Source organism: Gavia stellata, chromosome 5 (assembly GCF_030936135.1).
Source record: "Gavia stellata isolate bGavSte3 chromosome 5, bGavSte3.hap2, whole genome shotgun sequence".
Lineage (NCBI taxonomy): Eukaryota > Metazoa > Chordata > Aves > Gaviiformes > Gaviidae > Gavia > Gavia stellata.
In genome coordinates, this window is record NC_082598.1 from 60,040,049 (window position 1) to 60,181,766 (window position 141,718).

Genomic DNA, 141,718 nt, shown 5'->3' on the forward strand with positions numbered 1-141,718 from the left:
GCCAGGTTGGCTATGGATGGGAAGGTGGCTGTTCGGAAGAACAGTAGCCCTTTTGTCACATTTTACTGGGTGAAGTGCAATAAAGGGAGCCTTAGAGACAGACTGCTTAAAAGACATCTTTTTAACTAACCTGATTTTTTTAATTTCTTTTTTTTTACAGCTTAGAGAAAACTGCTTTGTGCTGAGTTTCTGACAGAGCACGTGCTGTGTATGTGACACTTAAAGCATTTACGAGCATTCAGTAGCTGGTAACTGTGCCATGACCCAAGGATATGTTCAGCTGGTGTGGTTGTATCTGGCTGGGGGAACTATGTGGGTGGAGTTTCTGTCAAAGGGTTTGAAGTGGAGAACTGGACAGAAGAATAACTCATGTTTTTCTGCACGTGTGGTTGAACCAGGATCCTTCTATAAAACATAGCTGTCAATATTTCAGCTTGCTTGGGGTCTTTGATCCATTGTTGCTCCGAAGAAAACTTTCCAAAACTCATCTGGTTAGAATAGTTCAGAAACAAATGTAACAAATGGCAGTTAATCTGCTTTATCTTAGGGTCAAGTTTTATTTTTAATTGAACCCATTCTTAAATGACACTTCCTTTGAAGAATATTTTGTTTCCTGTTCATTGCTGGTGGCTTTTTCTCAGGTGCAAACAAATTATTTCTGTAAAGACAGAGAAAAGGCTTTGCTGAACTTGTTATTCAAAAATGCAATTATTTTCTATTGTGTAAGCTTGAATAGGTCCAAGAAATACATGGCATGTCTCTGATTCACTTGATTAGCTACTGAGTTCCTTCCTCCTCCCAGTAAACCTGAAAGGTTGTGCTTGCTACGTGATGTTTGTCCCCTCAGCTCTTGAGCTTTCCATCTTCCAGTTGTGCCACTGGGTAGTCCCTTCCTTGAGGAAGGACTTGCCATCAGCCTAGCATCCAGAGCCTGTTTTAACCACAGATTGTTGTTTGTAAGTCAATACAGTCAGCTGCCTGCAATTGTCACACGTCTCTGACCTTCCCCGGACTCTTGGGATCACCTGCAGTCTGCAGCCTTTGGAGTCGTGACCCAGACAGTCTGGCACTGTTCTCCAGGCCAGCGGAGATGACCTGCATACCAAGAGGACCTGTTACTGGGATCATTCCTTCCCCAGTGGACAGACCAGATGGAGGGACTGTGCTGGGAAATAATGTCTCCCATGCTAGAGGGTGGTGAGAACATAAGAAAAAACTTATTTTACTGTGAGAGTGGTTGAACATTGAAGCAGGTTGTCAGGAGAGTTTATGGAGTCTTCATCCTTGGAGATATGCAAAACCCAATTGGACATGATCCTGAGCACCCTGGTCCAGCTGCCCTTGTTTTGATCAGGGATTCTGCGTTAGACCATCTCCAGAGTTCCCTTCCCACCTCAGCTACCCAGTGATTCTGTTCTCCCAAAGTGCCTAGCCGCTTCAGGGAAAGGCACATGGCTGTGGCTAAGTGGTGGGTACTGTCTCAGATGAGCTGACTGCCCCTCAACTCTTTCTGTGACAGGTGAATGCTCTGGTAGACAACCTAAAGAAGACTGACACCAGGTCGTCTTCATGCTTGACCCTTAGATGCAGTACCTAGTGCTGTTGTCCCCAGCTTGTCTGGCACTGTTACCATTGATTGAGTAATCAATGAAAATAGCAGGGCACACAAAGGAAAACAATCCATTCCGTGTCGCGTAGGTAGAAAGCAGGTTACCCAAGAGTGAGCTCAGCCAGAAGGTCTCACAGGGAGGCAGCAAACCAAGTGGGACCCTCATTCGGTACTGAGCAGTCCTGCCTGAAGCATGCTGCATTTTTCTGTCAGAGTGACTCAGCTCCTGAACTGTGTCTGAAAGGACAGCTGGAGTTGAAATGGCTGCAGGATGGAGGTCTTGGGCTTGATTTTCATTATGTCTAATTTAGTCTATGAAGTCTCGAAGGCTAATGCAGTGTATGATAAATGAGGTGATTGCTCACAAGAATCACGTTTAGGATCTTGCATGCTGCTGCAGAGCAAACTGGAACAGATGATCGCTGTGGCAGAAAGCATCTCAAAGAGCCAGACTGCATTTGGCTTCCACCAGTCAAGTTAGCTGCTAACAAATAATATGAAATAAAATCCAAGCTAACTCTTTTCCGGGGACATAGAGATGTAGGAAAAGTCCTGTTTTGAGTGTGTTGTCTTCTGCAGAGGTCTCTTAGTGCTCTCAGTAAGTCACTCTAGCACTTATGTGTGAAACAATGCTATTGTTCTTTTGTTTCATTTGAGCTGTGCCTGTAAAGGATTTATTTTTATCTTAATGTGCCTTATTTCTTTGTAGGCCTAGTCCAATTCATATAAAGATCTCCTGTCTCTTGGGAGATGCTGTGGATCTTGAGTGAGAGCGGAGGATTTGTGCAGTGGATGTAGAGAGCGGCTTGTCAGCCTGATTGCTAGGCAACACCAGGAAGAAAATGCGGGCTGGCCTGTTTCACTGTACCACTGCTCTGGCTGAGCAGCTGCAGAGGACAGGTACATGTGTGCTACCTTTTTGCCTTGAATGGGGTGACAGGCTATGAATTCTTTTTTAATGACTCTGGCAGTGGGGGACTTCTGTTGTCTAAGGGCGTTGTCAGTATTCTGGGCTGGCCTATCTGGCTGCAACTCAGATGGGTGTAGCAGTTTCTGTTACAAGGGCCTGGAAAGAGGGACTATTTGGAAACCAACCAGGGCAGGATCTAGCATACTTCAGAGCTTGAGGCCATTGCTATAGCATCTGAGAGCCTCCGCATGTTCAGTATCTCAAAGCTGCATGGGCATGTAATAAAATCTGGCCCCGAGTGACTTTTCAAGGCTCAGGATAAAAGACCTGGCTTCTCTCCCAGCCCCGTATTGGCTCTGGAGAATCATTCTATCCTTTTAGTGGATTTTCTGGTTTTGTTTTTCTACTGATCAGTTATTTAAAAGCCATGGCTGGGAATTTCATGTGGAAAGGAAAGCGTGGGATAATAAACTGGTGACCTTTTTTTGTCAAAACAGTAAAGTTGTGTAGCGTATCCACAGCTGAAGTTAAAAAGTATAAAGAAATGCAGCTCATTTAGAGCTTCCCCTGAATTTTGAAGGCCAAATACAAGGTGCCTTTATTTTTCAGGAGGGGGAGGCCTGAAGCCGTAACTGAGCTGTCAAGGTGTGCTGATGGAAAATGACTGGACTTGTCCTAGGGAAGGATTTCATCGCAGTGTACCAGTTTGGTCTTATCAGATGCTCACAGAATCACGGAGTAATTTAGATTGGGAGGGATGTACAGAGGTCATCTTGTCAAACCCCCTGCTCAAAGCAGGTCTAATTAGTTCAGGTTGTTTAAGGCCATGCTGTTTAACAGTGCTTCTGTCAGTTCTGTTAAATATCACTGGCAAGAACATTCACTTCTCAGTTTAAAGGTAATGACTGACCGCTGTCTTTGGTCTAAAATTCATGGCCTGACTTGAGTAACTAGTAGACAATTATGTAAAACATCTTTGCTTGTAAATTCCGAAGATGTTATTGCTATGGGGCTGGCCAATGGTCTTCGCTAAAGGCGTTCTTCATCTCTTACAGCCAAGGAGCCTATGTAAGTATGCAAACACAAACCAAGGTAGCCTGTTATTACCATTCTTAGGCAAGCAGTCTGTCTGACTGGCTGGGCTGACTTTGCAGGGTTAAACGGAGAGAATGGTCATTACATCTTTTTACACTTTCATTCACAAAATCCTGTGCACCCACATTCTTGGATTTCCACCCCATGCTTTGATAGCTAGTTTCCATACTGCCTCCCTAGTATTAACCAAAAAGGTTAGTAACCGCCTTAGCTTATGAATAACCCCATAATACCAAGCACTTTGCAACTTGCTAATTTATTGTGAGGAAAATTGTTCCTTAATGATTGTCTTTTCTTGGCCTGTCTGTACCATTGTTCCTGGGGGACAGGTATATGTAAATTCATTTTGCATAATCTGACACAGGCAAGTGTATTTCCTTATTTTCCACTGTTTTCCAGGACAGTTCATTTCAATGGTCAATTAATTTGAAAACAAAAGCAACCTACTTCAATTTTTATTAGGCAGATCGCAAAAAATTCTTGATTGTAAGGAAATCGGATCACGTTTTTGGAACACCTCTGTTCATGCTCTGGAGTAACAACAGGAAGGTCTGTCCTAGTGTGCTCTAAAAGTTACCAGAAGTTCATTCATATGTTGTCCAAGACCCTTCCTCTAGCACTACCTCCTGAGACCATTTGCAACCTGGTATTCTTCTAAGGAATGCTCTTCTCTCCATGAAACCTTGTTGCAGAACCCAAGATCTCCAGTAACTTTTATCTCAAACTCTAGCTGTTTGCTAAAGCCTGCTTTTGCTGGAATATGTTTTTTACCTGACCCAGGTGGGTAGAGCTGGCCTTTGAACTTCTAGGCACGTCAGGGAAAAATTCTGTGCATCTTACAGGGTAAACACATTAAGGGCCACCTTTTCCCAGTGTGCTTGGCCTGGGTACTCAGGGCACCTGATTAATTTCTTCATTAGTATTTAGAGACTACTAATGTTAGTAACCCACTAATAATGCTGCCAACTTTTATCTCTGTGAGCAGACCACTACACACAGCCTCAGCCTGACCATTCTGGGCAGAAATTGCTATGTGCTGCTTTGCGTTACATCTCAGACTTAATTAAACTTTTTCTATTCTAGGAGTGTGTTTTGTAACGATGACAGGTTTTGTGATCACAATATTAAAAAAAGGAAAAAAAAAATTAAACCAAGGAATTCTAAGGCATTTTCTTGACTCCTGGATTGAATTGGTTTGTAATTGATCTCCTGCACTCCATCGAGTGCTGGAGTTTCTGTGGGTGTGCATGTGTTTCTGGGTGGAGCCGGGATTTCCTTTGTGCAAAACTTTTTTGAGTTTTCCTAATCTTGAAAATAACAGGGCTGGGGGGGAGGGAGAAGGGAATGACCAGGGGGGATATTAGTACTTGACAAGTAACTGTATTCAGTCAGTGAAGCCCCATGTGAGGTAGGTAACTGCAACAATGCCCTTTCCACAGGGAGCTAGGAGAAGCCAAGAAAAGTAATAGATTTTATCAAAGCAAAGGAAGAAATCAATGTTAGAGAAATAGGAGATGCCGTGCAGCAGTGCTCAGCTTTTCCCACTGTCCTAAAAATGGGCTGTCCAGACACTTACTTCTATAATTGCATTGAAGTGCCTGTCAACGGGCATCTTTGGGGAAAGATGGAAAAGGACTTGGTATGATTAGGTGAAAATTTTCTCTTGCTGTTTTTTTTTTTTTTTACCCTCTGTTGCTGAGGTTCTTTCTGGAAGATAAGTGTTCCCATAAAAATGACTGTAAAATCTTGAGACTTTGTTGGAAGACCCAATGCTTCAAACTTTTTGGCACAAATCCAAGCGCATCCAAGACTAAGAAACTCGAAGTTTGGTTTCTGGTAATTTTCCTTTTTGCTTTGGGATTTTAGATGCAAGTGCAGAATTTCTCACTAGAGAATATCCATTTTTCCCCTTTCCAGCTGGCTCTGAAGAATCACGTTTGTGCTGGGAGAAGGGAATTCCAAGGAGATTGGTGGCCTTTTTCACAGAGTAAGCATTTTCCACAGGCGGGGTTATGCCAACCATTAAATGACTAACATGTAATTAGGAGGCTGGATACTTATAGTTGTCATGTCCCTGATGCCAAGGGAGTCCAGGACAGCTGTGGAGGAGTGAGCACCAAGGGAGATCAGGCTTGGCTGACCAAGCCATTTATGCCTGTATTTGTTTTTGTGTTCGCCCTTTGTGTTGGCTATCTCAGGAGGCAAGTGACTTAGTGTTGTGGACAGTGTGGTGCTTCTCCCGTGTGGGTTTTACAGTGAGTGTACGGTAGAAGGTGCTGCCGCTCAGGAGAAGGCCTGCTGCAGGGATACAAGTTGGACAGAAAGGGAGTGCTGGAAAAGGGAAATTTCACGCACTTCCTGTTCTGCTGTGGTGAAGAACAAGTCTTCTTGCCTGGGCTGGTTTATCTGCTCTGTCCATCTCTGCCTGGGGAGCTCTTTGATGCGGAGCTGATCTGAAGGTTACAGTCTCCTTATCAACTCCATGCTTACCTCCGTTTGTTTTTATTCTAAAGTTCGCTCCCTCGTTTTGCAATAACCCACAGGGTGCTGGGTGTTGCGCCAGCCGTGCCTCAATGAAGGATCTTCATTCAACACCTTTCCCTTCCCGTCACACCAGTCAATGTGACTCCTGCGTTTTCCAGCAGCATTCGCTACGCAGTCCAGACTTTAGTCAAGCCTTGGTTGGCGGTCAGAAAGGCTACCAGACCTACCGGGACCTACCATGGGATCTTCAAAAGTAGGTGGCGTGTTTTAGCTCGGCAAGTCTGATTTGGAGGTGTGATGGTGGTAAAGGATACTGTCTATGGGACAGCTTTAGGACTTGAAGGACATATACAGTTCCAGAAAAGAAATCTGTTTGTTCTCTTGCCTGGCCTTGGACCTCATTGCTCTATCTCCTCCCCTTTCATCCTTTTAGATCTAGGGTACATCATGCATCTGTTTGAAATGTGCAGCCTGAAAAGGGGTGATAGACAGAGGGAAAGCTAGACAGTAAGTTGCAGGCTGAAAGGGAGGTTTTGGAAGTTGTGGTCTGGATGAAAAGAATAACATATGGCTAGAGTGAGAAATGCAGAGGCAAATCCTTCCCTAGCGTGGCCAGGAGCACAAAGATTTGCTTTCTGTTTAGAAAGATGATGTGATGACTTAGGTTGACACTTAGCTTTCCTCCCTGTGATTGTCTTATCCTGCTCCCAGCAGGCTTTTGTTACAGCAGCACAGAATCCAGGAAGCTCATTTGTGTCAAAATCAAATGTTAATAACACTATTTTGGGAAACCATGGGTTTTTGTCAGGTCTAGTTGCAGTATTACTTTCCCCAAATGCTGCAAAAGGTCCCAGTTAAGTCAGTGATGGCAGCATAACTACATAAAGAGAACGCTACAGGTGTTTGTCATTCCAGTTTGGACCCTAGTACTTTTAATGAAGAAGCCATGATTTCTAGGGAGTAATGACAAGGTGTTTTGTGTCTGAAAGTATTTTGTGCAGTCAGAGATGCTGGATATCCTTAGTTTTGTTTTCCTGTAGCAATATTTAAGGCAGTGCTGGAAAGTTCAGAGTATTTTTACAAAAATAAGTCTTCCAGCTGTGACATTCTACTATGCTCTCTTGGGTCAGAGCAGGGATCTGGTCATAAATGTACAGTGAGCCTCCTGGAATTTGTTGTTTCTGTTTAATGCTCTGGCTCCTGGGTTCATGTGGCAATAGGAGATGCTCAGTCTCCCTTGAGTTTGTTTTTTTGTTGTTGCCTCAGCGGTTGATGGAGCTTAAAAGTACGACCTCAGAAACAAAATCCATAAGAATCTGAAATTTGTTTTTAACACCCTAATGATTTGGCTGCATGGCTGAATTTTTTGTGTGATTGCTGAAGACTACAATATTGGTCTCCTCTCTGGCATTGCTTTGGGCAAATGGCTGTGGATGATTGCAAGATACTTATTTTTTCCATCCTCAGTATTTTTTAAAATTGGGTTTTTTTAATAATTTCTGGACACGTTGAAATAGAAACATTGTTTCTGGATTGACAAAACTTATTCTTTATGCCCACTTACATGTTTTCCTCATTTTGTGAGGACAATATCATTTTAGTCAATATGGTGTTGACTTTGCCAGAAGACGGAGTTCAGCTTTTGGTTCTGTGCTCCTTAGTGGTACCCTGCTCGATCCCCAAAGATCCTCTAGTAATGGATGGTAATACCCATACCGTAAAAGCTGTGCTGCTCCAACTCTCAGGTGAGGAAGAAATCCCCATTAGTTGTGAATACCAGTTTGTGTGTTGCATAAAGAGGGAAAACTAAGTGAGAGTTCTTTACCTAGCAGAATTGAAAAGCCATTCCTTTTTCTAGTTAGATGTAAATCTAGTTGCCATGTCTTGCTGATATCAACAGTGGTGTAAATAATTTTAATAACAGTGTGCTAGAGGGTAGTCAAACAACATCAGAGTCCAGTTGGGTTGCCTCCTAGTTAGGAAAGGATTTCATTGTTTAAATAGTTGTTTAGATTATTATGAAATCTAAAGTATGTTAGGAGAAATCTGTGTTGGATAATTAAATATTTATACATTTGGGAAGGGATGGCAACTGCCTGGTCTTAATCAAAGACCCTGGGTAGCCTGTTAAATGTCCAGAGTTCTTTGCTGGGCGGGAATGTAGATCTGAGCATGGAGCTGTAAGCCTTGCTGTTTGAGCTTATCGTGCTGTGCCTTAGGCTCTTATAAGAGCGGTGCTTCAGTATGAGCTTTATCCAGTTCCACGATGCCTCTTTTCACAACGTCTCAAGCTGAGTTGGAATGCGTGCTCCATAAAATCCTTCAGGAAGCAAAGCTGCTAAGGAAAACTGGGTGGAGTAGACAGCCTTGCTGGTCTCATCCCTCCTCCGTTGTGCTGTGTCCTGCTGTCTGGGGAGCAAATGCAGTGTCCTACCCGCAACTTCTTTGTGAAGATCTTGTACCCTGGCAGGGTGAAGTACAGAGTAGCTGGGGTTATAGATGGTGGTCTAAAAGTGAATATGTAGGGGGAAATGCAATGCCACTTGCACCAATTTGTCATGCAGTAGGTGGGCAAAATGAGTGTAAATTACAGACTGCTGAGGTGTAGCAGGAAGTGGATGCCAGCCCTGGTGCAAGGACACTTATGTCCCATTGGCATAAGTGGGAGTTAACCTTGATTATTGCAGGAGGCAGATGTGGTTCCTGCACGGTACCAAACAGAAACCTATTCTGCTCAGTGTGCCCCAGAGTAGATCCTGATTCCAGGAAACTCTAGCAAAATACTTCTGATTCTGGTACACCTGATTTGACTCGTGTGGAATTGGTACCATTTGTATTTCCTTGCCACATTCACTCAGTTTCTGACCATTCTAGACAGGAAAATCAGAATGAGAAAGGACCTCCTCCTGAGCCTTAAAACTTAGTCGTCTTCATTAACTGAGCAAGCCCCAGTGTAAACCCAGCAGCTTTTCTGGCCTCTGCTGTTCCTGTTAGAGGGTGTTGCAGAAGTCCCTCACTTTATCAATTTTTTTCACAGACAGTTTTATGATTGGGCATTTTGGGTCAGCATAAGCTTTTAAAATCAAGTGATTCAGCTTCCATCACATACTGCTTCCATGTCTGTATTTCTGGTTACACAGATATCTTCATTCTGAATGAAGTCAAGCTAACACAAAGCTTGGGATGGCTTAATTTGACATGCTTCTGATACAAGACAATCTGAAAACTTCATGTGGTCTGGGGACAGATTTGGTGATAACAGATTTCATACAGAACAACATGGGAATTGTCCAGTTTCTCTGCCACTGGAGAATTGCCTGGGGTTTCAAAGTCTCAGCTGAACCTCTTGTCTAAGGAGCCTTCTCTAATTTCAGCAGCATTTCTGCCATGAAGAAATTTGTCTGTCTCAGTTCAGTGAAAATACATTGCTAGATTACAGCATCTCACTGTTTATCTACCCAGCCTAGAATTGTTTATTATAAAGTATAAAATACAGACAAACTTACTGTTCAGCCAGAAATGTAACCTTCCAAACTACAGGAAAAGCTGGATACTTTGGGTCAAATTCTCAGTGGATATAAGCTGTCACAGATGCACACAAACTATCACGAAGGCAGAAGGCTTGGTCTGTCGTATCAGACTTGCAGAACTTTTCGGGAGTGATGTAAGTATAGTTATTTTACAGTGCCATTTCATATACCAGTAAACAGATTAAAACACCATCACTGTCCTATTATGTGTGTATTTATAAATTACAATTATTGCTAAGGCGGATACAGTGCTTTTTTATAAATTTTTTTCTCAAAGCACCTTAATAAAAGAGAAATACCGCACATATTCTGAAACTGTGGATAAAATTTGTCTGCCTAAGCATGCCTCTCTTATAGGAGTAAAAACAAAGGACATTTAATAGCCCACAAGAGATCATCTCTAGGTGACTGTTTTGGGTTTGGCTGTTAAGGCTGTCCTGTCAGCACCTTTCTTGAGCAGACACTGTCTGTGCGTGCATGCCAAAGCAGAGACTCTGTTCTCTTTCACAGTGCATGCTGACTTAGCTAGACACTGTCTCTGATATGAAGCTCACTGCAGGTAATGGAGGGGTTCCCACAGCTGTCAGAACGTGCTTTCTGCCCTGCTGAGGAAGACCTTTGAGGCTTTTCCTCTGAAGCAGGCAGTTTGACTTGTAGAAGGCAGTTTTAATTCTGCTTTTTTACAAGAAGTGATTCTAAATTCCAATAGGTAAAAGACACTCTTATTTCTTTTGTAAACTATCAGTTTCAGGCTGCAGTGAGGCAAGTGCGTGCATGATTCATTTAATATGATGTTTGATACTTTTATTGAAAGGCACTCTTAAAAACAAGTTAGGCTATTAAATAAGATTTTTAATTTTTCTTTGAGACTGACTTTTTTCCCCCTGATACTCCTCTGTTACTAAAAGTCAACAGACATAATTAGCTGTGTCCTTCTTATGTCTGTCTTGTAAAATGCATAAGCGGAGGGATCCCTCTGGCTCTGTGTTTATTGGCATGAGCTCCTTGTTGAGGAAAGGGTGTGAGCTCCTTGTTGGGTGGCTAACCCCGGCACAGAATGCAGAGCTCCAAATCACCTACCACCACTCAAGAAAGGTCTTGGTGGGTGTTTCTAGGAAAATGCCAGTTGAAAAAGCCAAGACAATGTTAGGAATTATTAGGAAACAAAGAGAGGACAACCAAGTAAAACTGTTATGTCAGTGTGGGCAATCTTATATCAGTTCTTGTTGTTTCTCTTTGTCAGCAAATATTTCACTCCTCTTCCTAATCGGACAAATCTTAATCTGGGACTTTGCAGTCTTCTGCTGAGAGATGAAATCCAGTCCCTGATTGCAGTGTATTCAAGATTACTGCATGGGCATGGTTGTCCAGGAAAGAGCAGACTGTCTGGGGTAGAGGGGAGGACCATGTAGGCTACAGGCAGAAGGGACCCCGACAGAAAGCCCACTGAGGTCAGTGGGAGGCTTTCAGCTGGTATTTGGTTCAGGCTTAAAATCTCCATTTCTTCTCTGGAGGATTTCAGTGACCTTCTCAGCTGGAGTGTTTTTAATCCTGCTGTGCATTTCTAGGTTACGCTCCCTGTTCCCTCTCTGTTGAGCAGATAGTTCCCAAGGAGTTAGCAGGGACTGCTTAACCCTTGATCTGAGAAAATAAATTTCCACAGTTGAACTTCTATCAGCTCTCTGCAGAGTATTCAAGCTCTGATGGGTCGTCATGTGGATTGAAGCTGTTTCAGTTCTGGGATAGTTACTTCTCTTGTGTGTATTGAATCCCTGTTACGTACTGTCCAACTTTACACGGTGGGACATGTTGTCAGGTTAAATAATTCATCTTTGAGGAGTGAACCTCAGGAGACCAAAGCAGCATAAAGCTCAAAGTTAATGGGAGTGGAAAAGTATCAGCCCAGCAATCTTTGTGGTTTTGTCTCACAGATATTTTTGAAAACCTGTATTTGAAATCCTCCTGGTGCGTTCAGTCTGCACTTCTGTTCAACTAGGGAAGTATCCAGAAGGTACAGCCTAACCACACACAAAAACACCTTTTGTTTTTAAACCCAATTTTTATTTTTAAAACAAATTAGGAGTGGAAAATATACCCTAACTGTTGTTTCCTGTTGTTATTTAAAAGGAAGGGGGAAAGTTTATTCGGAAAAAAAGGAAAAGAAAGACATCCCAAGTCCCAAAACAGCCCCCCTCTCTTAAGTGACTTTCTGAGATGTATTTATCAAATAGCTTCTTGTCTGAGGAAATTCAGTTTAGAAGCTGATGCTGAGTCCCCTCTGCACCTTTTTGGAACAATGCTCTCAAACAAGTTTCATTAATTAAGTGAAAGTCACGTGTGTGAGTAAAATTACACATGTGAGTAACGGTTGCGAACGGGGGTTTCTGGTTGCTAAATGAGAAAATGGAACTTGAAAGGGAAGAAATAAAGAATAAGAGTTAAAAAATGTTATACTATGACAAAAGACTGCTGAAAAGGTTTCAAATTATGTAGTACTCAATATTTAACTGTGTCCCAGCCATGTTACTTCTGATCTGAAACCGCTCTTTCACTGATATGATAGGCAGTAATTTCTTCACGCTCACCTGCTGTGGTGTAGGGGTGGCATTCAGCCTTTCAAATAGGCTTCTCAAACCCAGCATTTTGGTTTGGGGCTATGCCAGGATCATTATAGCTGAAAGACCTTCTGAGTGTTTTTCCTTCTGTGCAGCTTAATCAAGACAACTGCTTTTTAAATGAGAGTATCTACAAGAATGCATGTGAGTAGGTTGTGTCAAGTTAAATGTGGGCGTTTTATGTTTGTTTTGTTGGCTTTTCTTGAAACTTGGTCTCACTTCAAACATAGTAGAAATGTTTGCAAAGCATCTAAGCCATGCAAAGGTCTACTACCTGGGGTGGTGGGAAAAAAACACACCAACAAACCCACGTGACAACTTAAAGTTGAACTTGCCACTGACTTCATGGTTTCACCTAAGAGCTACCATTTAGAAATATTATTCTCTATAAGGTAGAGTCCTGACTATTTATACCTGCATATTTTTCATTTCTCCAGTTAAAGTTTTAAGGCAACTTCCATACAGTAGTCTCAGAAATAACTTCGGAGCTGCTCATCTCCAAACTCTTAACAGGACTGTTTAATTGCCATCTTTTTTTTTTTTTTTTTCTGCTATGGATTCACTGATGCATTTTGAAGCAAACCACATGAGATGAGAGGTTAATTAATAGCTGTTTTAGAGGACAGCAGGAGTGAAGGAAGCACTAGCTAGGAGATCCAGGACAAGTCAGAACAGATGTGAGTGACAAATGAGTATTCCCATTTTTACTCAATCAGATGTCACGATATTTAGCCTAAGTCAGTTGTTTTCCAAGCTGAAGTAATAAGGCTGTAATTGTAAGGCTTTACAACGTATTTGGAATGAAATCTCAGAACCTGCTTTCATATTTATGTACCGTGCACAGTGTGCTTGCTGTCTCATTCCTGCACGCAGCTGCAGTGGTCGCTTGCAATTATTTTCAACATACTTTAATGTATTTAAACTTACGGCTCATGAGGCACGTGCTCCGGACGTGAGCTATATGTACTTTGTGATGAATGTGGGAACTTGCTGAGATGCCTCATACCCTCAGGAAAGGATCCCTGCAGCCTGCTTTCCTGGGGGAGGCTATACCTTAACCTGAAGGTGTGCATGTTTACGTGAGTGAGGTAGCTGGCTCTAAATTGAAGGACTCTTTGCCAAAAATTTTGGCTTCCTGTTCTGTATTTTGTAATGGCTGATAACACAATAGAAAAATGGCTTTAAGGATCTTCAGATGTCTTTGAGTTTATAGCCAAAGGCAGAATTTGTTGTAAGTAACCTTTTTCAGGCAGTTTTTTTGTCTAACTATAATACTAACCTACTGACTGTTGACTTTCCTTGAGTTAATTTGGATTAGCACCTGTGTAATTAGCATGGGAGAGACAAGTATCTGGTGAGGCTTCCTACCTATGTTCCCCAGTCCACTCACACGTCCTTGTTCTTCCCTGTCATTCCGTCACTTCAGCAAATACTGCTTAAAGCAGTGCTTGCTTTCTGCTTTTAGATTTAGTCTGAGTAAAACAGGAAGCACAGGCTGGCCCTCTGAAATCTCTTTTTTGTCCAGCCCTGCTTTGCAGGCTGAAATGGACTGAGCTGCTTGGATAATGTATAGATATGTACTATACAAAGCATGGGATGCTTTTTATTAATTTTATTGCACAAAGCAGTTTAGGGAGCAAAGGTGCCAGTGTGTCTGTGATAACTGATTTCTTTAACCGATTGGAAGCTGCCTACGTTGCTATATGAAAGTTCACCTAGCTGAAAAATAAGTTTTATTCTTGCAAATTTCCAGTCAGAGGTCACATAAGAAAGTGCTTAGTGGGACTCCTATTTAATTTGGCCCTAATAATAAAAAAAACCCCAAACTCTCAAAACCTGTCTGTGTTCCATGACTTCTAGCATGTTCCAACATCTATTTCAAAATAGTCTTGAGTGATGGTTTCATTTTCAAGGGTGTTGCGTGAGAAGTCAATTAATACTGCTGGGAAGAATCAGCTGATGTTGAGGGAGAAAACTGTATCTTCATTTTTGGGGATTTTTAAATAGAAAAGGATCTCTTATTAATCTTTTCCCTTTGTTCTTCATATTTTCCCCCAGAATTCATCAGCCAGCCATCAGAATAAGACATCTTGAGCCCTGGAAAATTGCTCTAATTGTTATTGGAACAGCAGTGGCAGCAGCTATCACCATTGGCCTCCTAGTTTATTTTCTGGCATATGGTAAGTTTTACATAGCATATCAGTGTTCCTATGTTTAGTGCGTTTCCTTTGTGCTTGTTGTGCCACACAATGCTGGGAGTTTGTTTTTCATCAGTCTGTCTAAAGCTCATTTGGGGAAAAACCACTGGCTTCTCTAGAGCTCTCTTTCCTTCCTCATTTAGCATCTTTGCAGATCTCTTAGGAACACTTCCTGCTGTGCAGGGTGGTTTAGGGCTGTGGTGTCTGTTGGCTTTCACTTGCTTTCACTCCTTTCACATCTTCCTCGTGATCTACTTCTGTGATGAGGTCAACACACAAGTCTTATCATCTCCCTTACATGAGTGACAAACAGAGTCTTCCGGTTGTCTCTACCTGTTTTTTCTACCAGTATTTCTCTGTTCCCTTGCCCTGATCACCAGCAGCCGCCTGCCAGGGCTTGGCGTTGAGTGGGCATACAGGCCAGGAAGGAAGGTAGCTGACCAGCAAGATGCAGCTTGTGATCCTGTGTGAGCCCAAAGTGCTGTTGGTTGGCCGCAGATGTAACTGTTGGGGAAACTGGGCTTTTTGTCACTACGTGGCTTAGATCACCTAACTCAACTGAGTTCTCGCTCCTGGGCTCCTAGCTTTTGGAAGCTGTATCTGAATGGGTTGGATACAGGTGAAGGCTCATCCGTTCCCTAGATGTCTGGGTATCAGTCAGCCCCAGGTGTTTCTCTAAAGTTCATTCGTCTTGGTGCTTTGAGTATTGCCTGTTCCTCTTCTTTCCCTTGCAGATCAGAAGCTGTTCTATTACAGCGGCAACATAAAAATCACCAACATCCGGTACAATAATGAATTGTCCAGACAGTCCTCAGGAAGGTTTAGAGACCTGAGCGAGAGGGTTGAGAGACTGGTAAGTTTGGACGGTTGTGCCTTTCCATTATTAAGGACTGTGTGAGAATACAAGAGTCATTAATGTGAAAAGCATACTCTTAGACCACAGGTGTCTGGTGTACCCTGAGCCCCCACGGTTAGCAGACCTGGGAAATGGATAGCATGAGGGTCATGGTCCCATCTGGCAGACCAGGCGCTTGTTCTAGCGTGTCACCTTTCTTTGTCCCTGCAGTGGTGAAGCAGATACTGACAATGCTTTCAGCTTCCTCCTATATCACTAATGATTTGTGTGTGTCTTCTCTTTCCCTGCCCTGAGCCTGGCTTTGTGATTTATGCCCCGCTGTCTCTAAGGAAAGCATGCTTTTACGCTCTCCCCGTTACGGGGTGGGGAACTCTACCTGCCAGGCCGTTGCTGTGTGTTGAGAAAACAATACACAAGCCCTTTTCCTGTGCCTTTGGTATGTTTTGTTGGGAAATCCTCCTACAAATAGCAGAGGCTGCTGAGTGGCTCTCAGTCATACAGTAGCTATGGAAATAAATAGACACATTGCAATTTCCTTTCTTGTTTTCTCTTTGAGACACTTCCCCACAGATGATAATTACAGAGTTCAGCTCTTTACAGCAATAAGCATGTGATTGTGCTTGTATCTTTTTGTGTTTCATTCATCAGAGTCCGATGTGTATCTCTTACCTCCTGTTTAGCAACCTTGCACAGATACTCAGTTAATAGGACAATCAATGCTTTGCTCCCCACTGTCATTTAATTTAGGGCCATGCCACTTGTCCACAACAAAATGTGAGCTGTGGTGAACATTATTCTGGAGAAGCAGGGTGCTACATAGGGATTTGGCAGTGCTCGCATCTTTTCCCGGCTGCACTGCTGAGGGCCTCAGAGATCTTAGTCAAGTCGTCCTCTTTTCCGTACTTGTTTCCCTTTTGCCCTCTTTGCCTAGCGGGGACTGTACCGTATTTCCCAAGATCTGTTCCTGGTGCACAGATGTATGTATAGAGTCTTACATAAGCTGCATTTACTTAGGTGCTACCACTTTACAACTATTACCTGATAATTGCAGGCTTTTAACCTCGTGATGTAGGACCTTGGAGAGGGAATATTTTTCTTGACCAAAAAGACATTGTGCATTGTGGAGGCAGGAGGAAGGCAAGGGCTGAGAAGAAGTCTGAGGAATAATGCTTCATTGACTTAAAGTTGTATCCCTTTCTTCCACTCCATTCCCCCTTCATTTTTTAAAAATGTGGCTCCTTTGGCAAAGAAACACTTATTTTAGCTAAGACGTTCTTTCAGACAGTGTCCAATGCAGTCAGATTTCCTCTGAATGGAAGCCAATGCTTTAGAAACCCTGTCTGCTCTGTGTTGAGCACTTCTGACAGTAGTGACAGTAAATACCAGTGCTGGTTGAGCACTGAGAACCATTATTTCAGAGTGTGTTAATTGTTCCTGATAAGTAACACCATAACAAACATACAGAGAACTAAGTAACCTTTCCTTCATTCCTGTGACTTTTCTTAAGAGCTGTCTTTAATTCAGCCATTAACTTCTTCCTCCCTCTCTCAAATTTGGTGAGTTCTTTGCTGTAATTTTAGGTCAGCTGATTTAAATGGTCCCTGCCATAAACTTTGAGTTTTTGTGGTTTTTAGCTCCAGGTGTTCCATCTAACAAGGATGTATAAGATTGAGAATTGTCCATAAGCTTATTTAAAGTGACTTCATACACAAATGAATAACAGTATGTTCCTTGTAAGTCTGATTCTCTACAAGCAAAACTCAGCTTGTGGTGATAAAAATCAAAGCAATCTTTCCAGAGACAGAAATATCCTCTTGACTTCTTGACAGACAGCTGTCTCAGAACATCTGCATTTTTATTTTCAGGGTTTTCACACCATCTCTTTAATGGAGGGAGAAGAGAGTTGAGTTTTTATCACATTTTCTGATTTGCCTGGATTTACCAAAATCCTTTGCAGTCTTTCCCTGGCTGGTGTCAGGGTTTTGGATTTCCAAGCCTTCCCATTGTCATAGTAGTAACGATACCATAAGCTCACGGTTGTGAAACAGTGAGTCAATGCAGATAAATGCAACGTCTTTCACAATACTTGGTGCAAAGTGAACAGAAGTGAATCATCTCTGATAATCAGAAGCATTCAAATTACCTGAGTTAGTGCAACTACCTGCCAAGTGCTCCCTTCTCTGATCACTCCCTGATGAAGCCTCCTTTGTTTGTCCCCAGAACAACCCTGAAAGGAGCTCTTTCCTGGTGAAACATCAACTCTGAAAAAAATGGTTTTGGTCCCATAGGGAAGTCATCCCGTGCCTTCCTTGGGACTGGCAGCAAATGTCCTGATGTTTGCTTTGGTTTCCAGAGTCGAGTAGTAACACCCATAGTGTGAACGACATTCCCGACTCTCTTATCTCATTGAAGGTGGGAGGGAATGCAGCGAGATCATGCCAGAGAGCTGATGAAGCTGGTGCACCAGTCAACATCTCAGGGCTGACTGGAAAGTCTGGAAAATGTCTTGTGGGGTGGAGCTGGGGGGACTGCGGAACAGATGATGAAAGGTCTTTGCTCCTCGCCTGGCTTCCTGCAAGTGCCTGTGAGGGTTCCCTTTTTGCTGTCTTGAAAAAGCAGACCTGATGGAATGCCATTGTGGAAAGAGATGTTCCAGCTCACCAGAGCCTCCTCATTTTTCTAGCTGGAGCAGTTGTTCTTCCCTTGCCAAGCTAAAATGCACTGTGCCAGACTGTCCCCTCTTGCACGGGATAAAAAGGGGACAGTCACAGCCTTAATGGCTCCTTCCCCAAGGAGCCTCTATTTTATAGTGGGTTCACTTAATGCTTGGCTGATCTGCACAACTTTTACCCCCTGGTTTTCTCCACCTCCTGCGCCGGACTTGGATTATTTTTCGTCTCCCACAAAATGTATTAATTCTTTTGGATTTCCCAAGAATGCCTTGGAGGCCCTAACTACCATATTACTAACAGCATCCCGGGGGAGATTTCCAAGGCCCTGCTCTAAGCTTTGCTTCTTCAGCCCCTCTGGCACCTCGAAGTGTGGAGGGAGCTGAGACAGCCAGCACCAGATAGACCTGGGCGACTGGGATGATCCTAGTAGCCTACTCTGGGCAGCAGCACTAACTGCCCTGTGTGCAGGGAGGAGGATGGAGAGGCTTTGTGTCCAGTGTGGAAAGTCATTTTGACCCCAAGGGAAGGAGGTGTGCATTCAGGAGAGATTGAAATGAGTACCTCATAAAGCCCGTCTTAATACGAATTGTCTCAGCAGAAGGCTGGCAAGTGTCTAGCTGTGAGAGAGTAGTGGATACTAAGCAGCCACAGCATGTGACCCTTTCAGTACATGGCTGGTTGCTCAAGAGAAATGGACACCAGCCTTTACCCTGCTCACCAGTGACTTGCAAATGTCTGCCCTTTCTACCACTACAATAACTTTCTGATACTTTCTCCTAGATATTGTGGGCTTTACCCTCTTTGAGGACAGGATATGCCACCCTTCTGCTTTCCCAGGCACCTAATATCTCCCTGTCTCCTTCTCCTCTGGCCAGAGCTGTTCCCAGCCCTGCTGTTGGGCTGCTTCTCCCTGTCCTAGTCCAAGTATCTTTGTGGACTCTTGCATTAGGCACTGTACCTCCCCTGCTTCTGGGGCTATGCCCTGTCCATTATCCCCTGTCCTGCTCCCACATGATGGTAAGCCAGACCGTGGGTTGGGTGGATGGATGCTCCTCAGGTATAACCGTAGCGTGGCTCCCTCCTTGGCTAATTGGGTGCCTAGGGAAGAGGCGAGGTGTTTGTTTTCTCTTTGTGAGTGCCTTGAGCCACGGAATGGACCGGCATGGGTTTCCCCTGTCGTCTCATCATCCGCAAGGCACCTGGGCTCTCCCCTGTCATTCCACCATCTGAAACCAACACAGAACTAACTGGCTGCATCTGGGCAGACTGGCTGGGGATTGTATTAAGAGGGTACCTGGGTACTTCCCCTGGGAAACTACTACCTATCCCAGTATTTCTATTGAACTCATGGAATTCCATCAAGTAATGCTTGCCTCAGGACTCAGTATTGTGTGTCAGGACATCTCTTTTAGAAACAGGCAGCGCGTTTCAGTGACTTCAAGTGATAAGAGAATCTTCTCTGTCCTGAAGTACAGATGTTGGGGAAAGTTTTTAATGGATACAGCTCTTGGAAGTTTGTCCTGTCTGGTAGAATTGAATTAGTGTGGGTTTAATTTAGAAATAGTGTCTCTACTGAGTATTGCAGAGGCACTTGCGATACCACAGGAAAATGCTGCAGAATAGTTCTGGTGACTCTGCCTGTTCTCGGTTGGTTTAAGGACTTGCTGATGAGTCCCTGTACTGGCGCTGGTAAGGAAGGAGGCAGTTTTCTCCCTTGGGAGATGATGATTTTAGAGGTCGTTAACACTTCTCTCACTACGACGGGGGAGAAGCAGCAGGGCACCAGACGCCATGCACCTCCCTTCCCCCCCCCCCCCCCCCCCCCACCTCCTGTTCTTTGTGCTGCGAAGGTAACTGAGGATCCCAAGGACTGTCAAGTACAGCATTTGGTACTCAGTAGTTGTCTGGAGCTCTGCACCATCCCTGCTGCTTTGTGGCTCACAAACAGGGCTTGTTAGCTGAATCCAATGCCTCTGCTTAGCTGCCCTCTGGGCCACCACTGCAAAGGACACCAGTGGGGTGCAATGGAAGCTCACTTTGTCCTCTGCATCCTCAGTGGTGCAGATTCTCAGCTGCTTCAGCACAATTCAGTTACAACCAAAGCACCCCACAGTTTCCCAGCCCCTGGGCACTGATGTCTGCTCTGTGCAGACAGGGAACTGAGTTGGAGAGAGTTGAAAGGCCAAATCCATAAAGCCACTTCAGCACCTGAGGAGAGATCCCCAGAGGTAGGAAAGAATTTTTCAAGTGCCTATGGGTAATCAGGAAAGGACCCACCTAGTTCCTTCGGCACACTCAGGTTTTATTCACCCTCATGACAGTACTTGAGTGTCTTTGTGTTTGTTCTCTCTTAACTCCCATGTAGACACTTATGCTTCCATGGAAAGCAGAGCTTTACACCTGATAACTTTGTTTGGTGGATGGGTTAGCCTTCAGCAGGATGCTTGTAACTGAAAGACTCTGCTTTACACCCAGTGATAAGCTTGCAGTCTTTCCGATATCAGGAAGTACCTTTTATCACTTGAGTTGTGAATAGCTTACTGTCATATCTGCGAGGCCAAAGCCTGTAGTACTGGCTAAGGTTTCCATCTGAGCTGAACTCAAAGGAGGCCTAGCTGAAAAGACCGGCAGCAGTGAGTGAGTAGATAAGACCTCTGTTTTATGACACTTGGCTTTTTTAGGGTGAGACATGACTCAAGTCTTCCTGGGGAGCAGAAGTGTGCGTATTTGGGAGAGAGAGGGAGGTGAAGTACAAATCACTTCAGAGCCAAGAGCTAGCTGCAAAGCTGGCTGAAACTGTACCCGAGATGTGTTTGTCACACCTTCCATGTGGGTGCTAAGGTAAAGCTCAGAAACATTTGGCTTGCTTGATCAGTGCCTTATGGTCCTTGAGTCGGGAGGTTAATTCAGTAGGAGCAAATCCCCGAGGCAGCAGGTTTTTGAAACACTGCTAAAGACTATTTGCTCTGGGACACCAACCTGTGAGGACTAATTTAGAGGCGATAACTGAATGTGCCACAAGAAGAGGGAGTGTGCTGAATTTCAAGGGAGTCCAACATGACTCTTTTTTACAGCAAGTTCAAAAGTACAAGTATCTACAAGTATCATGTAGCTTAATTTGCAGTATGTGTGCTGTTCCCCCCTACCCCCTCATAAAACACTTCTTTTCCCCTCTCAGCCCCTGAAGCAAAAGAAAATTGGAGATAAATTGGACAGATCACAGAAAGAGAAATTATGGTAGCTGCAGCAGCCAAATCTTTCCAAGGACTTCTCAGAGTCTTGCAGCACCCAGTCCAAACTGAGTAAGAATGTTCCTGGTTATAATAAGTTTCAAAAGAGATTTGGCAGCATTTTCAGATACGGATTCCAAAATTTAAACCTTAAGTCCTTATTTAAACTCAAGCATTCCTAGGCTCTGTATGTGCTACCTCAAATACTTGCTTAGTACGGATACGAGGTGAAAAGAATGGAACTTTTATTGCAAGTTTTTCTTGTTCTTCACTGAAGACAATTTTATTTAGAAGTGCATTTATAGTACAAAAGCCAGAAAAATGAAGATTTTTAAATGAAGCTTTTTAGAGACTTTTTAATAAAACTGTCAATTTTTTCTTGTTCTGCAAAATAATGTTGTAAACGGGAAGGAAACAAAAAATCTTTTATCTATGAAAAAAAAAATCTTTTATCTATGTAAAAAGATCTTTAAGGAGCATTTTGAGAAAAATATCCTAAAATAAATTTAGGGCATTTGACATCTGCTTTAAAAGCTTTATTTTAAGGGAACCGTTCTCACAAATAGGAAGCATTGTCCTTGGACTAGCATGGTACAATAAGGGTGCCCTCTGTGGGTGACTGGGGCTAGAAACAAAGCAGAAAGCATCTTTCCACGGTAATTCAGCCAACTGGGAAACTTGGCAATGTAACAGTGGCCAAGATGAATGACGGTGCGGCGACTTGTTTATTTAGCTCTGGAATTAGAGGTTGACAGCACACTCGACTGTCAGTATGTATATGTACAGGTGTGGCCTTAAAGATATAGGTGAAATGCTGTACACTGAGAGAGGAAATAACTCACAGAAAGCACTTGTTATCACACTTGTGATGCTTTTTTCAGAAATTCCTATTGAGCTCAAAAGAAGGAAAAAGACCACTGTCATAGGCATATACTGCATTGATTTAAAAACTGAGATGCTTTCTTGCTTTAACTTTTGTTTCCAGTTTTTCCTGTTTCCACAGGTCACAGTAGCACAGGGAACTAAATATTGAGGAAAATACAAAGTACTTTTAAATGCTAGCATGACTTGATGCAGTGTAGTGCATCAAGCTGTAGCTTAGTGTTTTTCCTCACCTGTAAGACCTCAAACCGTCAGTGGGCTCTACCTAAATAGCATGAATTTCCAGGATGAAATGGTTACTTATCAACAATGTGCCTAATATCCAACTTTTTCTCTAACTTAAATTCAACGATCCTTCAACTTCATTGATTCTTTGAATTATTAATACAATGTAATTTTCTCAAGTAATAGGCATACAGGCTGATTTTTATGTCTCTTTTTTTTTTCCTAATAAGCATTTCCTTTTCTAATAAGCATGTACAAAGCCAGAAAAGTCGTAAGAAGACACCCCCCAGCCCCCACCTCCAAAATAAGTAACTCTAATTCACATCCAGTGTGTGGCAAGAAAAGCTATAAAATGTGCACAAGGAAAATGGATGCGAACCTGAGCTGGAAAAAGGAATTCAAAATTAAATAAAGGGCAGTTATCGACAGTGTGTGTGATTAAGGGTAGAATCTTATCTTAATTATAGACCCGCAATCCAGAATTACTGCATTGTTTACAGGTAATTAAATCAATGAAGTGATTCAAGATGTGAACTGGTGTCACTGAGATCAAAATCTGGCCAGTCAAGAGAGTGGTTGTTTAGAACATAGTGTTGTGAAAAGGGACAATCCAAATTCAGTGCTGAACTTGCGTGGTTGATGGTATTTGGGCACGTGTAACCCGAATACATCACTATTGATCTTCCTTAGATTTCATAAAACTGTTCTTTTTCAAGAGCTATTCGCTCCTGTATTTCAGCTCCTTACCTCTAAGTAGTGCCTAAAAAAACAAAGGGCACAGAGTCATTTTCCTGGGAAAAGCATACTTTTGTCGGGGGAAAAAAAACCCACAACCACACAAAAGCCCTTTTCTGGATATTGGGCCCAGATGGTTTTCTCTCCAAACTTGATTTTTCTCTCCAAAAGTTGGAAAATCTCCTCCCTAAGCAGACGAAATTTCAATGGCAGTGTGAAAGTTTTCGGAAGCTAATTATGGACAATTGAAAGCAGGGAGTAGGAATGGGAATACTTAGGTGACCTTAATTCCAGCTGTCACTATTACATGGCTATAATGAAACTCCCATGCCATTACATGCCTTTCAAATTGGTTGCACGAGGCATAAGCATGGTACTTTAAATCCTGACGTTATCCCATGTATTAGTCCTCTTAATTTCTTTTATCCGAAAGACCAATCTTTTTAGGAACTACTGTACAAGGTCAGTTATTTCTCCTTTGTAGCTGACGCCTCCAAGAACCATCCAGCTGAGCTCCTTATTTTAGTGCAGTCAGATAGTGCTTACTCACCTCCCAGCTTTAGCAGTCCAGTTAGTTTAAACTCTGTGAAGAGTTTGTGATACCATTTGCAGATGTATGGGATCACACTGCTCTTGCCAGCCGTGACACATGCTGTCTTTGTGTATGTGTGGTTTCTGATGGGAGAGTTTCTGATCTTCTGGTTTGCTGGAGGCCGGTGGATCATTACACTTGCTCTCCTTCAGGTCCGTTTTCTTTGCCTTGGGCAAGCACTGTGGCTGTAGGGTTGTCGCTGCTGCGAGTAATTGGTATCTTTGTTTCTAACGGGAGTGTGATGTCCACATCCTGGTTTGGGACAGTGACAGGTTCAGTTTTTGCTGTCCCTGTCTGTCTTTCTCATTCTGCCGTCTCTCTCTCTCTCTCTCTCTCTCTCTCTAATCTCTGGCAGGGTTCCCAACTAACCCCTCAGTTGAAACCTGGGCAGGAGATATGTCAGATTCTCAAGGGAGCTGCTACTGGATTTACATCGTGGTCAGCTCTGGGGGTCTCAGCAGGCTGAGCTGTAAATTGGATGCAAATTGGCCAGCGAGTTGGGTGCTAGGTACAGAATTAACACAACTGATGAGTAGTAATTCATATTGTATGATTGCCACAAAACTGGAGAGGGTCACTGAACCAGGTGGTATGTTCCAATTAATATTTATGGTCAAAAAGCTTTAAAAAATCACTAATAATAGGCTTTACATCCTAAAGAGCTAGTGAGGTGAGAGTAAGAATATAGTATGATGATAGCTATTGAAGGACTAAACTGGCAGCAGGCAAAAGAGCACTAGTATTGAGCTCGATAGGATTTGTGCTCGCAAACCTACTGAATGCTTTTGAACATCCCACGCAAGCAATTCGTTGGGTTCAGCAAATATTCCAGAGGAAAGTTCTGTCAAACTGGATTTAAGGTAACCTTTTTGATAAATCCTGTTACCTTGCGTGCAGTGGCAGAGCAGTGTGTGGTGGGAGAAAGCAAGGGCTGACACGGCTGACCTTGCTGGGTCAATTCCAGACCCAGCTACACAGCTCGTGTCAGCTCTGTCCTACACTGGAGCGATGGGATCCCTGTCACATGTGACCTGCTTCCAGAGCTTGGGGGTTTCTTTAGGTCCCAGGGAGGCAGGGCGCATGGGGCGACTCAGAAATCATGAAGATTTTAGGTTGCTCACAGGCCTCAGAGGCTTGGCCATGGTGTGACACGAGAAAGAGGATAATTATGAGATCCGGAGTTATTCAGGATAGGATAGGAAAACAAGTCTTGTTCATCCAGGTGTAAAGCAACTTCTGGCTGCAAGGAAGAAGGAAGAATTTCCTTTGTGCCAGGGTTTGTACAGGTGGGAACGTTTTGCCCTCTTATTGCATCTTTGGTACTAGCCACTATTAGTTACTGTATTGGCATAGATGGACCAGCGTTCAGGAGCAGAGTCCGGTTTGTCTTAGAAAATTGTACTGCATGGAGAGAAGTTTCATAAAAAGGATGGAAGATAGGAAGTTAAATTGGGGAAATACCAGATGGCATTAAGCTAAACTAGCCAGAAAACATTAACTTAAAAGAAAATCTTGTTTGGACAAACGTTAAAATAAAGGCTATCAGGAAAATGCTGCTCACTTGACAGGAGCAGGACTTGGCACTTGGTTAAGAATGCTTACAGACCTTGCCTGCAGCAGCAAGTGTCACCATTGAGCAGTTGGTAGACAAGGGCCAGGAAAACAAGTGAGATGCACTTAAATCAGTGGTGAATTTAAGGGATCTGGTCATGACAGTGTCACTTCTGAGTGGCTGTAATCAAAGCAAAATGCTTAAAATGAGTTTAGGTGCTTCTCCCAGGCAGGACCGGGTCCCACCTAGTTACTGGACAAAGTTCTAGTTGCTTTTGCTTCCAGGGTTGGGACTCAAGCTGAAAAGAAAACTAGAAGCAGGCTGGAGAGAAACATTTACTGTTTGATGTGGGTGTGAAAGGCTTTACCAGAAGATGAACAGTAAAAATATGAGAACATTAGTCTTTGAAAGTTGTTCTCTGAAGGCATCTTGCTACATCTTTTTCCTTGTACATAAACTCTGTATGAATATAAAGAAACTCTATATGAGTATATTGATAATTCAGGTTACCAAAATCATCGCTGAAGGAAAGAGGAAATTTGGAACAGATTTGTATCTGTCAAACAACTTCATCAGTCGGTGAGAGATAGGGGCCACAGTGCAGAGGTTTGGCTAGCATGTCTGTCTTTCCTGGTAAGATACAGCAGGTTGCAAAAGTAAAAAATACTAGGTCAAGTTTGAAGGTGTTAAAGGCCCTGCAAGGAATACTGGAAACAAAACCACTCTCCAGTTGTTTTTTTATCTATTGGTGATGTAGTACTAAGGCAACTCTTAAGGAGGGGAAAGTTAGTGACAGTATGTAACAGGAAGAGAAAAGTGGCTACTTTCTGATTCAGATATGAAATTGTGAAAGAGAATGGAAGGAACACAAATCCAGTAATTTTGGTATCATTTAAAATCATATGCTTACTGTTCTCTCCATAAAATTAACTAACATCCCTTTTGGATTGAATTTTCTGAAAACAATGTCTGTTGCTGATAGTTCAGTTGCATTTGGACTCCTTAGATTCTTTTCATAAAAAGTACTGTGTGTAATTGTGTTTTGTCGGATGCCGCTGGAAATCTTTGTCTTTGCCACAGCACGTGGTGTTCCTGATCAGACTGTATAGAACATCTAGGAAGCGGTCCAGGGTGAGGAGAAAAGGCGAAAGCTGAACATGTCAGGAGTTCAAAAAACACAATCATATGAGCTGCTCAGGCTGTAGCAAAGATACACAAGAGAATGGGTGACAGAAATAAGGATCCCTGTATCTACTGCAGAAATGCAGGTGGAAAGTGTAGAAAAACACTTGCAATCTCTGAGATGAGACAGTACAGATAGCTTGAAAACACAACTGCCGGAAGGAGATAAAGGATTCAGGAATGTCATATTGACTTAACCCTCCCTTGCAAGGGATTGGGAATTCTTGCCCTCTTCAGTCGCAAGCTTAAAGTCAGCCTGCTTTCGCTTTACTCTTTTTAGCGACGTAGAAGCTTGAGGTGTACCTCGGCGCAGCTCAAGGCTCTCTTTTGTTTGCAAAGCACTCTGCAAAGAAGTCCCTGTCTCAGAGATCTCAAAAGTTCTCAGAGGCAGTGCAGCCAAAGATAGCACATGCCATTGCATGCCACAAAGCTGGCAGTGCTGCTGAACTACGTGCTTCTGCTTACACAATCATCAGTGAAGCAGTTAACGCTGTGACCGAAATGATAAGCAAATGTTATCATTAAAAAAAACCTAAAGTAAAAATAACTTTTTCTCTGAGGACAAATACTTCCAATAACCAAAGGGTGGGGTGGTGGTGTGTGGAACAGGCTGCAGAGTTATAGGAAACAAAACACTTTATTCTTGATTTCTAACTGCATGCCTCATAAAATGCAGAGGTAGCAGCTGGCAACCTGTGAAGTGACAGGATAAAGCCCATTCTGCATATATACAGTGGATTGTCACAGTTGATATATTTTTTTCCATAGAATTTTGTCTATTCCAAATGCCTAAGTAATTCCAGGTAACTGCCAGTAAAAGCATGATAAAAGATCAGCATGACCATTAAGAACATTTCTTTTTTTTTTTCCTTACTAATGTATGCTTAAAATCACCTTAAAATGATAAAATGTGCAGTTTTCATCTTGAAACTATTCTGCTTCAGTATCACTGTGTAATGACATGAGGCTTAATCTTATGACAGCCAAGGCTGGGAAGAGGGGCTTTGTGTTCTTTGGGAGGAATCACCCCCAGATTTCATGCTTACGTGCCTGTTTCTGTATCTGAGAGGTTTCAACATACTAGAAGTTTGAGAACCATTACTTTTTTCTTTCCTCTGGAAGACAGAAAATGTGGAGACCTGGCTAAATCAGACAGCCTTCATGGGCTAAAAACTACAAAAAAGACAACTTGCGTGATTTTGTAAAGCATTTCTACATCATTTTTCCTGTAATGCATTTGATGTTTACAGGATACGTTCGATTTACTGGGTCTTGCTGAAAGGAGGAACTGCATAACTCACTAGTGACTTTGCTGTTTCTCAATACTTCAGTGATCCTGAGCCATTCCTGGCAGAATTTCATGCCGCGTTATATCACACTGCGCTGTCTCAGACTGATCACGCAATCTTGAGACAACATTCAGCCTAAAGCAGGATGTGGTTAAGCAGGCACCAGCGAAGATGTAATTTGGGGATTGATTCCTTATGAGTCCTAGATTTCAGATTTCTGATGAGAATTGCTGGACAATTCCCTTAGCATGTGGCAAATCACAAGGGTGTTTGGGGGATATAATTTGAGATCACTGGTAGTTTGGTTATACGTTTCTGTATGACCACCCTGTATCAGAAGGAGCCCCTACAAGAGAGGCTCAGCGCAGAGCACAGCATGCTGTATCCTTTCTGTAAGCCATCTTTAGGCAGCTGTGCTTTGGGAGATGGCAGCAGTGTGTTTCAAGGATATTTTATAGATATCCCTTGTTATGCCTGGGAGGGGATGGGACAGCACTATAGTGGCACACTGATGTAGTCATAGGATGTTTAGAAAAATGAGTTAACTTTTTATGATGTGCCTTAGGCCAAATGGGAAACGGTTAGGCAGAGTCTGTGGCAAATATTCTCTAGAGGTTGGGCTGGATTACGTTTCTTGGCTCTATAAGCTGTGAGTTTGTAACTGAATGCTGTTTTCTGAATGCTCCTTCCAGCAATATGTCTGTTTCCCTCCTTTTTTTGTTGTTATCTTATATTTTTCTTTTTTCAACAGATCGACAAGACATTTTACAATTCCATTTTAAGGAAAAAATACATCCGTTCACGCTTAATCAGAGTGAGGTATGTGAGATTATAATAAATGCACGCAGCTGAGATAAAATGAAATGTGCGCCAAGCCCAGCTAGAGAGCCATTTGATCTGGTTCAGTAAAGTGGATTTCATGTAAGATGGGAGCATAATCGCCAGTTGAGCATAATCTTATTCTGAACCATGCCCTCCTTTGGATCTTGATGCAGAAGATAAACTTCAGTCACTCCAAATCCTATACAAGTTTGTGTTCAGATCTTGAGCAAGCTTTAGCTAATAAAGTAGATACAACTTGAGCTATCTAAAAATAAAAAGCGTTTTGAAAACTATTTCCTTCACTATAATGCAGACGTCATTTTACTTCTAGCATTGCTAGCGTGCTGGGCTTGTCAAGTAAAACCCAAGCATGGCTGTGCTCGTTCAGAAGGTCCCACTTGTCAGTGTTGTGTCTCTAAGAACAGGCATAAGTAGGTGCCTAGGGAACAGTAGCACAAGACGTGTATGATAACTGCTTCTTGGTATGCTCCCTGCCTCCAGCTATTTAGCACTTGGGATTTCCTGAAGTGGTTGTGGTTTGTTCAGCAGCCCCCAGTGGAGTTATATTCCAAGGAATTGTCCAGCCTGCCCTGGACTCTTGAAATTCATGCGCCTCAATCCTGTAGTAAGGAGTTACTTGTGAGGAGCCACCCTCTTTGGATCATTCAATGGCCCCTAGTTCTTGAGCTGGAAGAGGTGATGAAGAGTTGACCTCTATCCCTCTTCTCCATGCAATTAGTGGTATCGGACACTCCCATCATATCCCTTTTCTGTCCTGTAGCCCGTGAGCTCTATTCTTCTTTTTTTCAGTTGAAAGTCCCAGCCTGCTCAGCCATTCTTTGCAGGAACTGTTCCTTGTCACCTTGTCACCCTGCTCCATATCTCTTTCAGGTCTGCTGTCCCTGCTTTTTGAGATGAATGGGTCAGACCTATGGTTGGGATTATCACTGAGCGATGTTTTTTTTGTTCTCTGTTATTCTCTGTTCACTTGTCAATAATACCTAATGTCTGATTTGATTTTTTGACCGCTGTTGAGTGCTGAAAATGACCTTCTTACAGAACTGTCTATTGCAGTACTAAGGTCCTGTTGCTGAGTGACAGTGCCCATCGCTTTGCAAGTAAACCTTGAATGTCTTAATAATCACGTGCTAAAGCTGCAAGACTAATGATAGCAGCTTCAAGGTCTTATTCTTGTGAATTTATTTCTCCTTGTTCTTCTATGGTTTGTGACATCCTGCCTCCTGCTCTGCCTTAGCTTAATCCCCAGTTAGGCAAATCACACAAGTGATTATTCGAATGTAGCTTTAGGAATGTTTTTTGATACTGACAAGAGTGTTGTAAGCGTAGACAAGGTGATTTAAGGATCTGAGAGGCCAATCTGTAGGGAGAAGTAATATTTTTCATTACTTCTTGTTCCCAAGGACAGACTGAAGTATTTGCTGTGACGTTTGCTGTGTTGGATGCAAGACTTGTATGCGCCAAAGCTTGTTTGCTTTTTCAAATACGCAAGCTTTATGCCTCTTTAAGTGCTCAAACTGCAAGCTCTTTCCAAGCAAATTCACAACAATGACACTGCTTAAAAGTACTGAGCATATTTTTGTCTTGGTATAAACAATGCATTAGTAATAATGCCCACTTCTCACTGTGACAGACAAAACAAATCTTGACTTAGGTGTCTTTGGCTCTGGACCTTTGCTATATAGTGAGTGATTCAAGGCGGGCTGTACTTTACCTGAGGGTTTCGAGAGGTGTGGTGTGCTTGCAAGAGTTGATACGGTAATTCCAGTGTGGCACAGGACAGGAAGAGGAGTGGGGGGAGAGGTGAGGGAACACCTCAGAAATGCAGAGCAACACCCGCAGTTAGATCAGATAATATCTGGAAAATAAACAGAGTTGCAATCACGCTGAAGTTGGCACAAAGGGAAAAGCCTGTTGGAAAGTTCACGTATAGCTACTCAGTCTCAATTGCAAGACCCTTGAGGCAAGGAACATGTCTTTCTGCTCTGCTAGGAAACACTCAGCTTGCCTTGGTGTGCTCGTAACACATGGCCTTTTATTTGCCCTTCACTGGCGATAGCAGGAATGTCTGTTTCATTTTGGTGCGTGTTCCTTTTGAAAATCATAGCCTGATTGCATGACTTCTGTATAAGCTACTTGCCTTCTATTTTTAACTTTCTTATTTTTCCTTTATATAGTTACAAACTTCCAAGATAGTGAGATGTAACGGGAAGATCTTCTCTTTTCCTTTCCTATCTGAATGATGCTTAAGACAGAGCAACCTGCTTTTGGCTTGCCCCCTGTATGAAGTAACTGTGATTCCACCTGTTGTGGGTCGTGTAATTTGCTTCTTGGCTAAGGTAGGAGGAGGCACAGGAGAGAAGGTTCTCAGTGCGCACTCTTATCTTCCCTGTGTAATGACCAAGGATAAGCCTTCTGCAAGCACAGAGCAAGATTTACTATGCCAGATTAAACACTTTGGTGTTTGTAGTCTAGCGTTCAGTCTCTTGCAGTATCTGATGCTTTAAGGAAAAATAAATACTACTACCAGGTGAATTCAGTCTGTTAGAAGATTTTTCTTCCTTTTCTTTCCTCTGATCTTACATCAGAACTGTGGAATTGTGTGTCCCAGTGTGGGTGCTGCTTGCACTTTTCAGTGAGATGTTAAAGGCCCCTTTCGTGGTCCATCTCTTGGACTGTGATAAGTAAATTGTGGATATACTGCTGAGTTTCATTTATTGTTGCATAACATGAGGTTATTAGTCACATTCTTCCAAGAGGTTGCAGTGGTGGAATTGGGTTGTGTGGTCTCTCCCCTTTGCTCAAGTACCTTTTTGATGATGACTGGAAATTTTTATTCTGTATATGTACAGGGCCCTGGAAAGATCTGTCTAGATACCGTTAACCATCTACCTGATGTTTCTGAAGTACTGTGTATCCAGCTTTTCTTTGTAATCAAATCAGTTCATTCCCTCCTGTGCTTGTGTCCCAAGCATGTTGATAGTGACTGCTTTTTAGACTCCATTATAACATTGGTCTGGTCATGTGTTCACAGAAAGTATCATGCCTTCTCGAGCCTAAGACATGTTTGACCATTCAGCATTTACTTGGATTTCTTTTGGCAATTCCTTCTCTCAAAAATGTACAAAATGCTCAAAAATGTATCTAATCCTTTACGTTATGTTGCCATTGCTAGAGGAGCTAAGATAAAAACTAAGAAATGCAGAAATGGGCTGAAGGGAGCTAAGGTAAAAACTAAGAAATGCAGAAATGGGCTGAAGGTAACCAGACTGTTTTGTTGGTTTGTAGCCCAGATGCTGACGGTGTGATGGCAGAGGCTTTGCTCACACTCTGGTTCTCCTCCACGGATTCTAGAGAAGCATTGCGAGAAAGAGTTGAAAGGATCTTACGGAGGGGTCTGAGAAAATACACAGGGCCCCTGCGAATAAATGTCAGATCTTCTACCATCTCAAGTAAGTGTATTACATCTCTCTTAAAGGTAGCTCTTGCCCTTTTCTGATTGATGGGACTTGATTTTTCCCTTCTGATGATGGCTGTTACTGGGTCTGAATGGCAGTATTTCCTGCTCATTAAGTTAAAACAAAATCAGTGGCAATGTATAACCCCACCTAAGTCTTTTAAATATGTCTTAAATATGAGCAGTTGCTTTGTGGCCTCACAGTACTGCTTTAGCCTCCCTCCAAACTGCAGCACCAACCTTGTGCTGCTATCAGGGTAAGGAGTAGGAGCCTCACCACAGTGCTTCAGTTCACAGCAACACAAACATGCTCCCTAGGTCTTTGCTTCCCTAATGAGCCTGAAAGTGCAGAAACTGTGCTTGGATGACAGTGGGGAAACAGCCAATGCACTGAAAAAATAATATTTGGGAGGATCAAAATCCTTGCAAATTCCCCAGGGGAAAGGGAAAGAAAGGGAAAATGTTTTTATCTATGTGACTTCTCAGCTGGGGATCTAGCCCCTTCTTTGCAAAGCAGACCTCCATCTGAAGGATATGAAAATTAACAGCACTATCTTCTTCATTTAGTGACTTGCCAAACAGACACTGAAAGGTGGATTTCCCTTCTCTTCAATACTTCTGATCTGCTAGAGAATTTTTGTGCAGGCTTAGACTCTGATCTCTGACTTGGCTTCAGTTATATATAGTCAGCATTTTTTCTGGGTGTCAGACTTTTCAGGAATGAGTTGCTAGTTGAAAGGAAGGGGTAGATACTTGCTTCATTTGTTTTTGCAGACCTTCTGCTTACCCCTAGCACAAGGGCTACAGTACAGCTAATGGGTGGGTACTGGCTGCGTGCTTTTCCACACTAGACTACTTAAACCAGCAGAGATCTGCAGAGGCCAGACAGCTGTGTTGAAAGAACAAGAAGCCTGGGGCAGATTCCATGCTGGATGGATCCAGACTTCCTCCCACTCAGAAATGACCAGGAGCAACCTCTTGTTCTGCCTCTTGGTGCTTGAACTGGGCACGTTGCATTGTGGCAACGCAGTGAAGCTCAAATATGAGCTGTCACATGCCCATTGTTTCTTGATGGGCCAACCAGTCTTCCCCATTGGAATGGCTCAGGATGATAGGTGACATCTCTTTGGGCAAAGAATCACCATTTCTCTGCAGTGTTGCTTATATGCCAGTAGTTCCTGTTCAGCAAAGTGCATGTGTCATTTCTCCCAGATAGAAATAGTGTGTGGGCATCAACTAGAGAGATCCAAAGAGTTTTTGGGGGATTTTTTTGTTTTCTTTTTTTTTTTTTAAAAGACTGTCAGGTCATGATTTAGTGAATTTTGAAGCTTCAGTTTAATTTGGTGCCTTACATAAAGGATAGAATTGGAAGGAGTACAACAATGCTTGTTAGAAAAGGACTTTCATCTTCTCATCGAGTTATCCGATTAGCGGTTTTTATTCAGTCTGGTAAATGTGGGAAGTGACTCAAAACTCTGTTTTAGTTGACCTTGAACTGCACCAGGGCTGTTACAGTAATACACTAGTTGCTAGTTAAAAAAATTGGCTGATATAATTGAATCACAATGTTTTCATTAAATATTTGGTCTCAGTAAAAGATGGCATCTGTGTGTTACTTTGATAAAGCTGTATGATAAAATTCGTGTTGCTTTTCTTGGCTCTCCCAGCCTAACCATAAAACACTGATTACGTAGGTCTACTACTCGCTACAGGACTAGCATTGTGCAACTGTTATACATGACAGAAAGGAACATAAACAATACCTTGCCATTTCTAGGAGATGACAATAAAAGGTTCCATTTGCATCTTTCTTTCCTAATAGGATTTCAGCAGTGCTATGAGGCTTAGGCAAGCTCCTGTTGGTGTTGCCATTTAAGAAACCCAGACTGACTCAAGTGAAGAGTGTAGAATGGAACACTTCTATGCTTTTAGAGGAGATGCAGGTAGCAATTTATAAAGCTCGTCTTCTTCCTCACACCTGGGAGAAGCGACAATTTTCAACAGATCCTGGAAGTCCAGAGAAGGATCTAGGTTTTGCCCTTCCCACTTCTCTCTCCCCTCCTGAAATATCCTGTCCAACATGGTATTTAAACCAAGGAAAGCGAAGAAGCCCTGTTTTTTTCCCATGCTCTACAGCACCTTTCTAAATCTTGCTTCAGTGTAGCTTTGATGCTTTTGCCAACAGGAATCCTTGTTTATCTTGAGGCAACCTCAGAACATTTTCATAATGGCTTGTAAAAAAATCATTAACCTGTTCCTTGTAATCACCTTATCAAAAGATTTTAATTTGGGGGCCATGATATAGCTTAGTTTAGCTAAGCATAGCTAACTAGTTGAACAAATCCAGGTCAGGCACTTATTTACATTGCACGCTAGGAGAGTCTGATAAGGAGAACCTGCTTAAGTCTTCCTCCCCGGATCTAATCATCTTGTTGTTCAACACCATGTCTCAACGTGCACTTCACTCAAAAGTATTTGCTTTGAGGATCAGCTCCAACAAACTCCTGCAGATTGGGTGCAACACTCGGGATCTTCAGCTGCACTTCAGGGCAGCAGTATAAAACTAAGTGGTCTGCCAGACCACGGGTAGAACTTGCTTTGCCTCTTCATTCCTGAGGATTGGGAATAAAGAGGGGATAAAACCTAAACTGACAATGTTTTATTAGTTTAGTTTTTTTCAAAAAGAAAGAGAAGCTTGATCGTATAGATGTGAAAAAATAGCAAGTGTGCAAAACTTAAAGGAAAACAAAATAATATTGACTCTGTTTTGTATCATCACTAAACAGTAGATGTTCTTTACATAGGGCTGCAAAAATACATTTGTATTGGGGTATCTTCAGATGTGTTGTTACTGAAGTCCCTGCTTTCTTATTTAGCTAGACTTCATAGTCCCCTGGTCAAGGACAGCAGTTATCTTCAGACATCCCCTATAGCTTTGATAGAAAATAGGAGGTGATAGAGGTCTTTGCGCTTGCGTACAAACCCCACTGGAAGCCCAAATATTTTTCAGTGGAGAATCAAGCAAACTAAGTCCTATCTTCTCTGAAACAGCAGTGCAAGGGCCAGCAAAATGAGATATCCAAGTTGGGTGACTTGGAAACGCCCACGTTAGGACTTGCTCTTCCCCTGGCACTGAAAGAAGAAGGTGTCTCTGTTTGTCCTCTGTATAGTTCTGGCACCAAAGAGGTCTCCTACAAGGCTGAATTTTTTTTTTCCCAGGGTTTCTTGGTTAGAAGTAGAGTCACCTCACAGCCTGGATCCCTATTAAGCAAAGTGTAGAGCAGCTTGCCAGACTATTTCCCTTTGTCAGGTAGGTTGGAAGTCTCCCAAAATGTATTTTTGGGAATGTAGTTCTGACGTCGGAAAGAAACTGGTTGCAAGATCACTGGCACTGTTCAAAGTGAGTAGGATGTATTCCCACCTGTTGCACAGCCAAGGGTTTTGACCATGAACAGTGAGTCATGAATTGGTTTTGATCAACAAGTCAGCTGTTACTGTTTCTATCTATCTGGCATCTGGGGCTTGCTAAAGCTCCTTACAAATACAAAGTACAGAACCTGGGAGTCAGATTCTCACTTCTTTATAGAGCCTTCTGTGGGACACATGCAAAGGAGTGTCTGACCTGGATGATTGAGGAATGTTTCATCTCAAATAATGTATGTAGCAGTCTGGTTTTTTTACTTTACCAGGCACCACAGCAGCTTGGGGGAGTGGAACAGGACATGTACATCTGTACATTGGGAAATACAGTGGAGATCTGACCTTCCTCCACTTTCATGCCATTAGTTTGGCACAAGGTGGTACATTTCAGTGTTTGCAACAGTCTAGAGAGGCTGATTGAAATGGGAGGAAGTGAAATGTATTTTAAGATGAATATTTTGCAAGGACATGCTTGTGATGAAGGAATTAAGCAGGAAATCATCCAGGCCTTACTTCTTAGATGACCCAGATAAGTTGATTTAATTAATTTCCTCACTCCAGCTCTTGTTTTTCCCTTTCTCTGCCTTGCCTGCAGAGGTTGCAAGTGATTTGGGATGCCCCTACTGTAGTGAGACCTTGATTGCAGCTGGGGCATGAGTGTAGGTCAGGAAGAAAAATAATGTTAAAAACTGTATCAGCCTGGATACACGCTACAGAACTGGTACCTAGTTCCTCATGCAGATCTCTTCTCGGGCTGCCGGTTGCCCAGATGGAGTTGTTGTAAGTACGCTGAGAGGTATGGACCTCTCTGTCCTCGTGGACAGAATTAAGATGGGGGGCGGGGGGGGGGGGGGAAGTCATGGATGTGAGGACAGGTCCAGTGGACATAAGCAGGGAGGGAAGGGCTGAGTGACAGGGACAGTTAGAGGTACAAAGCCTTTGTCTTGTCTCTATCAGGTTACTCTCCCCTGTTGAAGGAATGAAAATTGCATCACCTGTATCTAAGCCATGTCTTGCTACTTCTGAAAGGGTGCATAACTCTAGGGAGGTAATTACTGTTGAGAAAGCAGTGAGAATATTGGAAATTTAGTGGGGAGACAATTTTAGGTTGTATGCACTATGTAACCACACAAGAGTATGACTTCTGCTGAGCTCAAAGCTCATGTTTTGCCTTCTTTCGGGAAACTCCTGCATTTCCTTTTGGGTACAGTTTTTAGAACATGACTGAATCTGCTGCTCACGGCTGTCATTCTCATTTCACTCCAGTACCTGGGGCCTTCATGTTCTTTAACGTAATTAAAGAGTATTAGAGTAGAGCTATTATCCCCACCTCTGTCTGTGCTGCAGGACAGATGTGCTCTGTGACATTGCTCTCAGCAGCCCAGGTTGGTGACCTACAGAGACTTGCCAGAGATCCTTTTGTTGCCTGCATGCACTGTTGTTACCCTAAATAACACTGAAAGGTGAGCCTCCTGTTTCGGATGCAGCTGAGAATTTTGTAATTCTCTCTCTTTTCAAGGAAGTTGTTATTAAAATATGACAAAGGATAGTGGGGAAAATGCTTCCTCTGCTCCCTGGTACATTTCACAAAGCTGTGCTTCAAATGCATGTCCAAGAATGTGTTATTAGTACTGAAGCACGTATTTTTTCTTTTTTTTTTTTTTGTTTACAATCCTCTCCTCCATTCATACCCCATTTAAGATAATCTCTACCTTGCCTTCTCTGTGTGAAAAAACAACTTACACAAGCAAGATGTGGGAACTTGATATAATAGAGGATGGAACATGCAGTTTGCCTTTGAAGCTAGCAGTTATATTATGACATACAGAAAATCAGAGGTGGAAACATTTAAAGAAAATCAAGTTTCTTGTGAGAATCAACATCTGTGAAAAATGATGTAATTGGGTAAAGCTGTATCAGATTTTTAAAATGGATTTCTCATTTTTAATTTTGCAGCCATCTCTGGCCCTTTCCACACTGAAAATGCATAATGTCCCCTAATAATGCATTTGCTTGCTTTGCTTGGACTACTTCAAGATAATGTCTGGTCCGTTTATGTCACTGAGGGTTCTGCCTGTTAATTTCCTTTTAATATAAACACTGATCTCTGTCATGAAAATGAAATGAGGCAGTGGACACAAGATTAATTATTCTGATGCAGTGACAGTGATATTATTTAAAGACATGGCAAAGCGAGCACGTTTTTCTGTAGGAATCTCTGAATCCCTCAGAGATAAGTGGTCACGTTCACTCTCCAGTTAATTATGAACCTGCAAACTTTTAAATGGTTGCCAAACAGGCAAAGGCTTTCGGCACTACTTAGAAATCCTGTCCTTAACTGGCTATTGAATATATAAAATTACCAAAATAAAGATGCTTTCCTGCTCTTGCTTACTCCCCTTTTCTTTGCATGTTTGCTCAAACACATATGTTGAGGAGTAAAAAGAAGTTATTTACTGCTAAATTATTAATCTCAAACAGTAACTGCAAGTCACTATTCTCATTAGTCAGAAATTAAGACCAATAATTTAAGTGTTTTAAGGTTATTCTGTTTACTAAATATGCAAAATAACTGTATTAACAAAATTGCTTGTCCAGTTGGAGAACAGAGCCCTCTTCTGAAAAAGAATCCCTAAGCTGCGTTTCAATAGATTGCTGTGATTTTAATTTAAACAGTAGTTTTCTCTTTTAAGTTAGGCAAGCTCTAATTAAATAGCAAGTTTCATTTTACAGGTTGGCAACGTATGTTCAAGTTGAACTTGTTCTTGTTGACAGTGGAAGCCTGAACACTGTTTTCCTAAATGCGGCACAAACAACTATTTTTGCAGCTGTATGTGGCTGGGACAAGATATGACACTTTAATTGTTACTAATTGATGCTTTTTCTTGGTAGTGCAAACAACTAGGGCAACTACTAAATGAGCAGGGCAGCGAAATTGTCTCTCGTGCCTTACGAGAGATTGCTTCAAGGCAGGGCTTGCAACATGTTGGCTGGCACAATGCGAACAGCTACGCTGTTGACCAGGCCGAAAATGTCAAGCTAGTAACAAACGAAGGCAAGCCCCTAATGAGGTAAGCCAGTAAGCAACCTGATTTTCAGCAATATCCTGTAACCCAAAGTGCTCCCTGCTTTTGATGGGGATCTACTGTGGGCTCAGCTTATCTGAAAATAGTGTCAGTTAGTTCAGGTTTCCAAACACATACGTTTGCTCTGGGTTTGGGATCTTGGCTTTGAGTCCTGGGTATTGTGCCCTTCATTTCACCTGTCCTGATCTGCATGACGGGTTCCCGGGTCTGTTGCCAGACAGACCTGCTTTCACCTCTTAAAAACTCCCTTTACTTTGAGGCTTTCTCCATTGCTGTGGTGCTTTCTTCAATACTTGTGTTCCAGCTCCCAGGGTGGGATACACGGTCAGGGCACTGTATCTGGCAGACCTCTAAAGCAAAGCAGTGGCCCCACCCTGGTGAATACAGCATTGAATTTATTGACAGATGTCACTGGCCTTTTCCTTCAGCAGTGGGTGGAAGAGGACATCAGCTGCATAGTCCTGATAAAATATGCTAAAATTCAAAACTGTACAGACATGCTATTTAAGGCTTGCACTGTGTGTGCGTAAGGCTTGTTTCTCCAATTACACTCAAGTCGGTCCAGCTGGAAGCGATGGGTAAAATTTTGCCCATGTGAGGTTTGTACTTTTTTCTAGGTGCCTCGTTTAAAAAGGCAAACAGAGATATAGACAGGTGCCTTGCAGAACAACCGTGTGACTCACAGCCAAACTCAGTGCAGTGAGAACATGCCAATTGAATTGCTTCCGGCACTGCGCTTGAACAAGCTGGTTGCTCCTTTTGTCTTCTCGATGAGCTTTGCAACATAATGTAAGTGTTAATAATTGACTGCAGGATTTATAATTAAGCATTATGAGGTAAATGTCTCTCCACCCAGAGAGGAGCTAAAAAAACATTATTATCAATATTGCACTTGAAGGCAAAGGGTGCTCTTTCATTGTTGATTACATTTGTCGGTTTCTTACCGGTTTCCAGCTATAAAATATTAGTGACCCAAACGATGAGCTAGTTCGGAAGGTTGTATGAATTTCTAGGAAAACATTGAATGCCCATCATAGTTGAAATAAACGAGTAGGGCTAGATTTTTCAAAGCACTTCTTGCCAATATAAATATACAGGTGAAGCAGCCAAATCCTTAGCACAGCTCAGCACCCTGTTTTTTTCCCCTCGCTTTAACTTACCAAACAGTAATGTTTACACCACTGCTGAATCTCTCTGCTGGCCTAGCTTCTACTGTCTGGTGTTACTACATTTCGATGTAAGGGATCTTGGCAACAACCAACTATATTACCCATGGAAATTCACAGAATACAACTGACATTCCTGAAATGCAGAAGGACCTGTACTTTGGGGTTTTCCTCCTTCTTTCATAGGAATTGAGAAAGTACAAGCAATTTTACCAAAAGGGGACCTCACAAGTTGTTGCTTGCCTACCAGTAAAAGTTATTTATCTTTATTATGTCAACAGTTCCTGTTTATAGTGAAGAAGACTGTGTTGCTGTATAAATGTCCAATTATAACTTATCTCCCATTCTTCCAAAATAAAGCAGCAGCTGCATGCACGTACGGCAGCCCTCACACTGCCTTTGCTCTGTAACATTCCCTGCAGTCAAGCTGTACATGCACTGGAGTTCTGTTTGTTTCCTTTTTCTATCATAATCTGCTTAATGTCATATTAAGAAATGAATGAGTACACCTCTAGTAATGGTGGATTGCAAACATGCAATTCACCCTGCATACCAGGAGGAGTGTCAAGCCCACAACCAGAATGCAAATGATACAAGCACAATAGATGACAAGTATGAGCCAGAGCCCTTTGCATTCAAAAGAGACTCCTCCTGGCTTGGTGTGGTTTTGGATCAAAACTAGGATATTATTCTGTGTAGCTGCAAAGAGAAAAGAGAAATGAAGTAAGTGGATAAGGACAGGGATCTGCTGAGAAGGGCTGTCCAGCCGCAAAATGTGAAGTTGTGGATGCTGTACAAGAACCACTATATCATTTAAAAATTGTATTGAAAGGGATTTTTTTTATTTAATTTTTATTTTTTAAACTTGTCTTGACTGCTGGCAACTAAAACGGTAGCTCTAGTAAAAACAGTGTTCTGGAAGAAGGGGAATAGACTTACACCTTGAGCCAATGCTTGTTATTGTCACCATGAGCATATTCTATTGTCCTTAAACATACAACATGCGTATTAAAGGAGGGAATGTATTGCTAGAACCTGCTATGCCATGCGATAAATTGCTATCAACTATCTCTTTTAGTATTAATAGTGTACCAGACACCCTGTTGCTCAATAAGATAGGAGAAAGGAGAGTGAGCGACTGCTATTGTAAGCTGGCATTGCTGCAGTGAAGTCAGTGCCTTCTGATCTCGAAGAGGTCACAGAGTGAGTACCAGATCTCCTCTGGCCCTCACTCTGGTGGGAAATGTGGCCAGTTGATTTTTTTTTTTTTTTTTTTTTTTACAAAAAAGGAACTTCAAATTTTGCCACTGTAAAAATTTCTGCCCAACAAAATTGTGGATATTGAGTAATACAGGACTTGTTTCGTCTGTACTCCCCTCCAGAAACATCAGGGTCCAGCAGGATGGGGGAGACCCTGTGCCTGCTCCTCAGAGGATATTGGCTGGCTGGAGAACAGCAAGCAGCACCGCAGAGAGGAGTGCACTCGGCAGCGCAAGAACGTGACCACATATGAGCCACGCTGTTTTTCTAGCAGCCCCTCTCAGCCATACCTCCTGCCGTGCCCTGTAGTCAAAAAGCTGTTGGGTGGGTCGACTATGCAGATGGGAAACCTTGCCTGTGCTGTCCTGGCCTTACCCTGACTGTTTTCTTTGTTGTAGGTATGGAGACGAAAAGAGCAGAAGCCCTCTTCAATGACAGTAAGTGAGGGCTTTTAAAGCCTGGGAAATCTCTGATTGTTTTAATTAGCATTAATAGTCTCTAAGCGCTTTTCCTGGCCCTTAAAAGCCTTCTCTCATCCTCCTGTCTAATGAATGTGACCTTGTACTTCACACACATGAGCCGTGTGTTTAGAAATCCTGCTCAGTCATGAGAAAGCCTTTTTTATTAGTGTCTTCTGGGATACTTAGGAAGACTGGCTTGAAAATAGTGGTGATAGGGTAAAAATCCCTTCTAGAAAAAGTCTGCACCCGCTACTGAGTTCCCTGGTCAGAATTTTTGCAGTGAGATGTTCCTTCTGTTAAAAATATCAGCAATTGTGTAAGAAAAGAGCAAGTGCTGAGGGCTCTATAGAAATCCCCAGGGAGGAGACACGCAGGTCCTGCTGCATAGGTGCCTGTGGCATACTTCTGCCTCCAGCAGTGCTGGTGTGAAAGGTGGAAGGTGCATCTTAAATGTAAACCCTGCCATCTAGGAAACAGAGGACTTGGCCAGTGAGGGCTGAGCACTGTAATGTTCAGGACACTTGTTTATTTACTAGCCTGATCCAGTTGCTGTTGGTACCACTGAGAGCTTTTAGGCTATCTGCTTAATTGCGTATTTGAACACGCAGAGACTAAGCCATGTTTCTACATGAAAGCTAAGACATTTCAGATGACACCTAGGTGTACGTAGTAAAAATTGAGTGAGCGAGGAGGACTTCCAAGAAATAAAGGAACTTAATGGCTTGGGCTAGTTGACTGCTTTAATGTCAGGCACAGCAGCTAGCTGAAAGGTGTACTATAACGTGCTAAAGGCGGGAGAGTCCTCATCACGGATTTGAGTGCATTTTATATTTGAGCAGATTATAGTTAGAAGCAATCTCTATTATAAATTGATTAAAACATACTTAAATAGAATACTTTGTCAAGTCTAATCCTGCCTGCACAGGGCAGACACCCTGTCCTCTGTCTCCTTGATGAACTGCATCTTGGAGCAGTGACTGCAGAATCTGTTTCATGTATACTTGTCTTGGATGCTGTAGCATAACAATTCATCTCCACCTTGCTATCTGTTATTTTCCTATATACACATTAAATGATGAGATTTAAACCTGAATATGTACCAGCATGTTGTTCAATTGGTGCTTTAAGGATGGCAGCTAGCAGAGACCTCTAACACCGCCTGCGAGCAAAAGCCGGTAGGATTGGGCACATGCAGAAGAGTGTGGAATAATGGCTTTCTGTGTGCTCTCAGAAACTGGGAATATGTCATTGTCTTTAGTGTGCATTGGAAGGAAGGACCATAAGGAAATGTATAGAAGTTACATCAGCCTGTGATTATAATGAAAATGTTCTGGATTTTGGAATGGCTAGTAGCACAAAATTGTTCCTTATGGAAATACAAGACAATATGATTGGTCTTCTCTAGGTATTGCTGTAGGGGTTAAGTTGAGGTAGTTGTGTTTTAAAGATGTTTTTAAGCTTTAAGAGAAGGAAGTCAGCTCATTTGGAGATTAAATAGCCATAAAAAGCCATCTTTGCTTACAAGTTGGATTTCTGTTAACTCTGGGAAGGTTTGATCAGTTCCTTAGCAGCAGGCTGTCAAGTAATGGAAGATTAAATAACATCACTTTTTGGGTCCATTTTAGGTGCTGCTGTTCTGGGGCACTGATGGAACTGTGAGTTTTTCCCTGTGTTTTGAACATTGACCGCTCAGGTGGTTGCTAGGATTGTGCAGTTTTAGGACCAGGAATTGAGGATTACCAATAGCTTTCAGGAGGCAGACATGTTAGTGCAGACAGTCTTATCAGTTGTGGTATATTCTCCAGTTTTCCTTTCACACAGCAAGTTTTGGACAAGTAGATTTAGATTTCACTGATTTCCTTCATTGTGGTTTTAAATCTCAGAACAGGACAGACTCTACACTGAGCACATGAGCTTCTCAATATTGTATGACTCTTTTTTTCAAATTTATGAACAGCTTTCCACCCCCTGTGTTACTGCTGCTGCTTTTGGACTATGAGGTGCTGTTAACATAACCTTGTGCAGATCCTAGCAGGAAGGGGCAGAGGTTACACTCTGCGTGGCTCCAATGTTTTCACTTCTGAGGACTTCAAGGGCCCTGGCAGCTCTTCAGTGACATACTACAGATCTCTGCTTTGTGTGCCCCTCTGGGTCATTGTCTGCGGGAGACAGGCAGTGCAACGGTTCGGATTGTGTTGTCACTATACAAATAATTCTTAAGCTCTGTCTCTTTTTCAATGAATTGGGATAGTCCTTTCTGTCAACTTTCCTAATGTCTAGCTGGAATCGGGGCCTGGATGAAAACTAGTGGGTCTTGGTCCAGGTAAGATGGATTTGGTGCGGTTTGGATGGGAGAAGACAGCTGAAGCAGCTCTGTCCACTGAGGAAGTTTCTAAAGCTACAGGGGAGCTTCAGCTGCTCCTGAATATCCTGAGTTTAGTGGCTGAAACCATGGATATTTTAATTTCTCTCTGGGTTTGGAGGGTAATACTTTTTGTCATGGATGCACACCGTGCTGGAGGTATCCATGCCTTTGTCATCTCTGGCTTGGATTACTGTGATGCTCTTTGCCTGAAGTGCCTCTCCAGGTCCATCCACTTGCAGACTGCCATTTGTGCAATGCGCAGTTGCCTCTTTCCAGGTGACGTCTTGCTGATGTAATCTGCGTGCATGCATGGTAAAACCCCATGGCTTGGATCATTCCCATCTTAGATTTTGCCTTGTTCGTGTTTTATCCTAACGACAAATTACCTGGGACGTTGAAGCTAGCAATCCCTGTATTTGGGAATTGTCCTGGGTGTGTGGTGAAGGTTTCGATTCCTGATTTGGGCTGCTCACGCAGCTAGGCCTGAATCGTTGACCATCGTGGCTTTCCATAATAGCCAGTTATTCATTCAGGCTTCTAACAGAATGGGCTGTGCATGAGGATCTCTGATTATGGGGGCTGGTGGAAGGAATGTTTTCTTGTTACTGTTAATACTGTTAGAGAACCTAGCTGGTGTGTAATTTTACATAAGTTTTCTACAGCCACTGGCACGCATATTTACTAAACAGCCGAATAGCTAATACACTCTTTCTCCTTTTTGACAGTCTGTGGGTTACGGCAGAATAGATCAGTCAAATCAATGGCAAAATCATCGTCATTGCGAATAGTCGGCGGATTGTCTTCTGCAGAGACCGGGGACTGGCCGTGGCAAGCTAGTTTGCAGTACAATAATATCCATCGCTGTGGTGCAACACTCATCAGCAATACGTGGCTTGTATCTGCAGCTCACTGCTTCAGAGAGTAAGTCCCCATCTTAGAAAGAATCCTCAGCAGAATGTGCCCCATGCCTGTCAAGTTGTGTGTCTTTCCAGATTTGCACCATGCCCCTGACTCTTTCCAGGGGAACGATTTTCTGCCTTGGAGGAGAAAAGTCAGGGTTAAGCAGACCCATCACTTGAATGTTTCAATGAGAAATTAAAGGCTGACTCTTTGGGGCAGAGCTGGTAATTGTATGAGTAGAAATCAATAGCTATTGCATATTGAGCGAAGAAGTACAGAAAAGATAATGTGACTGAAATGGCAGAGTATTTGTTCCCTGTTGCCCTAAATGTTTCTAAAGGTGCTCTTTTGTGCTACAACTAGGTTGCTGCTGCTGCAGGCTGCTACCAGAAGTTATAATCCCACATTCCTACCCCTCTATTCAGTCACGCACTCCCAGCACTTTTTTTTGTTTCAAGCATGGCAATTGTGAAGCTGCAAGGCATGTGAGATGGAATAGCTGATTGAACAGATTATTAACATGCAAAGAGAGCAACAGAGATGAAGAGTTTTCTAGCAGAAGAGCTTTTTGATTTGATTACACCCTGCGGCCACGCAATGGCTAGATCAGGGACAAGGAGCAGGGGAGGAGTATGAGACCATGGTTGAGGAGGGAATGCAGGATTGCCCTCTTCTAGCAGCAGCCCACAACTATGTGGGACACAGTGTTATGGAAAGTGATGGATGCCTTAAGAATCTAGTAGGGAGCTGGCTTGAAGGAGCTTTACAGTAAAGATGCTCACCAAGTTTAAAGTCCCAAACACTTATATTTATGGCTAAATACTTACAGCACTCTTACCTTTTCCAGCATGAGTCACCCTCAGAAGTGGACTGCTACTTTTGGAGCTCTTTTGAAGCCACCAAGCTTGAAACGATCAGTCAAGACTATTATTATTCATGAAAAGTACCGCTACCCAGAACACGATTATGACATTGCACTTTTGCAGCTCTCTAAACGAGTTGAGTTTACGAGTAGCATACACCGCGTTTGTCTGCCTGAGCCATCTCAGACTTTTCTGTACAATACTTACGCTGTCATCACAGGCTGGGGAGCACTTACCAATGACGGTGAGTCCTGAGTCTACCAGGCGACCTGTGCGTTACATAAACAGTGGCTCTGGTCTACTACTGAATTGCTACCACTTCTGTAGCAATATGTTGTATGGCAGCAAGCCTTAATGCTTTGTGTATAAGCAATAGGTTTGTTTAATAGTAAGCAGCAGTTTCTTGTTCTAAAATTAGATTGGGCAAAGACAGAGCTACAATCCAGTGAAGCAGAAAACAGGAAGACGACTGTTCTCTTTTTCCAGCCTTTCCATTTCATATTGTAAATTCTTAAGACAGGTAGTCCAGCCATACATGTGTTTATATAGCACCTAAAAAAATATTCTCCCAGCCCTCGCCAGAAGCTACAGATAACTCTGTGGGCTTTCAGGTAAATGTGCAGAGTGAGCTGCAGATGGTGACTTACCCGAGCTCGCACTCTTATCAGGCCACGCTAAGAGTAGACTTAACAATGGAACCAAGATGTCTTAATTTCGTATCATCTGCCCAAATTGCTAGGTAAATTTGCGTTCCATGGTATTATACAGAACATGTATAAAATATATGGGTTTACACTTACGGCACTATGTACCATGCAATTGTTACTTCTGTCTTAATGGTACAGTTCCTAAGTGAGACTATGAGTATGTACATTTTCCTTAAGGGTCTAACCTAGACCGATCAACAAGCAAAACCTCTACATTAACCAAGTCCAGCTGGTCTTCTGTAAGAGAATGTTAAATGCTCCTCCTGTATCTTAACTCCTGCAAAGTAATTCTGTTGATAAATACCCAAACTATATTTTTCCCTCAGGTCCAACTCCAAATGCTCTTCAGGAAGCAACAGTGAAACTTATCGACTCAAACACTTGCAACAGAGAAGAAGTTTACGATGGGGACATAACACCCAGGATGTTGTGTGCTGGATACATGGAAGGAGGAGTAGATGCTTGTCAGGTAACTGTAGCTGAAAATTAGAAAGGAAAACTTCTAATGCTGACCCCAGTATCTGGTTGACCAAATCTTAACTGACAGTGTATTAGTCCTTTAAACAGGCTCCATTCAAACAGGAATTAAGTTGTAAAATTAAATAGCATTTAGTACACATCACTTAGCACATAAAACCCATACTAAGAGAGCTAAATTAATATAATATTCAGAATTTAAACCTTTCATAGCATGAAATGAAATTCTTATTCTGTAACTCAGAATACCTGCTACAAGCCCATTTGCTTCTCATAAGATCTTGTGTGTGAAATTTAACTAACAATTTGCTTGCAAAGTGATATGACAAGACATTGAATGCTGAAATACTAAATATGAGCTAAAAATTAAATGTCTCAGGTAGCCAAGACCAGACACCTGTACAGTTGGGAAGGAAGAAGTTTAAGAACGTAGCAGTTAAGCTGCCTGCAAAAATACACTATCACTCATTGAAATTAAATTCTGCACTGGATCATCTCATAACAGATCTGTTATGATACGATCTTTGGTAACAGACTTGGATCAGTGGAAGGAAAACTGTCAGAAACAAAGATAACTATAAGGAAGCTAGGTGTAAAAGGAATGGTAAGGATACATGTGTGGTGCAGGTTTGCAAATATTGCAAGGAGATGCTTATGTTCAAACAAAAATATTTCCATAAAGATAACTTTTAAAAAGGTGATTTCTATTTATGTTATTTATGAAGAATGTACTCCTAAGTGCAGGTTTGAAACAGAACCTTTCCAGAATCCCAGTCCTACAGATTTATGCCCAAAGCAAAACTCCCTGCAGAATAAGTCTGGGAGGCTCAACTCCTCTGTTCCTGTCTGGCTCAGCATTGAAGAGACCTGAACAGAAGGGTGCAACTGCTATTTATTTCAGTAAAGCATTTTGGTGGAAGATGGGGAATTTGGTCTGTTGTGTGAGGATTGCTTTTCAGCCTGCAAGGTTTCCAGTTTAACTATTATTACCATGTCATGCTATTAACATTATCTGAATTCAGCCTTTGAAAGTGGCTAACAGCTTAAGGACATATTGTCTAATTAGAAGACCAAGTTCCTGATGAAATCCTTTTTGAAAAGCTATTACTGCAAGTGACTAAAAGGATTTGTTGAAAGGATAATGGTTACTGTAAAAAAAAAAAAAAAAAAAAAAAAAAAAAAGTTCCTGTTGGCTTAGATTGCTGTATATATTTATGTTTCCCTACTTTGTACGAGGAGGAAGACAAGGCAGGTGGGAAGCAGTGTTTCACAAAACAGAAGAGAAGCACTTTTTTTTTTACTGTAAAACCAGAGAGACAGGTCAGGAGGTTCCATGGCAAACAGGAAAAAGCCACAGACTTCTGAGTCAAGTTTCAGAAACAGCCTGGACTCTGCACAAATGGCAGCTCTTGAAATACTGCTTGCTTTCTTCTCTTACTGGATGCACCCTCCTGTCTATGGAGAGAATTATATTTTCCCTTCCGATCAATTAAATCTTTTTTCCCCCTCCTCTTTCTCTAGGGGGATTCTGGGGGGCCACTGGTTACTCCAGACTCTAGACTGATGTGGTACCTCGTGGGAATAGTGAGCTGGGGAGACGAATGTGCCAAACCAAATAAACCTGGAGTTTACACACGAGTGACTTACTTCCGTGACTGGATTACCTCAAAAACAGGCATCTAATTCCAAAATCAAAAAATGGATTTATCTACAAAGACTGCATGTAACTCATATTTGTCTCTAATTCTGAAAGGTTATTTTTTTAGTGTATATATATTGCTATGTAGTTTTGGTTGAAGCAACCTTTGCCTGCAGCAAGCGCTATCTTTGCTGTCGGAGATCCTAGCCCCTTGTGAATTTATACTAAACGTATGAGATTGCCTGCCTCATCTTTGAGCCTTGAAACGTTCTCACTTATCAGAAATTATGAACTGACATCATTAAACTAACATGTAAAAGCTACCAATTTACCTGCTTTATAAATACAAACGTTTTCCAGGGAGAAAAATAAAAGACATTTTTCTTCAGCCATGGCTGAGGTCTGAAGCTGAACCTTCTTCCTCCAGTGAAGCAAATGCTGTCACAGCTGTGTTTCTAGCAAAGCAAACCCTTGATTATTATTCTTGTCGGAGACCATCATCTGCACGGACTGCAGCCGAGACCCTGGATGCTCGCCCTGCTCGGTGGCCTTGATAGCTAACAGTGGATCAGGCGGGACTGAGGGTAGGTCCTAGCTGAGGAAAAGGAGGATTTCTGTGCTTGCCGTAAGTTGGAAGGGAAAAGAGAAAAGCTTGATGTTCTTCTTTCGAAGCACGTTTTTAACAGGAAATCTTTTGTGGATTCTGTGAAGCTCAAGTTACTTGAAAGTGCTATTGTGGAAGTGCTTTATCACAATACTGTGCTGCTACCTCTGTACCCGTTGCCTTCTAGATCTACTCTGTTCAACTCACAATATGCTTAAGATACAGAAACACAAGCTCTACCCCAACTTGTTTGTAATAACTGTGTCCCCATGATCAACTTCCCTGGAAGGAAACCCAGCATTTAAATTTGTGCTAAAGGAAAAATAAATATTCACCACAAATAAACTGGGAACTACCTTTCTCGTTCAAGAAATAGAGTGCTTTTCCAAGGGCATGCTAGCTAGTGGAAACCACCTCACTGCAAAGAAGCAATTAGTGATACTGTCTTGCTTCACTGATGGATTCATCTCCTCCATGAATGAATATGATCCTGTCTTATGAGGTTGAAGAGTAATTTCATATTAAAGAACAGTCCTGATAAGAACATCAGAGGAAATGCAATCCTTATACCCCGATTAAGCACACTTCCTACCTCTGTGGATGACATCTCATGGATTGCTGGTGGAAGGGGGTCCAGTGATATGACCATTGCTGTCCCCTAGAGCCCAGGCCTTCAATATGGGGATCCAAAATGTCAATCCAGTACTGTCTCCTGCGGTATTTGAATGGCCACTGGACTGCTACGGCTGTGAATGCAGGACCCACAGGAGTCTGTATGAGACATGAAAGAAGCTGCAAGCCCCACAGCTGAACCTACTACAGCTGAAAGTTTTTCTGAAGCATCCTGCCTCCCCTTCTGCTCTCAGGACTGGGTCTCTTCTCAGCCTTCCCACTGCGCAAGCTCTCCAATGATCATCATCCCAGGGAATGAGATGCTCGGCATTTCTTGAAAACTCACACCCTGAATGACAAGTCTACATATGGATGGAAAAACCTATGTTTAAGCCTCGGTGGTGGAGGAGGGGGTTGTCTCATTATTAGGCTCCTTCCAGTCTTTCTATGTATCTTTTGAATTTCAGTAAAAGACAAGATGCCTTATCTCAGAAAGAAATCCATTGAAGGTTTTAGATTAGTTGTGGTTTTGAAATAGTAGTATTTTTAGTCTCATATTCCATGTCAATTATAAAATTAAAAGGATCTTGGGACAGTTAGGAGGATAGTTAGATGCAGCAAATCCGTTTCCTTAATTTATTGATGAAGTTTGTAACTTACGCACTTTTGAGTTGCTGCTATTTTTCAACTAAGAATTTACTCTGGGCCAGGTTCAGTTACAAAAGAGAAGCTTCATGGAGTTTTGGATTAGGTCACCTGGAGACACTGTTTTCTTCTAGTGTTCAGGTCCCCTTTTTTTGAAGACATCCTTTGGAAAAAAATTAGGTTTTTTGTGCCTCTTACTGCTTTGGAGGTGAAAATCATGACAAGTGTCCTTCCTTATAATCAGCTGATGAATTGCAATTGAAAGTAAACAGTAGTTCACTTTCATAGATAGCTAAGGCTTTGTTTTGCACTTCAGTTTATCTTTTTGCCTAGCAAATGGAGGGGCAACAATAAGGAGGTGAGGCCCAGATTAGATACAACTCCCGTAAACTGGTTCCTACCTCACACTGCAAGTGACATGTATATCTAATACCTTTAAAATGAGAAAGGTAGCCTTTATTTCAGATTTTCTCGTGAGAGGCCAAACAGCCAAGAGGTGTGTGGGGGAATTTCTACCTTACTCAGGGAGTCCTGAGCCAGCCAGATGCACTTTTCACAGATTATTTTTTTTTTTAAGCAAACTGTCTGGCCTGGGTTTGTCTTATACTTCATGTCAGTGTTTTATTTATGAAGACTCTGTTTGTTTTCTGCCCTAGAATAAAGCAAAGAGAATATTATGTGATTAAAGAAAAGATTTTTAAAAACCTTTTATTATTGTTAAGATTTAGCAGGGATTTAAATGATAAAAGGTAATATATTTCATAACATTAAATGTATTTAAAAACAATTGCTCATTTTTTGTCCTTTTTTTGCTTAATGATAACCAAGCTAAAAATTGTATATGATGCAAAATAGACTAATCTTCCTTGTTTTGATATAAGACTATTCTAAAACTACAGCGCGCTCTGTGCATTCCCCATCCTAGGAATTGTTTTTCTTTAACAGTGGTTGGAGCTTTACAGATCTTTCAGCAAAGACAAGGTGGGACATCTGCTTTTCTAAAATATTCAAAGGTGAATTTCAGTTAAGTTAGCGCTATGCAAATTTGAGAATGGATCTGAAGCTTCATCCAAGAATCCACTACCTTGTTTCTGGCCTTGGAAAAACTCATCCTTGTAATGTGGCATTCCTGGAAATTGGCTGTAGGGAGGTCTACGCAGCTGACATACCAATTCTTCTGAGATTTCCCAGGCAGATTTAAAGCATCAAGAAACACATTCCAAACTTCTGGTTATTCAAATCAGGTTGTTTGAGGCTTGCCCAATGCTAATTTTCAGCCTGGAGCATAAGTAGTGAAGAAAGAAGAGGCTGATTGCACAAGGCCTCATCACGTGAGGAGGTCTGGTTGAATGTCATCAATCTGTCATCGGGACTCCTTATGTAAGTAAAGCTTGTAGAAACTCCAATTCCATATCTGCTGTTCCTGTTAACAAATTAGAAGAGCCGAGAGCCAAAAGGTGTTGTTTAACCCAATGAATATTAATCTGGCAACTCGCAGCCTGCGTTAAGAGATGCACGTGCGTGGAAAAGCTGGCTCTTGCTTTTGGAAGTGCATTCATACACATGTCAGTGTGGAATCAGCTTAGGTAATCGGAGCCCTTGTTTATCTGGATCAGGATTTTAACAACATTGTTAACGTGGTTTCTAGGAAGGTGTCACTTGCTAGAGCAGCCTTAAGTGACAAGATCCTTTGGCCCACCCCATTGGGAAGCTGGAGTCCTTTTAAACATGCCGGCAAAGCACTCCTACGCCGCACGTTGTGCCAAAAAGAGGAGGCAAAGCCTTGCCAGTCAGCACCTTGCTCCTGCAAGAGCTGATTGCAAGCCATAGCCTATGACAGGATGTGTGGAAACCCATTGAAGGATGTTGATGTGGATTTATGGTCATTTCTACGCTGGCCTGTGTGCTAAACTGAATTGTGTTGGCCTTAGTACTTTCAAATAACACATTTTTAGGGAGAAAACTACATAGAGTTTTGTCTGTTAATTTGCTTGTTAACTAAATGAATAAGGGAAACAAATGCATCGCCCCCCTCCCCCCCAATCCGCACTTTGGAGTCCCCATTAAGAATGCGAAATCGTGCCCGGAAATCAGGAAATTAAAAGACTAAAAAAAAAAAATGCATGTGCAAGTGGCTGGGATTTTCCCAGCAGATGGATATATCAGCTTCAGCTCCTTTTGAAAATACTGGCTCTAAGGATGTATTCAATACCCGCAAGCAGAATGGATCTACAGTAGTGCACATAAACTGAAGTTACAGAGATTTTGGGGCATGAATAGGCTTGAGTCCAGAGGTGGTGGTGTTCTGACCACAGCCACGTACCGCTCATTGCTTCAGCAAGTCAGTTAAACTGACCGCCTTGCTTTGTACCTTTTGCCCATCCCAAAAGCTATAGCAGACTGTAACATGGTACAAATACGGAGTTGGGATTTCCTTTAAAATTAATTTATTTAACCAAATTTACTAAGATTTTATGGTTATATGTATTTTTAAAAGAGAATTCTATGGGGAAAAAGAAAAGTCAAATGGCTCAAGATGTTTCAAATTTTGCAGTCTTGGAAAACAAGAGAAAAACCTGGATTTTTTTTTTTTTTTTTTATTTGGTACCATCAATCTAGATGGCTCCTGAGTACACCTACTAATTGATGCATTTGGGAACCAGTTTCTTTGGCTTTTGGGGTAAACAGAATCTCTCCATTTCAATTTGGCAGTTTATCTTAGATTGCCCATGTTCACGGTTTCACTGATGGTTAGTCTTTGCTTAATTACCACTAAACTGTTAGGCGAGAATAAACTGGATGTTGCTGTTTCTCCGTTAAGGCAAAAGGCTTGTCAGTATTCACTGTTACTATGCAAAATCTGTTTCATGTGAGATGACTGCATATCAAAGTGACTGGTATCTTAAAAAATGCAATGACCAGGACAGAAAGATGGTAGGTAGCAGATTTTTTTGTTTGTTTGTTTTTCACAGCACATTTGATTGGCAAGTTCTTAAAAATAAGAATTGTTAGTTTAACCTTTAAAAAAAAAAAATGGAAACAGGTTCATTTTTAAGAAACCACAAAATTAAAGGTACAAATCACTGACAGAACTAAAAATTAGCAAAGTGGCAAAACCAAAGCTGACATTTTTTGCTGTCTTTAAACTCTCCTTCACTTTTTCCCACCCTTTATAGCTGGGACTCCCGTTAGTTCTGTTCATCAGGTATGTGCACTGCTCTTTGAAATTACTTTATTGAAATAACGGAAGTAATTTTGTTCTTGTACTTTCTGATTTTTATGTATTACATGAAAAAGCTACAAAGCAAATACCAGCCTTAAACATCAATTCCTTTACTGGTAAGGATTGCATTCGTCATCCTGAAGAACTGAACAGCTTTCTCCCTTTAGCCCATCTTTCTGTCCAGCATTTCAGACTTCTGCTGGCCTCTAGTGGTTCTTGAAATTTGCCCACATCTGTCTGCTCTAATTATTTCTGTGTCACAAAAAAGCTATGTAGCAGACAAGTACTTTCACCCTGATCCTGCCAAAGCATGGCCCGTGTTTGAACGAGCACAGTGCTGTCCAGCTGCTCTTAGTCTTCGTTACTGATTCTACACTACGCTTGATCTTAGCCAAAAGGCCGAGAAGTGAAGAATTCAGTAGAAAAGCTGCGTGCATTGTTGGACCGAGGTGTAAATCCTGAGGAAGATGGGGAGGGTTGCTTGAACTCTGTTCGTTAGGGAGAGGTAAATGCTGAAATAACGCATTGGATGCTCACAAAGAGGACAAAACTTGGGTCTTTTTCCCCCTAGAAGTTCACCAAAACCCAATCAAGATAAAGGCTTGCTTTTTTTTTTTTCTTTTGTGTACTGTAGGATGCAGATAGTAGTTTGTCTGGGGTTTTTTTTGAAAGTTACAAGTATTTTAAAACGTAAGGTGACTTTTCTGTACACACTGTGTGCAATGCCATTTTTCAGCCGTTGCTTGTGCAGTAGCATCAATCCCTCCCGTTCTATCTAAGATGGGCCAATGATACCAAGAAAGATTTAAACTCGTCTCGCCTACCCCAGTGATTAGGGGTAAGGAAAGGGAAGCTGAAGGGAGATTAAACTGCCTGATGAGAAGCTGGGCAGTGCTGGGATCTTCATCGGAGCTTGGGAAAAGGGAGAGAAAATATTTATAGGAGGTGGTGTTGAGTTGGCGGTGGAGGCAGAGCGATGGTTGCCGCAGCTTGCTTTCTCCTGCTTGACCACCACCAAAAAAAAAGAGGGAAAACATTTCCCCAAGCCTATATACTACGTTGGCGTGGGATGTAGGTCGGTTTTGACCGCTTTTTCCCCGAATCCCTGCTCCTTTACAGCCTTGGATGCTCTCTAGCATTGCCCCTTTTAATGCAACTTTGTCTGTTTTTGAGCTAGCCAACAATCTTGCTAGCGCTTTTTTGCGAGGTGTGGAGGCAGTTACCTGAGGGGCAGCGCTCAGAAGCGCTCTTGATCGGCTGAACTGGTAACGCCTCAACCTAACGGGGTTTATGACTTTTTTTGAACAACACGCTGTGTTACTTTTTGGCCAGGAAGTGGGGGGTTTGTTTGTTGTTGTTTTTTTTTTTTTTAAAGGGCTTATGCCTCTCCCCTTGGGCGCTGACGAAGAGGACGCTGCCGCCCGCCATGTCGCGCCCGCCTCAAGCCGCCCGTCGCGGCCCGCCTCCTCCCGCCTCACGGCGGGAGGAGGCGGGCCGCGGCGGGCGGCTTTAGCCCGGCCCCTCAACTCGGCGCAGGCGGGGAATCGCCTCGGCACCGGCGCTGCCGCTTCCCACCCCCCCTTCCTCCTTCTTCCCCCGTCGCCGCCGGCAGCGTTCAGGCCTCCATCGCCACTCCAGGCCGCCGCGGTGGTGAGGGCGGGCGGCGGCGGGGCTGAGGAGGCGCGGGGCGGCGGCGGGGGGGAGCCCTGAGGCGGGAGGCGGCGGGGCCGGGGTAGGCCGGGTGGTGGTTGCCAGCGCCTCAGGAGCACCCCGAGAGCCGGGGCGTCGAGGTGGGGGGCTGCAGCGGGTTTGGGTCTGCTGGGACCCGGGTTGGGTTGGTTTTGACGCCGTCTGGGTTCCCCGCTGTAGATCTGGATGTCCCTTTTCCCCCATTAGCCCGGCTGGGTAGTTAACAGTGGGTCTGAACGGCCTGTCTCTCTCCAGCCTGCGTCCATTGGGATCCGCCTCTGGAAACCCTGGGTAGGTGGGATGAATCCAGGCCTCCCCGCCATCCCAGCCTGCCGAACAGCAAGTAATTAATACTACTTCAGCCTGGGCTGACTTGGAGGTAAGAAACACTGTGAAACTGGCCCGCTGCTACAGCTCCTGTGCCTTCGCTGCTCTTCGGAGCATCTCAGTCCTTCTTGGTAACACATAGCTTCTCCGTTTGTCCCTGGGTTATGTTCCACAAGCAGCTGAGGCTTTAAAAACGAAGGACACTACTTACACACTTAAATAGAAGGCTGGTATTACAGCTGATAGTGTTGGCTTTTAAAAGGAAACAGACGAATGTGTAAGTGTCGAGCATCTGGTGAGAACTAGGACATAATGTTAGAATGGCTTCCCCCCCACACGTTACTTGCCTTTCTTTGAGACGGATTCGATACCAGTTGAACTAAAATGAGAAATACAGCTTGGATGCAGGAATACCTTAACAAAACTTTGCCCTAGAGCCACTTGACAACAGTACCACCAAGTCCTATTTTGGAAGGTGGTGTTTTGCCGTACCTGACAGGTACGCTGGCAGCAGCTCAGTGCTGTAACAGAGAATGGAGGCGGAGAACTGGGAATTGATAAATATATTAGAAGAGCCGTTGTCAAATGGGTCTGTGTGATACAGCTGGGGAAGGTTCTCTTGTGTGTTGCTCGTGCGTCCTCATTGTTTACAAAAGGCTGTTTGGGAGGGCACAATGATTGAAATGGCTGTCAGCCACCACAGCAAAGGACGCTGGGTGTTTTTATCCAGGGGTGGATCACCTTCCTTACCTTAGTACCACAATCTGTTTATGTTGGGCAGTCCCAGAGTGCCTGTGCTGTTTGTGGAGGGTGATGGTAGAGGAGCAGGACTGCTTGGGGTTGGTTGTTCTGGGTTGTTACGAGATGGTGCTGGCTTGCTTTGAGGGGCACTTCCAGTCTTGTGTCCCAGGCAGTGGCTGAAACGAAGGGTTTTACCTAAGCAGGGACTGAAGCCCGTGACTCTCAGATGAGCTGTGTTGCTCTCTGGCTTGAGATCTGGGTCCTAGGATGATCTACTAACATTGGCATTGCTCGTCTTCAGCCCTCGTTGTGTGAGGGCACAGGAGCTGCACTGAAGTGACTGGTGGTGTAGATTGTGATGGAGGTGCCCCGTTTTGACTGTCTTGTGTGCTGGCTTACGTGCAGGAGTTAGTATCCACACTGTGGAGTAGCTTAACTGGTGAGATTTGTGGCCTGCTTTCAACGCCCTTGCTGCGCTACTTCAGCGCTTTCTAATTTAGCCTAAAAAATGGAAAGGACAAATTTCAAGTCAGAATGTTGTAGTCTCCAAGTTGTGACAGGCTGCAGGTGCTGCACTTCAGAAATGTTAAAATGTTTGCCAAAACCATCTGAACAGTAAATAGGAGTTAACCTTTGGGCAGGATTGCCTTGAAAGCTGTTTTAGGGTGTATCTGTGCTCTCAGAGGAAAAACTGCTTAGTATGTCTGGGCCTTTGCTGTTCAATCCCTTAGCAGAAAGGGTTGTCAGCCATCTCTGGTTTCCAAGGCAGTTTGTTGGGACTTGAAATAAAATGTGTACCCTGCTAGTAGTGATCGGAATGGGTGTTCTGAGTCAAATGGGGGGTCTATTTTGCTCATCCTGTATTTGGTGGCAGTCGCCTGCCAGGTCCAGGAAGCACCAATTCCCAGCCTGCCTAACTAAGAAAGAAGCTGCCTAGTGGCAGTTTGTTCCTAAGCCTAGTGCTTAGTTATCACTAAAGTAACTTAACAATGAGAAAGTCTTTGCTAATGACTGAAGGCCTTCATAGCACAAATTACATTTTTTCTTAAAATCCTATCGAACTGTTTAACTTGATATCTTAGTTAAATGTTGCATAAATTCAGATCTTTGGGTATTGACTTCTTCTGTTAGCTAAAACAGTAACTTGTTTCCTAAGGACTTTCAATTAATATAGAAATAATGCAGCGTCAATAACTATTCCTAGTCATTCAGGGATCTCCTATCTTCTCTTCAAAAAAAAAAAAAGCACCAATCAGATAGATGCAAGTTAACCAGCTTGGAGCTGTTAATATAAAATGAAATTGTACTTTTAGTAAATCTAACTGTGGGAAATACAAGTAAGTCTTGCGTTTCCTCAGTGGGGAAATTAGTATGTTTGTATTTTGAAATAATTTATTGAAGGTTTGGGGCTTCTTGTCTTCTGGCTCCTGTGCCTTTTAATTACCTAGGTGCTGTGGTGTTCTATAGGCTTCTTAATGTTCAAAGTAATTCCTCTGTAACATCGCTTTTTGTGGTTTTCCGTTCTTCTGTTGAAGAATTGAGTGGGGTGGGGAGGGGGATGAACTGTGAAATTCTATCCAGTGTAACCAGATTATTTCTTTTTGTAACCCTTCTAGTGTAAACAAATCACATTGCATCATGGCAGCAGACTCTATGGAAATTGATGATGCTTTGTACAGGTAAGAATATCTGATTTTTAAGCATTGCTCTTGACTTTTCAGCAACGCTTACATTTACATGCAGTAATACGAAAGACAAGGCTTGAAAACACTATCTACTACCGGTTAGGTAAAGGTGGGTGTACTTGTGCTGCTGTGTCCCTCCTTTTGCAAGGCAAAAATCCCAAAGTGTTTGGCAAGTGAAATAGAATCTGCTTCTCGCAATGTTAGTGGTGAGAACAGGTTGAATTGAAGATACAATCCATCTTGCTGTAAAACTGTTCCTTTATTGGTCTCATAACAGGTGTTTTCTGACAATTATTAGTATTTGACCAGTAAAAAGCATAGATAATTATTATGGAGTTGTACGAAGTTCCAGTGGTATCAATAATGTGAGCTTTTTGGAAAACAGGAATAAATATACTTCTCCTGTTTGTAATATGGATTTTCTTTCCAACTTTAGCTTGTTTCCTCTTTGACAAAGTAGGTATTCCTCTCTTTCTTGTTCCTCATCTTCTTTCACTACCTTTTTTTTGCCTTCCTTTCTGACATTATGTAATTTTTCTCCTTCGTAATTTCATTTATTCCTCAGTCTTTGCCACACTTTCTCCTCATGAACATCATCAGTATCTCTGTTATCCTCCAGACTTCAGGGTGTTGGGTTTTGGGTTTTTTGGTAGTTCTTTTTTTAAATTTTTTGTTTGTTGCTTGGTTTTAATTTGTTAGCTGGGAGTTGCTTGAGATCACTTGACATGGCAATAGTTCAGAGAGCCTGTACTGGAACAAATGGTATCCCTGGAAAAATGTGGTGGGATTAAAAGCTTCTTTAGCTATGAAAAAAACCCCGATAAAATAAAATTTTAAAATAAAATTACCTGTAAGCTGAACAAATGACGCTTCTTTTTAATTCAGCGCAGTGCTTCCTGTGTTGTATGTGTCACTTTGCTTTTTGACACTAGTCTTATGAAAGTCATACTTTTCCTTGGTGGCATTTAGAATGGTTTAAGTTTAATTGTATAGTTAGAAACTGAGAGACTGTCAGAGCTCAGGATCTGACTACAAAAGCTGCTGCACCCTCTGGTTTGAAGATTTCTGATAACAAAGAAATTCTTTGGCTTGCTTGTGTCTTCAGTAGTTAATTCCAAAAACCTACTGTCCTGAACAGGTTTTACACTGATTTAAAATAAAAAGTCATTTCTCTTCTCTAAAACCTGACACTGAAAAGGTCTGTACTAAATGCATTTCATTATTTGGATTGTGAGTGGGAATATTACATCTGATGTACATTTATTTCCTAAAGCACTATACACATCAGATACACGCATGTTATGTCCTCATTTGGTTGTTGAACAGAGGGCTGGTAAATAGAACTGTGTGCATGTCACTAGTGACACACACTCATCTGCAGAACTTGGTATTGCGGATTAGAAACTGATTGGGATGATAGAATTACTGAAAATATTTGAACTTTTTGGGAAACAACTGGGGATTCTTGACTTGCTTTCATATGCTCTTAACTTTTTATTTGTATCTTGTTTTGATCTGAATTTATCTTTGCTGCAGTCGCCAGAGGTATGTTCTTGGAGACACAGCAATGCAGAAGATGGCTCAGTCCCACGTATTCCTGAGCGGTATAGGTGGTCTTGGTGTGGAGATTGGTAAGTTAGGTAACATTTATTTAAGGAGACACAAGTGTATGTAAACATACTGTTCCAGAATACTTGTAAAACTTATTTTAGATGTAATAAGCACGTCTGAAGTATCCGAGTGGATTTATATGTGCATGGTGCATATTAGTAACATAGCAGATGCAGGAAAGATCCTGGACTTTCCTCTAGTAAGCTTTTTACTAGAACAACGTTTCAAATTTTACCTTAAAATGTGCTTCCATGGGCCAAATCACTTTACCCAAAATCTTGTGTCTTGGGTGAAGGTGGATAATCCAAGTTATTCCTTTAGGCATCAGTATCAGTGAATGTAATAGAGGAACAGCTATAGCTTGAATTATCCTCATGTAGGAAGTGGTGGGGTGGGAGGTAGGAGATCAGAGGCAATTTGGTGAAAAATGTGTAACTGCCCTGGTGCAAGAAACTCCTTAACAATTTTCCCTTGCTCTTTATGAGCAAGACTTGCCTTGGCTGGTTCTTACCTGGGGTATTACCCTTTCAGTTGGCTTTAATGGTACTCTGTACCAGACGCCAGAACAGAGTCATGGGGTTTTGCAGTTTATTGTCATTAGTGTCTCTGTAATCACTCTTGTGGGATGTACAGCTGACAAATGCAGAGAGCCTTTTTAACCTCGCTCATGTTATTCTGCTTTCAGTGGTGCTGTAGAGTGCTTGAGCCAAATGTAAAAGAGAACAAACCCTTAAGCTGTGAAGTTCTTAGCAATGACATACTGTTATTGTCCACCCACGTAACTATTCAATTACAGATTTGCAAGAAATCTGCAACAGTCTCTCTCTTTTTTTTTTTTTTTTTTTCAGCCAAAAATATAATTCTGGCTGGGGTAAAGGTATGTAAAACAGTTTTGTTGTTGGGTATTCTTGGGTAAGCGGGAGAAAAAGGGACAACACTACTAGCTAGCTAATCTTAAGTTTCTGAAACTGTATTTCAGTAGAAGAATTGCAAAAGGTTTGAGGACCTGGGGGTGAAAACTTTTAATAATCTGGATGTTCTAGTGAGATGGTCTGTCTCGCATCAATATCCACTGCACTCTGAAATACCTCATGTAATATTTTAGCCAGCTGCTGATGAGACATTGAATCCTTTTGTACAAAGTGACCTCTCCTAAATGGAGTGGTATAAACTCAAAAGCCAAACTATTCAAAATATGTTATCCTGTTCTGTCATCCATCAGAATCCTTTTGTGTAGATGTTAGAATGGTTGGGTATTTTAATCCAACAACTGCTTTTGTGCTGCTGGGATTAATTTTATTAGAGAGAAGCCTTTTTAAAACTCTTTGTTCCAATTAAAAAAAAATTGTTTATAATTTTGGGAGTCTGTTAATTTACAGATTGCAATTGCCCCTTAATCACAGTGTGGCAAAGATCATTCTCAGTATTTAAATGCTCTCATCACTGCAAGCTGGGAGGAAAATGCTTAATGAAATGCATATTGCAGATGCATTTCTGTCTCTCAAACAGTAAAAGTTTTCTTGGAAAAGAGGTTGGAGGAGCTTATTCTTATACATGGTACAGCTAAATCTTCTGCAGTGCTAGTCCCCCAGCATTTTATGTGGGGCTTAATCCATCCTTTTGGGTGCTATGACTGTGTACACTTCTTCCAGTAAATGCTTTTTGCTCAACTTTCTTAGGCTCTTACAGTTCATGACACCAAGCAGTGCACGAAATGGGATTTGGGGATCAACTTCTTCATTCATGAAGATGATATTACCAGTCAAAGGAACAGGTTGGTGAAGTCTTTGGAGTGAGGGAGGACTGAACTTGACTAGGCATAACAGTTTCATTAGCGGCAAAAATAACGGTTCGTTGTCCAAGAGCTGCTAATACATATCAACTACTTGTTAAACCCTTTCTCTGGAGTTACTGGCTTTGAGTACAGTGCCCAGGTAGGTATTAGGGGAAGTGTAGGTTAGGATTGGCGTTCTGTCTGAGTCAAACATCTCACTTCTTGCAGTTGGGAGCTTGTAATGTAAATTTAATAGCGGGGCCCAGGGTGCATTTCTTCCTTGAGCTTTCTCAGCCACCCGTGCGAGACTAGAAAACAGCCATGACACCAGACCCGTCAGTGAGTCCTGTTGTATATCGGACAGAGCTGTTTTCCTCAGACCTGCTAGGAATTTAATAATATAAAATCTTATTAATAAATACATGAATAAATATGTGAATAAACGAGTTGGTGATTGTTGTCGGGAGACTTCCTGAGGGACTCTTGTAGAGCATGTGTGGTATGGAATTCTGTATTGAAAATGCAATTTTGTAGATGCATGAAAAACATGACAGTTGCTGTTCTTTCAGGGCTGAGGCCACACTTCATCATATTGCGGAACTCAATCCATATGTCCATGTAGCAGCATCAACTGTGCCACTAGATGAAACCACAGATCTGTCTTTTCTAAAGCAGTACCAGGTATGTCACTCTTAAAGCAGTTGTATGTGGTATTTTGCTCAGAGCCAACAACTTGGATTTTTTTATATAAGTAAATAAAATGAAAACGAACTTCAAAGTACATTTTGAGATGATGTAAAGAAAGAAGTAGGTCTTGTATTTGGACTAATGAAATGGTCGTGCTTGTTTTTTTTTTTCCAAGGCTGAAACAGTGCTTTTGTGTTCCTAGCACTTTCTTATGACACTTGCTATGGAATTTACTATGACAATAAACAGCTAAGTGAGATTGCCGTACAGTTTTTTTCTTTATGTTCAAAGGTGAAACTGTGACTTTTTTGCAGCTACATAGCACAGATGTTCTACATATATTTTGTGTGCTGTATTGAGACAATAGAAACTCAGGCTATATAATTAGAAAGATCATTTATATATGAAATGTAAGCTCCTCTGTGGTGGAATGAGGATGTTTTCAGTTGTTCGGTCAGCTGTCTCCTGCCTGTGTGCATGGCTTAGTCTGAGTTGGGAACTTTTACTGTGTGACTATCAGTTATACCCAAGCTCACCAAGTTTCTGAATGTTTCAGCTATAATAAACCATGTATAATTGAAAGGGGTGCAGTGCATATGCTTTCTAACGCAATACTACCCTACACTTTAAAAGAATGCTTGCAGAAATTGTATGTCTGCAATTTGATGAGCACCAATACTCGAAGCTTGTGCAGGCTTCTTGGTGTGTACTGATGTACTCATCATTTGTGTTTGTTTTGCTGACTTAAAGTTCAAGATCTACATTTTGTCTGCAATTATCTATAACTGTTTTCATAAGTATTCTAACTGGGTTTTGAGTTTCACAGCTGCAGTAAAAAAGAAAAGTGAGAAATTGCTGGTCCTGCTCTTGCTCATCTTGTTTCCAGAACTTGTGGAGCGGTAACCCATCTGTTCTAATGTGTAATGAGAAAACGGACTCAAGACTGCTTTCTCTGTTATGTGTGGGGGAAAGGAATTGGGACACCTGAGTAACTTACTGTTATACTACTTTCTCCATTGCCTGAAGCTGTTCATTGCTTTCAGTGTCTTAGATTTGTTTCTGTTCTTGTTCACAGTGTGTCATATTGACTGAAGTAAGTCTGTTGCTGCAGAAGAAGATTAATGACTTCTGTCATGCTCAGCAGCCACCTATTAAGGTAATATGAAAAATTAAATACATGAATAATCTGTACAGTGAGCATTCTGGACCTCCAACATGTTCTATCCAGAAATGGAGAAAGATGGTTCTGTGGTATATAGTTCTATGCAGATAGCATGTTGATGAAGCAGTATGAGTTTTGGGTGTACTTGCTGCTACTCTGTACATGTATCTGGTGTTGTCTGGATACCAGCCCAGATAACCATAACTTGGTTCTTTAAAAAAAAAAAAAAATAGTTCTGTTAAAGAAATAGTTTTCACTGTTAACTCATAATTGTTCTGAAAGAACACGCTGAGACCGAATGTAACAGTAGTAGAAATAGCAGTATTTCACTGCGTATTGGTGTAATTCCTGGTTTTTGTGTAGGGGTTCTGAAATGCTCATGCAGGTTCAAAGTCTGTCATGAATGCTGTGCTATATAGTCAGTGGCCTGGGTGCCTATGACAGGTGTCCACTGTAGAAGTTAAACCTGCTAGCCCTGGACAAGGTTGAGAGAGGTCGTTCCTTTGGCTTGTGCTGTTTTAGGGTTACTCATGATTTTTACTTTCTCTTGTAGTTCATCAGTGCAGATGTATATGGAATATGTTCACGTTTGTTTTGTGACTTGGGTGATGAGTTTGAAGTGCTGGATACAACAGGAGAGGAGCCAAAGGAGATCTTCATTTCAAATATAACACAAGTAAGGGATAGAAGTCATTGTGCTGCTTTATTTTTTTTTATAATGACTTGTTATTGGTTATATGACAAGCAGAGTGTTTCATTTCAGCAGCCTGCTAAGCGGTTGAAAATTGGCAGTATAGCAGAGGCAAAGAAAGTTACTTCGTTCTTGTGTCTCGATCAAAACCAGTCAGTGATAACGTGCTAACATTGTAGAGCATACTGATGCCTCCTGGTCATTACTGACAATGTAACATCACAATATTGAGTCTCTCTTTTTTTTTTTTTTTGGTTTTTTTTGAGAGAAGGAAATGAGGAGATGTAGAGAGAAGAGGACATAGCCTTGCTGTGGGAATAGGTGAAGTCTTTTAAGGAAGCCCTGAAATAGGCATGAAAATAGCCCCTTCCTATGAGAAACTGCAGCACATATGGAGGAGGGCTACTGGGATGATCAAGGGCATTCAGAGCCTGTTCTGAAAAGAAGTTTAAGGGTTTGTTTTAACCTACCAAAGCAGAGGTGACAAGAGGAGGGTATTACTGCTAATACTTCCAGTGCAGAATGTTAGAGACAATGTCCATTTGATCTTGCATTATTGTTTTATAAATGGAAACAACTTTAGCTCCTTCTCTTAACTCTGGAAGTCCAGACTAAACCTCACTCATCCAGTAGTAAGTCTTTTGTCATATCTCCAGTCTAGATGTAATAATAACCAAACTAGACGGGGTTGTATAGCAAGTCGGGTTTGATCTAAATTAAAACTCATGCTATGATGATTTGGGTAGCCTGCTCTTTGGTATCTTCAAAAGGAAATGGATGACTTGATTGTTCTCATTTAATTACGTGAAGAGTACACAGTTACGTTTCATGGCTTGTGCTGATTGCCTGCCAAGTCAAGAAATGAATATATATATATATTCTGTATATATGTCCTGTGATTCATCATCTGTTACTTGAGTTTGGTTGTATCTTGCTTCCGCTCTCTGAAGTGTAAAACTGACCAGAACTACAACTCAATACCAAAACCACCATCAAGAGGCTGTTCTTGTTCTGTGGACAGAATCGAGGTGGCGTTCTGTCCCTAAATCAGAGAAGAATTTTCTTCGGTCAGCTTATTTGCCCTTCTCCATGCCACAGAGAATGTAGTCCACTGTAATTAAGTTTTATGCTACTTAACTGAAATCTTTTTAATATTGGGAGCTCAGGAAGGGATGGCAGGAGACTTTAAAGGCCAGGCTTGCTTGCAAGTCCACTATGTTACAGCCTGAGCTGCACCACAAGGTCTCGATGAGCTGTCCTCAGACTGCAGAGGCGTCTCTGGGTGCATGGGAGTTTGGCATGACATCTTGTAACAGAATGAGATGTTGTCCGATGTTCCTGCAGGTGTAAGCTTGCTTGTTTGTGATCCGCTTGAGGCTGTGGCTTTCCCATGTTTAAGGATGTCCAGCTTTGTAAGCTTCCTAACTTTCAAGAATGAGTTTGGGGTGTCCTTTTTAAGGCTATCAGATGGAAAAGAAGCATGGAGTAATAACGACCATTCACCAGACTTTATTTCTTAATGTCTGTGGAAATTTCTTTGTACATATGGTCTATTTTTGGTTTGGAAAAAGGAGATAAATTTGCTGCTACTTCGGAACAGAACAATTAATTTGACTGCTAAGAACTAACAAATGAAGTTTGCTAACATGCTGAGAACGGTTGAAGGTAAAAATAAGAAAGTCTGTGTTACGAAAACACTGTTAAACTGAAAATAACAGGACTGAAAAAGGTATCATAGGTAACTCCCTTGTTATGGCAGAACTGAGGTTCTAGAAGTATTAGAGGCTGCAGTTTCAATAGGCAAAAAGCTACGTGTCTACGATAAAGCATGACTCCTTTACACAAGACACTTTCCTCCTTGCTAACTTTGCCGTTTTCGCTTTCAGTCAAATCCTGGTATTGTCACTTGCCTTGAAAATCATCCACACAGGCTTGAAACAGGACAGTTCTTAACCTTTCGGGAGGTTAATGGAATGTCATGCTTAAATGGATCCACACACCAAATAACAGGTAAACTGTTGCTGACTCATTTGCAAAGTATTTATTTTTTGGCCTGTTTTAGTTCACCGTAGCGTTAGTTACTGTAGCCAGAGGAGTGCTGGGTTGTGCAGACCTCCAGTGAGCTTGCACAAAGCATTGCTTGCTGGTGCACAGGTCTTCCTAGTGTTGTCTTGACTTCATTTCCATTTAGTAAAGTCTTCCCAAACTCATTTTGCTGCTTAAGGAGCAGTGGAAACTCTCAGCTAGTGGAAACTAGTTGGCAGCCTCCAGGGTTACCGTCATTAGTTTGGTGATGAAACTGTTTTGTTTTTTGAAGGGTCCCATAGTGCATGTGCTTCTGTCATGGTTTTGGACTAAATTAACACCGCTTTGTGTGTCACTGTTTGCCTTGTAGTGTTTTGGGTGACAATGTAAGTGTAGAGGGATGCATTGACATCACTTTTGTTTCTAAGCATGCTTTTTGAAGTGATTCTCATGATTTATGTTTACCCTGTTTTGGTCTGCATCATGCATGTCTCAAGGCATGCTTCTTGGTTCCTTTTGGATGCTGGGGAATTGCCCAGTTCCCGGATCTGAATGCCTGTTTGGAGCATAAGAGTGAGCGTGTGGGTGGGGGTTGTTGGTTTGTTTTTAACTACTTTGTGGTGTGAGACAAAAACAGTACCCTTGAAAAATATGGTTGAGTCTGTTTTCTCTGGACCCTTTTGTTTTGCTAGTGCTGATGCTGTGTTCAGTTCCTTCCTCTTAATCATGGCCCACCTTTTGGTTTCAGTTTTCCATGAATTAACAATTTTTGTGTCGTCTTGCTTTATCTGAATGATGCTGCAGGTGGTATGAGAGGAGATGTGACTTAAATACTCCAGCTGCCCTTTTTGATTGCCAGTTGTTCCAGTCATGGGACTAAAATCCTACTCTGAGCGGTATACTGGACACTGCTGTGCACAGTCTGAATAAAACTAAGAGCGATTTCATTTTTGTTACAGAGCTGTGGTCATCAGAATTCTTGTTAAATCTGCTGCCACTTTAAAAAGCTTATTTCATAACAGATCATGTGAAACTAATAGTTTAGCCCAGAAACTGGCAGAGAGGGACGATCCTGTTTTTATGCCTTCAAAGCAAGGTTGCACACTACAAAATGATGGCATAAAAAGCATTGGCAAAACCCCACTTTATTGTATACAGAATTGTAGTATCCAGTGACACTTTTAATTGTCAGTCACTGTTTATTCTCTTTTCAGTGGTGTCACCTTACTCCTTCAGCATTGGTGATACGTCAGACATGGAGCCTTACTTACATGGAGGCATAGCTGTCCAAGTGAAGACACCCAAGATGTTTTATTTTGTAAGTGTGTGCTTGACATAACAGGGTTCTTGAGTGTTAATGGTTTGAGCACTGGAAGCAGAGTTCAGCAGATAGATGATTTGGCTACCTGTGATTTGGGTTTACACTAATTTTATTGGGTAAGAATAGTGATACTGATTTACTAAACCATGGAGAATAGGAAATACTTCAAATTTACCTGCCAGTGTAGAGAAAAAAAAATTTATGGGCAGCGTATTCCTGTCCTGCGGGGGACTCCATGAAGGTCTACAAATATGTGGTTTCTTGGTGGCCTTCTGAGAAGAAGAAACAGTTGGATGAGTTTGTGTAAGAGGGGTTGCACGCTACATGGTGTCGTGTGCCTTTTTGGGCCCGCAGAAAGTAGATCCTGACTGCCCTCATACAGTCTTCTAAAAAGCTGGGAGCGAGGACCAGCTGCTTCTGATAAGAGAATGCACAGCTCAGTATTTTGTCTCTGGGAAGCAGTAGCTTCCTGTTTGTCCTGAGTGGGGAAGTTCTACAAGCAAAGAGCCCGTTGCCTTTAGAATCTTTGGTAGACGACCTCAGAGCAGTTTAAGTGATGGGTCTTGCCACTAGGATGTGAAACATCTCTGACCGTTTTTGATTGACAAAACTTTCAGTAGGTGATTATTTTATGCATCTTTTGTGGTGTTGGACTCTGATCTTAAAGGTGTTTTCCAACCTAAATGATTCTGTGATTAATAACAGAGAGAGTAATAGCAATGCTAGTAGGAAAGGATATTTGGTTCTTAGTCTCTCCAGGAAGAGTATTGTTTTGTCAGGTAGCAGTGACTGTCGTGTCCTTAAGTGAGTGTGTTATCCTCATGAATTCTGTTTTTCCAGGAACGGTTGGAGAAGCAGATAACAAATCCATTATGCCTTGTTGCGGATTTTAGCAAGCCTGAGGTAATTGTCATGTGGGGATTTGGGTGTAAGTGCTTTTAATGTTAAAACTACATGGAATGTAATCTGCAGCTTTATGTGTAGAACAATGTAATTTCCTAGGTTTATTCTGTAGTAGTTAAATATGAGTTTAAAGTGTGAAATAAGAGTGACGTATCAGTTTGTGTGGTCACACAGAATATACATGATGGTTTATATCACCCTAGAGGCTTGTTATCCATGATTTGCACCGACTATATTGTAAATGGAGAGCTCAGCCACCTCTGCTGTTTAAAATCTCAGGTTTTGATAAGTCTTTAACTCATGGGAGTGTAAATTTTGCAAGTGACACAATGATTTTTCCTGTATTTAATGATGTTTGGTTGATAAAAATCACACTGGCATCAAAGCTGGGATAATCAGAAAAACGTGATCATAGGTTGTTTGGAAACTGGAGTTAACGGTGTAAGAGTAAATTTTTTTTTTCTTTGAAAAAAATGATTCAGAGGTATTTTTAAAATCTGAGAGGAAGCTAGCAGTATTTGCCTCTAACACAATTTTAGTTAAGTATTATGGACGTGCAAGGCATATAAGTCTTGGGCTCATTAAAATCTTAAAATAAATAATGTTGATCTAATGATTTTTTTTTGTTTGTTTGATAATGTAAGGTCTGACTTGCCTGCTCAGATTTTCTATTTTTGGCCGTTAATACTGGGCTTTGGTATTGATGTTTGGCAAAATGCAATGCATTCTAATGTCTAGTTAAAAGATTACTGCATTTTCCAATTTCAGCACTAAATTCTTTTGGGGACTCTTCAGTTGGACTTGGTTGAAGTAGGTGCTGAATGTGTGTAAAGGGTTTTGCATTGCTACTGAGTAATACTTTATAATCCCAGTTTGTAAAAACGTTAGTGTAAGGTATTTCAAATTCACCTTTTAATGCTATTTTAAAACTTTTTTAGAGTGGTATGGGTAAGAGACAAGGAAGTGAAATGGTAACAGAAGAGTTCAAATAGTTGCTTTTGTTTCCTTCCGTTTTCTGAGTTTGTAACTGATCAACAGCTATCATTGTCTTAACAGGCACCTTTGCAGATCCACGTTGCCATGCTTGCCTTGAACCACTTCCAGGAGAACTTCGGTCGCGGACCAAACATTGGGTAATGCAGCAGTCTTGTGTTTGCTAAGCCTTGAATCAGACAGATCTCTCCTTCTATTGTAGTTACTGGTTGATGTGCAGTAGGGTACCTTGTCTGTCTGGTACTTAATAGAAGACATAGAAATGAAAAGTTGAAATCTGAATGAAAAATGTTACCTAATGCACATCTGGGTTTGTAACAGGGCTTTCACAATATAGCAGTGGCACTTGCTGGGCCCAGGTGGACAGAAAATGCTTCTGGAGGAAGTCCTTCTCTGTTCCAGTTTTTCACATTGTGGGGTTAATATAGAAAAGTTGTTTCAGTGTTTCCTGAATTATCCTGTAGCCTGTGGAAGAAAAAAAGGTCTGAAGGATTTGTTTTTCATTTTCAGTATTTTTTTTTAGCTGTAGTTCTTGATGTGCACAATTTTGAGTTAAACGAGACAAAACTACTTACAAAGTGTAAATCTGAAGACTGGACTTGCACATGGGCTTCTCCATCAAGACTCCTGTTCTTGAGCTAACTGTAGCATTTAGGAGTGCATCTTTAATGCTCACTGTTAAAGCCAATATAAATTTCCAAACGCTTCCTACTGTATCCAGTGCTTTTTTTCTCCATTGATTGTGTTTCTAGAAGGACTCTGGAATGTTTTAAGTGATCATTATTGTTTCTACTGTGCTGTCTAGGTGCCTACAAGATGCCGAGGAAATGCTGAAAATAGCTGTGTCTATAAGTGAAACACTGGAAAACAAAGTGAGTGAGGAATCATCGTCACTGTGAGTCATTTTTGATGCGCTCATTTACTTGCCTAAAGGTCATGCTTTAGTTGTTGGTCCTTGTTCTGGTCTTTGTATCCATCTTTTGATGGACCAGCTGGCTTTCTGAAGGCCATGTGAGGAAACAGAATGGTGTTTCGGCACAGGTTCAACCGAACATTCACCTGACGTGAATCCAGTTTTTAGATAAATGCGTGTTACAAGTACAGGGTATACAGTGGATCTGTCTTGGCTGGAAACTTCTTTGCTAGTCAGAGTGAAATAATTTGTCTGTCTTTTACTGAAGAACAATAATCTACGAAACTGTCAAGCGCTGACTTGCTTGACTGAAGGGATAAATCTGTTGTTATTATGTCTTATTTTTCAGCCTCATGTGAATGGAGATGTAGTGAAATGGCTGTCTAGGACTGCTCAGGGATTTCTAGCTCCTCTGGCTGCAGCAGTGGGTGGTGTTGCTAGCCAGGAAGTCTTGAAAGCAGTAACAGGAAAATTTTCTCCGTTGCAGCAGTGGGTAAGGCTGTCTTTGTTTTGGATCTTTATTTTGACAGTGATGTTACAAACGTATGGTTGTGTGTAAATGCTGTATGATGAAAATAACCTGAACAACTTCTATAACTGGGGGACAAAAGACTTGAGATTGAATTTAGGAAAAAATATAATGTTCTCATGCATACAATAAAAGTGCAGCCAGTTTTAGTTAAAAATTTCATATTTGGGGTTCAGACACCACACTCTTTTTTCCCACAAGCAAGGAGAGCATTGGCCTGTCAGCGCGTGGCTGCAATGGTGTGGTATAGTCCAGGTGCTGGCATAAGCTACTGTGCGTAAGTGCAGTGCTTTCAGACTCTCAGGGTAAGTGTCAGAATAAAGTTAGATTTAAAAACTTCACAGTCTAATTTGGAGGGGTAACATGCCTGTCAGAAGTCAAAAGCTTGTGGCTCACATTTCAGTGAGCTTTTTTTCCTCTGTGTCCAGGTGTTTTTTCCTGTCCGCTAAAATTGTGAAGTGAACTGTAGGGAACTGAATGCTGTTTAGTCTTCCACTGACAATAAAAAACTAGTGCTTCTAAATTTCTAGAATCTATTGTACACAGAAAATATTTACTTTGTTTTTTATATGAAAATAACATTAATGTTTTTCACAGGTTTTTATTGGGTGTTTTTTTTTTTTTTTTACAGCTGTATATAGATATGTTAGACATTGTAACACCTCTAGAAAAGATGGGCTCTGAAGAATTTCTTCCACGGTAAATATAAATACAATCTGCTGTTTTACGTACTGTTCACATCTGAGTCTCAAGCAGGCACAGAAGGTGTGTTTTAAAGTTAGCTCAGTGCTGTTTGCTGGAGGGACAGCTTTGGGGTTGAGAATGTGTGTCCTATTTGAGCATGGGAGGAATAGGAATTACAGGAGACTCGGTCTGATTTTCTTAGTTCATGGCAAAGCACAGTTTGTCATCAATGATACTGCCATGATAAATGGCAACTTACTAGTCTTCTGGTTTTGTCTCCTATGCCTGCATAGGGGAGATAGGTATGATGCCTTGAGGGCTTGTATTGGAGACTCTCTGTGCCAGAAGCTGCACGATTTGAATGTTTTCTTGGTGAGTATGACTGACACTGTTACACTTTTTGCAAATGCTTTGTCGACACAGCTAACGTCCACTGTCTTCAAAATAATGAGAGCAGCCCTGACGGTGTGCGCCACTGGAGAATGAATGGTCCAAAATTGTAACGGGACTTGTCTATTATACTTCATGGTTTTCACTTACATTTCTGACTCTAAAAATGTAATTTTCTTTAGGTTGGCTGTGGAGCAATAGGCTGTGAAATGCTAAAAAACTTTGCACTTCTTGGTGTCGGTACTGGGCAAGACAAAGGATTGGTAAGTCACCTGTTAACCTCACTTTGCTTATTAAAAAGTAGTGTGACAAGGAATAATTAAATAATTAGACTACTTAAAACTGTTAGAAGCCTAAGCCTTATTTCAGGTTGGTCTCTGCGCAGAGGGTAAAAGGGCCTCAGCATAGAGTGGAAGTAGTGTGCAATCAGAAGCAGAACACACTTGGAGCAGTCTTACTGTATTTTGATTTTAAAATAAAATTTAATTAGTCAGTATAGGCAGAGCTGTTAGCTACAGTGGATGCCAACAGGAGTGCTTTGTTTTGACAAGTTTCTGTAGAGATTTCATCAAGATTATTGCTCAGTGCTACACTTAAATTGTAACTTCAGCTGTTGCTTTTGCCCCTTCTGACTTAGGTTACAATTACAGATCCAGACCTGATAGAGAAATCCAACCTGAACAGGCAGTTTCTTTTTCGACCTCATCACATACAGGTAGGCTTTGTTGTTCAATAAACTTTCTGGGCTATTGTTCTGTTTCCTTGTCCTCTGTCCCCACTGAGAGCTGAACTTGTGAGTGTATGTACTTCTGTCCAGAAAGGACTTACTGGATTTCATTACAGCCTTTGTCTTTTAAAACAACACCTAGAACTATGTTGGCATCCCACCTATCACTAGTATCAGCTGAGTAAAATTGGCTGGTCTGATCTTAATTTGTACTGGTGTCTTTGACTAATGAAGTCTCTCAAACTTGAGAACCGGAGGAGGAATGCTGTGTTGCATAAGAAGCTGCCATGGGTTCATATGCCAGAAATGCTTTACCATTGAAATTCGGGGAGAATAAAACAAAACAACAAAAAATAAACAGCACTGGCAGAAGTGTTCTCAATAGAAGAGCTGCTAATGGAACTTGACCCTTGGCAAAAAAACATGTACATTCAGTAAATGTGTGATACAGAAACTCTTAATTCCTTAGAAGCAGAGAGAATATCCCCATACTTGCAAACACAGCACAAAATAAAAAAGGTGGCTCAGATCTTGACAGCAGTGGGAAAAGGGATTCCCCTGCCCAAAACCCAGCAGCTGAATTTTCTGCCTCCTGTTCATGTCTAGCAAATCTGTGAGCAGATTATGTTTTGGATGGATAGATAAATGGAAGGGGAACTCTGCAAGCTTTCAGAAGCCACACTGTCTTGGCTTCTGCTGTTCTAAGTGCTGATCCCTGCGTAATTGAATGCAATATGGCTAGAAGTGTCAGGTAGGTTAAGAACTCTATTTCAGTTTAGCTTCTGAAATTGGCTTTGTGTGGAATGCCTTGCAGTAATGTGATTATTCACAGGTGTTTGATGTCTATGCTGCATAGACACAGTCAGAATAACTAATGGGTTTGTCCTCTGACAGTCATGAACTGTTCGTTTCTTACAGCATTGTGAGAGCTTGAGAGGCAGCATGTGGCATCAGTTTCAGTTACTCGATATGCTTCTGGTGCACTGTTTAAGTGCTTTCACCTTGTGGTCTCTGACGCACTACTTTAAATAAATCTAAAAATAAAACTGGATTAGTTAAGATATTTATTAGTGAGGGAGGTATCTGATTAAAGAATTTCCTTTACTGTATGTTTTGCATACTAACGTTTCTCTCAATGAATTGTTGTCTGATCAGCAAATGAAGTCGATACTTCTGTGTCCCAGATGTTCTTTATCTGAATGTTGTTGATATATATATATGTATTTATACCTACAGAAACCTAAAAGTTATACTGCAGCAGAAGCAACTCTGAACATCAATCCTTACTTAAAGATTGACTCATATATTAATAAAGTTTGTCCAGCCACCGAGAACACTTACAGCGATGAATTCTATACCAAGCAAGATGTGATTGTGACCGCTTTGGACAATGTTGAGGCAAGGAGATACATTGATAGGTAGGTTTTGGAAAGGGAGCGAGGGCTGCTTTTCACGGTCTTATGTGAACTCTGCAGATCAGGAAGATTAAGAATATAAAAGCAACTGCTTTTAAGATCTGATAGCAAATTGCTCAGATTTATCTTGCTCCTTTGTAGGGATGCTCGCTGGGGGGAGGAAGGGATTTATACTTGTGATGGAAACCAACTCTGCTGTTGTGTGGCTGCTGCTGTTCACATGGCAGAGAGCCTTGGAGTGAGTTCTTGGAAAGGAATAGCTGTCATGGTCTGTCATGGTCTGATGAGGGGGACGATACTGTGGCAGTCTTAAGGTTGAATTATTTATGCATAAGAATACGCATTTAAATTTATAAGTAGGGACGTTTACATGAAAGAGAGTTACTAATGCTCCTAATCCAGGTGGGCTCAGGTTTATGGTATCCTGGTCTAACTTGAAATATCTCTTCTTATTAAATATCTTCTTTTCCCGAGTTTGGTGTAAGCTTTCCACTCTTCTGAAAGTGCCTAGAGTCAATTCTGGTTACACTCTGGTAATGTCTGCAAGGCAAGAGTGTAGCGATGATGCTGTATTCTGCTAATCTGTGTTTTTCCATGTCAGTCGTTGTGTAGCAAACCTGCGTCCTCTTATAGACTCTGGAACTATGGGAACGAAAGGACACACGGAAGTTATTGTGCCCCATCTGACAGAGTCCTATAATAGTCATGTAAGTGTTTTAAGACCATTGCTTACCTTCTGTAGCTAGTCCCATAATGCCCTTCCAATTCCTTAATCATTTATGTATCTGTCTAAAATAAGTGGCCTATGTGGGTTGCTGAAGATCAGTACTGTTAGGAAATAATGACGTCCTTGGTTTCTGAAGAAAAGCTCACAGGAAATAAAATTTGAGCAGACTGGAGATATCATGTCTGCTACGTAGCTGATGATTATGCCTAGGCCAATAGCTAAAAGCAACTACTGTACGAATCATGGAACAAAGGTTTGGGAAAAGTCCTAATTCTGAAGCATTTCCAAGGGACTGACTTTTTTTTTTTCCCTTGAAAACTCCCTTCTAAATAAGAATCTAGTCCCACAATGGCATTGCAAACTGGTTTTGTACTTGTGGGTTTCTTTCTTAGGAACTGCTTTCTGCCTGCTCATTCTGTTCTTGGTGAGTATCACCTCTGCAGGCAGGTAGGAGAAACACAAGCTGCTGTAGTAGGAATTAGTCTGCCAGTTTCTACAAGCATATGTAACAGTTCCGATTGAATGGGGAGGGGGGAAACGAACCTTCAAACTCTTGCAGTATTCCTCTATTTAAGTTCTTGTGAAACTGCCTTTGCAAGGTAGAAATTCACTGGTTGACAACACCACGGAATGGTGCCATGTGGACACAGAGACAGGATTTTGAGCATCCTGATGGTCTTGCTGGGGTCCACAAAGAAAGAAGTCTTTCTGGCCTTGAGTGAAAGGGCATATTTCACGTTGAGATTGTATGTGCATGCGAACTGCACATCTTGGAAAAGCTGGCTGGCAATTTGTTCTGTCATTTGTGTTTCAGAGTTCAGTTTTTCTTTCCAGTGTTGAGTTTAGACTATTCTTCATAAACAGGAAGTGATATGTTAGTGTTCAGAAAACATATTTTGTTCTAAGCATAAATAAGCCACCTTGTATTTTATAACAGTGGAGTTTTAAACTTAAGCAGTCTAGAAATTCTTGGTGCTGCTATTAGCAATAGACATTAATAAGCCTGCATTTACATGCAACTCTCCTTAATTACAGCGGGATCCACCAGAAGAAGAAATACCTTTTTGCACCTTGAAGTCTTTCCCAGCTGCTATTGAGCATACGATACAGTGGGCAAGAGATAAGGTAAGGGAATAAGCTTACTGGCGTTCAGCATAACTTACTGTGTATTTGGAAGGGTGGGGGATCTGATATACTTCTTGCAAAAATGCCGTATTTGTTCTTTTTGTTTTCTAGTTTGAAAGTTCTTTTTCTCACAAGCCTTCGTTGTTTAACAAATTCTGGCAAACCTATCCGTCCGCTGAAGAAGTTTTACAGGTAGGGGAATGTTGCCAGGGTAAAATACAGGGTTTAAACTAATGCTTCATGGATTTTGTTTCTATTTAAGTTCAGTGAGATTTGTGCTATTTTCTGACTTTATTTGGAAAACCTGAAGACTTATTTGGCCAAGTCATGAGTTGATCTTTCATGGGAACAGTATTTCTGATGTGTCTCATAATTAAGAGCCAAAGTCTCATGCGTGGGCTGCTTCTCTGGCTGCTGTGTGCTCTGTACATGATGTAGAAATATCAGAAATACTGAGACACTGCTAGCGAGTGTATAGTAGATGTCACACTGATGTCCAACCAGCTGGGAAAAATTAATTTCAAAAATTGGTTTCAAGTGAATTCAGCTACGTAATAAATTAATTGATTAATACTTTTCTTGTGAGTCTATAATGGCCTGTGGTCCATAGGGCTGGGTGCAAATAAACTGAGTAGACCACAGCACCTGGGGAAAAACTCAGTGGAGAGGATCACATAAAGGATAATATTTCACAAAGTGACCCTTTGTTTCCTTTTGCCTATAACTTACTAAAAACGTATTTACTGTTTGACTGGATTGGGAGGAATCTTGTCTGTTTTAACTTTTTCATATTCTTTATCTAGAGAATAAAATCGGGGGAGAGCTTAGAAGGCTGTTTTCATGTGATTAAAACACTCAGTAGAAGACCCCGAAGTTGGGCTCAATGTGTGGAACTAGCAAGAGTAAAATTTGAGAAGTATTTTAGCCATAAGGTAGGTAAGACCTGGAAATGAGATGGCACTAGACTGCTGAGGATTTTAGAGAACTTGGTAGCCCTAATAACTAGGTGTCGAAGTCTTTGCACTCACTTCCATCTCTTCAAAATTAACAAACTGTACTTGAAAGTTAAAAGTGCTGCATCCCTTCCTCTTTCTACTGTAGTGCTTTCAAGTCTGTTTTATTAACTCACTCGTAGTGACTCTGTTCAGTGGTCTCCATGCAGTTTTCTTGGCATTTTTCCAGCTGACTAGGTATTGTGTTTCTCCAGAGCAGCAGGATTATCAGATGTCTTTTGGTAAAGGACAGTGGCTTTTTGTTTCCCCCACTAAACTTTTGTTACTGGACTTATCTTCATATCCCTGATTTTCTCAAAGATGTCACAGAAAGGTTGACTGAAATAAGAACCAGTAATTCTGAGAATCTGGTCCACAGTGTTGCTTAAAGTGTGTGTGCATGTAACTTTGTAGGAAAGATGTGATCCTGATGTTGTGAATTAATAAATGTATCATGTCTGTGCATATGGAAGCCCTGGTAGTAGTTGTCACATTGAGAAAACATTTCGTTCCCAGTTGTGGATCAGTATGCAAGAATCCTAAAGTGACAACAGGGTGGGGGGAACGCTTTGCTTGTTGGACTTTGGACAGATGAGGTGACATTGTCATCTTTGTCCTGTGAATGAATGGGCAAGTCACTCTGTCTAGTAGTACTTGGGTCTTTAAGCTCTCCATCTTGACACAGGCGTTTTAGATTTTCTTAACTCTTGAAATTACTTCAACTACGTATGGGAGTGTCTTAAAAGCTGTATCAAGATTTCACATCATTACTGAAAAGAAAGCTTGATTTAGTGTGATGTCAATCTGGATATGACAAATTACTAAAGCTACTCTGGCTTTTCCTCTAGGCTCTTCAGCTCCTTCATTCATTTCCCCTTGATACACGATTAAAAGATGGAAGTAAGTACTAACACCCCTTTGTGCCTGTTGTGAATTCATGGCGTACGTCATGCATTGCTGTTCCTGATTCCTTAGGATTTCATCTTAAGTCTGTCGTCTTACCAGGTTTGTTTTGGCAATCACCAAAGAGGCCGCCTTTCCCAGTGAAGTTTGAACTTAATGATCCTTTGTAAGTATGCTACTGCCACTGATGCGTTTTGTGGCATCCTGTAACACTCGCCCTATAGCAGAAAGCGCAAGGCAATGGCTTTATAGCACTAGAAGTTGGACGGGTACTTGATAGGTACTAGTGCATAGTCTTATGCTGTGGCAGATTCAGTGTGCTGTCTCATGCTTTCACTGCAGGTAATTTAACTTTCACTGACATGGGATTGGAGGGCACTGTGGGAAGTTCTGACAACATCTAATGTGAAATGGCTTAGAACAATCCATTTCATTTATTGTGTGACTACAGAATTACTGAGTTGTTGCTGTTATACTCCTCTGCCCCCATTGGCCCACATGATGAAATGCAGGATGTGCCAAATTAAATTGACTATCTAAAATGGCATAGTGGAGGGACCCCTTTTCTTCTTCATCACAATTTGGGTCTGATCTAGATGGCTTGAGTATTACAGATAATTTAAAAAATTGATGTGGTTGAAGGATTGAAAAACCTTTATCAGCTGCATATCTACACCTGGTTTGAGAAACTATCTGGATTGCCATTTTTAATTTGGATGAAAACTGAGATCATGGCAAATATCAAAGTATTTCTGAGGTGAAGCTCTTTATTATCATATTGATGTCATGTGAGTGTTTGTAGTTGTTTTCTTGACTGCAGAGGTTAAGGAAATACATTTTTTCATTACATAACTCTTCACTCATCAAAGTTTGCTTAGTTTTGGGGAGGACTTCTGAGTCCCTTAAAATCTGTCATCTGTTCTGTAGTGTGTGTGCTGAAGGGTGAAAATTCTGTTTCTCTGTGTGTGTTTTCAAGACCTCTTAGAATATGATTGCAAACCTTCAGGCAACTGAAGTAAAAAAACCAACCAACCAAAAATAATTATCTTCCTCTTTTCTTCAGGCACTATGGTTTCATTGTGAGTGCAGCAAAACTCTTCGCAACAGTGTACTGCGTTCCTTTCACAGAAAAGGTAATCCATACTCTAACAGTGTTCTCATCGTATACCTTGGGTGTACGTGGTCAGTTTTGGCCCTATGTCCAGTTCCAAGAACTGATTAAAGTGATTCTTAAAGTAATCTATCCTTCAGCACTGGCTGATCAGCAACTGCTTACATTTAGTCCTCTTTGTTTAAATTCCTAATACAGAGAAGAAATGAGTAGTGTGGTAGGTATTTTCAGTAAGCACTGAACTCGGGAATTCTTATTTTGATGGACCTATTTCCTGTGCAATATAAACTGAAAGATCTCTTTAAGGCATTTTTTAATTAAGTGTCTTAGCTATGGTCTGGGAGGTTTTTTTTTTTTTACTACACACAGCCTCTGTGTGCTTATTCTTTGTTTTTCTTGTTACCCTTTTTCTTTTCTAATTGCATCTTCCTGTAAGTCACATTTACATTTCAGTTCTGTTCAGTTTTCAAGTGCTAGGCACTTCACACCGCTCTGGTTCACTGTGGCAACTGAAATGTCAATTGGTGTTTCAGTGATGATGTTTCACTGAAACATCATTGACTATTTGTGGGATTTTTTGGTTTTGGTATTCTTTGAAATGTCACTGGATAGACAATCTTTTTGTGGGGGCCTTTTTGGGTTGATGTGAATTTAAGTTGTTTTTCTTCAAAACCATAATAGGATTTGTCAGAGGAAACTATTTTGAAGATTATTTCAGCTGTGAAGGTACCAGATTTCAGACCTTCAAACAAAGTAAGTGTGATACTTAGTTTAAAGGGGAAAAAAAAAATATCCACAAGCAGTGTCCCACATCTCCAACTACGTCTTGCATTGATGCTGATGAGAAATAAACACAAATTAAAATGTGTTTTCGGGAAACAAGAGTGTGGCATACAGGACTGCTTTAACTTGATATAGCCAAGGTATCTGTGTAAGAGATGCTAAGTGCAAGATGTGGGGTTTTTCTGCCTTTTGCAAATGATTTGTTGTAGCATCATTTTCCATGCATGAGTGTGATTGTAAATCTGTAAGCTTTTTTTAGCCTTATATGAGCCTATACTATTATAGTAAAAGTAGTAAAATTTTACTCATAAGCAACTTTAAAGCAATCCAAGACTATTGTCAATTTGTTATTTCTTTCTAGGTAATATAAAGGAAGTGTCATTACTTTTATGTTTCTTTTTGAAGGGTTAACTTCAAAACAGCTTAGACATTACTGTACAATGGCTAGCATTTGTCATCATTTAAAATCAGCAAATATTTCAGGGTGTTTTCATATTTTCTTGCCCAGTGTTAATACTTGTCTCATGAATGCTTCCCTTGCGAGACAAAACTGATACTTTGACTCAGAATCATAGAATGGTTGAGGTTGGAAGGGACCTCTGGAGACCACCTAGTCCAATCCCCTTGCTCAAGCAGGGGCAGCCAGAGTGGGTCATCAAGGACTGTGTCCCATTGTGTTTTGAATATCTCTGAGGATGGAGACTCCACAGCCTCTCTCTGGACATTGAGGTGCTGGAGCATGTCCAGAGAAGGGTGACGAAGCTGGTGAGGGGTCTGGAGCACAAGTCCTGTGAGGAGCAGCTGAGGGAACTGGGGTTGTTCAGTCTGGAGAAGAGGAGGCTGAGGGGAGACCTTATCGCTCTCTACAACTACCTGAAAGGAGTTTGCAGAGAGGTGGGTGCTGGTCTCTTCTTCCAAGTGACGGCGACAGGACAAGAGGAAATGGCCTCAAGTTGCACCAGGGGAGGTTCGGGCTGGATATGAGGAAAAATTTCTTTACTGAGAGAGTGGTGAAGCACTGGAAGAGGCTGCCCAGGGAGGTGGTGGAGTCACCATCCCTGGAGGTGTTCAAGGAACGTGTGGACGTGGCACTGCGGGACATGGTTTAGTGGGCGTGGTGGTGTTGGGTTGATGGTTGGATTTGATGATCTTACAGGTCTTTTCCAACCGTAGTGATTCTGTGCTACGTGTGCCAGTGTGCAACCATCCTCACAGTTTTGGTTGGGTTTTATTGTTTGTTTTTTCTTTATTTTCTTATGTTTCTCATGGAGTTTTATATGCTCCAATTTGTGCCCATACCCCCTTGTCCTGTCACTGGGCACTGGTGAAGAGTCTGGCTCTGCCTTCTGTATGTTCCCCCCATCAGATATTTGTACACATTGGTAAGATTCCACTGAGCCTTCTCTTCTCCAGGCTGAACCGTCCCAGCTCTCTCAGCTTCTCCTCATATGAGAGATGCTCCAGTAAGTCAATGTCTCTCTTGAACTGGAGAGGAAAGACTGTAGGAAAGACAGGAGATCTAGTACACTTAACATTCATGCTGTACAAAGTTCATGTATTGTATTACTCAAGCACTGCACACACTTGCAGGTTGTACAGACTGATGAAACTGCAAGAAAACCAGATCATATTCCAGTCAGCAGTGAGGATGAAAGAAATGCTATTTTCCAGCTGGAGAAGTCTATACTGTCCAATGAAGCTCTGGAAAGTGAGTAGTGGAAACTAGCTTCACAGCTTAGTTACATCTTGCAATTGCACTACCAGTAGCGTGGCATTCAGGTCTTTGGATAAAGCAGTTCTGTAATTCTGCAGGAAGCAGATAGCTGACATCTAAAGCTTTCTGAAGTGCCATGCAGATAACTGTCCTTACTGCTTGACATTACCCTATGCTTCTGTATTTCTGAGATCCCTGCAAGTTTTAGGGTTCTCTGTTATACCTGCATGTAAGTACAACCCTGATGACAGCGAGCAGGCAGCAGGGAGTTGAACTCTAAGGAAGGAAAGAGTGCTGGCCAGATCTCAGATGGACTGAAAGTGATTCTGGAATGAGAAGGTTGAGAGTTACTACTTACAGGAATCAATCTGAAATGATCCTAAATTGTGAAGGCTGTTAGAGTCTTCTTCAGCATCTTCTAGATATGTTAAAATGGGGGTGCTCGAATCCCATTTTTGTGCCTGGCCACATGAAGAGATCACTGGGCAACAACTACATGCATGTGTTTTTAGCCCATGAATACAGGGGAGAAAGACTAGCTTAGCTCTAACCCATCCCATGGAATGTCAGCCCTAACCTCTGTCTCCCATGCTACTAAGTCCGTAGTGAAATGGTTACAGATAAACAAAGCTTACAGAGGGAATTCTCACAGGATGGAGCTATAGCGAGGTGGGGTGTATAAGAAACATCCATAGGACTGTCCAAAATCTATTCCTGGTGTTGCAGGGAAAATAAAATTATGGAGCTCTGTTGATATTTCTTTCATTACTCACTTTTAACAGCTGGTATTGATAGGGGCACTTCTGCTTCTAGCATGGGAAAGCAAGTTCTAAGTAAGGCACCAAGCTCCAGAATGTGAGTTTTTTAATTTGTTAAGGTTCTCGTTCCCTATCACTTACGCTTAGAACATCTTCAGTTTTCTAATAAGAATTTTTGCTCTTTTTTTGTGAGCAGATGACTTGCAAATGAAGCCCATCTCCTTTGAAAAAGATGACGATAGCAATGGGCATATAGATTTCATAACAGCAGCATCAAACTTACGAGCCAAGATGTACAACATTGAACCAGCAGACCGGTTCAAAACAAAGCGCATTGCTGGAAAGATTATTCCTGCAATTGCAACAGCGACTGCTGCAGTGTCAGGGCTGGTGAGTATGCTTTTTAAAATGCTTAAATGCCTATCTCTTTCTCTTACTGTTGCTTGCCTAAAACCACTGTTGTCTGGATATTGATTAACACTACGCTGACAGAGCCTCGTTAAAGAAATGGGTTTATTTCGAACGTAATAATTTTTTTTTTCTCATGTACCAATACAAAAGGTCGGTCTTGGTTCTAGATGTGGTAAGCCCTTCATGCTTTTATTTCTGATTTGCTGACCAGAAAGAGGAGTTGGAGATCAGCATTTTGTTTTGTTTTCTGCAGTTAATACTAACTTCCATCGGAGTGCCACTGCCAAGAGTGGAAAGGATTGGTTCTGTAGTAGTTCACATCCATGCACCTCAACAGAACTGCATGCTTTGTGGAGGTGTCTTGAATTAAACAGTTTTGGAAGAGTCCTACATTAGGAACACTTTTGAACATTTTAAGTATTTCCATTAGCAGCAACAGAATTGATTTCTGTGGCATATTGGGTTGCATCTCCAGATGTGACTTACTCTGCTGATTGGACAAAGGCTGATCTCATCAACAACTTACCCTGTAGTTGCTGGCCTCTTAACTAAACTAGTGTTGATAACACAGTACCTGAAACCTGCGCTTGGTCTCACGGAAGTATGGGATTCTGATTTACTGCAGGTTGCACTGGAACTCATCAAAGTTGTGGGTGGCTACCCAGCTGATGCATACAAGAACTGTTTTCTGAATCTAGCCATTCCCATAATGGTCTTTACAGAAACTGCTGAAGTAAGAAGAACAGAAATCAGGTAGGAAGGACAGTGGCAGAAGGGTGGTATTTGGAAGCCTGGTAATTGATGCTTAGAACTTGGTGAGCTGTTACAACAAGTGCAAAGTTTGTACAGTTATTAAATCCAGATAAGCAGATAAAGGCCTTATATGCTCACATAGCAAAACTATGATGGAACCACAGTTCATGTTCGTACTCTGGTTAAAAGTTACAGATATTCAAGATTATTTTTTTTGTTGTTCCTTAAACTTGGAAGATCATGAATCAGTTAGTGCTTGTTATCAAACTCTGTTATCCATTTACTATGTACTGCTAAAGGTGTAATTGATATTCTTAATACTGCCAAGGGTGTCCCGTAATGCATTGCTCAAGAACTTCCTGTTTGGAAAATGCAGCACATACTCTTCTGTCCTAATTTTAAAAATAGCGGTTTTAAGGGCTTAGTTGTGTTTTCAGTGGAAGCTGTTGCTAGTGAGGCTTTAAAAATCTAGGTGAGTTAGATGTGTGGCGAGGTTATTAATAAACATCCTTTATGCACAGACTGGACACACTGCTGCATCTTAGTCAATATAAGAGCTATTTTTCAGTAGGTCTGAAAACTCAGTAAGTTCATTGCCAGATACCATGTTTACTAGGAGTTCTTACTGTGCCTTGTGCTTAGCCAGGTCAAAGGGCTGGAGACATGGCAGCAGAGAGGGCAGAGATTTTTGCTCAGGATAAACCAGCGAGTTGCTAGAAGGGTTAGCAGTTCTTCAATACATGTTTAAAGGAAGTGCCTGAGTTCACGTTCTAAAGTAACAAACAACCTCTCTCTTTTTAAAACAGAAATGGGATATCATTTACAATCTGGGACAGGTGGACGATTTATGGGAAAGAGGATTTTACTCTGTTGGACTTCATAAATGCTGTCAGAGTAAGTTATCTATTGTACCGTGTTAATACAAGATGAGAGGAAAGGATTTTCCTGTTTTGGGTTGTTGGTTTGGGTTTTTTGTTGATTTTTTTTTCTTTTATCAAGTTATTGTTCAACCAGAGTAATTCTAGAAAGAATTAATGTCAATGGGAATGTCTCTAAATGCCTCCAAGCCTATTTTCAAATTCTTTGCTAATTCGATTGGCTCAAATCTATCTTAATAAAACTTCTGTCAGTGTCCATGCATTAGCAAGTGTTCTCGTTGGGATCCTATGGTTTTGAATAATTAGTTGTAGTATTAGCAGTAGTAGTATCTGCTGGCTTGTGCAGCTGTCTAGTCCTTTAATAAGTTTTAATTTGTGAATTCCAGGAGAAATACGGAATTGAACCAACTATGGTTGTACAGGGAGTCAAAATGCTCTATGTTCCTGTGATGCCAGGTCATATTAAAAGATTAAAGCTGACGTAAGTATAACTGGAAAATGAATCGAGGGATGTGAGTGCACCTATGAATTATGTTCACTGGTTGTATCATAAGGATGTGTGTCACAGCAATGTTTTCTCTCAAAGTGGTTGCTAGTCATTAATATCTGGGAAAGAAAAAAGGTAATTTCTTTCCTTTGGAGAAAAAAAAAAAGGGAATGTGAATTAACTTCTGTGGTGAGGACAGGAGACTTGCAAAATGCTACTCTAACTGATAAATGCCAGAATGAGAAACCCAAAGAAGTCTGACAGTAATTTTTTTGGGAAAGAATGTACCCTGGTTCAAGCAGAACAAGACTAATCAAACAATTGAACCTTTTTAAACTGGCTTAAAACTAATGGTGATACTCAGCAACTTAGCTTCTGAAAGAATGAAAACACTTATTCAGGAAGGAGTTAATGTATTGGTTGCAGATGGAGATTTCTGGAAGTCTGTTCAATTCATAGTAATTCCTTGAGATTCTAGCTCACTTTAGCCTTTGTTCAAAATGAAGACGCTGACAAGGCTTTGCAGTGCTGGTCACTGACAGGAAACTGAGGTATAAGAAGCTGGAAGTTCCGGAGGGTGTGAGGGCAGGGCATTGGTTTTTCACTGATAGGCCTTTGCAAAGTAACAGCCAGATCTCACCCAGTTTTAGTTCTACCTTATGTTGATTGAACTTCTTTAGCTCAAAATTTGTTCCTCGCAGCTCCTGTGAAGTGTGTGCTGGTCAGTGCTCACAGGCTTTGCTGGAGCAAGTAGATGCCTTGATCAGTAATGTTTCGAAGGTATGCCACTAGGCAACGTCAGGCAAAACAGTATATGTTATAGGTAAGCTACTTCAAACTTCCAGGGGGAGAAGAGCCTCTAAACTGGTACTGCCTTTAGAGTGCCTGACGTACTAAGATACGAATTTACAGCTTATCTCAAAATGAGTTGTTTGTATTCCTTCTCCTACAGCTGTACAAATCATTTGGAATGAGTGGGGTGTGTAATGAAGTCAAAGGCATGGTGTGAAGCTGCCTTCCTGTGAATATCGGGATTTCTTATTACCCTGAGACTCAGTTCAAACTTTCCATGTAGCTACAGCAACTTGGGGTTCTGTTACAAGTGGTTCCAGAAGCTTTATAAGATACTTGCACAGCAAACTCTGGTCTTGCTTGTGTGCTTGTTTTTTCTTAAGGTGTTTAAAACCGTTCTCTCGCTGTAATATGACAAGCATTGCAATGCTCTGTCTTCATTTCAGAGTTAGAGCATTGACTGGTAGCATATGCCTTAAAAGCAAATTTTAGACACATAGTTACCTGCCTTGCTCTGCAGCTTGGGGCTTCTGCATGCAAATGGCTATGACCTCAGTATCTCTGCTGAGAAGAGGCTAATGCTTTGTGTTCTTGCAAGGGAACAAGTACTTTAGGGAAAGCCGCTTTTTGACCTGGGGGCTAAAGCATAGCCAGAAGGGAAATACTTCTTTAAGTAACCTGTGAGGAACAGAAATGGGTGACTGTATTCCCCCAGCCTCCTAGCATTTGAGCTGGCCTCATGAACTAGTGCTCTGAGTTGGCAAGAAAATAGTTTTGAGACATCCAAAGATATGTAATGAAAGTGAGGTTGATTGACCTTTAACTTCAGTATTTTATTGTGCAACTTCCAAGCAATAGCTGTAGCTTTTGAGACGGGTGAGAGCAAAGGGGGGAAGTTTCACTTAGACATGACACACTTACCTATTTTAAACTCACGTTGTGGTCAGGAAGGAAGAAGTCCCAGATCCTGGCTGGTTTTCCCCCCTCATTTCTGTTTGCCTTTGAAATTCAAGGACTTAATGAGTCTTAACTCCAATAGAACTACTTTCCATCAGAAGTGTGTATCTAGTGTCTGCACTGCAGTGGTTCTCCCTAATAACATATTAAAACCAGCCATTATTGGTAGACTGAGAACTTACTCCTCCTCATTGACCTAAATCCTACTTCGTGTTGTGCCTCAGTAGGACGTCAAAGAGAAGTTAGGTCGGTGAGGAATCCCATCGAAACTGGCCATTTTCTCTTCTCTTTTGTACCGAGCTCTTGTTAGTGAACAATGTAATAGCTCACTAACAGGCTAAGTCTATCAAGAAAATGGAGTACCATTTGCTATACCTCAGGAGGAGGAACAGCTTTTGTGTCAAAATTAAAAGGCGGCTTACTCTCCATTTTTAATCTGGTTTCTAGTATGTTGGGCTTCGTTGCTGGCAGTGAAATTCATCCTAGTCTGGCCCCGAATTCCCACTGCCAATCCTCCTTCAGGTATGTTAACAAACTGTTGTTTATTTCCCTGTAGGATGCAAAAGCTTGTGAAACCATCAGCTGATAAGAAGTATGTGGATTTGACAGTATCGTTTGCTCCAGAGACTGATGGAGAGGAAGACTTGCCAGGGCCACCAGTGAGATACTACTTTGTTCAGGAAGACAATTGATGGTAGAGACACAAAAGTCACTCCAGGACCACTTGTTCTGAAAGGAGTGTGCTAATTTTCAGCTATTAAAGATGGTACTATATATTTCTTTTTGGTGAGGCCTTAATTAAAACAAATGATGAAAATCAGTGGCTTTGCACTGAAGACAAACTGGATTTATGTTTCGTCTGCTCCTGTTTTCTTCAAACCTGTTTGCTCAAAGGAGGATGGGTCACTCCATGAGATGGAATGTCCAGTACAGTCCTTACCTTAAAGACAAGATTTGTATTAATTTGTGGGGAGCTGAAGAAAGCAGGAAGAATGGTGACTCTAACAAATGGTCCCTGTGTGCAAATTAGGTGCTGCTCAGACAAGAGTGCAAAAGATGGGGAAACTGCTGTTTATGATACTCCTGGTGTTCTAAGAACATCTCAAATCCATTTCATATGTTACTTAATTCTCAAACAAGAATTCCGTTCTTGCCATCTACACGTGAGATTTCATCCATCCAAAAGGTTTAAACTCCCATTTAAAAGCAGATGAACTGCTTCATTGTGTTGTTGGCGCTCTCTTCTGAACAGTTAGTGATGCTGCGTGCCAGAGCAGCCAGCTTATGTCAGTCTCAACATGGAAACCTAGGGAGGCAGGTCTTGAGTAGGTGTAAATTGTCACAGCTCCCCTGAAGTGAAGAGATCTGGAATTGTTGATTATCTGCACTAAGACTGTTCTTTGGGGAATACTGCATTATGGGGAAAGTGGAAACCTATTGGAGAGCTGAGTTAACACATTCAACAATAAAACTTTGTCTTCAAGAAAGAGAAAATGTTTGGTGTGGTTGAGCATTTCTGCCCTCACCAAATTAAAAACACTGTAGCAAATGATGGCTTTGAAAGGAGGAAAAGGCAAATGGCTCTGGATGTTTGTCATAGCAAACACTGTTTCCTCAGCTGCTCCTTTTGGTACCATTTCCTTATAGCGAATGCTTATGCTGTACACCTGTTCACAGCACAAGTCTGAGCTGCGCTGAACACTGAGGGGTTTATCATCATCAGTCAGTTACTAGGGTATCTAAGTATAAAGAATCTGCTTGATTGGAAATAATTAGGAACTAGCTTTGCTGCTGTGGTGAGGCAGAGGTGCGTTACAGAAACATCTGTGACACCCCCTTATGTTCTGTATCATTTAAACACTGGATAGTTGCACTGGTAGTTCTTTTTCACTCCCAATGATGATAGAGTGAAGTGAGGTTAGAATAAAAACCTATGAACTGGAAAACCTTTTAATGTGTTTAAGCTTTGGAGACTGTGATTGCACATTATCTCCTGCAGCTGTTGCAAAAGCTATTGACTACTTAGCCATTTATCCTCCATCATAATTTATTAAACTTTAGGAATATCTTCACATTTAATGAGCATAATCGGTCAGGAATTGTACCTCTCCTTTTTTCCCTTTCGGTTAGTTGTAGTCAGGAATAACAGCCATTAGGCTGGGAACTTGAACACCAAGATGTATGGAACTGAATAGCTGGAATCAACACAATTATTCCAATATTTGGGATTTAGTCTTATGTGCAGGATATCTTCTGGAAGGTGTATATAGCTTTACAGTTGGTCTAGTTTATAGATATAATTTTCTAGACTAATAATACTGCTTTTTAAACTACCTAATTTATTTCTTTTTTTTTAAGAACTTTTAGAGAAACTTTTTGAAACGGGAGAAAAGACGACTACGTTTAGAATGCAGAGAAGGCATAAGCAGACAGTAGGCTTCCACTTCTAATTAACAACTAAAATGTATTTCACTGTGGCAGTATTACAATCTGAACTCTTAACTGAACTCACTAATTAGTGCTAAGGATCACTTAAAGGTTTAGGTCAAGTCGAAAGCACTGTCACCTCTCACAGTTGGAGACCAGGAAACAAATGAAACTTTGAGTAAGTACACTCTGGTACGTTAGTGTGGTGTTAACATTGTGCTTATGCTTTCAAAGTAAGTAGCATATAAAAAGAGTAAAGTCTCAGTACTTTGCTAGAATGCCATCTGACGGTCCTCAGGATTTAAGGTAAATTTTCCGGTCTAATTAATGGAGTGGCTTCTATTAATGACAACGCGTACAGCTTTGTGAGACCCTTGCCAAAGAGCCCAGGTCGATGTTGGCAGGGATTGGGGCCAGAATTTACAGACGTGGCTGTATCTCTATATTGCTCTTACTGTGTGTATCTGTCAGATGAGTATCTGTTTTGGGGGTGGGGTCTGCTCAGTTAAACAGTTGCTGATGGAAAAACTGAAAATGCACAATGGCTCTAGATATTTATCAGCAGACCTTTAAAATTTTCTGGATATAAGTTAACCTAGGTAAAACCTTACAAGTAATGACCTAAAGAGGACTTTATATGGAACAACTGTGCATGTCAAGTGGCTCATTAAAATCGTTTTTCATGTTTTAAAACTTTCTGAAATTGCTGATATGGAGAGTGAATGTATTTATGTGGAAGGTTACGCAGAGTGGAGTGAGCCAACTGAGTGTGAATTTGTGTTCGGTACAGCCCGTTTCTCAGTCTGTTGCTGCTTTTTATCAGAAGTGTCAGCAGATGCTCAGCACGATCACACTAAAAGAGCTCAATCAAACCGTGCAAGTGAATTTTGGGGTGCTGGTCTTCCAGACCTCCAGCGTTGTCACTGCTGGTGCTAGCAGTGCAGAGGCTCGTAGTGCTGCCGGGAATCTGAGAACTGCTTTTTTTCTTTTTTTCATTGTAATCAAAGCTTGTGTGTGTGTCTAGGACTGATGATCTATTGCCATGGAGCAGCTAGAGCTAGCCATCTCCCTGCAGCAATGAAGAACCGTCTTTCCACTGGAACACTTTGAATAGCTTTCCTTCAAAATGTTATTCTTTGAAAGAGCAGTTGACTTGCAGGGATGAAGTTTTATATCAGTATTAAAGACCTTTCTCACTCAAATGCTTTCTTGCAGAGTTTGCTTGTCTGTACACTAGCTTTCCCTTAATTTCTCTCATTCTTGATAGTTGCAGGAATGTTTGTGCATGCAAAACACGAGGCATTTAGTACCCAGCTCAACTGTTCTCTGTGGTTAATCTCTGTGTTTTTGTAATGCTAGGAGTAGTGAGGATTCAGCATGAAGATCACGCTACTGTTAACAAGACTGTTTTGGCGGATCTGATGGATTTAGGACTTCATTTACCTATACAAAGAGTAAAAAGTACACGTTTTCAGCTTTTTTTCCCACCCTTTTCCTATGTATGGTGAATATGTGAATGTCTATTTAAACCAAAAAAAAAAAGTGCTGTTCAAGAATAATGACTACATAAAAAGAACAACTCTGGCACCAGCTGGGCCTCTGGGAATGCAGAAACCCCATCACCTCGTCATGGCATCTCGCATCCTGAAATAATGCGGGTTTGAGCTAGGCAGAGAGTTTGTATATCTGTATGACTTGTATCAAACATAAGGAAAGGCTTTAGATAAGTTCATGTTCTTAATGTTTCCTTGTGTCTTTGAAACAATGTGGCTGTAGGCCAGTTGTTTGAAGAAAGGAACTGAGTTTCAGCCAAATGCAACTGTCTTATTAGCTTGAAAGGTTTATCCATCCTTGTTAATTATCTCCTGTTCTGCAATTACGGAAAGCATACTCTGCTGCAGCACAGTGCAGCAATCTAAACCTTTGTCCGGAGGTTGGTGAGTTTTGACCAGATAGCTTTTAAGAGTTTATTTTAGTAAATGTGTCTTTTGGTATCTTTCGTGTGGTCAATGAAGCAGCTAGCGTAGATGTTTATCCATGCTGCAGAAAGCTTAAAGGCGTCATGAGTTTACAGTATTGATAACACCAGCAGAACTGTCTTGCTAGTAAGTAAATCATTTTGCATGGCCAAAGTCAGCTACAGTGAAGTATTAAATTCCCACTTCTCACAGCAACATACAAGTTTCAGTTTCATACTGAGGAAAAGCTGCAACTCTAACCTGATGCATACTGAGCAGAACCATCTTCACAAAGTGATCTTAATTATTTTCATGAAAAGAAAGTGCTAATGTCTCATGTTATATTGTACTTTTATAAATACCTTTGTATGGTCACACATAATCTATTATTTAGAAACATGTGGGCATTGTTTTAAGATAACCTTCCCAAGCCTTGACTGACTTCCGTAATCCTTGAAACAAGTAATACTTAATTTGTGATTCCCAGCTGATATCAAAGGAACATGACGATCAATCTTGGTCTGGAAATAGGAACAACTCTACCTTGAGCACTCCCTGTGCGTGTAGTGAAGGCGCTAGCTGCTTCGGTACCTAGGTCATAGCTGTCTTCAGCTGAGCTGTGTGAATGCTCCCCCACCACTGTCAGAGAAGAGGTGCGGTTTATTTGGTTGGGGTGTTTTTAAACAAAAAAGCCGGGCTCTGGTGCTAGTCACCTCCACTGACTATGAAGGAGTGTAGCTCAGCAGTGGGTATCTATCCTGTAAGCACTTTATTCAGTCCAGCTGCCTGGCAGAACTTAGAGGCTAAAAATAATAAATTCAGATCTTACTGCTGTTCACTTGAGTGGCTTGATTTGAAGGCTGGATCCCCAGTTTCCAAGAAGATAGATACTGTGCCTAAAGCTCGGTGGGGTTCCAGAACTGTTCAGTATGATCAGCAGGGCTCTCACATGCCCTGCTGCCTTCCCTCGTTACCAGCTCTGTGCAGTCTTGTTCTCCTTTGCACTCGCTTGTCTCAGCCCCTGGAGAAGGTAGTTCAGAGAGCTTAACCAACAGGGACACTGACTTATTTTTGTTTAGTTTCCTGAAGCAGCTCACAGCAGGGTCTCACGAACACTCCTGCTGGCACGTAGAAGGGGTGGAAATGTTCAGCTGGGCCGGAGGTGCCTCAGTTTCCTTGAATGTATGCCCTCCTTCAGTTGCGTAACATGGGAAATGCCCCAGCTGCCTTACTCGGGATGTTCCAGGTCCTGTAAGGGTTGCATGACCATGCAGAGAACCAGGAACCCCCCGTTTAAGCTAGGCAGACTTGTATTTTCTGCTTTCAGGTCTGTATTGCACCTCTCTGGCAGTGCTCAAAGCCCCAGCAGAGGTGGGGCATACCTGCTGTCTCTCTGGGGTGTCATAAATGGCACCGATCCTTTTAGAAGTGAGTAGACAAGAAATGGGGTTTCTAACACAAAGACTTTATTGCGCTGTGAGCCAGTGACAGAACTGAGCCCACAAACACCACCTAATTTCAATACAGTATTTTTCCATTGCATTTTGCAGAGGCAGTATTGTCCTCTCTTTCCCACTCTTGTCTTTTCCACGTTTAATCTTCTACAGGAATTGGGGTTATTTGCCCTCCCCAAATCTCAGAGGTTTCTCTGGGAGAAGCTGCATCACATTCACCATTTAGAGCCAACAGAGCTGTTCTGGAAATGGAGAAAGAATATCTTGGGGAATGCCTTCTGTTTATCGTCAATAGTGCGGAGTTCCTGGGCTGCTTCTCGTGCGTTTTTCTTTTAGCAGGACCCTTCCTGTGCATGCCTTCAGCAACCAGCTTGCTTTCAGAATGCCGGGTCCTCCGCAGCACGCGTCTGTGTGACAAACGGCTTCAGGTTCCCTCGGGTTTGGGTCACAAAGTAATTGACAACATCCTGAAGGCTTGGGAGTGTCACCTGTTTCACCAAAACCAAAAAAAACCCCAAACCAAACCCTCACTAAATACAACATGCTGCGTGTGTTGAGAATACACTTTCAAAACCATGCTGGCAGGCTGGCGTCCCTGACAATGTTTCTCCAACAACTGATGCTTGATTTACATCCAGCATGTGGCTGCAGTGAGGTCTAGGACAGCCCTCTGCAATCTGTGGTAACGTTTTGACCCTCAAACATAAAACTCCATCAGATGAGTAAATAAAGCAAAAGAGAGATCGCTCTCTGTACTGTTGTGCTCTCGATTGACTGCTGATGCTCTTTCAGCAGCTGCTTTTTCAAAGCAATAGGATGTTTCTCAGGCTATGAGTTAAACATCTCTTAAGAAAAAGTGGAAGGAAAAAAAAATTAAGCAATCTGGGATGTTTTGCGAGTGGTTTGATTTTACTTTTGTTAGAAGATGATGTGGTTTTTTCCCCCCTACTTGTCTCATTCTTAAAAGATAACTTGTTCTTTGAGATTAGGTTAGTTGGACTAACAAGAGAGTTGAATTCTCTGCATACTTTATAGTAAGGAATTTACTAGAGCTTTTCTAATTTTCTGCAAAGTGATATTTCTTACATCTGCTTAAGAATCTTCAACAAGGGAATTGCTCACTTACCTGTCTTTCTAACTCGATAATGTAGCTTGTTCCTTTGGACATCACTTTGTAGTGCTTTAAGCATGGGGCACTGAAAGAAAATGAAAGTTGATATGCTGCCTGAAATGAAATTCTTTTTGATGTATCGTCGTCATTATAAATGCCTTTACAGGAGCAATGGGTGTGCTTTGTAATACCCCCACAGCTTATTGAAGGTGTGTGGCAGGATTTGTTTTTTCCCGTTTTAGTTAAGAAACACTGAAAATTGCAAATGTCATTCCTGGTGTCTCAGATGCCTCTTGTTCTGAAGCTCTGCAAAAGCTGAAACATGGCAGTTCAGTTGAAATGGGGTGTGTTTTAGACTAAGTTACTGTTTGAAAATACTTGTGTCTCATTTTTTGTTATTCATTTTGCAAAGGGGTACAGCTTGTTCCATTTTCATTCTGCTTGATGATTTCTTAAACTGAGTAGGGTTTCATGGCAAACAGGGGAAGCCCATTTACCCAAGGAAATGGGCTTTTGCTGGCTGATCTTTATTGCTTCTTTGTTTAATCCAACTGGCTTTGGAGGAGGAGAGAACCAAGGAATCAGTCTCAGGCCCGCCCTGCTGCCTCGTTTGCCTTTCTCAAAATAGCCTGAAGGCAAGGCATATGTTTCACATGTCACCTCTGGGAATTCAGCTTTTAATACAGTGCATACTAGTTAAGAATGGGATAACGTATTGTGGAATCAACCTACTCCAGCTCGTGTCGGATAGTGATTGCGTAGTTCTTGCTGTCGCTGCCGGGACGCAGGATCAAATTCCCCCATGAAGGGTTCTTTTCTAACATCTCTATTGCTTCTTGCCGAGATACTGCGTAGAAACACCTGCATAGAAGGGAGGAGAGAAACGGCATGAATGCGAGTTACGCTGGCAAGGCCACGTCATTCTGACTTGCGCGAAAAGACGCGGTCTACCGGGCTAACACCTCTTCACAATGCTAGGCTTACCCGGGGTAACTAGCCATGGCTGCCAAGAGGCATGACACCTGAAGGACTCTTGCTGGTTAATGCTGTTATAGGAGCATAATTCAGGACAGCAGCACTTTGGCATTCTCAGAGAGAAAGTGAAGCTTTCATACAGGTATGATGCTTTCTGGACCCTTGGACAGAATGTGAGAAGAGTAACTTGGACTCACCTTGAATTTCTCCATGGTAATCAGCATTTTCTAAGAAGGGCAGATAGAGCAGCCCAACGTGTGGCTTTCTGAAAAGTTTTTTAGGCATAGCAATATGCCGCACTCAGCCTTTTCTAAACAAAAGGCATTGTAGGAAAGCTGCAGGAGTAATCTTTCCCTTAGGAAATCTCTATAAAGGCTTTAAGGTAGATTTTGTTCATTGAACATTATACAACCCTTGTACAACAGCTGAATTTTGAGCCTCTGCACAGAAATAATACTTTGAAAGAAGAAGGGAAGGCTTTTTATTCAGGTTGGGGTTTGCATAGTTCAGTCAGAGCTTACACTGGCATCGCGGTCAATGTTCTGCTGGAAGGGCTTTTTCTGTTCAAGCAGGAACAGTCATTAAGTGTCATCCTTCTTTTCTTTTCCTTCTCTAGGACTTCATGCATTCTTGTAAGTTGCCCAGGTAGTAACGACTCATCTGGTGGAACTGACAGCTGAAAATGAACAGCATAATTGGGGAAAAAAAAAACAGGAGTGGACAAACATTGTGAGCAATCGTTTCTGTGTGTGCATCACAGCTAATCTCTGAGCACAGCTGCTGTGCAGAAATCTTTCTTACCTGCTTGGTTTAAGCAGCTGTGATAATCTGGAAGGTTTGGATGTGCCTCTGCTTTGAATAAAATGCTGCATGTGTGTTTTTTGTTCGAATAGGGAAATAAGAATATCTGTGTCCTGAATTAGAAGAAATGTGCATTGACAGAAGTGGGAATGATGTAAGAATCCACAACGATATTTTGCAGTTGCTATACTGCAAAAGGCTGTATAAATGTAGTTTAACCTATTTCAGCCATCCTCAGCTTTTTAAGTGATTCAGCTAGGCCAATGTAAAGTCACTTGTGAACAAACTTCATTTATTTTTCCACTGGTCGTTATCAAAGAGGGTCTTGCTATTGTCAAAGTGCATCTAGCTAAGAAGAATAGTAGAATAAAACACAGGGCTGGGGGGTTCTCTCAGGTGTGCAGTTTGGCCATCTCTTTGGTTACATCTTTATCCCACAATAAAGACCTAGAGACTTGTCTCTCCGAGCAGGCTCCCTTTTTCACAGCTGCAGGGGATGGACTTGTGCTAGAAGTCTTTTCCTTCCTGGATAGCAAACAGTGGATTGGGAACTGTGTCTGACTAGATACCATGGCGGAGTGTGTATTGCAGATGAGCTGGGCTTAAACCAGCCCGAATTTCTTAAATCAGCCTGAATTTTGCTCTCCTCAGGAAAAAAAACCCAACCAAACAAAAAAACCAATTACCATCAACAGTTTAGTGTGCACAAACACCTTAGAAGCGAGGGTTTGTGCCTGTGGAAGCCAACTTCTGGCATGCATGAAGACAAATCTCCCTTATAGACACTTTTGACATGAAGTGAGATACAAAGCTCTTCCATACCTTTGTTACGGTGAGAATAAACCCCTTCCATTCTTTCCCGTGTTCACAGTCATTAGCCTGAGAGAACAGAAAATGACAGTGTAAGAACTACTACAGCAACAAAAAAAAAGTATAATATTTCACGTAGAAGCCTCAGATAACACTCACCCTTTTAGAAGTGCCATGCCTGGAAATGAGCTCCCTGCCAAGCTACGTCACACCCTGAAACCCTGCACTTCCCCAGTACTTGCATGTTCAGTTAGAGGGAGAGGACAGAGGTGGGGAGGTAAAAAAAATCATACGCTCTGTTGGAGTAAAAGGAGAAGGTTACGTGGGTCCAAGGAGATGGGTGAGTCTCAAGTATAAAACCTTCTAGATAGTCCCTGAGCACTACAATCTGCGTGGCTTCTGAATGGCAGGGTGGTCAGGTCTTTTATCGCCTTCTTGGCTTTACAGGTGACGTGGGCCTGTCAGGGTGATACTTCCTGGTTTTTGTTGTACATTTTCTTGTTCGATTCTTTGCTGTTTTCATATTCCCAGATATTCCTGAGAAAAACTTCTAATGCCTCGAGGGGGAGTTTCCCTGGCGGTAGGTGCCTTTATCCTGCCTCCCTCTCTGACTGCCTTTTGGTGCTGCCTGGCTGCCGGCTGTGCGGCTAGATGTCAAGAAGACAGCTCTACTCCCGCACCAAAATGGAGCTCTGAAGATCTCTGGGAGATGGAGTAAAGTACTGAATGGCTTAAAAATCACAGCTTTCCTCTTTTTACCTTCAGTTCTAGTTCCCCATTTGGCAGCATCAGGATGAACCGTGCGGAGCCATTTTCATCTGGATAAACGTTGGTTGCTGAGGTCAAAGCTGATATATCTAACTTCTGTGAGTACTAAGGAGGGGGGCAAAGAGAAATAGCACAAGTTGTAGTTTTCACCAAAAATCTAGCTGTTCTCCAAAGGAATTTGTTTAGAAGAAAGTAGATTGAAACTTTTTGTTTTTGCAAAAGCTTAGGTCAGTTTAACTGACAGATGTGCCAAAGTTAAGTCTTTTGCTTCTGTTTGCAGAAGCTCTTCTCACCAACAACGTACCTTCTGGATTTTTCCCATCCTAATCTTCATAATCACAAACAGATTAAATCCACGAGACCTCCCTGAGTATTTGCTTTGTGACTCCAACTAAACCCTCAGCCAGAGTACACCATAATACCCAGCTCTTTTTCCTCAGCTGCATAAAGGAAAGTCATGTTACACACCACGACAATTCTACCCTTGTGCGTAGCTGAGGAGAAGGCACTTGGTAAAATTATGGAGCAATCTGGATATGTTTGTAGCTCAGGTCCCCAAAAAACACTCCTTTTTTTGATGAGGAGAATTATATGCGATAGTTTGTTTCACTCTGGCTTTTTTTGATCTCAGCCTTTCTGTTACAATGTTCACTACTCTTTTTTTCTGGACTATGCAGATGAGAGGGGAAAGGGTGCCGAGAGGCGTCTGGAGTACATAAGGATTACTTCATGAAAATAATTGATGCACTTAATCAGATGGGTAGTTACAAAGGTAACACATTACTCACTGTTGGGGCTTTCTTATCATCATAAAAGAAGAGCATAGTTCCTCTGAGTTCTGTCCAATACACTCTAAATTCCTGTTGGAGAGGAGGAAGTGTCAGTTTGTGAAGACGATCTTTTTAGTTCCCGCAAAATGCTGAAAGTGAAAGAACTGCTAAGAAAAAACTGTTGTCATATGCTAGTTTTCAGTGTTTTAAAGATCATTAAAGAGCAAGTGTGTATTTTGCAGGCAGTTTATGAAAAAAAAAGTTCAGTAAATAACTCCTTAGAGGCAAAAAGATATATAGGCTCTGGGCTTTGTTTTCTAGTATCCTAATCTGACATGGAACTAGGAAACTTTACTTTTAACTAATTTAAATGTTTTAAGCATTTGTCAACCATTTGTCAAACAATTTAAAGGGGGTAGGTATGTGATGGAAGGGAAATATATTTTAAATGCCACTTTAAAATCTTGCTCTCCCTAGAAGGCATACAAGTGGAAAATAGTGTGAGATGAACATGTGTGAAGACTCCAATCTTCTGAACACCATTCTCTCAAAGTGCCTATTGGATTGAATTTTGATCCTGCCAGTTTACTCACTATAGGGAGAAGATCATGGAGCTTGACGGTAGTCTGACCTATTAACTGGACTTCTTGCATTTGAAGTGGTATTTGACATACTTTGTCCTTAAATTATGTGTAGTAATGTTTGTATATCAACACCATGCCAAGGTAAATATGATTGTCTGAGTCTTTTAACTGTTCCCTAATGCAGTCATGCCAGAGTGGTGGGAAAGGTTTTTCTGTTTTCATGTGCCCCTGACACCCTGGGAAGTATAGCTGTTATGGGACACTGAATTGGGAAGGCAACTTCTGTAAAACAGGAACTCTGTTCTAGTTTTCAGTTTACTTGTTTTTTGTTTGTTGTTTTGGGTTTTGGGGTTTTTTTTGTTTGTTTGTTTGTTTGAGGCAGGAGTTTAAAACACAGTCACAAACATTGAAAAAAGAAGTTACTTGGGAAGTCTGATAGGTCATACAGATTAGGGTGAGCAACATTCCCTACTGCAGGTGATGCTTGCTCTTTACCCTGCTAGCGCCTAACTAGTCTTTCTGGTGGTTTCTGTCAAATTACTAGTGTAAAATTTCTATAATGTTCAGCCTCTGGACCCCAACCTCTGAGCGCTGCAGTGTTGCATTAAGGTAAATGTCCTCGTTAAACTATCTGTCCCTGGCAAGTTAATGAAGGCTGTGAACACTTGCTGTGGTATGGGGCTGGATGTCCTGGGAAGTATTGGAACTGCAGCTGGTGAACTGGGCTTTCTGCTCTATGGAAATGTAGTAAGAGTAGTTGTCCAGGAGCGCTTGTCATTGTTTCACAGCCATGAATATGTTTTTCTCTTGGCCGTCGGGTCTCTCAACAGTAATAACACATCTCGTCAGTCCCACAGAAGTCTCTTCAGATCGGCTGCGTATTATTGCTCTGCCCTGTTAGTTTTTGTTATTCCAGTATGGTAGTTACTGAATTTCAGAAGGAGGGGTTGTTCAGGGGGAAAAAAAGGTTTTACGTAAAAGATTATAAATAAACGTAAGAGGGAGCTTTAACTTGGAGTTGTTCTCCTGCTAGATAGAGCAATGCAATGAGTTGAATAATTTCTAGTGCTGCAGAAGAATTAATAGTAAGATTAGTCTACTTTTTGTTTCTTGGAGTTCCTGGTTTTTTTCTGTGGTACTTGGTTGTTCCTGTGTTTGTGAACCACCAGGCTACTTTGGTCTTTTGATTATGTCTGCCTTTATCACTGCATGACTGTCACTTTCTCTAGTCTGTCCTTCTTGCACCTACAGAGATGGGAGTGTAGGTAGGGTAAAAACAACTTTGTAACCCTAAGTACAGGGATTGCCATTATCAAGCGCTAAAAAAGGGGCAATCAGCTTGATTAGGGGCATGCTCTGAACATACATGCTGTTGTAACGTACACAAGCATGTAGGCATTTACAGACTTGCGTCTTAAATAGTTATCTTGGGTCAAAAAAATCACTCTTATTTTCCCAGTTAGTCCACGTATGTTAAATGATCAGCCCTTACTAACAAGAAAAAAAAAGACGTAGAGAATCTCACATATACTTCAGGTGGCATGTCACTGAAGACTTCAGGATGGATACTGCTCTCCAGTAAATAGAGGATGCGTCAGAGCAATATAAACATGTCAAACTCTGCTCTTGGTATTCAAAATATTGCATTAGCTTTTCACCATGGTGGTAGCTATGAAATCAGTCAAACTCAATCCATATTTCAGTCGGTAACAGTAAATTATAATGGGATCCTGGAGATACTGATGGTTACCTTGCATAATTTAGTTTACTTCTCCTCCGCCCCAAGTAATATGAACAGAAATAACTAGATATCATTATTTTGGTGCAACCGTTTGTGTCAGCCAGTGCTGAAAAACCTATCCCCCCCAGACCTGTAGCTGACAGCAATACATTTCTGAGGAAATATTTCCACACGCCCTGCAAGGGACTGTGTGCCTTACCTGGCATCTTGAGTGCCGGACAGACAGGTAACCTTGCAAGTACAGAGGCAGACCAGTGATCCTCTGCCTCTCCTGGAAGATTAGCCGTGGGGCTGGCTGAGGAGTTTCCTCAGGCTGTTTCCTAATGCCTCTTGGCATCCTCTGGATATCTCAGCAGGATATCTGGATATCCTCTGTTGCGGTGGTTTTTTTTTTCTTTCCCCCCCACTCCTGTTTTTCTCAGTCTGCTCCGTATCAGCCTTAGCCAGAGAACTCGCCCTGGTGAGACGGGGGAAAAGCAGCACCTCGAAGAGGAAGTTCTCCGTACTTGCTTTTAGGTCAGCGCACACACCGCCAGCTCTTTGCTTGGCGTGTGATCACGGGGGGAACCAGACTGCAGGGATTGAAAGGATCTTTTCCTTTAGAGTTTGCTTGAGGGGAGACATTCAAATGATGAGCACGCTGGTGCAAAAGTGCATTGGTACTGTGAGGGCTCTCACCTGGAGGTCACGGTAGAAAAGCCTGCTTTTTATGGCTTACAGCACTGGCCTTTTCATGGGCTGCTGCTGGGGGGGAGACTGTGCTCAGCTGCCTCTGAAATAAAGTTTAAATTTTTCATTGGGAGCGTGGATTAACTTTGAGAATGTCAGAGCGGAACTTTCTCTAGCAAATGGCTAGGGGGATTACAGGACACTAAAAGCAATATTGGAAATAAATCTACCTATGTTTATAACTAGCAAGAATAAATCAGCTCTGCGATGTGTGTGTATGAAGATGACTTCCACTGTGAAAGAGCTAATATACCAAAGCATTTAAAGAAATTGTGAAGGGAGGCAGTAGTTCAGGAAGGAAATGTTGGTCCTGATGAAAGGAGGGGTGACATTTTCATCAATTTCACAGAACCACGATGTTTAACTTTCTGACCACTGAGGGGAAAGCCAGAAATAAAGACTGGGGCTGACAAGACTTGGTGTTTCAATGCTGGTTGCTACTAAATGCAAAGCAAATGTTGTTTTTTTTTTTAAAAAAAAGGCTTGGCTTGTTTTTTGTTGAACATCTTCATGGCCTTTTCTGTTTCTCAGCTGTGTGTAAGTGTAAGATGAGTACATAATTAGCCGGTGAGGTGATCTGTGGTAGATTAGATCAGCCAACTCTGGCAGAAGAGGGGTTCAGCTCCATCTGTACAAGTAAATTCTCCATGTCAACATTAAACGTGGCTGGGGACAGGTACCTGTTCTCAGATTTTGGCTAAATTGCAGATTTTTGTACATGTTCTCTACTGATTGTGATAAACGGCGGAATTTGACTTTGCTGTTGAATGTTGCTGGAAAGTTGATGACCGTGGGTACCTGCACCTTTGCTTGGCAAGGCTGATGAGGATGAGCCAGCGCTTAGTCCACTGCTTGCCCGTGCGCGATGAAAAGCATCGCTTAAAACCGCGGTTTTGGGCTGTCTTTTGCAGATGCTTTAAGATACGGTGGATGTTGTGGCGTTACGTTTTCAAGCGGTTGTTTTCGCTCATCGTCGAGCTCTCCACCAATCTTTTAAAGACGAAATTGCCCACCGCCCAGCGGTGACTGTAGATTTTTGTAGCGTTTAGAAACCCGGGGACTCGCGCTAGCCTGTCCGCTGAGGGAAAGCAGAGCGGGTACAGCCGCCTCCCCTCAGGCGCGCAGAGCCGCGCTGAGGCGCTGAGGGGAGGAGCTGCCGCCTCCTGCGCAGGCGCGACAACGGCCCGCGGGGCCCCGTTGGCGCGCAGCGGCCGCCGACCAATGGGGCGGGGGGCAGGGGGCGTGGCCGGCGCGCTGTGCGTCGCCGGCAGGCGCGCGCAGCGGGAAGGCGCCCGAGGTTTGAAAGCGGCGGGGCGGGAGGCGGGGCGCGGGGAGCGGCGCGGGGTCCCGGCGGCTCGGCGGGGTCCCGCCGCCGGGGTGTCTTCGTCCTCCTCGCGGCGGCCCGGGATGGCGGAGGCCTTGGTGAGAGGGCGCGGGGGAAGCGGTGTGGCGGAGGGGGGGTGTTGGGGGCCGCGGGCCTTCCCTTCCGCAACGATGTGGGGGCGGCCCTCTCCTCAGTGCGCTCCTGAGGGGCGGGCGGGCCCGCGGGGTCGCCCTGAGGGCGCGGTGGGGCTGCGGGGGTCCTCCGCTTCCCCCTGAGGAGAGCGGGGCCGCTGCTAGTGCGCTGCCCTCCCGCGTGGCCCCGCTGGCCGGCACAGGCACCTCTGCCCGGAGGGCGCGGCGGTGGGGGCCCCGTTTCCCGGAGGCTGCCCGCAGCTGCGCCGGTCGCTCGTCTCTGGAGATCTCCCTGTCCCCGGTTAGCGCGTAGAGAACCGGTGGCTTGTGGAGACATGCCAGAGCCCTGCTCCTCCTCCTCCTCCTGCCGGCCTCTCTCGGGGGTGCGCGGGGAGCTTAAGTTCTAAAAGCTCTTTATGTGTAGCGGGGGATGAACGTCACGATGAGCAAACTTAAAAGCTCTCTTAGATCCCTTCCAGGAACTTTTCATTTTCTCACACGAAAGGTTGCCTGCCAGTTGATTATACTGCTCTCCGCTGCAAGGGGAAGAAGTTTAAGCCTGAGGGCCTGATTTGCCGTGGAGTATGGTTCTGCACAGTTTCTGAAGCGATGACTTGTGGTCAGTCGTTTTCCCGCGTGACCTAGAGTTTCTTCCTGCTATCTGAAGCTGATGTTGAAAATTTGCAGTGGAATAAAGCCTTCTGTGGTTTTGGTTATTTTTATTACCAGAAGTCATATCCAAAGAGGAATCGCAAAGAAGCGCAAAGTAATGTCAGTATGGCAAACTTAGGAAAAGTGTGCTGAATTCTGTAGTATTAGGACTAGATAATCTCCACGCTGCACATACGCTCTATTCCAGTTTACACAAGCGAAGATGAGGTCATAAGTGTTTTTCAGCCAAACATTTGGAATTTTTTTGAGAGGTTTTCTTGTCATGTTGGTGAAAAACTGCACTCTGCTTAGCTCTTTTATTTCTCTTGACTTGCCCTTCCTTCTTTTTTTTTTCTTCTCTACAGTCTTTGCCTGTTCCCAGCTCTGTAGGCTTTATTTCATCTGTCGGCATAGGAAGCAACGCTGATAATGTACTGTCATTTGAATTATTACTACTGTAGTTGGGGTAATAGATGACTGGAGTCACGTCTGCTATTCGAATGACTTTGATTGTACTCAGGGTTCAAATATATGAAGAAGTGCTGGCAGTTAATCGAGGCTTTAGTTTTACCACGGAACAGCTGAGTGCTCTCACTGCCTGTCAACGTGGTCTGGCCTGTGACAAACACAGGGTAAGAATCTCCGTGTGAGCAGTTCTCACAGAGCAGTGGATGTGTTGTAAGGTTATCTCCTAGCTTGCTTTGTGGTAGTTCATTCCTTTTCCTTACTTAAAAAGATTATTTCTGTAGTCATCACGGAAGTATTAACCAAATCCTTAGTTTTTCTGTGATTTCTGTCATGTAAGCCTCCTGTAAGTCTCTCTGACTTTTAGTGCAACAGATGCTTGATGGTTCTTGAGGAAAGCTGAATTTCTGGCACTTGTTACAGGGGTTGTGGCTGCGGCGGCGCTCTAAGAAAAACAGGGCTGCAATAACTCCCACCAGTTTCAGATGGATCAAGAATCCTCGAGACTTGTTTACACGAGAAACAGGAGTTTGGTCACTTATTTGTGTTTCTGTCGAGTGTCATCATGCTTAGTAAAAATTGATTCTTGTTTCTTCACAGAATCATTTTAAAAAAGACTACAGAGCAAGATTCTGCCATGGAGGAGGGTAATTTACATTTAAAATTTTATTCTTAGATACGATTGTTGGGAAAACTTGTGTTGATTTTTGTCCGAGCTTAATGTCAAAACTATTGGGTGTATCTCATTAAACCAATCTTATGATGTTTCCCAAACTTCTTGTATTTTTTAGTGGTGGGAGGAGTAAATTGTGCTGGGGTTTCCTTTGTATTCCTCTGCTGAGGCAGCAGTCTGTGGTGTGGCTATACCTAAGCTACCCCTGACTAGGCTGCCTGAGCATGGAAGCAGTAGTCTATGCAAACATTTTGCCTTTCGAGAGGTAGAGAAATGAAGCCCACGCAGAGTTCTAGCTTATTTGGCCCTTGCTGGTAAATGTTAGAGATGAGTTTGAGTATTTGCAGTGCTGTAGCCTTCTTTAAAGGCATGTCAGAAGTACGTGAGCTTTTTGTTACTGCAATCCAATTGTAGACGTGCATTTTATGAGCTTACCAAATCTACTAAATTACCTGTTTTTAAAGGCATTTAATAATCATTATGGAAGAAGTACTCCATGGCTTTTCTCTTGTTATTTTGGGTTTGATCAACATGGTCTGGCTAGTGGATCACTGCTGCCATATTCATTTGCCCTGGGGACGTTTGAAGTAGTAATCCACGCAGCTGAGCTGTTCGGATTTGACACCTCAAGCCAATTCTGGCTGCTGAAACTTTTGTAGAAGTACAGAATAACTGTGGATAAGTAGTAGCAAAAGAAGCAGAGGGGGGACTCCTTGTATGAAGGGATAGACATGCAGCCTGCACCTGTTTCTGTGTCTGCTGAGGCTGGATCACTGTGCAGGCAATGTTAAATGTTACTTGAGGATTGATATATTTTTTTAAAAAAAAAAACAAAACAAACCCATTTATTTCAAGTGAGAATCTCTATTCATCCCAAAGCTCTTTTACCTGAGGGCTGTTGCAGTAGTTGTATGATTTCTTTTATGTAGAAAGATTTCTTCATCCTCCTCATATTCTGTGACAGTGGGGCTTTTTCTCCTGGTATCCTTATTTAGACAAGTTTCTTTGCAGATATCTGCGTGGAAATAGTAGGTAAAATATATTAAACTTGGGAGTAGTGGAAATAATAATCTAAAATATTAAGTAGTAAGAGCTTTACTACTTTTATATTGCTGGGATAGGAACATTTAGTATTTGATTGAAAATATTTTTTTTTCCCCTCTTCTTTCTAGAAATAAGATTGATGTCCGGCCAGGTCAAAACGTACTGAAACTCATACAGGATTGTTTTGAAAGTAAGGTTTTATTTGGTGTTTTGCTTAATGTGCTGGTTAAAGAAAAAAATCATTTCTTCCTTGTATTATATTTAGCGGTAAATGAACAAATAAAAAATAGAGATAAAATGGATAAAAATAAAATCTTTTTCCCAAGTAGCTGGTTTCTTTCTTGTTTGGATTTTTGTGACCTTAACAAGCCTTAGCAACTTGTTAAAATAAATGAAGCCTGGACAATTCCAAGAATCCCTTATTTATAGTCTTTTCTTTATAGGTTGTAGCAGTGATCTTACGATAAGGTCTCCAAGTGCAACCCATTGCTCAACTCCTGTTGTCAGAAACGAGAAGAGGACATCAATACAGAGCCAGAGGGTAAGTTAGTTATGGCAGCGTCACAACGTAGCGTTGGGTACAGTTTCACTTGGGCACAAGTTTAGGTCTGTGGGATTTAGTTCTGTGTGAGTCTTGAATGAATAAGCTCCATATGTCACTTGTATCAGTATATAGGCTGTAATTTAACCTTCTGTAATAGATACATGGGATATTCTATTAATGGCAGTGTTGAGAACACGCATCCTTTATAATGGCGTTTGTTTACTGTAGTCTGATATTAGAATACGGTATAATCTCAAAGTAATTCTTGCAAAACCTCAGCCTGACTTAATAAAGGTGAATTAAATTGTTAAATTAATTCATTCTAATGAAAAGAGTAAATAGCTTGCCTGTGGACTAGCAGGATGTCTGTTCAAGGCTGCAAATTGATTTTTACTGTACACACTGTTTTACCTGTTTGAAATTTTCGGTTAGTTTTGGAAAGTCTTACGTGACAGAAAATTGAAGTGTTTAGTTAAAATAGAACTGTCCTTCAAATGAGTAGAAATTAAGGGAGGGAAATTATATCGTGTTCTGTAGAAATTTATATTTGTCAAAATACTGTTGCTTTATCAAATATTTTACTTTGTCTCATTATTTGTTATCAACTATGACAGCCAAAGGCAGGGTTAACTAACTCTGTGAAAACAGCCTGTAATTCTTCAGAGTCCTTATCCGCATCACCACTAAAAACAGTCAGCAACAGAGGTTGGTAGCACTATCATTGAATTAAGTTTTTTTGGGTAACTATTTTTTTGGATTTTGTAAGGTTTTCAGTAGAAGAATTAAACCTATTCTATATATATTGCAGGATGGTCACATGAATCACCCCTGAAGCCTGCAATACACGATTACGTAGCTGATTCTAAAAAAACAGAGTCTCCTGTGTCTCAAAGAGAAACAAATAATATCTTAAAAGATGTTGAAGCACTATGCAAAAGTCCTGCCATATCTTCAGACCCTGAGGATGATGATGGGTTTGTTGGATCACCTCTTCTTGTGGAGGAAGCAAAAAGTTCTCCTGTACATATGTAAGTAGAGCTGAACGTGGTGGTGGTGTTGTGTCTCCCCCCCCCCGCCTTAGGGTAAATTAACATAGTGGTTTCCATCATTTATGAGTTTGGATTGTGAACTTGTAAAAAAATAAAACAAAAATTTTTTTTAGAAAAGTTCCATATCTGCGTTTAGAAAGGGCAGAATTGTTTTGTATTAAGTACTCTGGTGATAAGGGTTAATTCCCGAAAGTGCAGTACCCAAGTGCAGGAAGCCTGTCAGAATAGATTTGAACTCCATTTTCGCAGGAAAGTGCCCCAAATTATCAGCTTCCCAGATAGTCTAGACTTTTTCAGTGAATCCTATTAACAGTGTTGACTTTAAAAGTTAACAAAAAATTTGCTAGAGCAGAGACGAGCAGTCATTTGTTCCTCTCTCTCTGAATATACAAATGTTTTCTATAAAGTAGAACAACTTCAGTTGTGATCATTATCTGCTCTTTGGGAAACCTGAAGCCCAGCTGCAATAGCGACCAATAGTCCTGGCCACAGTTCTGCTTTCCTGGAGGACTGAATCTCCGGGGTGGATCATAGAGAGGGACTGACACTGATCCCATTGACTCCCGTTGATGGAGTGACATTGGGAAGAGCGTGCACCTAGGGTCTAGGAAACCTGACAATTTCTGAAGCGCATTCTCCTAAAATTAGGAATTTGTCTTGCTGAGCAGCCCTGACTTTGATCAAGAGTCACAAGCTGATCCCATGTTGCCTCCTCGATTTGGACACTTGCTACTGTGCTGGGAAGTAGTACCGCTAACCTGTGTTCCAGCAAATTACCAAATGGAAGCTCATTCATAAGAAATGAGACACTGTCAGCAGGAGAAAATGAGAGCATCTGTCCATCCACACGATACTTTAATGTGCGCTCAGGATTTATAACATCGTATTTGAATGCTGTTTCTCATACATAGATTACATTTTGATGACCAAAATACTCCTGCTGCAGTGAAGAGCCATGTGGAAGTTGAAAATTTGCAAGGACCTCAGACTGGGGGAGATGAGCAGGTTGTTCTCGTGAAAGGAACAGAATCTATTGCAACGTCTTCTGTACAGAAAGAGAGGCGTTTCTCTTCGGTCGTCTTAGCAGCTGTAGCAACAGGAACTCTTGGGAAAAGGTTTGTTTTGAGGCTTAATATGGAAGGTAATTTGCTAGTAAAATAACCCAGTCCTGAGTACTGGAGCAACATCCTTTTATCTATAAACATGGTCTGAGAGTGTGTTTTGAGATAGTCCAACATTACTGAAAAATGCCACTTGAGAAAGGGTTTGAATAGTTGTTTCAAAGTTCTGTGCTGTTAGGATTTAACAGTGCTGTTGCTTTTGCCTGCCAGTAAAATCCTATGTAGCTGTTGAATAGTGTTTCAGATTGAGCCTGGGATGTTTTGATAGGTAGGTTGGAGGATTCAGGAAAACCTTATGTGGTTCTGAAGTTAGCAGTGATCAAGTAGTCTTCTTCAGAGCTAATATGGATCTGACCGCTTAGATAGGAAGTTGACTATCCAGCATCTGAGAAATAACAAGGTTTGAATATGAGGCCAAAGCAAGGAGAAGCAGGCCTTGAGCTCTTTTTGGAAGCTAAAGGACAATAAATGATGCACTTTATAACAATTCTTCCGAGGAATGTCCTGTAGCGTGTTTTGGAATTCTAGAGTGTTCTAGATTTGCAAGATTGAAAGTCAATTTTCCGCCCCCCCAAATGATGTGAATACTTTGTCCCTCCTTTCTTTAGGTATTCAGCCTCAATATCGCCACCATCACCTCCTCCTGTGAAAGATCAAGATATAGAAATAGAAAATGAATGTGAATTTTTAATTGATGAATCAAATGTATCTTTTAATTCTTGGTTTTCAATACCCCATAAGAACAAAAAATCAAAAAAAGGTGGCTCTGCAACTCCTGTTTCTAAATCTCAGCCCTCTGAAAAGGAGAAGACAGAGGGTAAGAAAGGCAAGAACAGAAAAGTACAGGTTGAAGCACTTACTAAACAGAAAATTGATGATTTGGATGTCAGAGTACATGACTTCAGAGGAACCTCAGAATCAGATCCAGTCTCTAACAGTAAAGGAAAGGTCCTTAAATCTCAAAGGCAAAAGAGTACTCATACGGGTAAGTTATTTAACAGGTCTTCAGACTTCTCCTTCCAGGTCATATTACTAGATTTTTGTTGTGGTGGTTTATTGGGAAATAATGGATTCTTAATTGATGTTTCAGTTGCACAGTTAGGTTTGGGTGTATATAAGGCAGTGAGACAAAGTGTCTTCACTCTTTGTTTTTTTTCTGTTCTTCCCCCCCCGCCCCCAGCCCTTCCTGTTAGGACATTAAAAATTAAGTTAGCAGTGTTGCATTTTCTTATGAGCAGACAAAGAAGGTAGGTACCCACAAGGTTTTGTTCCTCTCTCTGTAGAAAGGAGGTTAAGGTATGTGCTTTGAACTGGAGGGGATCAGTTCTTAGGAATTATTTGAGAAGAGTTTTGTAGCAGGAAGTGCTGAAAACTGGAAAGCAGATTGAATGTAACATTTCTGCCCTTTTGTTCTGCTGCGAAATACTGAAAGTACACCAAAAATTCTGTTTTGAATTTTTCATACACGATAGTTCAGCGAAAGCCTTCTTTTAACCATCAGGGAAAAATCTGGTTTTGTGATACTTTTTTTTTTTTTTTATTCTTTGGTTTATTTTTACGCGTTCAGATACCAACATATATCTTCAGGTTTAATGGGAAAAGGTATTAATGTCGAACTGTTTTGTGTATTGATAGGAAAGATTAAAAAGGATGCACTTAGGCAAGACTCTCCCAAACGAAAAAAGGACACGTCCTCGAAACCAGAAGCTGAAGAACTGATGTTGTCATGGTCTGGGTTGGAAACAAAAGCATCTGATGCAGAACAATGTAAAACAGGGGTGACGCCCAGTGAGGATTCGCCTTTGCCCTCAGCTGGGCATCAGCAAGAGCGGACTGTTTCTCCAAAAAAGAGTCTCAAGTCTTCCAAGTATCTGCAGTCGGCTTCAAAAGCTTCTCAGCATTTAGTTCACAAGAAACAAACTGCTAAGCAGAAACTTCCAAAAGATACAGTAGCTAAGAGACTGGCAGAAGGTCCGAGGAAGAAGCTTAAAAAACCTGGCAAGAAAAGTAGTAATAAAAAGCCCCAGTTACAAAGAGAGGAGAGTTCTGACAGTGAACCCGGTGAAGAAGAGCTCGAAAGAGAGCCTGTAGAACTGAATGAAGTCTTTACCTCACCCCTGCATCAGAAATCAGAGACTTCCGTGATTCAGAAGTTGGCTAAGTCTGAAAAGCCTAAAAATGTGTTGCACACATCGGAGTCATGTGGTGGTGCAAATAACAAAACTCCTGTAAAAGCACTACAGCGTCTCACAGACAGTGTGAAGAATTCTGAAAAGAGACAGTTGTCAGCTACGTCTTCAGGGAAGATACCCAAAAAGATTTATCGCAGAACCAGTGAAGGTGTTTGCTCAAACCCTGAGGACATCAAGTCTCAAGCGGATTCTGACAGCTCTTCTCTACAGGATGTGGCAAGAAAGAAACAGAAGTTATCAGATGTGAAGATAAAAAGTAACAAAAGAAAACGTAACACGCAACATGGACTACAGTAAGCTTTTTATGCAATTCCTTACAAGGGTGGTATAACTTGGTAGATAATTAAAAACATCTTGTTAACTTTTAAGCAGTAATGGCCCAATCGAACTGTGTGACAGTTTTGGGCTGGCTGAATAGCTAATAGAGAAACCAAGTGGTGTTCTCTACATCCGATTTTCAAAGGTGGGTGCCAAATCCGGTGTCTGCTTCTAGATAAGGAAACTTGCGCTGGAATTTTTCAAGTGTTCTTCTGAGACTTTAGTAGCAGATCCAGTTTAAAAACAAAAAAAAAAAGACAAAAAAAGACACACATGCACATACAACCCCACCACCCATAGAATAACTTCACTGTCAGGTTTGTTACTTTGTTTATAAATTGAGAAAATACAGTGTTTAATTACTCAGCTATATTTATTTTTGTGCAAGTAGCTTTACTAATGATTGGTAATCAAAAGAGGAAGTTTCTTTAACCAGTCTGAGTTTTTAATCACTGTTCTTTGCATTGCTTTTAAAATTTTTTTTTAAATGTTTTTTTTATGGTTCTGTTCAGTATGTAATATTATTGACCTACAGGTTCCTTTCAGTAAGTAAAATTGACTTAACAGTAAATGTAAGAATAATATTTTTTTCTCTTGTAGAGATGCCTTTGCAGCTGAGAAGGCTACGAGTCATGAAAGGTAATTTCCTGAGTTGTCTGTAAGACTCACATTTAATCCCACTTCTGCCCCACTGAGACAGAACAGCTGTTTGGTACTGCTGTGTTCTAGTAGTGAAGAATCTAGTAGAAAAGGGATCATGATTCATGCCTGAGGTGTTTAAATACTGTGCTAATACAGTTAATAAACTAGTAAAATTCTTCCTCCTGTCGTGAGTAAGGGGTCATAGTAAGTTTCTTGCCTTTGGGGATATTTTTTCCTTTGAGGCTAGCTTCCACATTAGTGTGTGATTTTTATTTTTTTTTTGGACAGAAATACCAGTGCTCCTAGAACTAATAACAACTGTACTAATAAAGTTGCTGTTAAGTAGGGTATAGAACTGTATCTACAACCCAAACTCTTGTTTGTGCGCGTAGATATGCACGTATCTTCTCCTTCACGGGATGGGAACTTAATAACAAAGCAGACAGGAGTGGCAGTCTGAATTTATTAAATTCTTATGTTTTAGTTCCACTGAAAATTTTATTTTTTTACTATGTGAGCTTAGTGCAGACTTAATTGGACAAACTTGTAGTGTAGGTTTGCTAATCTAGCACTGAAGTGCATCTTTTGGAGTTTAGGTGGATCACAGCTGAACTTCATTGGTACGGTAAAAGCAGTGATGAAGCACAGCCACAGATGGGGAAAGGAGGAAAGGTTGGGGTACTGATGCTAAGGCTGTACAAGAACTCCTGTTATGAGTGATTTGTTTGCTAGAGAATCTCTGGTGGAGTTACGTACGTGTTAATTATTGTCATTTTATGGGGGAGATTTTAAGACGGAATACATATTACAATTACAAACTATTTTACTGTCCTTTCCTTAGAGTATGCAGAACATTTTTTTAAAGCACTTCTATAAACATGGTCTGTGGAAAATTGATTGAAAGGTAATGCTACAGAGGAGAGGAGAGGAGAAGGTCTGTTTCTTCTGGAAGGGAGGAAAAAGAAAAAGAAGTTGCAAGATTTTTAGGAAACCTGTTTAGAGAGGAGGTGTGTTTGTCTGATGACCGAGTAGAGGAGCAGCTGATGAATCTCAGACCTGTGATTCGTAACTAGCAGTCATTTGCTTCAGGGTCTAATTGGTACAGACAGATGTTTAGAAGGGAAAAAAACCCCCACCCTCCATGATCTGAAAAAAACTTGAATTTGCTATTCTTGGTAGTACTGTAATGTTCCATTGACATTAAACATATTCAAGCAGGTGTATTTTTTTTTTTCTTCCCTTTGAAGTGGGCCTGTTCTAGAACATTGTGATAAATTTGCTTCCAGAAGTAAGCCTTGTGAACAGGATGATACATCTTCAGGTAATGTTAAATTTGATATTTTCTTGCATTTTATGTATAAGCCTCTTATAAGCTGTAATTGATGGAACAGTAATTTCTATTGTACTCTGGTTGTCCAGGATAAGACACACAGATTGTATTGGCTGTGGTCACATTTCTGCCCACGTACGTGATATAGTATGCCAGCTTTACATTGTGTTAGCTTTGGAAGGACAAGCACTACATGGTTTGGCATCAAGCCTACCAGGATAAAGTTACTCTTCCAAAATACTTTGAACAAATTTTTTAGACTCAGTTTGTACCAGTTTGGTGTGTTGCTGTGTGATGGTACTATACACGATCACTTCAGGCCACCCTAGACCAAATTGTACAGCGTTATGGAATTGTGGCCTGTTCGCCCAAAAATACTTCGGTTTTCTTTTAAGTTTCCCTACATAAGTTGCACATATTGTCATAATGAATATGAGCCCTGGGGATAGAAAGTCTTTTTGTTAGTGTTTTAGAGCCAGTTGTGAATGTTACTAGTTCATGCAATGCTTTCTTCAGAGACCTCGTTCTGTGTGTGTTCTGGGAAGAAGTTTGTTCTAAAGTTAGGCTTGAGTGGTATAAAGCTGAATGACCTTGCACTTTGATAAATAAAAATATGTACCTAGTTATGATCTGCCGATGTTTGTTTTATCAGGGGGATGGGTCTGAGGAACATTTACTTGAATGTGTAGTTTTCATGTACTTTTCAAGCTTACGCTGTTTAAAAACTAAGTATATATACTGTTTATCTACATCAGGTTTCATATATGTTTAAAGAAAAAAATGTTAGTGGGAACACTAACATTGGGACTTCTGCTTGTATTACCATTGGTTGCTTCTAGTGGATGTATTGGAAAAAAAAAAAGTCAGAAATAGTAAATGCCTATAATGGTGTTTTTTGGAATGTATTTTCAGATAATTCTGAAGACTTGAATTGTCAAGTAAGAGTTCTGTTGTCAGACAGCATAGCAAGGCATAAAATCGGTAAGATTATTTTTAAATATATTAATGTTAAGTGCATAAATACAAATGCATTTTCAACTTGATGTAAACCTTGCTGAAGGAGACAGAGGAAAACACCTAGAAAAGGGTTCATGTGTTAGTAAGTATTTACAGATAAGGCTTGTTAGTTCTTCAGGGTGCTATAACCCTGCTCTAATTTTTAAGTTACTTTTAAAAACTCTTTTTTGTTTATTTTTTTATTACTATATTCAACAATTATCTTTTTAACTGTCCCATTTCCATTTTTCATTTAATATTGAGTCAAGACACTGCTTACAGTTCAGTGAGAGCAGCAAGAGTTTGAATCAGTTTTACACAGTGTAACTGAGGGTGCAGTTAACCTGCCCTCTGTGGTTGTCTGAGTCCGGATAGGATGGAACAATGGGCATGCAGTTGATTGTAGTCCTATATTAGCCTGTTTTCATTCCCTTCATTATTATTTTATGTACAACACTGTGGTTGTCTACCTTCAAAACCTATTTCAGCAAGTTTTTTATTTACCATTTTTATTTTTAGCATTTAAATATTCTTGACTAATTTGCTCTCAACTCTTAAGGGGCTTTTATTCTTTCTTACGAACATCCGTAAACATTCCATATTTCTTAAAATACGGAATCTTAATGTACTCAGATATGGCAGCTTAGAAAAATTGAAAGTTGAGACTATGTAATAAGTCTGAAGATAAATATCTGAGAAGTCTTGGAAACATGTGGGGTTTCTGTTGGCAAAAGTGCTGCTCTTCTGGACCTTGGAGATGGGACTTAAGCTGCCCCTCCTCTTCCAGATTCTTACTCTTGCCATAACAAGGCGGTGCCTTTTCGCTGTTGGTAGTGAAATCTCTCAGACTTAGGCAGGGTTCTTAGTCTTTGTTGAGAGCTTTGTCTTCACAGTTGTAGCGTGTTTGCTGCTCCTTGTGCTTTAGCCCCTCATGTCCGTATCACAGTGGTTCACCAAGACATATAGAATGAAATCTAACGTAAAGTCAGCATGGTGACTGTTCAAGACAAAGGAGAGTGAAACACTGATGTATGCAAAAGAAGGCTTTTGGCAATACTTGATTCCCTTTTCCTGTCATGATAGCAATGTGATATAAGTGTCAGCTGGGAAGTGCTGACCCCTGATACGGAACAACAGGAAAGGATATTTAATGTTCTCCATTTCTGAATCTTCCTTTCATACTTAATGTGAATGATTTCATCCTTTAAATTAGTAATGCCTTCCAACACACCTAATGTTCGTCGGACAAAAAGGATACGACTAAGACCTCTGGAATACTGGCGAGGCGAGCGTGTAAACTATACGATGAGGCCTTCAGGTATGAGTTCCAAAATACCTATTTGCTTTCTCCTGGTAGCACAGTAAAGAGTAATCTGTGGGTTGATCTTGTGCCATGAAAGCTTTGAGACGTTTACTCTTTGGTAATTTTTTAAATAAGTAGATTATTTATGGTCTCCAGCTATTTAGTCATCTTTCTTTGTAGTCTTTTTCTCTCCTGGTACTCCGGTGTCAGGTAGAAATAGTATCAGCAGAGCATGTTAAGTAGCCCTGCCTTATCTCTTTAGGGAAGAACAAAACCGTTTCTCTGTACTGTAGGTTTATTACATCAAAGATTCTGTATGATACCAGAAAAAGAGACAACCTACTGGATCATTTATTGGAGCATTTCTCTTAGTGTGGAGATTGTTCTCCAGAGCAGATACTATAATATTTTATCCAGTCTCAGTGTTAAATTCCCTAAATGATAGAATATATCTTGTTCTCAGGGATTTTTTCTGACAATTCAGCCTAATTTGGTCCTTTCCTAATGAATTAGTCTGCTTGAAAATAGTATTTCTTTGTGTCCCTAAAATTGATATTTTGTCTTAAAAATAGACTCTCATGTCATGGCTTTCTGAAATGTTCTTTGACTGACGTATGATCAAATTCTTTTCAGAAAGTCTCAAGTGGCACTGCACTCCAAAATACTTGGTGTTGAAAAGCTTTTTGGCTTGTCCTGGCTTTCTGAAGCTATCTGAAAAGTTCAGCATCAAGGAAACATATTCTCAACTGAAATGCTTGTTGGTTGTGCAAGTCTGCATTCTTGTAAAAATATTATGAGTTAGTGAACGTTGTTTAACTTTCTTTTGTTTCAGGAGGGCTTGTGATTAGTGGAATAGTGTGTCCAGAAACAGAACCTGACAGGAAGATTAAGCGGAGGAAGGCTGGTCAAAAGCAGAAAAGACGTGAAACAAGTATGAACACAGACTTTTTTTTCCTTTTGATACTTAAAAAAACCCCAAACCAAGCACCTGTAATCAAAAACTCTATTGCTGTAAGATTCTTCTCTTGTAAAAACCTTGTTTCTCTCTCTCAGTGAAAATAATTTTATAATGAGATGTGTTAATGTGATCTGATGTGGAAAAACCTGTTCTGACTGTATGTACAGCAATGCTATATAATCTTGTTGTAAAAACTTTTAACTTCTCAGCATTAGAAAGGAAGAGATACAGGACATATCCAGACGTGTTGTGGTGCCTTTAAAGCAGGGGCTGAAGAAAATAAACTGTACTTCTGTCCTTGTTCATCTTGTTGATTAATGATGCGGATGTGTTTGGTTTCATAATGCACAGTTAAGGTATAAACACTTCTGGTCGTTTTACTGATACCTGTATTATCACATCTGAAAAGGCAGCATACGTTGTCAACAGAGTCTTAAGCTATTGTAGGTTAAATACAAAACCATAACAAGGTAGGTGAAGAGAGAGCTTTAAGAACAGTGCATAAAATGGTTAAAAGTGGGCCGGAACAGGAAGCTGTGCTAAAGCCTCCATGGCCAGTAGATAATAAATATGTAGGTAGTGCTCAGAAAAGGGAGATGGAGTCAAAGTCCAGAAGCCACAGTATTTTGGCTGTGCTCTCTGTGGAAGACGTTTTGATGCTAAAGGACATTTCTTTACGGGGACTGTCTAGAGCTTTTGTTTGAAATGAAAACTTTTCTATATGAAGTTATAGAACAAATAAAACATGCTAACAAACATGGAAAATGCCATAGGGTCCTGACACACTTCTAAAACAAATCAGGGCCGAAATAATAATTAGAGAAATAAGGAAGAAAACGGTCAATGTTGGTATAAATTTCTGATTTTCTGCAGTGTTGCATGTAAGTTTCATCCCTTACCTCAAAAAGAAAGTAGTAGGACTAGAGAAGGTTCAGAGAAAGCTTGTCAAAAACATGGAAGGACTTCTGTACAAGAAGCAACTATATGGTGAAGGCTCCTCAGCCCTGAAGAGAGTACTGCAGAGGTGTGAGAAAAACCTGTAAAATCACAAGTGATATGGAGAATGGGAATAGAAATAAATTGTGGTTTGTTTTGTTGGGTTTTTCGTTTGTTTGTTTTTAAACACAAGAACTAGAAGGTGTGGAAGGAAGATAGCGAGGGCTGGGTTTTTCAAACAAAATAAGATGGCCCTTGTCATTATGTGCTCCCTGCCCCAGAATACTGTGGATAAAAATATTTATGTATATTCAAGGCAAGAACCAGATAAATTCACAGAAGACTTAACTGTTAATAGCTCTAAAAAAAGTGTGTGAGCTCCATGTTAGAGGTGGAAAGTATTCCGTGGAAGTGCCATTACTCTATTATAGCATTTTTGGGGATGGAAGGGGTACCTGCTTTTGGCCATTGATAGGAGACAGGATCCTGGTCTAGATCAACCTTTGATCTAAGCACAGTTTATGTTTTAATATAAATCATTTGCAGTCCACGTAAACCTGAGCTGGTAGTGATTGTTCATACTGTATCTTACAAGAATTATTGGTTGCTTTAGGTGCATTTGAGCTGTCTTCCAGAAGTGATGGATTTCCTCTTTAACAGACATTCGTCCTGACAGATAATCTTTCGCTAGCATCCTTGAATTTTAAGTGATGCATATAAGGACCATCAGCTGAGTAGAATTTCTAGGACAAATTCCTAAATTTTATTGATACAATAAAAATTCTGCGGTTTTAGCTACAGAGTTGCACCTGTTGCTGCTTCTTTTTGTAGAGAGATGGTTATGTTGGAACAAAGCTATTTCAAACATTCCTGACTGTCGTGGCATAAGAGTATTTAAGCAGCCATGAGTGCCTATAAAGTGCTCTAGCTTGCCTTTAACATCCTTCTTCTGACTGCATTTCAAGAAATATCCTGTGCAGTGTGGAGCTAAAATTGTCTGCTTAGGAGAGTTCTGCAAGAGAGCTTTGGGATATTTGTTCTGTTGTGAACATTCTCCAGCGTCTCTTTTCTATTTGAAAAGCGTAAGGTTGTCATCAACTCTTAGGCTATTTCCTTCTCTGGAAAAATCCTTTTTTATTATCGAAATAGTTCTCTGATTTACAACTTACAGCCAGAGTCCTGTAATGGTATTTCTTGAGAAAAGGAAAATTGAACATGTGCTTATTCTTTTGAACACTATCTCTTAAGTCTCCTGATGCCCGTCAGCAGTAGGTAAACAGAAAGAACTTGTTCTTCATACTTCATCATGTATTTCATATTCTCTCTTAATATCCTCTCAGCATCTGTTGCTAAAAAGCACTTGTCTTAAAATGCAAATACTTTTGAGTAAATACTGTCATTAATAGCATAGGATAAATAGTTAGCATTCCCCTGGAAAATTCTTTAGGATTTAGAGACCCTTTATCTATTACACACAGAAATAATTCCAATGGAAATTACATTTTCAAAGAATTGTTATGGATGGTTTCCTTTTATTTGAAGAAAGTGTGTTCAGTCTGTTTAGTCACTTAATAAAACACATTTAAGTACTTACGTGTGAAATTAAAATTGTGGAAAAGTGGTGGCTAAACAATTAAGTTTTTAAACTGTAGAGTGATTATTTTTCTGTTTTTGTTTTGGTTTTTTTGTCTCCTCAGGAAGTGAGATACCTGCAAATTTGGATCACACCCTAGCTGATACTTCTAAGCCAACCATTGTACTGGACCCAGTAACAAATGAGGAAGTACTTCTCGGTGAGTTGAGGTTATGTGAGGAAGGGCCTTTCTGAATTCTGTAGTAAGTGTTTAGACTGATAAGAAAAAAAGTTGTTCATGCCACATGGAGCATAAAAAGGTGAGCTGTTGAAATATTCATTGCTCTTCTGGAGAAAATTCCAAGGGAGACACAAAAAGTGTCCTGATTTTTCAGCTAAATATTGAGTCTAGCTCTTGGGGGTATTGCACTGATACCGTATGTAACACATATGATTTAATAAGTAGTTAGTGAGCAAGTAACAACACTAATTATGTGTTAGCATCAATGTTAATCTCCAGGACCTTTTTTTTTGTAGAATGTGTTAACACTGAAAGCAGTCACTCGTGCTTCTTCAAAGATGAATCGGTAGAAATATATAAAAATTTGAATACATCTGCTTTTGCCAGCGGTAGATTGATTTTGAAACCATTTAAAGAAAAGGGACACCAGTTTGTCCACATGGATACAATAGTAAGTATGCTTTTTCCTTATTTTTATAAAATGGACTATGCAAACAGAAAATCTTAGAATGGTTAGAAGTAGCATACGAAGTTGACGGGTTTTTCAGGGTTTTTTTCCCCCTATAATGCAGATAACTACAGGAAACGTTAATGAATCATTTCAGTTGTGAAATGAGTTATAACCAAAGACACTTGGTAGAGGTGCTTTGCATGCACGTTGCCCTGCTTTGCTTCACATCAAATCTGTATGTCCGTGTACGCTTACTGTCTGGACCTTGCAGGCAGGATAGAAGTATCAAATAAATAAAATTGGCCCCCACCTCGCTTTTAAGTTGTGCATCGTATTTTTCAGCAGGGTGGGAAAAAGGGATTGCAGCTCTGCTAGCTTACTTGGTTTTTTATTTTTTTGTTACGACGTGTATGCAAAACAGAGTATGTTTTCTTGGATAACTTTCTTAAATGTTGGCAAAGGAAACATTGCTGATCTTAGAACCCTTTGGCTTTCATTAAGGCTTTCCATGTTATCCACGGCAAAATTATTGTTACCTTACATAAGACATCGTACTATCTGATGACAGGGGACTTCTTCTATGTTCCAGCAGGTAAGTAGATGTGTTTAAAACCATTTTGTTGGAGACTGATGAGACTGAATTAGCATGCTAGGAAACAAAACTGAGCTGCGTGATGGGAAGAGATAAGTTTGCACGGAGAGTGGGAAAGTATAGGGTTATGAAGAAAGGAATGTGACCCAACACTGAACGTGGGTTGATGACCTAACCTTTGAATGCAGTGATACAAACACTGCTCGTTTATGTGAGTTGGCCTCAAAGTTTTTGATGAGATTACCAAGTTCTAAGAGTGAATTTCTCTTGGTATTTTGGTTCTGTGCCTAGCTATAATGTTGGGGAAACTTCGCAGACAGCTTAATACAGTGGTAGTTGGTGTAATTGTTCTGGTCACCATCTGTTGGTTTTTTGACGTAAAGTCACAAAAATCCATTTGGATCAGTTCACCATATTTTACGCTTTGTTCTTGATATCTAGAAGGTGGGGAATGTCTTGTTGAGTGGGTTGTAACTCAGGTGGGTTTTTGAGAATTTAGACACCTCTTGATTTTGCCCTTCTGAGATAAAAGTGGAATGAATTCCATATGGGAAGCTGTCCTTCAGTGGGTAAGACACCAGTCAGGAGAGTTTGTAGTAGTTGTAAAGCAGGCTGTCTGGGAAGCTGCAGAGAGCTTTTGTACAGCTTTCTTGTGAAGAGACTGCGTTAGAAAATGACAGGCTACCATTTGTTTTTCCATTAACTTTTCACCATGAAACCCTGATAGAACAATCATTGTTCAATTAATGCTTGATGCTTTGAAGCTTTTTTTTGTGTGTGTGTTTGTTTTAATCTTAAACGTTTAGGGGTCTGCAGAGACAATTTTATAGTTTGCTTTTTGGGAAAGCAGATTGTATGAACTGCTGAAAGTTATGTATGGCCATAAGGATCTATACTTCATTTCCATTCTTCCCTGCTTCTTGATGGCCTGTCTCAGGATGCGTGGATGGGCAATGCAATGGTTGTGGTGGGTGATCTCTTTGTAATTCATCACGTGTGGCTGTATATGCTCATTCCTGACATTCACTGGCTTTTAGATGTTTCTGTATTTGTGGTCATGTTAGTATGCAAATCCCAAGTGAAGATCTGCAGATAAGTTTCCATGTGCAGTTTTTATGGAGATTTTCTATAGGAATAAATTAACCTTAAGGCGACTGAATTTACTTTTTCTTGTGAGTTTTGAGAGCTGAGAGCTCAAGCCTGTTCCATTCTTTTCAGTAAAAATCTTCTCAGCAAAGATGCACTTTATTCTTACCACAGGTTAAAATAAATGACACTACCTGTATTCCTTGTTATCTCTTTGAAATGCAATGACGTGCCTGTAAAAGTGGCATCCTAGATTACGGGCTGATGTTCCTTCTGTTAAAATAAGTGAAATAAAAATGCACTTGGCTGAAGACAGGACAGGACTTCAAAAATTGCCAGTGGCTTCTAAAGAACACTTTTTTCCTGTTTTTATTTGTAGGAAATGGATATAACATACGTAATCTTCTGAATGAAGAAAGTGTTCTTCTCTTCACACAACTCAAAAAAGACAGGTGAAGAACTTTCTGCAGAAAAGTTTGCTGAAACACTTTTCCAGCTTTTATATGTTTTTGAAATTCTTCTTATGTACAAAAAGTGTTTGAGTGTGCCCAGCTTAACATTACAAATTAATACAGAGCAGCTGAAATCAACATAAGAAGAGTTAAGAACAAACCCACAAGAACCTCGGTAGTTTGCTATCAAACTGAAACGACATACCGAAGGGCCTCACTCTGCATCAGTTACTGTTCTTGTGTCATCCAAAGACAGACACATAAAAGCTGTGGCTAAAACACATTGTTGTTCCAAATTGTATTTATATGTTTAATCTCCCTAAAGATGCTTAGCACTTGAAAAAATTTTGACATCTTCAGCTAACATCTGATAGTCTTAATGTCTGCCTGGTACAAAACTGCTTAGCATAATCTCTATTTAAATGTAGGACCATGCTGTTTTCGTTCCAGTAATTGTTGTCTAGGAGATGGGCTGCTGGAATGCTTGTGTGCTGGGGTCCAGCCTTCTTCTAATATGTTAATGACAGGCATTTCTTCCTGGGCTGACAGATGTATGATTAGTGCCTCAAATTCGAATTCTAAAATGGGAGCTCTTAAGTAGGAGCTTATCGGTTGTATCTTTTGTATGGAAGCTATGGCTTGATTAGCTCTGAACATGGTGGATGGCTTTATTTTGTGTAACAGCGATAGGTCATTGCCAAACGTATTGCTTTAATATCTCCTTTTGTTTTGCTTGCTGTGTTCCTGGATAATGATGAGGACCTTTGGGAAAACTGTAATTATACTGTATACTCCAGAAGCCAAGTCTAGACGGCAGATGGTCTACATAGTATTTGTCTCCCAAGCTCTTCAAGGTTCCTTCTGGCTGAAGAGAAGGATAAACTACAGCTATTCTGGTAGGGTGTGTTCTCTCTGTGGTCACTGCCATTCCTAGAAGAGGAGGAGATAGGGAAAGTTGCATTGGAATCGTAAACTTTAAGGACTTGAGGATTGAGTATAGACCTTGTAAACAGTCTTGGCCACGATCTTTATGCTAAATCTAGAGCATACATTAAAGTAGGAAAGATGAATTGGCTTTAGTGCTTCCCTTAAGCTTTTAGCTGCCAGCTAACTTTGTGTGTCTGTGAAAGGGTTTGGACACCAAGATTACCATGCCTCTGCGAAAGACCCTTTAGATTGGGGAATTTGAGATAATATTTTTTTTATCATTCTCTTTCAAGCAGTAGTTCATACGATTTGTGCATACATAGACTGACGGAAATACTTAATAGAAGTTATGTGGCATCTTTGCATGCATGGCTAGGTCATGTATAACTCTGAGAAGATGAAACAGAGGAACATGCCTTTTGCCATTTAGTTCTTTTTCTGTCTTGATACGAACTATTTGCTGTCAAAGTTCAGACTGCACAGGAGGACCTCTTTTTTTTTCTTTTTTTCCCAGCCTCAACTGTTGTAAGCAGTTTAAGAGTTAAAATAAAAAAAAGTCTTTTAGTTACAGCTGATGATAATTTGATGTTGGCAGCTTTTCTAAATTTTGGGCTTGGGTTGGTCTCTTCAAGGTCAGCAAGATTCAAATATTGTCCTTTCTGTGTTGGAGCCACACCAGCTACCAGATGGGCACACATGCTGTCTCCACTGCTTGAGGGGATCCCACCCACTAAAACGTTTAGTTTGTAAGTCTTTCAGCTCCTCAGGCCTGCAGAGGTCTGGAAATTTGCCACCTGGAGAACAGCACAGGGCTAGCATTAGACCAAAGAGCCTCTGGTCCTTGCCCAAGCATGTCTCCCAGCGGTCAGGGCATGGATGTGGTGGCCTCTGAGCCCAACAGCTCATTGGTTCCAGCTGAAAGTCAGAACAAGACCACCTTTCAGTTATGTTAAAGGCCAGGGAGTTCAGAAGGAAGATACCCTGCAAGTTTTCTTCTGTATTACCTGTCTGCAGATTGGGTAGCAGAAGACTACTTTGTTAAGGGTTAGTGAACATGTGTGGTCTATGGAGCTCATGGCCCTAACGGGAAGTGTGGATGGATGTTGTGATGGAGCTCAAGGCAGCCTGCTGCTTTCCAGCAGTGTGTTCTAGTTTGGTGGGTTCAGATGAGAAGTGATACATTGCCCTTGTCATATCAGGCACCAATGTGTCTTCCCCCTCTGTGCTATACTGCAACTTGGTGGCAAGCTTTTGAGTGGATTTTCTTTTGGGTCATGAGTAAATGATGAGAAATGCGTCCTTCAGGATGTTTTCTTAAGCAGAAGTAATGTGTGCAGACCTTTTCCGGACACAGGCTGGAAAGTGGCAGATGTTCAAGTGCAGGTTCAAGGTCAGCATGCCACGAATGCCTGTTTGTGTTTTCCTAATTCTATGGCTGGGAGTGTCAACTGAATAGGGTGCATTTGGTAAAGTATGTTAACTTTTTAGGCTGGATGGTTTTGTTGCGTCCTGGCTAGCCGGTTTCTTGGGAGAAATGTCCTGTATAGTTTGCAGAGAACGTTTTGTAGTTGGATTACGTCTCAAAATGTTTGTTTTTTTTTTTTTTTAAGTAGCAAAATCAATTGTGCCAAGCGTGGTGATGTTATCTAGGATGTTGCTTTAGTTTAGCAACAATTCCACTGTTTGTCACTAGATGGGGCTTCAAGCACAGCTGTTTGTCCTTGGCTGGCATCTGTGTTCAGTAGGGTTTGCGTTTTGAAAGGGAGGAAGAAGAGTACGTTACAGCTGGAGATAAATCCCGTTGAATTCTGTTGCAAGGAGATGTAAATCAGTTTCCATGAACATTAGGACTTGGCACTGAACCTTGTGAAGTTCATTCTGTTAGCATGCACGTTGTGCTATTTGCAGCCATTTGCTCAAAGTTGTTTTTTAAAAACAACATTAGTGTTACAGCAGGAGTTGAGTTGAGCTAGGTTGTTCACCGTTTGTCTGGATTGCATTTCAAATTTTTTTCTTCAACTTGACACTTGTAAAAAAAAACTTGCTTCTGTGTCATTAGCCTGAATATAGTGTGAGGAGGTGCAGGAGAATGTTGTGAGTTCCAGGACTCCTGGGGGTGCTGAGTTGTGTGTGTGGCAAACAAGAATCGGTTGTTAGTCAGAAGAAGCAGCAGATGTTTCATCTCTACCTGGTCTTGCTTTGGCTCCTGCTTCCTTCATTTTTGTGGGCATCAGGCTACTAGTAGTCGTGGGTAACCTTTGGTGGTCTAATTTTTTCCTTGGTCAAATGGGATATTGCAAAGAAAGAAAAGAGCCTTCTCTGAAATGTGGGAAGTTAGCATTCTTCTTCCTCCTGCATACGTGTGATTCTTTTCATCAACATATTTTCTGCTCTGTGAAGTAATCTAACTTCCACCGACTACTGTGATGGTTTCAAATAGATATGTAGCAAAATTATTTAGACCTGGTAAAATGCTGAACTAATAGCCCGTACAGAGCATGTTGTGGCCTGTAGCTTAAATATACATTCTTAGGGTTTCTATAATGTTATTTGCCTGTTGTAGCTTTTAAAGCAGGTTTTAAATTATTTCATAGACCATAATGGCTTATATATTCCGCTCAGATGGCACGACTTTTGACTTAACACTGGAGTGCAGAACATCACCTCTAATAGCAGCAGGGATCTGAGCCAGGTTTGTGCTAAGCTGGGCCGAAGCCGGTTAGCCGGTGTTACCTGCTGGGAGTGAAGTTGGGATCGTCGTCGTGAGAGAGATGTGGCCTTTTCTGTTGCCTGTGTGGTACACGTACTGTTCCTGGAGGATATCACTGGTGTAGTATATTAATTCATTGCTTTCTGTCAACAGTAATTGAGAGAGCTGGAAACAAAAGCCGAGTCACATGTTTCATCAGCTTCATGTTAGGAGGTACATGTGTTCTGTAGTAGGTATTGTGGTAACAACTAGGGGCTTATTTTAAGGAGCTTAACTGCCAATGTCCCACCACAATAAAAAGTCAGATTTTTGAAGGCTGTGGCTCCCTTTGAGAAAAATGACTTTACTGGTTAGTAGGTTCTTTTGAAAAATCTATCTTTTTGTAGTTTCATTTGGTTAGAAAGCTGTTCCTGTTTTACTAAAGAAAGCTTTTTTGCCGTTTAAAGAGGCAGAAGAATGGTTGCAGAACTGTCAGATATGTGTGCACATCCATATTTATACAACTTTGTAAACATAAAATAGGAGAATATGAGCTGAGTAATTACAGAAAAATAAACAGCGCCAATAAAAGAAACTGGTGAGGCACATATACAATTTCTTCTATTTTTCAAGTACACAGCTGAATTGGTTATCTGCAGATGATTTTAAATTAACATTTGGGGAATGCAATAAACCTAGAGCGCTATTTCCTCATTTCGTAACAGCTGAAAAGGCATTTCGGCATGAAGGAATATTTCTTACATTTCTACTGATGTATAGACTCTGTTGCGTGATGTCTTTTGTAATACACGATTTACTTTGGTGTTCGATTGCAGACAATACATCTAACTGAAGAGTATGGAACATGCCGCTCTAATGGTATTGACAGCTGTTGTAACTGAGTATCTTAGTCTTTCCAAGCTGGTACGTTTCCTCTTCAGAATATCCTATCGCTTCATGGATGTTCACAAATGTAGGCAGAAGAGATCTCGAAGCCAAACATTTCTCAGGCTGCATGGAAAAGCATAATTTAGGGTTTGACAACTAAAGTGGTCCTATGGTCCATTTCTAAGGTGAAAACAGTAGTTGGTCATTGGTCAAAACAGTTGGCTGCAGATTGTTAGGGAGCGAATACGTTAAAAGGAGTGCCTGCAGAGCTGCTCTGTGTTCTTAAGCCCACCCACAAAGCTCCTGTTCTGGCTGGCTTCATTTAAACTCCTGTGCCCAAGTAAAGGCGCACACAAAAGGTTGTAAAACCACATTTACTTCACATTTCTTCTGCAGTCTTTTCTTGTTTGGAGCATGAGAGGGGCAATAATTGAAACAAGGAGCTGAAAGAAGCAAAGTGTTTACCTTCTCAGTCTGACTGTTCAGTTGAGATGCAAATCTACGAGTGTTCACAGAGAAACATATTAATGTCCCAAGGAAGATTTTTAACTTCTCTTTGCAGCTCAATGGGTAAGGACTTTTAAATTTGAAAACTGAAGAACTGCAGTACTCTTGTCAACTATTTAGGAAGTTTATTAAATGGGTACAATAGCTGTTAACACACATTATTTAGCTTACTACGTTTTTTCATGGTTATGGTGTTTGAAGTTGCCTTTTCCTGTGTTTTCAGTAACAGTAGCTGAAGTGAGAATTGATCAAGATGGCAGATGCATGGTAACGCTGTGTGGGTGTCTTCTGGAATCACCGTGCCGTAAAGAGGGAGAGGAAAGGAGTGATATGAGAGGTGTAAACATAATGAAGAGCTATAGTAGCGTCCAGAGGTGTTGCAGCCTGGCTTGTCTAGGTTGTGCAAAGGGTTTTCAATGACCTTAATAACTTTCGGAAGAGCAGAACGTGACTCTTCCGATTGGTAAGGGAAACCTTTCCGGTGTCGGTGCCATGAGAATGCAGCTGTCTGTGCTGGTAACCTGCACTCTGGGTTTGGGATTCTAGTTGTGCTGTGACCACTTGCGTTTAAGAGCATTAAGTCACCTTATCTAAAACTGCAGGATTCAGCTAATGAGCATGATGTATAATCCACTGAACAAGAGGCCTGAACTTACTGAATTTTATCCTTTCTCTGTGTTATCATCACTTCCGTGTTGTAGTACAGAGGGGGCAATTACATGAAATGAAAGTTAATTATGGATAGTTTTTTTTCAAACACAATCTGAACTTGAAATTTTACTGCTGACAAAGAGGGGGCTCCCCTAGGATGCAGTAGCCTATACGCTGAAGAAACTAAGCACTTTGCCTATATTTCAGTTAGTGCCAAGTCAGCTCTGAGGCTAATTAATCAAAACAAATTTACAATTAAGCCCAGGAAGGAAGACTAATTAAGTAGCCAGTTAAGAAAAAGTGCTGAAGGAGGGATCAACCTTAAGGGGAAAGTATGAGACTCCCAGTATTGGCCCATGAAGGACAATTAAGTGGTAATTGCAGAGGCCTTTTTGCATCCAGCAAATGCTCTCTGACTTTTATTATGGCTGATTTTCTTCATATTAGTAGAAGCAGATATTTGCCTGTTGAGCACCTAAGCCTTACTGTGCGCTCTTAAGGTAATTCATAGGTAAAGCAGAGAGGTCGCTGCAGGAATAAATTAGAACACAGCTGCCAGACTTGAACAGTATTTTAGCTAGCGAAAAAGCCCCGCTGTGTTTTAAAGGCAAAGTAACTCTAAATGGTTGCTTTATCTGCCACTTTGTTTTGCGGCAGACTGAGTCCACCCCAGCATCCTGGTTAACCTTTCAAACAAATTACATTGAGTGAATTATCTTATCAGAATTTAGAATAGCTTCAATTTTGTTCAGTTGCTAACCCCACTTAAGTTCACAGAAATCATTACCTTGTCATGAAATGGCTTCTGTTGCTTATATCCTGCACCCACGCTGCATGACATACTTGTGTTTCTTGATGGAAAAAAAGAGGGGGGGAACTATAATAGTAATATTGGTTTTACTGAAAATAATTTAGCTCCTCTTCCGAAGGACTTTTTAAGCTTGCAAAGCTCGTCTCTGGTGAGATGCTGAGGGTTGCAAACGAGGTGCATGCCCCAGCCCTCCTGTGCTCCTCCTTGCCCATTTCCATGGAATTGTGATGCTGATGAAGTACAAAACCTGTCTCAATTAACTGGACACATGCAGGGGCTAAGAACTTGCTGAAATGTCCACCTTTTTTTTGTGTGTACTTACCTGGAACTTGAACTATTTCAGAAATTACAAAGGAGGGGTCTCCTCATGTATTAAAGTGTTGATAGTAATTTCCTTTTCTTCATGAAATCCCATGCGCACGTGCTGCCAGTGTGATGCACTGTGTCCTGCTATGCAAGTTGGCAGTTGTCTTCTTGAAGTATCTGTCAAATGTGCACTTTTGTCTCTTTTTTCTTTTTTTCCTCTCCTTGGAGCGGGCTGCGGGATGAGGCATTCACCTGCCACTGTTTCAGCTCACTGCTGTATCAAGTTTCCTTGATTCCAAGCGCCTTCATTTTTTGTCTTGCTGCCTAAACTAATTTCTTGCCTTTTTTGGATGCATTTCCCTTACCAAAGGTTTCTTTTATGCTTTTGTGCTGCTTGCAAGGATTGTACCATTTTTCTAACTCAGTTCCAGGTATTTGAATTATTTCAGAGGTGTTCTTGTGCCTGAAGGTTCCTCTGCTACCTCTCCTTCAAGCTTTGTACAGGGCCTGGCAAAGCTCCTGATTTTCTCGCTCAGAGAAGTGACGCAAAGCTTCCTGTGGCCTCCATTCTTTGAAAGACTTTTGCGTAGTTTTAATCCCAAGAAGGTCGGCTTCGTGTGTCACTGGCAAGGCATTTGTTATCGTTGTCATCTACCGTTTCCCAGACTGCAGAAGCAGAACTGAGATGGCTTGAGGCCCGCATGCTTGCCCTTGAGCCGCACCCATCTGTTCAGGCTGGCTCTGCAGTGCCGAAAGGATCCGTCCCGGCACCGCTCCCCTTTATCCCAGAGCATCGTAGCGTTGTGCTTTTTGCTCCTCTCGTAGCACCAATTCAGCATGCTGGTGGCTTCCTTTGCCTTGGCACAACCCTGCCGTGGCTCTGCCGTCACTCAGGCACCACGCCATAGCCTGACTTTGTATTGGCAGGCTAGTCCAGGCGTTCACCTGCTCTTACATCTTCATTCCTCTGCCCCGCGGGAACGCCGTTTGGCACCAGCTGGTGTTGGCACAGCAGCGCTTGCCCGTTGCTGCAGATACGGCTGTGGAGGCAAATACCCTCCCACACCCCGTTGTTGCCTGACTCTTCTGGTAAATGCCAGGAGAAAAATAATCTTCCTGGTGTTTGATGTTTCTGTGGTGTCTGAGGAGGAGCCTGGACTGAATAAGCTGGAAGAGCCGAGTTGGCCCTTCAGGATCACCTTCATACATTTCTCTCGGAGACAGAGCCGAGACCTGACCAAGCTCATCTGACATGTCCTTCCAGGTGGGACAGCTCTGTCCACACGGCTCAGGACCTGCCATCTCCCTTCTACCCTGCTTCTTGCCCGTGGGTGGGAGTGTGTGTTTGCAAAGTACGTCAGAGTGTTTGTGTCCACACAGGGCGTCCTCATTCTTGTCACTGTGGTTGCTCGGGAGAGGTCAGGAGGTACAGAAGAGATCAGGAGGCAGAAGCTCATATGTGGGGAAAGAGCTTATCTGAATCCAGGGCAGGTGGCTCCAGGTGGCCCTGCTCGAGCGGCAGGGTTGGGCCAGATGCCTTCCAGAGGTCCCTCCAACCTCAGCCGTTCTGTGAAACGGCAGACTCCCATGCTACGGAAGCTGCTCCTCCCTGAGTTTCATTCACGCTTGTGCTGGGAGGACCCTTACGCCATACGGCTCAAGCGGGGGGCCTTTTCCATCGCAGGCCATGAAGTGCCAACCGGAAGAGTGGGGTGTGCCAGGCGCTTGGCCGCTGGTGGAACAGCCACTGCTTTCCCTTGCTCTACAGTAAAAGGCGACATGTGCATACTAAGTTGTGTTACGACTGTCAGCTTTGACTTCCCCTTCTGGGCTTTGCTCTGGGGTGTCCCTCTAAGGAAGACACATACCTGGGTTTGATGAGTAGTCCAGAATTAGCGAACAGTTTTCTGCGTATATACCCCAGAATATTTTAGTGGAAGGTATTTTGAGAGCAGGTTGTTATTTTCACCTGCAAGTCTTAACAGCAGTCTTCATTCTGTACGTGGCCTTTAAACCAGCTTGAAAATTTGGCATCTTGTGCAGTCCAGGCTATTGAGTGGCTGCTTTTTCCACCTAACTCTACATCCGGAGCAATAGTCCTCCTCTGTCACTCGATGTGGTGAATTGCATCAGACGTTACTCTCTCAGTTGGCAACAGTTTTCATTCTTGGACTTCTTACTATCAGCAGTCTTTGGGACTGTAAATCGTAGATTGTGGACCATTTGTCTAAACGTGAGCTTAACGGAATTAAAATACATGCAAGGTTTTTATAAAAATAGCGTGAAACTCCTGCGCGCGTTAACTACTGAGGCCTCTTGGTCCTGCGCAAAACACATTTCATATCGGAGGCAGCAGAAGAAAACAGATGCCGAATAAGTGTCAGTGTCGCAACCAGGTGTGGCTTTGACAGCTCCAAACTCGGCCCAGAGGAAGGCATTCGTTAGGGACCACTGTTAGTTAAATTAAATTAGGCTAATGTGCTCTTTTGAGCACAATTGAAATGATACTAATATTTTTATTGATTTGCCACCGGAGTAGGTGAATGCTCTAACGCCCTTGCTGCTGTGAGTACAGTCTGCAGTTGTTCCGCTTTACTGTCTAGCGACTCCCTAGTGTTACGGCGCAGTCAGATAGGCCTTTTTTAAACTCTGTTAATTTGGACTAATTTCTATTCTCTTTATGGTCTAGACCAAAAGCAAGAAGCGTGGTGTTGGAGACCTCTTCCCCATAACTTTGCCTGCAAATTGAGGATCATCTAATGCAAAGGAGTTCTAAAGAACACTTGTAACTACCATCCAACTGGAAATACGCCCCAGTTTTAGGGGCATGTTGTTGCATTGATCTTAAGGGATCTTTCTCCAGTGTAAATTGTAAATACATGGTTTGTTACAAATTATTTTTTCTTTTGTATCAATAAATATTAAATAATGTAAATCAGTTTTGATTTCTTTGATTTCTAAATCATTTAAGAATTAATTCTCTAGTCGTCTGTGCTGTCTTGAAATTGCGGGTAATTGCATGAGTTTGACTTGTAAATATTTGTAAATAATGTGAGTTACCTCAAGTGGCTTCAAGGATGTCGCCAACAGTGAAGTCTTTCAGCTGTTCCGTTGGAGGAGCTGAAACTCTTAAGAGGAATTTGAAAGTAAAATAGCTTTCATAGAATAGAATCATAGAGTCGTTTAGGTTGGAAAAGACCTTTAAGACAGTCAAGTCCAACTGTAAACCTAACCCTGCCAAGTCCACCACTAAACCATGTCCTGAAGTGCCTCATCCACACAGCTTTTAAATCCCTCCAGGAATGGTGACTCCAACACCTCTCTGGGCAGCCTGTTCCAGTGTCTGACAACCCTTTTGGTGAAGAAGTTTTTCCTAAAATCTAGCCTGAACCTCCCCTGGTGCAACTTGAGGCCATTTCCTCTTGTCCTATCACTAGTCACTTGGGAGAAGAGACCAACCCCCTTTCAGGTAATTGTAGAGAGGGATGAGGTCTCCCCTCAGCCTCCTCCAGACTGAACAACCCCAGCTCCCTCAGCCGCTCCTCACAAGACTTGTGCTCCAGACCCCTCACCAGCTTCGTCGCCCTTCTCTGGACACGCTCCAGCACCTCAAGGTCCTTCTTGTAGTGAGGGGCCCAAAACTGAACACAGTATTCGAGGTGCGGCCTCACCAGCGCCGAGTACAGGGGCACGATCCCCTCCCTGCTCCTGCTGGCCACACCATTTCTGATACAGGCCAGGATGGCGTTGGCCTTCTTGGCCACCTGGGCACACTGCTGGCTCATCTTCAGCCGGCTGTCGACCAACACCCCCAGGTCCTTTTCCGCCGGGCAGCTTTCCAGCCACTCGTCCCCAAGCCTGTAGCGTTGCCTGGGGTTGTTGTGACCCAAGTGCAGGACCCGGCACTTGGCCTTGTTGAACCTCAGATGCCAATACAGATTAGCTGTGAAAAAACAATGTTCCTAGTTGACGGTGGCTTTGGTTCCAGTTTGACTCTGTGCTGTTCCTGCCATGGTTATACAGAAACTCTGGATTGAAATGTTGCAGAATTCTTTTAGTTTTCAGGTAAATCATAAACAGAGCTACATTCCGCTGCAGTGTCACGATCGTTCAGTGCTCTTCAGATTTGGTATGTGATGACTTACACTCTCCTCTGCTTTCTCTATGAAATTTTCAAGGTGTTTCCATTTAGCTGGAGATGGTGCTTCATGAGAGTTACCTATTACGGCAGGTCTCACGTTGTCATCGGAGTGAAATAGAATGAAAGCACCTCCCATCCCTTCGGGAAAACATGGTCCGTTAGTTTCTCATTTGCCAGGAGCATCCGTTTTTAATATTTTTCCCTTTCCCTTTATCTCCTGGGAATATCAATCTGCATAGATCTATTATTAATTCCACAGCCGTGAGCTCATTTTCTCAAAAAGTCTTTACTGTGGGTAGTAGAAGTAGGTCTCCCTCGGAATGATTTAAAATCCAAACTGGACTCAAATATACTATGCATAGTGCTGGGTGGTGGTGGTGGTTGGGTTTCTTTGTGGTGCTGGTGGTGTGTGTTTGGTTGGTTTTCTTTAAAGTATCTTTGCCTTATCTGAGCTCACTGTTTTTGTTTTAAGCTAAGTGTTGTCCAGCATTTAAAACTTGGAAGTCTGGATCAGTGTTAAAACAATCCTGGAACCCAAACACTTTTTGGAGGCGAGAGGGTGAGGAAAAAAAATCTCCTGAACAACAGCATACTATGCAATGAATGATAGTGTATGAAGTTATTTAAATGTTGAAGAGAAGGGAGCAGGAGGGATTTTCCACTCCTGGAAGGTTCCCGAAGCTCCGTTGCTAATGTTCATTCCCATCAGCCCTGCCCAAGCAGCGCTTGTTTTGCCGGCGAGAGCCTTGCTGAAGCGCAGGCTGTCCACCTGCAGTTCCCGGGGTTCTCGAAGCCCTCTCTCAATTCCAGTCGGTATTTACCCTTAACTAAAGCAGCGGAGAATCGGGCTGTGATGCTCAGCCGTCAGCTGCCTCTCCTGCCTGCATGGGTAGGCGCGACGACCGCGACGCTTGTGTCCCTGGGCTGTGCCAAACGGGCAGGGGCGGGTGCCGCTGCCTTCTTGCAGAGGGGCCAAAACTGATGCGCCTCGAGCGCCGTCGTCTTCTGGTCGGTTGCGGCGCAGGTTGCGTCGTAGGATCCCTCGAGCGGGATGGGGATCTGGGGATTCTCTTTCCTCCTCCTGCATGTTTGGGGGTGTTGTGCTCTCTTGTGCTCGCGGTCTGATGCGAGGCATTGTTATTGCTTTTCTTCGCCGCGGTGCTTTGGAGATGCTTTCATCCAGAACGGTCCATCGCAAGTTCTTGTTAATTGGATCAAATCAATGTAACAGAGCAATAACCGCATATATCGTGTACTGTATTGTGCTAAGCTGCAAGGTTTTTAATACTTGTTTTTCTTTTACCTGCCTTAATCTGGAAGAATCGGAACGTGTGCCCTTCCCATGCCAACTGGACTCAGTCATAACTTCCCAGAAGGAAGGCAGTTCCAGTAAAATCTGTCCGGTGACCCAGTATTATCTTTCAGGCAGCGCAGAGCTGCGTCGTCTTGTATCTTTGTATTGGTTCTTTTTTTTTTTTTGGTGAGGGCGTGGTGTGTGTTTTCAGTTCCTCCAGCGCTCGCAGATGTACTGTTTCAAGTTTGTCGTGTCTCTGGAAGGTGTGAAAAGTTTCAGGAGTTGTAAGAAGTGGTAAACAGGTAAGGTGCACAATTCACGGGGGCACAACAGAAGCTGAGGCTGAATTTCTCTTGCATGTAAAAGAACTCAATTTTTTTTTATCTTAGCGGATAAAAAGCAAACTACTGGTCTTAAAAATTATCCCAATCGGCTGGCTTTCTCCCGCTGCCCAGCGGGAGGAGGTGGGTTATCCAGTGGCCCAGGACCAAGCAAAGGTGCCTGTGGTTGTACGGTAGCCCAGTTGCAGGCACGGCATGCGAGTTACTTGGCTTGGCGCATGCCGCGAGCCGCAGAGTCGCTGCTCGGGGGTTACCAAGCCAGTTCTGAGCTCCCGCGCCCATTTGTGCCTTGATGCGGTGGATGTAAAGGCAAATGCTTGTAGCCTGGACCTGAGAACAGCCTCAGCAGCTCCCCGTTATGCGGTGGTGGTAGAAGAGATTCTTAAGAGTCACATTTATGACACGCCTTTGGCAGCTCAGGGTTGGTTTTACCATGTGAGTCTCTTGTGTATTTTCAGTATCTTGCGTCGAAAGGATCCTCCTCTCTGGTAGGAAGCAACTCGGTCACGCTGGTCCGTGGTCAGCCGGTGCGCGACTGTGGCTGCTTTCTCACGTGGTTCAGCTGTTGCTGAAATAAGACTCTCATTCCTCTGCACATAAGCAGAGAGAAACAGATAAGGTTTAACTCGTCTGTTAAGGGTTGTGTGATTTTTATTTTTTTTCCTTTCCTGTTTTGAACTGGGTATTATCCCTACGTGCTGAACTGAAAGAAGATCTATCAAACCAGTGCCAAATGTTTTGCAGTTTAAGGAATTAAGACTGTAGAGCGGAGTTCATTATGTTGTGCAAATAGAGGCAACGGAGGAGGTGTGGAAGGCTCTCCCAGCTGCCTTTCTTGACACCGGGGAAAGCTTTCCTGCCGCAATAACCTTGCTTTGCTTCTGGTGCTGCCCCAGCCTGCTGAAGCTCTGCTACGCACCGGTCCTGCTGCCATCGTATCTGCTTTCTGGTGCTCTTTCCGAGATCCCCGTCTATGCAAGAGGCGAGAGAAGCCTATTTCCAGCTCAGACCGATTGCATTTAACCTTTTTTCTTTTTTTTTTCTCCTTTCCTTGGGAAGGAAATAAACATAATATAACTAATCTGTAGGATTTACAGATGGGAGTTCAGCCAGCCCTGAGGATTCATGGGCTTAGAGTCCTGTGCTTGATTATTGTACGTTTATGGCACAAAAATCAGGCTGCTTTAGGTTACTCTGCTAAATGTTGCAGGAAAAAGGGCAGTTGGGCCAGCGCTGAGCCAAGGGAACTCGAGCCTGGTATTTACTGCCCAGAGTTTCCCCGCTGCTGGTTACATTTCTCTCTCGCGCTCACACACACGCACGGCGTGGCTGGTGTGAACGCTTCCGAATCGGCAAAAAATATTAACGTGGTGGCTTTTGGTCGTTGGGTGTCTCTTCCCTTCTCTCCTTGAAGGTAAACAGGGAACGCAAGCAATTTGACCAGAACGAACAAGTCAGAACACTGCACTTGGCTTTCAAAATGTTTTTTTCAGATTTGTTAGGTAGCTCACATCATCTTGCTCTGAACGAATGAATGCTGTGTTGTTTTAGCATGGGGTTTTTTTGTTTGTTTTGCTTTTTTTTGGCAGTTCAGCCTCCGAAGAAGCTTCTAATGGCATGCCCCTGTATCCTAGGCTAGCGTAGAGGCTCGTAAAACAAAAGCAGGAGCAAACGGACACAAAAAACAGGCAAAATACACCGAAAATAAGTTTTTTCCTGGGTTTGAGAGTGCCTGTTGCTCTTTTCCCGTGCCCCGAGGCTCCTGAGTGCCAAGCCTCTGCAGAGGATGGAAGGCGCATCCTCGGACCTGGATGCAAGACCGTGCCTCTGCGGAATGCTGGCCAAGCTCGGTGCCGAGTACGGTTCTGCCATCTGCCCTCCACCATCCCGAGGCTGCCGTGAGAGATGCTGTTTCTCAGGGAGCAAACCTTGCCGTGCTGCCCCGGGCTCCAGAAGGCAGGCGTTGGAGGAGGGAGGGAACCAAGCCGGGCTTACGGAGCCGTCGGAGGGATGTGCGGGGATTTATACTCAGCCGAAGGAGGCCAGCATCCGCCAGCGATCTGCATCCCTTCTCTGCTCAGGAGGTATCTGCTCATTGTCGGTGCGCACAGTTCTGCGGGGAACAGCGTTTGCTTTCGAGCTGGCGCTGGTTTTGAGAGCTCTGCTCTGTCCAACGGATGACTTGCTCTTTTATGTTACTCAGTATCTCCGCGCTGAGTCTCCTGCCCTGCACTGAGTTACCTTTTCAGAGGTTTGTTCCTGTGATCCTACTTAGTGCTTTCTTTTGATTAGGGTTTGTATTTTTAATTGATTGAGGAGAGTTGTTGTCTTGTTTATATCCATGGCAACTGGAGCCATGGGTTTGGAATCATTAGATTTATACCTAGAACTGCTATCACAATCACTCTCTGCTCCGTACAGGCAGATGTTTTCATTTTAAGAGCCTGTGTTTACAGAAGATAGGGACTGAACTCCTTATTTTAGAGTCTACTTTATAGCCAACCTGCTGCATTCTGAGTGCTACAAGGGTTACTGAATGGTAGCACGTACAATGGCTCGGAGCTTCTAGCCCAAATATCGACAAAGTCGGTGCCTCTGCAGGTGAAATTTTATTTCATTTATGGCAGACAGTGCAGAGGCGCACCTGAATGGGAACATGTGTAGAGAAGAACTAACATTTAGCTCAATGTCTTCCCTGACTGATAGCAACGCCAAGGCTGTGTATGTAGCTAATGCAGAATAGTCGTCCTTTTTAGTCGCATGCCTTGCGTTCCCTCGTCAGGTATGTATTCAAACTCTGTATGGGGAGAGGTATATTTTCCCCTGTGCTCTGTAACTGAAGTTTTGTGAGCGCAAGCCACAGCTTCTGTTCTCCACTAGAGGCCAATAAAGTGTCGGACAAGGCTGCTGCAAGGCTTTCAGCAGAAAGCCCCATCTTTTTTTTTCCTTTCCAGACCTGTTGCTCAACTGTTGTATTTCCATCTTGATGATTATTTCTTCTTTTAGAAATGGTTCTCCCTCCAATGAAGTGGAATTCAATTGCTAAGTCTTCCTTCCAGTGTTTTGTTCCCAAAACCTTCAAGAAACTAAAGAATTGCCCTCTTGATTTGCTCGTATGTACTCCTTCCACGTTTTCAGTTACTAGCTGTTAACTCTGCAGCAGCCTCCATGGAATAAAGGGGACGTCAAAAAGGCGATGGAAACAGAGAGGGTAATACCAGAGCTTTGGTCTTAAGAGTTTCAGGAAATGGCATGCCTATAGCTACTGCATTTTACTGGGGATCTTCCTAAATTTCGTGCTTACTAGCGACCAAGCCAATGACATCTGATGCCAGCTGAGGGGCAGGGTCCTGTCCTCACTCTGTCCTCAGTCTGCCCAAGTGCCTTTGCCTCCTGACCTCCTCGGGTCGTATCTCAGTCCCGGGCAATAGCGCTGCTCTATTGCACAGTTATTAGGAGGGTGGGGACAGCAAAAGTCCTCAGCTATGAGGACGGTGGTGCCAGCTGAGTGTCACAGACAGGAGAAGCCATCTGGGACAACGCTTGTCGGCCTGGGAACTACCCCATGTTTCCTGGCTCAAATCGGCGAGGAGTACCTCTGCCTAATGTGTTGGTGAAAGCCAGAAATGTTACGGCAAGACGAAGGCACCGCTCCGTGCGTTAGCTTGGAAGATTGTTTAGGATTTTGTTGCTGCCTAGCAGGGGTCTCGTGTGAGCGGCGCAGATGCGTAAGCTCCCCCCGTCGCCACGCTGCTGGGCCTGGTTACAGCGCTGTGCTTCGGCTGCGTCGCCTAAACCTGCGAGATTTCTCTGGGGATTGCGGGGAGCTTGACTTTCGAGGGGGCTTCTCCTTTTGGTGGATAAGCTGCTATGGTAGGAAGCACAACCGAGGTGGGATTGCAGCGCGGAGAGACGTTGCCCGAGCCAGCTCTGATCGTGTGGGGGCATGGCTTAATGCAAGCCTTTCAGCCAGGGCGCCCACGGCCCCCCGAGGATCCATCTGCGCCCGCTGGCTCCCGCCCCACCCTGCGAGCCAGGAGGGCTCTGCTGCAGCATTTCTTTGCTTAGATGGGTGACGTCGAGCCCAGGCGCACGCTGCATGAGATAGGCTGTAACCCATGAGGGTGGGTTGTCCCCTCCAGCTTCATTCATCTGCCATCTGCAAAGGATTTCCTAATCCGGCAGGATGGGGCGCTTTGAAGTTTATCCCATAGAGTTGCTCTTCCAGAATATACGCTGTTCGCAGGATTGCAACGTTCGCTAGGCAGGGGCCTCTGGAAACCAACCCTCAGCTGCCGGTGGCTTCAGCAAATGTTGAACGCCGTACCGTCAACTGAAGAAACCTGATTCATTATTATTATTTACTCCTCATTAACACTGGTGTAACGTAGCAGGGAATCGAGAGCGGCAGCAGCTTCCTGGCCGTTATCTGATGCTGCCGGCGGCCGCGGGTGTGCAGTGCTACGGTGGTGTGCTGGTGCAGGACCTACGCTCAGGGGGAGGTACCAGCTGGTAAGAACAGGGAAAAAAGGAAGCAGAGGGAATCTGGCGTGGCTTTATTTATTCCCTGGTGCGAGTAGTGTCACAAACACTCGTACAGTAAATAACATAAAAATAAAAAGAAGTAGGAAGCGAGACTGACACGGGAGCTTTCAGTCTAAAAGAGTCGACAGCTATTTTTGCAAAATGAGCAATTTTGTGTATTACCGGTCACACAGGCTGTTTAATTTCCCTTGCTTTCCTGCTGTGCATCTTCTCTTTCTCTCATACGTGGATATCAAATAAAGTGTCGGTGGGAATCAGTGTTAATGTTAAATGCTTGGGACCAGTTTTGATCCTCTTTGTGTGCATTCAGATACGCCTGGAAGATTAGGACCTTACGGTACAAGGTACAATGGTACAAGAAAGAATCTCTGCTCTGCAGTGCTAATGTTCTAATTGACAAGGGGGAAAAAAAACCCCCATATAAGTGTAATTTTTCTGGCGTTTCTATGCTGCTTGAAACAGTGGGGCAGGGCCTTTAGGCACTCTTCTAAACCAAGTCAATATTAATAATTCTTCATTTTCTGGAAGAATAGTGTTATAGAGAGACTTTCTTGCTGTAACTCGAGCAGAGCGAACCAGGCGAGCCCCGAGTTCCTTGGCGGAGTTTCAAGACGAGCACGTCTCTCTCTGCTGAGGTTCGCCGCATCAGAAATGCTCAAATGAGAAAAGGGACTTGGGGCCTTTTCCTGGCTTTAACCCCAAGGCGCTCTTTCACTTGGCAGGTGACAGTCCCTTTCTGCCCAGCCGCTTGGCCCTCATGTAAAACGGGCAAGTTGGAAACCCGCACGTTAGCCCCGGCGGTGGAAGAGCCCTGGGTAAGGGCAGGCGCCACAAGCCCGAGAGCCGCCGAGCAGAGGCAACGACTCTCTGCGTGCACAAATGGAGGATGGTTTTAATGCTTTTTCATGTATTAAATTAGAGGAATAGTCAACCCTGTTTTCTCAGGGCAGGTGTTAATTCTGGAGGCTGATTATGTCCAGGGAACAAGTTCCCGCTCCTCGTAGCACGGGCCGATTCCGGGCGGAGCTGGCAGCCCTCTGGCCGTGCTCAGGTTATGGCACGCGGAGGCGGCAGCTCTCGGTTGGAAGACAAAGACTTACGTCGGCACCAAACCTCAGCTCCCATTTGCCTAGCGCCAACAACTGTGTCGGGGCTCGTTTCAAGCTGCTCTGACGGGGGAGAATACTATTAGACCAGCACGTGTAGTATTTTATAGTAAGCCTTTTATGCCATCCCTAATACCGCCAGTCAGCGGGACGCTTGCGAACGAGCAGGAGTGTTTGATCTGGTCTTGTAATTTTGTTAACTGTTTCTCCTTATATTAATTTACATTTGGGCGATTCTGTAGGAAACTATAGCAGAATTTAATAACACTAATATTAAAAAACCAATATCAGGTCTGCATATTTCCATCTGATTAGTAGTTTTTCTCTTGATTAAATTATGCATTTTTAATACAAGCCCTTCATTTGTCTGCAATAACATGGCACTGTAGCCCTCTGTGTAAAGCGAGCACATTTCAGTGCCCCCTTCGCTGGTGCTGGATGCAGATTTCCTTGTTTCTCAGTAATTTCTGTATCCATCATACCACTTGCCTTTGCTTGCCTAGAATAAAAGGTCAGTGTAAATCCTGATTATTCTTGGAAGTTGCTCACACACTTATTTCTTAGACTTGATATGTTTCATCCTTGAGCACATCAGAAATAGATTTAATCAAAAATGAAAATTTGTCTGGGAGAAACTGTTGGTGATTCTTTCTGTTCGTGGGGGTTTTTCCCCCCCATATAAAGTGTTCTTGACAAATACGCAAAAAAAACCCCTGAATTTAAACTGTTCTTCATTTTGGCTTGGAGAGCTGAAGTGGAATAAAGTTATTCTTCTTTTAAGACTTCCTATACTTTTTTTATTTTTACAGGGGACACAGGCGAGAATTCACTCTTCACCTAACTGTAATCTTCAAGTGATTCTCCAAAGCCAGCCCCAGCGAAGCGCGGTTAAAATGATAACGAGAAAGCTCAGGATCTCACTGAAGTCAATAGCAGAAGGTGTGTTGAGTTCAGCGAAGCCGGGACATCACGCTGCTGGGGTTACTGAGTAAGTACATCTCGTTCCCGATGCCCTCAAGGTTTATTTGGTGTGTATTTTTTCGTGTGACGTTTGATTACAAGTTCTGTCTTTTCCATGTAAAGAGCCGAGATGGGCACCTTCACCCGATTCACCTCTTTGCACTTTCTCATCAAAACGTTAACGTTGGGCTGGAGAGCTGTCAGAAATGGTGCGATCTCAGAGGGGGTTTGGCCTCTGCTCTTCCGCTTGGCCTTGTTGTGGTTGACACTGGCTTGGTACCAGCCCTGGCTCTGTTTTCGCAGGAGGATCACGCAGAAGCGTGAACGCTTGCCCCGGCATCCCTGCCAGCATCTATGCACAGCTGTGCTTTACTTTAGGGTTCAAGGTGCCGTTGGGTCCGGTTCAATGGAGGGGGACTGGTGGAGGAGACGCTGATATATCCAGCTCTTCCTTCCCATCCGTCAAAAGACCGTTGTAATAGCTGCAACCCAAATAACTCCTGCGTTCTTTGTAAGAAGAAAATGAAAGCAGATGGATTTGCTGAACTCCGGTTTGGACAGGTATAGTCTGAATAGATTCAGGAGAAAAAAAGAAAAAGGTCAAAAGGTCCCCTCAAAAAAGGTTTTGAGGGGAAAAAGGGCAAAAAGAAAGTTTTGAAGCCCTAAATCCTCCATGGGCCAATATTGTGTTTGTGTGATGTCGGAGAAAAAGATAATGTAGAAAAGTTTATTGTGAACATTTTGTCAGGAGGGAATAAGTGAAAGATCCAAGAAATAATTTTCTGGCCCTGATTCTGAGCACATGCAAATATTTCCATTGCTTTTTCTTTAAGCAGGAGTAATTTTTCTGGTATACTTCAGATAACTCCTCTAAGGAGGCTGTTTACAACCCCGATACTACCCTAAGGCAAATCAAAATGATGGTGAAGGTGGGCTGACTTTGCTGCCTTAGTGTCTCTCCCCTTTTGGAGAGGAATACGTGCGAACAGGGCTTTGCTTTCCCGTGGGCTCTCCTTGCCTGTGGTTTAGAAAATCCACCCATGCAAGTTGCCTGATTAATTAGCCAGTGCTAATTACCTTTTGGTCAGAGTTGTGCTTCATCCCCAACTAAGAGTGATCTCTGCTGTTTGACTGTGACGGAGCAGCTACCAGGGGGCTGCGGTTTGGTTTCAAGATGGGAAACGGAACAGCAGTTAACTTTTGGAAGATAACTCTTGCTGGGCAGTATACGAATCCGCCCCTTAAGGAATGCTGTATATCGAGCATGTTGTCCTTTGCACGTCCCCTTCAGTGCTATGCCCGTGGGATCACATATTGTACGATTGCTTGCTGAGATTTTGCAAAAACATTGACAGGACGTGGTGTCCTAAACCTGGACAAGAATCCCAGTGTAGAGAAATTTCCAAAGAGACAGCTCTGGTTTGGGATATTTGTCCCAAAAGAAGCCATTTTGGCTCAGCACTGCATGCTGATCCTTCCTCATGATCCGAGTCAGAGCTGTGACAACATGCCAGTTGAAGATGGGCATAGGCGACGTGCTCTCAGCATGAATCCGGGGGCTTGGAGGGGCGTGGTAGGATGGACACAGCTCCAAACTGCTGCTGGAAACAGGAATTTGCTTCTCGCTCCATCCACCTCCATGCTCAAGCAGGCCTTGCATGGGAAATACCGGTGGTTTTCTCCAAAGCATCAACCTTTTTCATCTCACAACCTTGCAGCTCTTAAGCGCGGCACTGGGTATGTTTCTTTGGTTCTTAAATCTGGCAAAATTAATCATCTGCAAGAAGGGTAGAGAACAGATAGGAACCTACTTTGTTCTGAAGAGTATAGTTAAGATAGTTTGGCTCAAAATGATGCGTCGCTCCTCTCGGCACATGCTGTGTGTAGATAGTAAAAGCTAAAAAAAAAAAAAAAATTAAAAAATTTCTAAAATCTAAAAAAATCCTTTTGTGATAAGAGTAAAAAGCAGGTAAAAAAGGAATGCCTTTGGGAGGAAAAAACCACGGCTGGGAAACAAACCTTAAGTGCTTTAGAAGGAGGGCTTGATCTTAGGTGATACATGTGGTCCTGCCTGAGGAGATGGTGCTGGAGGACTTATGTGGGGCTCGTACAAAAATCCCCGGTCACCAGTATCCTCAGTGCCAGCAAGTGTGAGTTGAAGCCGTGCTTTAATCGAGAGCTTAGATAAAGAGCATGTTTCTCCACTGGGGAATTTGGGTGGTATAAATCTGTACTCTTAACGGGTTCGAGTCTCGGGGGCAGGCACGCTCCCGTCGCGAGCGTTGTTCCTAGGGGTAGATAAAAGCCTCCCAT

The 141,718-nt window shown here is 42.1% G+C and overlaps 4 protein-coding genes across 4 annotated transcripts; 3 read left to right on the plus strand and 1 right to left on the minus strand.

The window, feature by feature from the left end:
• The first annotated feature begins 6,187 nt into the window (after nucleotides 1–6,187).
• On the plus strand, nucleotides 6,188–48,341 carry LOC104258898 (transmembrane protease serine 11E-like). The gene is made up of 10 exons (XM_059818030.1): nucleotides 6,188–6,351; nucleotides 14,302–14,423; nucleotides 15,176–15,294; nucleotides 28,408–28,475; nucleotides 31,785–31,948; nucleotides 41,284–41,322; nucleotides 44,437–44,632; nucleotides 45,459–45,718; nucleotides 46,508–46,650; nucleotides 48,180–48,341. Exons 1-10 carry the CDS (start codon nucleotides 6,188–6,190, stop codon nucleotides 48,339–48,341), a joined length of 1,437 nt encoding a protein of 478 aa, XP_059674013.1.
• Nucleotides 48,342–55,419: 7,078 nt separating this feature from the next.
• Nucleotides 55,420–86,894, plus strand: UBA6 (ubiquitin like modifier activating enzyme 6). The gene is made up of 33 exons (XM_009817940.2): nucleotides 55,420–55,449; nucleotides 57,755–57,817; nucleotides 59,360–59,454; nucleotides 60,283–60,311; nucleotides 61,114–61,208; nucleotides 61,778–61,889; nucleotides 62,971–63,051; nucleotides 63,611–63,733; nucleotides 65,635–65,758; nucleotides 66,988–67,091; nucleotides 67,935–67,997; nucleotides 69,054–69,130; nucleotides 69,796–69,862; nucleotides 70,253–70,396; nucleotides 71,064–71,131; nucleotides 71,410–71,488; nucleotides 71,689–71,769; nucleotides 72,144–72,221; nucleotides 73,470–73,651; nucleotides 74,250–74,355; nucleotides 75,411–75,500; nucleotides 75,612–75,692; nucleotides 76,304–76,432; nucleotides 77,341–77,392; nucleotides 77,498–77,561; nucleotides 78,459–78,528; nucleotides 79,188–79,259; nucleotides 80,880–80,997; nucleotides 81,958–82,151; nucleotides 82,798–82,925; nucleotides 83,732–83,819; nucleotides 84,190–84,284; nucleotides 86,596–86,894. Exons 2-33 carry the CDS (start codon nucleotides 57,777–57,779, stop codon nucleotides 86,729–86,731), a joined length of 3,066 nt encoding a protein of 1,021 aa, XP_009816242.1. The 5' UTR covers nucleotides 55,420–55,449; nucleotides 57,755–57,776; the 3' UTR covers nucleotides 86,732–86,894.
• Nucleotides 86,895–92,255: 5,361 nt separating this feature from the next.
• STAP1 (signal transducing adaptor family member 1) lies at nucleotides 92,256–99,775 on the minus strand. The gene is made up of 8 exons (XM_009817941.1): nucleotides 99,638–99,775; nucleotides 97,132–97,203; nucleotides 96,335–96,448; nucleotides 95,588–95,644; nucleotides 94,486–94,640; nucleotides 93,722–93,850; nucleotides 93,005–93,074; nucleotides 92,256–92,366 (listed from the first exon to the last, which is right to left on the minus strand). The coding sequence occupies exons 1-8, from the start codon at nucleotides 99,773–99,775 to the stop codon at nucleotides 92,256–92,258; spliced, it is 846 nt and encodes a 281-aa protein (XP_009816243.1).
• Nucleotides 99,776–101,574: 1,799 nt separating this feature from the next.
• CENPC (centromere protein C) lies at nucleotides 101,575–120,243 on the plus strand. Its single transcript, XM_059817819.1, has 18 exons — nucleotides 101,575–101,589; nucleotides 103,339–103,385; nucleotides 104,584–104,645; nucleotides 104,899–104,996; nucleotides 105,614–105,704; nucleotides 105,808–106,027; nucleotides 106,960–107,163; nucleotides 107,778–108,154; nucleotides 108,805–109,654; nucleotides 110,280–110,318; nucleotides 111,569–111,642; nucleotides 112,564–112,632; nucleotides 113,861–113,965; nucleotides 114,783–114,881; nucleotides 117,542–117,637; nucleotides 117,955–118,109; nucleotides 118,611–118,701; nucleotides 120,167–120,243. The coding sequence occupies exons 1-18, from the start codon at nucleotides 101,575–101,577 to the stop codon at nucleotides 120,241–120,243; spliced, it is 2,769 nt and encodes a 922-aa protein (XP_059673802.1).
• Nucleotides 120,244–141,718: the final 21,475 nt, after the last annotated feature.

What these genes read in the sequence shown, in the direction of transcription:
- LOC104258898 (XM_059818030.1), top strand. Translation starts at nt 6,188, where the DNA reads ATGAAGGATCTTCATTCAACACCTTTCCCTTCCCGTCACACCAGTCAA. An exon ending in AGAAGCCCTCTTCAATGACA is followed by an intron (nt 41,323 to 44,436) that starts GTAAGTGAGGGC and finishes CCTTTTTGACAG; the next exon opens with TCTGTGGGTTACGGCAGAAT. An exon ending in GAGGAGTAGATGCTTGTCAG is followed by an intron (nt 46,651 to 48,179) that starts GTAACTGTAGCT and finishes CTCTTTCTCTAG; the next exon opens with GGGGATTCTGGGGGGCCACT.
- UBA6 (XM_009817940.2), top strand. Translation starts at nt 57,777, where the DNA reads ATGGCAGCAGACTCTATGGAAATTGATGATGCTTTGTACAG. An exon ending in GCAAGGAGATACATTGATAG is followed by an intron (nt 73,652 to 74,249) that starts GTAGGTTTTGGA and finishes TTTCCATGTCAG; the next exon opens with TCGTTGTGTAGCAAACCTGC. An exon ending in TTTGAACTTAATGATCCTTT is followed by an intron (nt 77,562 to 78,458) that starts GTAAGTATGCTA and finishes TCTTTTCTTCAG; the next exon opens with GCACTATGGTTTCATTGTGA.
- STAP1 (XM_009817941.1), bottom strand. Translation starts at nt 99,775, where the DNA reads ATGCCAAGAGGCATTAGGAAACAGCCTGAGGAAACTCCTCAGCCAGCC. An exon ending in ATGATAAGAAAGCCCCAACA is followed by an intron (nt 96,449 to 97,131) that starts GTGAGTAATGTG and finishes CCCCCTCCTTAG; the next exon opens with TACTCACAGAAGTTAGATAT. An exon ending in ACTATCCGACACGAGCTGGA is followed by an intron (nt 93,075 to 93,721) that starts GTAGGTTGATTC and finishes ATTTTCTTTCAG; the next exon opens with TGCCCCATGCTTAAAGCACT.
- CENPC (XM_059817819.1), top strand. An exon ending in AAAAACAGTCAGCAACAGAG is followed by an intron (nt 105,705 to 105,807) that starts GTTGGTAGCACT and finishes TATATATTGCAG; the next exon opens with GATGGTCACATGAATCACCC. An exon ending in CATAGCAAGGCATAAAATCG is followed by an intron (nt 112,633 to 113,860) that starts GTAAGATTATTT and finishes CCTTTAAATTAG; the next exon opens with TAATGCCTTCCAACACACCT.